The 144,179-nt window shown below is 33.4% G+C and overlaps 1 protein-coding gene across 1 annotated transcript; it reads right to left on the bottom strand.

Moving 5' to 3' along the window:
- Positions 1-36,715: 36,715 nt before the first annotated feature.
- On the bottom strand, positions 36,716-121,912 carry LOC114325673 (uncharacterized). Its single transcript, XM_050649528.1, has 18 exons — positions 121,371-121,912; positions 118,546-118,673; positions 113,517-113,763; positions 104,529-104,579; positions 103,741-103,925; positions 101,403-101,661; positions 99,785-99,870; positions 99,529-99,728; positions 97,247-97,340; positions 82,103-82,151; positions 73,873-74,036; positions 63,517-63,763; positions 56,413-56,463; positions 56,095-56,279; positions 55,092-55,350; positions 52,394-52,479; positions 37,442-37,638; positions 36,716-37,146 (listed from the first exon to the last, which is right to left on the bottom strand). The coding sequence occupies exons 1-18, from the start codon at positions 121,801-121,803 to the stop codon at positions 37,032-37,034; spliced, it is 3,036 nt and encodes a 1,011-aa protein (XP_050505485.1). The 5' UTR covers positions 121,804-121,912; the 3' UTR covers positions 36,716-37,031.
- Positions 121,913-144,179: the final 22,267 nt, after the last annotated feature.

The following is a 144,179-nucleotide window of genomic DNA, read 5'->3' as shown; positions in this document are numbered from 1 at the left end:
TATGTTGTTTTTGAATCTGATATTGTTAATTTTACTTTATTCATCCAATCATTTACTCTTATTAATACTTCATTTGATTTATTTTCTAATTCTCTTCTTGAGTTTGCATCTATGATCAACAACAAATCATCTGCATATGCTATGATTCCAAGCACTTCAGGATCTATAGTCAATTGTTCCAACAGTTCCTCTAGCATTACATCCCAGAACATAGGTCCACAAACTGATCCTTGTGGACATACTTTTGTGATATGTTTTGTCTTTTTTCCTGTTGGACAGCTTAGGCTTGCATATAGGTCTTGACAGTAGTTTCTGAGACTTCCGTACAGATTCTTTGGACATCTCATTCTTCGAAGTCTTTCAAAGAATGACGGCCACCAAAGATTGTCAAAAGCCCCAGACAAGTCTATAAAGATCATTAAAACATACTTTTTTATGCTTTCGTTTACTATTTCAAATACATACTTTATTTATTGCATCTTCTGTTGATCTACCTTTCCTAAAACCATACTGACCAGGATGTAATCCAATTTCTGTTCTTATTTGATTTAATTTTTTACATAGTAATTTTTCTTGTAATTTTCCCATTGTATTCAATAAACATACCGGTCTATATGATTTCGGTAAGGCAGGATCTTTATCTTCCCCTTTATGTATTATTATAACTTCTGCTTGTTTAAAATTATTGGAAAACCTTCTTTGTCTAAGACATTCATTATATAATGATGTTAGTACTGGAATTATTTGTTCCGACAATGCTTGAAGTATTTCAACATGAATATTATCCGGTCCAGGTGCCTTCTTTCTTTTCATTTCTCTCATACTTTCATATACTTCTTCTTCTGTGAATTCCTCTATTTCTCTTTCTTCTTCTATTTGGTATTCTTGTATCATTTCTTCTCTTATATTTCTTTGTTCTAATGTTTCTCCTTCTAATTTATCTGGAGGTAATAATACATAAAGTAATGTTTCGGCCGATTCTTCCCAACTTTCTGTAAATGTTCCATCTTCTTTTTTTAAAGTAGAAAGCATTGTCGGACATCTAATTTTTTTAGAAACTATTTTATATGGTATTCCCCACATATCTAATTCTAAGTGTCTTGATACGAAGGTTTCCCAACTTTTAGCTTTTGTTATTTTTATTTCTTGTTTATATTCTTGTTTTAGTCTTCTATACTCACCTAGAAGGATTTGCCTCTCAAGATAGATACCACATCGTTGATATCGCTTTCGCGCATATCTAACTCTGCTTCTCATTCTTGTGAGGTTTTCCTTCCAGGCTGAGTTTTTTACTTTACTATTTTCTTTTATTTTTGGTATTGCTATATCCATTGCTTTTTTAATTTGTTTGGTTAATTCTTTTGTTGCAATATTTATATTAGATCCCCTTTGTATCAGACAAGGTGGTCGAAACTCAGACTTTAATAGTTCATAATTTGCTTTACCTATATTGTATCTCACCGAAGATATTTCCGTATTACGTGGATTCAGGTTATTAAGATTGAAAGTTATAAGGTTGTGATCACTTATTGTTGCATGCTCCATCACTTTCCAATCCTTAACTAGGTGTGCCACTGCAACATTTGATATTGTTATATCTATATTGCTAGCCGCACCAGCTCTGTTCTGAAAAGTTGGTGGGTTTCCTGGTTTATTGTGTACTATCAACTCTAGTTCATTAATCATATCTTCTACTAATAATCCTTTTTGATCTGTTTGAGTTGAATTCCACAATGCTCGAACACAAGAAAATACACAAACAAACATGGGTCTCCAAAGACGGCGTCACAAGAAATCAGATCGATCATGTTCTAGTAGATTCCAGGAGGGGTAGTAACTGTCTAGACGTAAGAAGCCTAAGAGGAGCTGATGGAGACACGGATCATTTTCTGGTAAAAGCGAAGATAAGGACAAGAATAGAGTCGAAAAAAACACACAAGAATATACCAACACAATTATGGAATACCGAAGTTCTACGTAATAAGGAGACAGAACAGAAATTTTAAAAGACTATAAAAATCGCTCTAATACAGACAGAAGACTATAACAACATAGACTCAGCTTGGAAAAATATCAAATTAGCCCTGACAAGCGTATCAGATGAAATACTAGGACACAAAAAGAAAACAACAAAAAAATGGTTCGATGATGATTGCCTGAACTCCATAACAGCAAGAAATATGGCTAGAAGGAACATGCTACAAAACCCCTGGCACAACAACAATGAAATGTATAGACAAAGAGGAACAGAGACAAGAAAACTAATGAAAAGGAAGAAGAGGGAGTATCAGGAACAAATAATCAAAGATATAGAAGAAAAAAGAAAGAACAAACAAACGAGACAGTTCTTCCAAGGAGTTTCAGATATCAAGACCGGATACCAAGCAAGAACAGGAAACTTCCTGCAAAACGTCAGCGGGCAGCTTATCACTGATGACAAGGAAATCCTAAAAACCTGGAAGGAATACTTCTATCAACTATTGAACGACCAATCGAGCAGAAACACATCAAACATAGAAGTACATACAGCTGAAATAGAAGACCAATACCCGACATACGAAGAAGTAATACAGGCAATTAAAAAACTAAAAATAATAAAACACCAGGTAGCGATGGTATACCCGCAGAGTGCTTAAAACATGGAGGAGAAGCGTTGTACAGTTCTATATACCAGCTAATTCAAGACATTTGGCGAGAGGAAACAATGCCAGATGAATGGAAAGAAAGGGTTATTGTACCAATACACAAAAAAGGAAACAAAAAGCAATGTACTAACTACCGGGGAATAACACTTCTAAACACCACCTACAAAATCCTTGCAAATATCCTGCTAGAAAGAACCAAAACATACACAGAAGAAATCGTTGGAGATTATCAATGCGGATTTAGACCAGGCCGCTCTACTACTGACCAGATATTCACAATAAAACAGATAACGGAAAAATGCTGGGAGTTTGATCGTGAGCTTCATCAGATGTTCATAGATTTTAAACAAGCATTTGATAGAGTATGCAGGGCTAGACTGTGTGGGGGCCCTACCTCCTACCATTAAAAAAGTATTGATCTACTTTTATAAATATAACTTTAAATAATACAAAGTACAAGAGCTGTAACTTGTTACAGTAAAATATTAAAAATAATAGTAAGATGTATGGTTAAAGTCCGGGAACTTTTCGAGATATTTTAATTGAAAATTTCTTGATTATGTGGGACATAAGTTGCATTTAGACTTCGTGGCCAATGCTCATTATAGAGAGATGAGTCAAACACTCTTGGCCTATCATAGACCGAAGTCGATTTTTAATTAACTTAAATTTTAAGAATGATCTCTAACCACTGCAGTTAGTTAGCATCACAACTAAATATTAACAAAATGTCACCTCAACATTTGCAAAAGCATCATTCATATTCTTTTTTTTTTTAGCAGTTGGTACATTTGAAATTCTCTGCTTATATTTGATGAGCTGATTTCCTCTTTAAATGAATTGAAGAATTTTACAAACTGTACCAGATGGACACATATGTTTTCATCTAAATTATTGCTATAAATGTTGGTAAGCTTTAGTGAGTGAGCTTCAATTTTATTCAGAGTAAAATTTTCCAATTTTCCAAAATAATGTAAAAATCCAAAATTGGAATGGATGGAATCATATGCAGAAAGCCTCTGACTTACACGTAATCTATAATACGATTAAATTTTGAGTTCTAAACTTCCCCGATATTCTCATATCTTTCAAAATTGTCACGTCTTGACTGTAAAATTTGTATAAGTGATCTAAGGGCTGCCACTCCTGAATTAAGGTCAATATTTGGATCTTGAAGAATACGACTTGTGCTGTTTGTCCTCCCTGATATCCTCTCTGTTTCCAGTAAACACATTCGATTATATAGGTACAACAAACCATTTGCAACGAGTTTTAAATTGTTCATCATAGTCTTTGGAAATTTTGGATAATGCTCCTTTAATCTGATTATAACCTTTAACTAGTTCTTTTGCGGCATTACCTCCATGACCATCTAGTAGTATTTGCTCTTTTAGGAACAATAATATTTTTGGCACGGTCTGTATTGCTATCGCTTTAAGACGCAGCTTTTAAACATTCTGTTAAGTTGTATCTATATGTAGAGGAAGTGAAAAATACATATAGCTAGTTCTTCTAAGAAATTAAAGAATGCGGTGCTATGCTAATGCATGATAACAGTCAGTTGCAGCTTTTGAAACTAAATTTAGAGAGTGGGCGACACAAGGAATCCATAACTCCAAGATATTAAGGTACGTATCGATACGTGGGTGCTCCGTGCTCGGTGTAGCAGCTCCACGTAGTGGATACGTTGGTGATCACCAACCAGTGATTTAACCGGTTTGCTGTTTATATGTAGGGGAGCGCATGTCATATCCATTTAAGTAGCTACACCGAGCACGGAGCACCCACGTATGGATATGTATCTTTTTGTTCTATAATTTCAGCCTGAACACCATTGTATTTTCCACTGATAACTGACGCATTAACGAAGGACGGTCTCCTGCAGTTTTTCAGATCGATATCATGTTCTTGAAAAAATGTCATTAGGTAATTAAATATATCTTCTGCTTTATGATGGCGATTTGGCAAAAATATGGTAAACAGGAATGAAACCTTCTATGTAACGAAATATCACAGTTTATTAATTGATTTGTATGAACTGAATAATATTTTGACTTCTTAATCCTTGAAAATACTTCATTTAATACGTTTTAACCCAGCAGATGTACAATTTCCTCACATATGGTTGATGAAAGATAGTTGACATATCCGCTTCCAGGATTTCAATATTTATTACCTATAATATGGTGCTTCAAAAATTGATCATATTCAGCTAATAACTGGAGTATTTTCAAATAATTTTAATTTTGTGTAGAACTCGACAACTCCTTTTCGCTGCGAAATGCTAAATCTCGTTCACAAATAAACTTTATAACACTAAAATTAGTCTTTGAGTTACCATTTTCCAATAATTCTTTATTTCTTCGGCCTGTTTTGCTACTTCAGTATCAATACGCCCAATTCTTTCTCATAAGCCTACTATCTGCATCTGCATGTTTCCTATCACAAAATTCTCTTCTCATCACTTGATAAGAATTTACAAACGAAGCAATATACTCACCCGGTGGAAGGTCAAAAACATAACCATGAACAATGCAATATTATCACTCCTACGCTCCTTCATTTTATACTTGTCATACATTGTTCCTGTGTCTCCTGCCAATATCTGTTTAAATGAACCTCTTATGTTTGGGACTTTGTGGGGGCCCCCGAAATGTGGGGACCCCGGGCAGCTGCCCAGCCTGCCCTCCCTTAAATCCGGCCCTGGACAGCGATGCAGAAACTTCCAAACTTTCCAAAAAAACTAGTCAGGTTGATACGGATGTGTATGGAACGATTACGATGTAAGGTGAGAGTTGGACAACAATACTCGGAGACATTTGCAATAAACAATGGAGTAAAAAAGGGAGATGCACTTTCAGCACAACTCTTCAACTTAGCTCTGGAGCACATAATCAGAAGTGCAAGAATCGAAAAGCCTAATACAGTATTTCATCGAGAAGGACCAAACTTGCTACTGGCATTTGCAGACGATATCGATCTAATAGGAAACACACGATTAAGGATGAAGGAGACTTTCGTGAGGTTCGAGAAGGAAGCAGAGAAGATGGGGCTCCAAATCAACGAAAACAAGACAAAATATATGTATATGAGCCACAATAACCAAAGCAGAGACAGAATCGGTCAGAACATCACCATCGATGACTTTAACTTTGAGCGCGTTAGAGAATTCAAGTATCTTGGAACAACAATAACTGAAGACAATAACGGATCACAAGAAATAAACAACAGGATACAGGCCGGCAACAGATCTCTTTATGCCCTCCAAAACCTTATAAAATCTAAACAACTAACAAGACGTACGAAGATACAGGTCTATAAAACAATCATACGATCCGTTGTGATGTATGGAAGCGAAGCGTGGACGATAACAAAGGCAAACGAAGAGAGACTATGTGTTTGGGAAAGAAAAATCCTAAGGAAGATCTTTGGTCCTGTGCTGGATGAAGCATCAGGACAATATGGGATAAGAACTAACAAAGAGCTCGAAGAACTTTACCCAGACGCCAACATCATAAGAGAAATAAAGTCCAGAAGACTCCAATGGGCAGAATACCTCAGAAGACATTCTGACCAAAGACTGGTGTGGGAGGAAGTCCCAACTGGAAGGAGACCACGCGGACGCCCTCGACTCCGGTGGCGAGATAATATTATAGCAGGAGACCTAAGCACTATGCGCGTGGATAATTGGAGCAAGGTTGCTCAAGACAGAGAACAGTGAAGGCATGTTGTCGAGTCGGCTAAAACCCACGAAGGGTTGTAACGCCACGGAGTAAGTAAGTAAGGAGTAATGACAAGCTGCAACGTGACAACAAACCCACCGACCAGGCTTTTGAAACAGGTGCCTGAGCTTATCTCGGGATCAGACGTAATATGGTTTAAAGTGAGCATACAAATTCATGATCTACTTACTTTGGAATACTGAGAATGCTGTCGCCTACCATTACAGCCATTGAAAAACTAAAGACTACCAGCAGAGTATGGGTCGGTTGGGCGTGGGAAAATTTCGTATCTCAATAGCACTCCAAACCACGCCCACCACAAAGCCACGCCCACCGGCCAAAGCCACGCCCACCGACCAAAGCCACGCCCACCACAAAGCCCCGCCCACCACAAAGCCCCGCCCACCGGCCAAAGCCCCGCCCGCCGACCACGCCCACCGGCCAAAGCCACACCCACCGACCAAAGCCCCGCCCACCACAAAGCCACGCCCACCGGCCAAAGCCACGCCCGCCGACCAAAGCCACGCCCACCGACCAAGCCCCGCCCACCACAGGACTCTTTTTGTGTTGGAGGCGCGACAGCTCATCGGATCGTTACGTGTGAGGGGTCGTTGGAAAGCGGAGGGGGTAACGAATACGTTAACACAAAAAAAACAAACGCAAAGATATTATCAAAAGGGCATTACTACATATCTCCGTTATTATTGGTCTGATTTTAATGATTAAAACGTTAAATGAAAGAGGAGGGTATACCGAATACGTTAGAACAAAAAACAACCACACATAGACATTGCCAAAACGGCATTACAGCATATCTTCTTTGCTAATGATCCGATTTTGACGTATGGGGTGTCAAATGAAAGCGGTGGCGACACAGAAGCCAACTGTCAATTCTTCTTCTGTCAACGTTCAACATTAACTGTCAATTCTTCTTCTTCTTTTCCGTATAGTGCCTAACAGAAAGTGACGTGAATGGCGTGACGCGAATGACGTGACGTGAATAACGTGACGCGAATAACGTGACGCGAATAACGTGACGCGAATGACGTGACGTGAATAACGTGACATTTGAACGTGAATGATGTGACATTTACGTGACATTGATCAACAATGACCAGAGGGTTGTAAGAACTCATCGCTTATCTCAAGATCTCTTCTTCTTCGTTCCCGAAGAAGTGATCAACAATGACCAGAGGGTGTAAGAACGTTGTCACCTGCTTTTACCTGTGTGTCACCTGTATACCTGTATGACGCAAACCTATTGTCACCTGTGTGTCACCTGGATACCTGTGTGTGTGTCACCTGTATACCTGTATGACGCAATAATTGCATGAAGAAGTGATCAACAACAACAATGACCAGAGGCTTGTAAGAAGTTTTTTCTTCTTCTTTCCCGAAAGAGGACCACCCTGTACGCTGAGTGCAAAAGTGGTCGCTTATCGCTAGATCTCTTCTTCTTTTCAGTAAAAAAGTATAGGGTGGTCGCCCGGCCTAGCCTAGCCTAGCCTCATCTGTATTCTTGAAACTCAATTGGTGGTAAAATAAAACAATATAAATAGATGAGAACAAATTTCATTTTCAATACATGATTTAAGCAAAAATTTTCTTCTATTCAAATAGAACCAGACATGAAGCTAGCCAAACAACATACCACGCTTGATGTGGAAAACACTTAATTTTAAAAATTATTGTTGAAATTGTAAAGAGAAAATTCGAATCTTCATGTAATATAAGACTTGATCAGTAAATAAGGTGTTTAAATAAAAACCAAAAAAAAAATCTTAAACATATTTATTAATACATAGAAAAATTATAACGGTATTACAGTAGAAGAAAACCAGTGTCGTAGACGATCCACATTTCTTTCGGTGCATGAAAATAGTCCAACAGCGTGACGGAGGGTTGCAGAAATCACCACACTCAAATTCGATTGGATCATCGGCATAGGCAAGGTGGTATGAAGAATTCTTCTACAAACATTAGTCCACTCGAATGTGTTTAAAATTATTCCTTTAAATTTGTCGACACAGAATAATGGATGGAGAAAACTGTCGGGCTGGAGATAGACCAATATCTTTAAACTACATCTGAGCTAGTAATCCAACTGTTGTGTTTGCTATCCAATCCTAACCATTTAACATACATCTTATTGCCTTTTCGTCTAAGTACTTTTTCAACTAGGTAAATGTCGGGATTTTTTGTTTTCTGTAATTCTTCTTCGTAAAACCCGCCACTAATCGGAGTACCTTGCATGTCTTCGAGCAAATAAGTTATAGGATTCGTTATCTTTACTTGTACAATTCTAAATAAATCTGTAGTCCAATTGGGCGTGAAGGCCTTTTCAAAGAAATGTTTTGCCTTTGATATTACACGTACAATGTCGCCAACTTTAAATTTTCGCGGGCCGGCAATCTTTAAGTGACTATAACTTTTGTGCAAAATAGCTTTTTCGTTGGATTTGTTGACCTGAGAAGGTTTGTATCCTGTTTTACTATGTTTCGTATTATTGTATTCCTCGGTGATTACAGGTAGGGCGTCTAACCATTTGTATGATCCATGTAAACTGAAATACTTGTACAACTTTGCTTTCAACGTTCTAATAACTCTTTCACAAATGGCAGCCTTTTTAATCGTGTAGGTGCTGTAATGATTAATTTCATGTTTTTTCATTAAATTTTGAAATTTTTTGTTGTAAAATTCCGTTCCCTGATCGGATTGTAGGTTCTTCGGCACTCGTTGAGTATGGGCGAGAATGTCCGAAAATGCCCGAGTAATTTCCTCACCTGTCTTAGTCTTTAGAGGGCGTGTCCATACAAATTTTGAAAAACAATCAATTACAACTAGTATTAATTTATAATTTTTATTCTGGTGCGCATAAGGACGCATTTCAGCCAAATCCATTTGCCACAAGTCATCGAGTCCTTTGATTATTGTTCGTCGACGAGGATAGTTTTTTCGTGCTGGTTTATGCAACTCGTACACCACCTGTTTCTTTTCTTTAGACATTCTTATATACGACTTTCAATTGCTTTTAGGCGAGTATCTATATTCATCGAATGAAGGTTGTCCACTACATCCTTTAATACCTCGTTCATTTCTTTTATCTTCTTTTCCATCTTCATATCGTATATCGCATGATTTGCAATTGTTTCTGCAGCAGATTTCATATTCTTATCCGTATCCTTTTTTAAAGTATTCAAATTATCTTTAATTATTTTTTGCAACTTTTGTTCTAGAAGTGGAACTGTGGTTTTATGAAGCTCTTTTCTCACTTCATTTAGTCCAATGGATAAATCTTGTACATCATTAGTTTTCTGCTTCAGCAACTTATTTACATTATTTTCCGTATCCTTTTTTTAGAGTATTCAACTCATTTTTCATTATTTTCTGTAACTTTTGCTCGAGAAGTGGAACTGTGGTTTTATGGAGCTCTTTTCTCACTTCGTTTAGTCCGATGGCTAAACCTTCTATCTCCTCATATAGGTAAAAAATGGGGGTTACTATACTTTCGACTACCGTGTTTCAACTACCATTCCAAGGTCACAAGTCAACGTAGGTAAGCATGCGCTAAAATCACCAATTTAAAATATTAGCGCATGCTTACATACGTTGACTTGTGACCTTGGAATGGTAGTTGAAACACGGTAGTCGAAAGTATAGTAACCCCCATTTTTTACCTATATGAATACTACAATGAAGAAGATAAAAATTTATACAAAACGTTATTAGAGAAAACCGAAGTTCATCTGGATTCAATAGGCCGCCTTAAAGGTTCAAGTGGAGACAAATATCATTATATTATTAAGCCATTGTTTAGACCTGCATCTACATCAACGGTAGCAAAGAAACCGTCATATAGGTAAAAAATGGGGGTTACTATACTTTCGACTACCGTGTTTCAACTACCATTCCAAGGTCACAAGTCAACGTAGGTAAGCATGCGCTAAAATCACCAATTTAAAATATTAGCGCATGCTTACCTACGTTGACTTGTGACCTTGGAATGGTAGTTGAAACACGGTAGTCGAAAGTATAGTAACCCCCATTTTTTACCTATATGAATACTACAATGAAGAAGATAAAAATTTATACAAAACGTTATTAGAGAAAACCGAAGTTCATCTGGATTCAATAGGCCGCCTTAAAGGTTCAAGTGGAGACAAATATCATTATATTATTAAGCCATTGTTTAGACCTGCATCTACATCAACGGTAGCAAAGAAACCGTCATATAGGTAAAAAATGGGGGTTACTATACTTTCGACTACCGTGTTTCAACTACCATTCCAAGGTCACAAGTCAACGTAGGTAAGCATGCGCTAAAATCACCAATTTAAAATATTAGCGCATGCTTACCTACGTTGACTTGTGACCTTGGAATGGTAGTTGAAACACGGTAGTCGAAAGTATAGTAACCCCCATTTTTTACCTATATGAATACTATAATGAAGAAGATAAAAATTTATACAAAACGTTATTAGAGAAAACCGAAGTTCATCTGGATTCAATAGGCCGCCTTAAAGGTTCAAGTGGAGACAAATATCATTATATTATTAAGCCATTGTTTAGACCTGCATCTACATCAACGGTAGCAAAGAAACCGTCATATAGGTAAAAAATGGGGGTTACTATACTTTCGACTACCGTGTTTCAACTACCATTCCAAGGTCACAAGTCAACGTAGGTAAGCATGCGCTAAAATCACCAATTTAAAATATTAGCGCATGCTTACCTACGTTGACTTGTGACCTTGGCATGGTAGTTGAAACACGGTAGTCGAAAGTATAGTAACCCCCATTTTTTACCTATATGAGGAGATAGAAGGTTTAGCCATCGGACTAAACGAAGTGAGAAAAGAGCTCCATAAAACCACAGTTCCACTTCTCGAGCAAAAGTTACAGAAAATAATGAAAAATGAGTTGAATACTCTAAAAAAAGGATACGGAAAATAATGTAAATAAGTTGCTGAAGCAGAAAACTAATGATGTACAAGATTTATCCATTGGACTAAATGAAGTGAGAAAAGAGCTTCATAAAACCACAGTTCCACTTCTAGAACAAAAGTTGCAAAAAATAATTAAAGATAATTTGAATACTTTAAAAAAGGATACGGATAAGAATATGAAATCTGCTGCAGAAACAATTGCAAATCATGCGATATACGATATGAAGATGGAAAAGAAGATAAAAGAAATGAACGAGGTATTAAAGGATGTAGTGGACAACCTTCATTCGATGAATATAGATACTCGCCTAAAAGCAATTGAAAGTCGTATATAAGAATGTCTAAAGAAAAGAAACAGGTGGTGTACGAGTTGCATAAACCAGCACGAAAAAACTATCCTCGTCGACGAACAATAATCAAAGGACTCGATGACTTGTGGCAAATGGATTTGGCTGAAATGCGTCCTTATGCGCACCAGAATAAAAATTATAAATTAATACTAGTTGTAATTGATTGTTTTTCAAAATTTGTATGGACACGCCCTCTAAAGACTAAGACAGGTGAGGAAATTACTCGGGCATTTTCGGACATTCTCGCCCATACTCAACGAGTGCCGAAGAACCTACAATCCGATCAGGGAACGGAATTTTACAACAAAAAATTTCAAAATTTAATGAAAAAACATGAAATTAATCATTACAGCACCTACACGATTAAAAAGGCTGCCATTTGTGAAAGAGTTATTAGAACGTTGAAAGCAAAGTTGTACAAGTATTTCAGTTTACATGGATCATACAAATGGTTAGACGCCCTACCTGTAATCACCGAGGAATACAATAATACGAAACATAGTAAAACAGGATACAAACCTTCTCAGGTCAACAAATCCAACGAAAAAGCTATTTTGCACAAAAGTTATAGTCACTTAAAGATTGCCGGCCCGCGAAAATTTAAAGTTGGCGACATTGTACGTGTAATATCAAAGGCAAAACATTTCTTTGAAAAGGCCTTCACGCCCAATTGGACTACAGATTTATTTAGAATTGTACAAGTAAAGATAACGAATCCTATAACTTATTTGCTCGAAGACATGCAAGGTACTCCGATTAGTGGCGGGTTTTACGAAGAAGAATTACAGAAAACAAAAAATCCCGACATTTACCTAGTTGAAAAAGTACTTAGACGAAAAGGCAATAAGATGTATGTTAAATGGTTAGGATTGGATAGCAAACACAACAGTTGGATTACTAGCTCAGATGTAGTTTAAAGATATTGGTCTATCTCCAGCCCGACAGTTTTCTCCATCCATTATTCTGTGTCGACAAATTTAAAGGAATAATTTTAAACACATTCGAGTGGACTAATGTTTGTAGAAGAATTCTTCATACCACCTTGCCTATGCCGATGATCCAATCGAATTTGAGTGTGGTGATTTCTGCAACCCTCCGTCACGCTGTTGGACTATTTTCATGCACCGAAAGAAATGTGGATCGTCTACGACACTGGTTTTCTTCTACTGTAATACCGTTATAATTTTTCTATGTATTAATAAATATGTTTAAGATTTTTTTTTTGGTTTTTATTTAAACACCTTATTTACTGATCAAGTCTTATATTACATGAAGATTCGAATTTTCTCTTTACAATTTCAACAATAATTTTTAAAATTAAGTGTTTTCCACATCAAGCGTGGTATGTTGTTTGGCTAGCTTCATGTCTGGTTCTATTTGAATAGAAGAAAATTTTTGCTTAAATCATGTATTGAAAATGAAATTTGTTCTCATCTATTTATATTGTTTTATTTTACCACCAATTGAGTTTCAAGAATACAGATGAGGCTAGGCTAGGCTAGGCCGGGCGACCACCCTATACTTTTTTACTGAAAAGAAGAAGAGATCTAGCGATAAGCGACCACTTTTGCACTCAGCGTACAGGGTGGTCCTCTTTCGGGAAAGAAGAAGAAAAAACTTCTTACAAGCCTCTGGTCATTGTTGTTGTTGATCACTTCTTCATGCAATTATTGCGTCATACAGGTATACAGGTGACACACACACAGGTATCCAGGTGACACACAGGTGACAATAGGTTTGCGTCATACAGGTATACAGGTGACACACAGGTAAAAGCAGGTGACAACGTTCTTACACCCTCTGGTCATTGTTGATCACTTCTTCGGGAACGAAGAAGAAGAGATCTTGAGATAAGCGATGAGTTCTTACAACCCTCTGGTCATTGTTGATCAATGTCACGTAAATGTCACATCATTCACGTTCAAATGTCACGTTATTCACGTCACGTCACGTCATTCGCGTCACGTTATTCACGTCACGTCATTCGCGTCACGCCATTCACGTCACTTTCTGTTAGGCACTATACGGAAAAGAAGAAGAAGAATTGACAGTTAATGTTGAACGTTGACAGAAGAAGAATTGACAGTTGGCTTCTGTGTCGCCACCGCTTTCATTTGACACCCCATACGTCAAAATCGGATCATTAGCAAAGAAGATATGCTGTAATGCCGTTTTGGCAATGTCTATGTGTGGTTGTTTTTTGTCCTAACGTATTCGGTATACCCTCCTCTTTCATTTAACGTTTTAATCATTAAAATCAGACCAATAATAACGGAGATATGTAGTAATGCCCTTTTGATAATATCTTTGCGTTTGTTTTTTTTGTGTTAACGTATTCGTTACCCCCTCCGCTTTCCAACGACCCCTCACACGTAACGATCCGATGAGCCGTCGCGCCTCCAACACAAAAAGAGTCCTGTGGTGGGCGGGGCTTGGTCGGTGGGCGTGGCTTTGGCCGGTGGGCGTGGTAGGTGGGCGGGGCTTTGGCCGGTGGGCGTGGCTTTGTGGTGGGCGTGGCTTTGGCCGGTGGGCGTGGCTTTGGCCGGTGGGCGTGGCTTTGTGGTGGGCGTGGCTTGGAGTGCTATTGAGATACGAAAATTTCCCACGCCCAACCGACCCATACTCTGCTACTACCATCATGATCATATACTGATAGTCGTGTGGAAACCAAACTGTCAAAGTTCGAGGCCTTGCATTACAGAATAGAAATAGAGGTGTTATGACCAAAGCTCTAATCGTCACTACTAGCAGGTACCACCATTTATTTTCTTTCTGAAAAATAAAATTTTGTATTTTGAATAAGAAAATTTTTACTAATGTAGGCCACAGTTGGAGTGGAGAATGGATTATGCCGTAGACGGTATAATTCTGAGTTTTACCATCTTTATAGTGAGTCTAGTATTGGTAGATCTATCAAAATAAAAGAGGCTGAGGTGGCTAGGCCACTTAGAGAGATAATGGATGAGGTGGAACCGTCGAAACACATTGAGACCGGTTGGAGTGAGGAGAAGGGGAGGCCCAAGAAACGATTTAAGGACCAGATGGAAGAAGACTTGCGAGTGGTAGGAGTGTGACATTGGAAAACCAAGGTGAAGGATAGGAAGGAATGGAAGCTGAGTCTGGAACAGACCAATACCCACCAGGGGTGTTAGAGCCAGCCAATGGCTCAGCCAATGATGATGATGATGTCGAGCCCACAGTTGGACCCGGCCCATGAGTTGGACCTTAGATTTTGTTCAATGCTCTTCAAAAGATTGTGTATAACACCCTTCGTCTGAAACTGTTGCGGAAATTTAGAAAAATCATTATCACCTTTAAATAAGGATCAAAAGTAATCTGCCCATGTTTACTTCTGTCTGCCCATGTTCCCGTTTTTATTAGTTCGTTGTAAAAAAGTTTTAAGAACAGGAAATCGACATAACTGAAATCTAGATGGTGATCTCGACAATAGATATAGTGCAGTCACTGAAGGTTTTCACCTCCGATTTCGTTGAACCTCCATCGATTTTCATGAAAATTGGTGAATAATTAGAGAATACCTCAAGGAACAAAGGTGACATGATGCCAACTTGCGCTTTTACCCTGGGGGTGGATGCCAACCCTTCTCGGGGGTGAAAATTATTTTATTAAAAATAATAACATATGTCGATAGAGGGACAAATTATAAGCAAAATTTGTTATATAAAGTTATTAAAATAAGTCAACAGTTTTTGAATTATTAAAGACCAAAGATTTTATCTTTTTTGTAAAAAAATGCATGTTTTAAATCGGTTTTTCACGTATAAATCAAAAACTATAAGCTTTTTCAAAAAAGTTATTATTACGGAAATTAAAGATAATAAAAAATTTAATACATCCCTTAAATAAAGACCTAAACTAATGTTAGTTCAAAGTGAGTTATTGGCAATTGAATGTGTATTTTTTTCGACGAGTACTCAAATCTAAGTATTCAAGCTTAAATAACGGGAAAACGATGCAATGTATAAAATATTCCTTCTAAACATTTGTCAAAGTACTTCGGAATACCTATCAAATGAGCTTCAGAACAAGGTAATAGCTTCAAAATTAAGCAAGTTATAAGGAAAATACAAGAACCGTTTCGATTTTTTTAGGAAAAAGTGAAAAATAAAACATACGCCATTTCCACAAAAATTAAAATTTATAGTAATCATCACAATAACTTCTTTATGTTAGCATAAGTAATGTTTTCGATAATTTTGACCGGTTTAGAATGCATATTTTTGAAAAAAAGGTAAAATTTAAAAAAATCATACTTTTTAAAATTATTGTAATTCTCATATTCTTTTGATAATAACTCCAAAAATACTCAATATACGTAAAGAATTATATTTAATCAAATTTTTAGTTTTTTCTGTGCCAAATATTATACCTGTTTTACTATTTCTATAGGGTAAAAAAGAACCGAAATAGAAACGTTTAAATCTTAAATTTTGTTGTGGGAACCATGCAACCGGGGCCATTTAACCTTTTATGTTTAAAAAAGTAAGGGATCTAAAAGATTAGGTTCAACGTTCTTAAATAGCACTTGGAAATAACTTTCAAACAGTATTTAGATGAACCTGATATCTTGAACATGAACGGAGTTATTAAAAATAGCAATTACATTTTTTGGAAAATTTTTGAAAAGATAAATTTTGAAAAACATTTGGAGCATAAATTTTAATGCTATCAACATATACGTGGGCTCATTTAATAGATATTTTTAAGTACTTTGACAAGTGTTTAATAAGTTTATGTTAAAAAATGCATCAATTTCCCGTTATTTTAGCTTGAGAACTTGTGAGTTTTTTACTCGCCGAAAAAAATACATATTCAATTACCTATAACTCACTTTTAGTTAAAATTAAAAGGTTTTTCTAGTAAGGGGTTTATTTCATTTTTTATTAGCTTTAATTTTGATAATAATAACTTTTTTGTAAAAACTTACACTTTTTGAGTTATTGATGAAAAATTGGTTAAAAACATGCATTTTTCTCAAGAAAAATTAAAATCTTTGATCTTTAATAACTCAAAAAGTTTTGATTTATTTTATTAACTTTATATAACAAGTTTTGCTTGAAATTTTTCCCTATATCAAATAATGGGGATATTTTTAATAAAATAATTTTCACCCCCGAGAAGGGGTGGCATCCACCCCCAGGGTAAAAGCGCAAGATGGCACCATGTCACCTTTGTTCCTTGAGATATCCTCTAACCACTTACCAATTTTCAAGCAAATCGATGGAGGTTCAACGAAATCGGAGGTAATAGCTCATATCCACCTTCAGTGACTCCACTAATAAGAATGGAATTAAATACATACTTATAAAAACAACTTCTTGCTCCTAAAATGAACCGAGAAGGTTTTAGCAATAGTATTGGGGATGAAAATAATGTATTTTTGTGAATTTCTACTTTTAAATCAGGAATAAAATAGACATTTTAGATCACCGACAGCAATAAAGTCGAGGATATAACAACAAAAATTGCCAAACACATGAAGGTTCGCAGTGCACACTGCTAGACAAAAAAACCAAGGTTGAAACGCCACAAAACAACATTAGATACTGTACGATTCTTATACATATGTGAGAGTATGAATATACTTTCAGAGAGTGTGGACTGTATATGAGGTTTTAACTGGTTCAGGTTAAGGTGGGAGTATAAAATATTAGGTTGTATACAGATAATGTTAACATGTGTATAGTCTTACCAAACTGTGAAGCCTTGTCCGGGACACTGACGCGAGAGCCGGTCACATACGAGATGACTGTTTTCAGTACCGCGTGCCTCGCGTTTTGACTGTTACGAAATTATGTATGACGTCACTCCCGAAATACTGTTTATAGTGTTTATGATTACTGTTCGTGCACGTAACGTACGTATTGCTAGTTCGTTCAGCCCAAAATAAAGGCTGATAAGGTCGAGATGAGGCTGCACCCTCGCGTGTTGCCAAAAGGTACTTGTTGACGGTCGAACCGCTGATAGCAGAGAGAGTCACCCTTGGACGGGTGTCGGTGTAGAGATAAACTTACCCTACGGCGGGTGTAAGTCAAGAGAGTTAAGTTGGATTTATAGTTTGGCGTAGCGTAGACGTAGACGCAACGGAGACGTAAGAAACGGACTGGAAACGTAAGAAAATATTATGTCAATTTATAGTTCGACGTAGCGGAATTTTTGCGCATGAGTAGAAAGAGTAAACAATGACTTAATTCTAATTCAACAACATAGCCTATAAATTATGCGAACAGTAATAAACAAACTTTGTGTTTATTTATTTATACTTATACTACTATTTATTATTATTATAATATTTATCTGTTTTGTGTGTTACATGGATTAGGAAATAAACGAAGATATGCTCCTTGGTGCCGCATGCCGTGGGATTTCCAACTATTTTGTTTCATTTCTTATCTTTAAAATGTTTATTGGATTTACCTATCGTATAATATGTGTATATAACCCCGAATTAGGCTAATAAACAACTCATATTTATCTGAAATATTGAAATGACTCTATGATATATTTTTATTAAATTAATAACAACATCCATTGTATTCAAATAATTAACAAAATTCGAATATGTTGATAAACAACTTTATCTTTACAAAATTGATGAGGGCGTGTCCACTTTGGGTGACAGAACAAAATTCTTAATTTTGATTGGCCAGACGTAAGAAACGCACTGTAAAAGATGAAAGTTGGTCATCTCTTCCGTTATGTTACGTTTCTCTTGTGTTCCGTCAGGCGCTTGCGTTCATTTATAAACAGGAGTACACAAAATTCGGTGTTGATCTTTTCCAGTGCGTCTACGTTACGTCTACGTCTACGCTACGTCAAACTATAAATCCGACTTTACTTGTTAACCGTAGAACGGCTGATAATAGAGAGAGATATTTCTTCTGTTACGAATCCAAAATTGCCTGTCTGTACGGTTACGAGAGAGGGTAAGACTAGAAGGGGGTGAATGGTACTGTAGAGGACAGGGTTGGCCTGGTACTTATTTAAAGTAAGGGTTGTAGTAAGATATTAAATGCAGCAAAAAATATAAAAATATTTTTTTGGATGTGAAAATTGAACAGATACCTTAAAAAGGTAAAGGACCAAAAGGAAGACCACACATGAGATGGGCAGACGATATAGAAAAAAGAGCCGGAACCAATTGGAAGTAAATATGTTGCTCAAGATAGAAATCGATGGAAGGAGTTAAGAGAGACATAGATCCATGGATGGACGACAGACGGCTAAGAAGAAACCAGCAATCAAGAAAACAGTGCGAAATATCGATATTTCAGAAAAACAAGATCAGCTATTACCATGGCAAATGGCAATGCACTAGCTGATACCAGCGGTGTTGTAAAGGGGAAATCAATCGAATAGATTACAAAAAAGCTGCTTTTATTAAAAGTTATAGTTATTACATCGATATTCCTGAAGAATAAAGCTATAACATACTAAAAAAATCACTCAAATCGGACAAGAGGTTAAGGAAATACGAGACATGGATAGATGACATCAAAATTATCCCATTTTTTAGGTGGTGCGTTAATTTTGGTGCTTAGTGTATATAGCATATTCAACTTTTCCTTCCATTTTTGAACCATCTGTATATGTATAATTTCTGATAACTCCCCCAGTTGTTTTGTACATACTGAAGGTGGTCTATTTTAGTAAGGAAGTCTGTTGCAAGAATATTACTTAAATGGCAGTTAACTGCAGATAAACAATCTTCATAATTTAATTTTCGAGACTAGCTTTATTTTGGTGTATGTCGCCAATGGAATTGGAAACGTTGAGAAAGCTTTCCACAACTAAAAGCAGCTTCTTTTTTCCCCAGTAATAATGAGTTAGGTGTGAGGTGATTAGATGAACAATTTTATTTATAGTCGGTTCGCTAAACTCAGACACAACTGGCTAGGGATTTTAGTAAATAATTTTGCAATTTGGTAAAATTGCCAAAAAAAAATTACTAAATAGTTAGTAATTTTGACAATGTTAACAAAAATGGCAAAAAACAAAAAAATTACCTACTAAAATCACTAGCCAGTTGTGTCTGAGTTTAGCGAACCAACAATAATAGCGTTAACCGCCCCTTAGACCATAAATTTCTCACTAAAGTATTCCCTGCATAATAAAAGTGGAGGTTCATTAACCTCACTTTCCATGACCAAAAATTGGAGGTGACGATAAAATAGGAGGGATAACTTCGAGGGAGGCCAGATAAAATTGGATTGGGAAAAAATTCGGGGAATTCTGAAAAAAATAGAGGGAGTCACGGAGAATTAGAGGAACCCAGGAAAAAATAGGAGACACGATAAAATTGGAGGGAGTCAGAAAAAATTGAAGGGACTCAGAAAAAATATGCCCTGGTGAATGCCCTTGTATTCTCAATATTTCTATACGGAGCAGAGACTTGGACTCTTCGCGCATGCGAGCGAAAAAAATTGATGCCTTTGAGATAAGGTGCTGGAGAAGAATGCTTCGCATACCTTGGACAGCTCATAGGACAATCGTTTCCATTCTAAACCAACTCAAGATTAAAAAAGGCTGTCCACAATATGTCTGCGACGAATACTGCAATTCTTTGGTCACGTAGTTCGCAGAGGTGACGACAGTTTGGAGATATTAATTGTTTCTGGAAACGTTCCGGGGAGAAGATCAAGAGGAAGATCACCAACTAGATGGTCCGACCAAATAAAGAATTCAGCTGGAAACTCATTCTGCGAAGCTCTTAGAGTAGCTGAAGATAGAGACCAATGGAGAAACATTGTTAGGCATATTGGAAGAAATCACGATCCTCAGTAATGGGGAGCCGACAAGAGACACAGAGAGAGAAAGAGAAAAATAGAAGGAAAAAAATTAGCACAGCAAGTTAATCTAAGCAAAAGATGAAGAAGATTGTTATAAAAACTTTTGCATTCCGCCACAACTAAACTGTCTGGGGGGCATCCTGTATAAATGTATTGGTGTAAATACCTATATTTTAGACAACAATGAATAAACATCATACTCGTATATGTGATAAGGATAATGACGTGTTAATGTTTCGCAGTTAATTTGTTCAATATCTTTTCTATTATATTGTTTATATCGGTTATTGTTAATATTGCTTAATAATATAGGTAGGTATTCATATTTTGAATAGAGTTTTTGTTATTAAAAGTTTGAACAAGATTCTAAAATTCTTCTTAAATTGTCAATAAGATGAACATTATCTACGTTGAGGTTTCAAACTCTATTCTATTTCATAAACGTTCCATATTCTATTGAATGTGCTGTCTGTTATAGTTAATGTTTTAACTGCTTCTTTTTGTTAATAAGTAGGTACCTATTCAATTATTATTTAAAGTACCTAGGTATGTCCTCCATCTATCTATTATCTATTATGTTTTCTTCCTATATATTTCTTCAATACATATTTCCTTTTTCTTTCAATATTTTATTATACTTGTTCATTACTGTTCTGTATACTTTGTACATTCTTTACTTTTATCATTGTTTATCTACACAATGGTCTAGTTATACAATGCTTTTATATTCGAATTTAAATAATATTAACATTTAATAAAATTCTATTTAGCTGCAAATAATACCACTTTTGCCCTCTATGATACAAACGGTAAAGCATTGCTCTTGGATGTAAAAGAACGATGGTGTTATAGGAAACTGCACCGTCCTACCCTCCAACTTGTTGGACTACAGAAAGCTTGGCGAGGAACCGCAAAGTGGGCGACGCCTGGTGGCCAATTTGAAAAGCATCAACTCAAGGAAAACATTGACTTTGCCATTAACTTGTGTACATATTTGCGGTCAGTTTATGTTGTAATTAACAATAATTTCGACTTAAAAAAACTATTGCAGTGTTCCTCAGTATTCATTCCTATTATACTCTACGTAATGACCTAAATTAACCAATGCCAAATCACACATTTTGTTAATTTAACGTTTGTATTAAACGTAGTATTTCTTAATGTTTAAGCGACTGCCAAATTAAATAAACGAATAAAATGTAGTATATATTATGTACATAGAATGTACATTGTTATGAAAAATATCCCGACCACTTCGTAATTTCCAGAACACAATTAATATAAAATAAATTCACCTACTTAGTTTCCAGTTTTTATTTAATCAAAAATTTTTATCTGTCGGTGTAACATAAACTGTAGTGCACCTATTAATTAAATTAAAAACAAAATTAGAAGTCCTAAGATAGATTAATAATTTTTAGAACGCTGTGTGATTATCGGGGGCCAGATTTTTTTATGAAAAAAAAGTAAAAACAAATCAGTAGTTAGCATCAAATTTTAATGAATGCATACAGATTAAACATAATTTTAAGTCGTCTTTAACTTATAAGATGTCTTAGTTGCAAAACTTAGTGGTTACTTTGGCAAAACACTCCTGTAAATTATTTTAATTTAACGTTTTAGAACTGTGAATTTTTTTTTTTTTTTTATTTTACAAAATAGTCGCATCAACCTCGGAGGTTATTAGCGACATATACATATACATAAGGTAATTTATTTACAAACAGGGCCTATTTTACCACTAGGCCCATGAGGCACCTGCCTTGGGCCCGCATTTTAATGGGGCCCGGGAAGATCACCAAAAAAATGGCGAAGATATTAAGCAAAAACGGTTCTCCTTTAAAATCAAATGGCGGCTAACGCAACGGCGGAATTCGCGATTTTAAATTTACACTACTATTGACCCCCCTTAAAGATTAGAAAAATAAAATTCAGGATAGCTCGGCATGCCAGGTTAGACCTGCTATTCATCTAAACCGACTGGACTAAAAAGGAAGCATTTTTTACTTGTCACTTACAAACAGTGGTGGATCTAGACATTTACCTTGGGTGGGGAAATTTGCTTTAGGGGACAATAGTTTAATCAAATATATAGAAAACTTAATGAGAAAAATTTTCAGAAATGGAACATGAAGCCTAAAAAATTATCGCCGATAAACGCTTCATATAGAGATGAGCTTTCTTCTTCTTTAGGTGCCGTGTCCGTATTCAGACGTTGGCCGTCATCATATTTACAAGTTCCTGAAACTTTTCTCTATGGGCTGCTGCGCGAAATAACTCTTCTTCCGTGGAACCACACCGTTATCTAATATTACGCAACCATGAAAGTTTCTTTCGACCTATCCATCTCTTTCCCCCCAGTGTTCCTGGACTTCCAGTCCTCTAATTATATGGCTGAAGTATTCTGTTTTTCTTCTCTTTATGGTTTTTATGAGCACATGTTCTGAATTCATCATTTGGAGAACATCTATATTGAAAGTGTACGAAACCCACGATATCTTTAGGATTCGTCGATAGCACCATAATTCGAATGAGATGGGCTTTACCAAGATCGAAAAAAAAAAACAAATTTTTGATGAAAATTCGAGTGTTCTCGAAATCATTTTTTAAAAGGACTTAAATTTTTTTAAATAAATAGTATGTACCTATGTGTGATCCTATCTATAGCAACTATCTATACGAAAAGATGCTAATAATTATTCTGTAAACGATATTTTTAACATATGTTTGTAATAATATGTTTGTAACAATATATGTTAACAATATTTTAACATATTTTAACAATAATATGTTTGTAACATTGTCACAGACAATAGTGAGACAGTAGACTTGAAAACTTAATATATTACCGAATACATATGAGAACGATACCGATGTTGATGATTTAGTGGAAGAAGTGGCACATCTTAAAGAACTTTGTAGCACATCTAATGTTTAATTGTTGAAGTGTAAATTTTATATATTGTTAATAAAAATTTAAATTTCTGGTGCAACCATTTTTCTATTAAATAATAATTAACACATTTAAAAAAAGTTATTATTATTGAATTATTTTATTTAATGAATTTAGGGGCCCGAAAATTGTGTAGTGCCTCGGGCCTGATTTAAAGTAAAATAGGCTCTGTTTACAAATGTTAGATTTTGTTAAACACATTGATATCTTTAAGGAATTTTACCAAGTGTTCAATTTTACAATTTTCTCCTAAGATTTCACTTGTTGATCCGATGATGTGGTTGTTCTGTCTCTGCAACTGGTATTTTGGACACTCTGCAAGTACATGCTTAACACTTAGTGGGATATTACAGTTTTCACATAAAGTGGGATTAGTGTGACCAATTATGTGTCCGTGGGTAAGTCGGGTATGTCCTAGACCATCGGTTCTCAACCTTTTTGAGTGTTGTACCACCTACAGTTATTATTATTATTATTTTTGGTACCACCTATATTTTTAAATTGGATTATCAATACAGTAAAACCTGCCCTATCCGGATCAATGTGACGACAGACCGATCCGTATATGAAAAAATCCGGATATCAAGACCACTACTTCTTTTACAGTCTCTGAAACGTTTTCTCCGTCACACATTAAAAGTTATCACACGATAACTTTCGTCGATAGACACGTTTTATAGATATGTACTATAATACATTATTTCGCCATCTTTTAGTTATTCTTTTAGTGCGTTATTTAACAACAGGACTGCCTTTCTAGGTAGATTTCGGTAGATCCGGACGGCGCAGAACCGTCCGGATATGACAGGTCCGGATATGGCAGGTTGTACTGTACTTATTAAGTACTACTATTTAAAAAAAAAATAGTTGAAAGACTACTATTTTAATTTTTTCTGCGTTTTGTGTACCACCGCCAATAATGATATGTACCACCAGTGGTACATGTACCACATATTGAGAACCTCTGTCCTAGACGAAGGCGAGTAACAATGACATGGTGAGTTCTGTTGTGAATTTGAGATTTCCACGGTTTTACAAACGTTTTCACTTCGCGAAGTTTTGAAGTTGAACTGTCCCACTGGTTTTGCCACAGATTTTTGACTTTCACTTTAATAAATGATTTTAAATCATTAAGAACTACATCTCTCACTTCACTCGCGGTTTCACTGTCTCTGGCTTGTTGGGCTGTCAGATCCGCCGCTTCATTTCCTTGGAGGCCAATGTGTGAAGGAACCCATAGGAATTGTACAATATGGTTGTTGTTTTGAATGGTAGCTAGTTCTTTTTTAATTAGGAGAGCAATTGGATGCTTCGTGTACAGTTGGTTAATGGTATGGAGGGAACTGAGGGAATCGGTAATTATAAGAGCATTGGATATATTACTGGAGTTAATATGAACGAGAGATTGATAGATGGCGTATAGCTCGCCAGTATGTATACAGCTTAAGGATGGTAGTTTATACTCAAGTGTACTATTTGGAGTAATGACAGCTGCCCCAACTCCAGTAGATGTTTTAGAAGCGTCTGTATATATATGATAGGATTTAGAAAATTTTGTTAGTTTGTTGATGAAAGTATTTTTTATTAAAGAGTGTGGAGTATCGTTCTTTCTAAAGATATTTAAGGATGTATCGGATTGAGGAATGCTTAATGTCCAAGGAGGAGGAATTTCTATGAAGTTGGAATAGGTATTTGGTATCGGAATTTGTAAAGTCCTAAGGGTTTGCCTAACTCTTTCGTAGAATGGCGGTCTCATGTTCCTATTTTCAGTATATAGGTTTTTAAAACGATCAGTGAATATGTTATTTCTAGATGGATTGTTTGGATTAGAATTAGCAGCAAATGCGTATGTAAGAGTTAAGTGCATCCTTCTATATTCAAGTGATGGCTCTCCAGTTTCTGCTCGTAAACTTTCTATTGGGCTGGTCCGAAATGCTCCTGTAGCTATTCTTAATGCCGTATTTTGGATTACGTCAAGGTGGTGTAATAAGGATTCTTTCGCAGATGCATATACTATGGAACCGTAATCTATTTTAGATCTAATTAGGGTTTTATAAATATGGATTAGGCAGTTATAGTCAGCTCCATAGTTTTTATTAGAGAGAGTTTTCATAAGATTAATTCCATTTTGGCATGTTTTTTTTGTAGAATGTGTTTTTTCCATGTGAGTTTCGTATCAAAAATCATCCCTAAAAACCTAATGTCATCGGCATAATTCAGGATTTGGTTACATAATTTTAGTTGCGGTTTATTCGGATCACGTTTCTTTGAAAATAACAAACACTTCGATTTGCTGAGTGAAAACTGAAATCCTGTTTTCTTCGACCAGTTTTCGAGTTCATGAAGTGAGGTTTGTAAGTGACGCTGTACTGATGAGATGTTTTTTCCTGAAGATACTAATACCAGATCATCCGCATATAATCTGCCATGAACTAAGCTGGAGTTTGATGCTATAATATTATTAATGGCAATTAAAAATAACGTTGCGCTTATTACAGACCCCTGAGGGGTGCCATTTGCTTGAAGTCTTATTGAAGATGTGCAGTGATTGACTCTTACTTGAAAATTGCGTTGTTTAAGGAAATTTGAAATGAAATTAATAATATTACCTCTAATATTCCAAGTGTGTAATGATCTGATAATATCGTAACGCCATGCTGTGTCAAATGCTTTTGTAATGTCTATGAATACTGCAATAGTTTCCTGTTTGTTTGCGAAAGATTCAAGAATTTCAGATTCTAAATCAATGAGGTTATCAGTAGTAGTTCGATTTTGTCGAAATCCACTTTGCTCGTTAACCAGGAGGTGATTTTCTTCTAATATCCATAGCAATCTTTTATTAACTATTTTTTTCATGACTTTGCACATTACATTGGTGAGAGAGATGGGTCTATATGAGGAAATTTTAGTTCGTGCATTGTTAGGTTTGAGAATAGGTATAATTATTGAATCACTCCAGGAGGTTGGAAAGACATTATTTAACCATATTCGATTGAAAATTTTTAGAAGAGTACACTTTGCATTGTCTGGCAGTTTTTCCAAGAATACTAAAGGTATATTATCGGGTCCAGGAGCAGAGTTTTTTGTAGTATTAAGGGCAAAGTTAAGTTCATCTAAGGTTAAAGGGGTATTGAAGGAACTGTTATCTCTATCTTCACAATCGAGCTGTTGTTTTTCTGTGATGATTTTGTGTTGTATAAACTCTTCGGAATAGTTGCTATTGCTGGAGTTTTTTTCGAAGTATGTAGCAAAAGCATCAGCTATTTCATTAGGTTTTGTTATTATGTTAGTATTATGAGTAATAAAAGGCACTTGGTAAAATTTGTTTTTTCCTGATATTTTACGAATATTGGCCCAGACTGTAGATAAAGGTGTTGTACTGTTTATATTTGAGACAAATTTCCTCCAGTTGGTTTTTCGAGCATTTTTTGTTATATATCGAGCATGTGCTCTCTGTTTTTTGTATTCAGTTATGTTAGTTGTGTTACTATGTTTTTTCATTCTATTAAAAGATGCTTTATATTGCTTGATTGCATTTTGACATTCCGTATTCCACCATGGTAGAGGTCTGTGTTTCCTTAATATTTTAGTTTTTCCTATATGTGTTTCTGCCGCGTATGTAATAATATTCGTAAAAATGTTGAGAGTTTCATTTATATCAGTGTTTTCAAAACTAGATTCTTGTGATTCTATGCCTGTTTCTATGGCATCAGCATACTTGTACCAATTAGCGTTTTTCAGGTTCCATTTTCGGACTGGTTGGTATTCAGAGATATTGTCATCAGAAAATACAGACATTTTTATTGGGTAATGGTCGCTCCCATACAAAAAGGGTAGGGGATCCCAATTAAGAGCAGTTGAAAGAGTTAAGTCACAAATCGATAGATCGATTGCCGATGTTGTACCAGTATGTACTGTTATATTTCTATTTGATATGAAAATTAAATTTTGATAATTATAAGCAGATTTCAATTTAATATAAAATATTTTCAATTTTCTCAACCACGGGCATATAAATTTAGAACAACCTGTATACAACAAATTGTCATATGTAATTTTAAGAAGTGATTAGAAGAAGCTTACGAAACTCGGACAATGCGACTAGAATAAACAAAGTGAATGGCGCGTACCATCATCGTTGTTCGCGGAAGGTTCGATCATTAGCCTATGCTAAATAAGACTCAGTTGAAATCGATAATAGGTCATTATCGTTGTTCGCGGAAGGTTCGATCATTAGCCTATGCTAAATAAGACTCAGTTGAAGTAGATAATAGGTCATTAAATTTTGTAAATAGTAGAAAGTAATTTTAGAATGGGAATTAACTATTTTTTTTTTAAATCCATTAAGCATATTTAGAAAGATTAAAAATTGGTTTTGAGGAATACTGCGAATGAGAGTTGGTGGTGGAAGGTTGATTTGTGAATCTGGAAGGGATATTTAGAAAGTAGGGGAATAAATGACAAATAGAGATCAGAATGTTTTGAGCTGTCGAGAAGGGAAGTCCAGTAGTAGACGGTAGTGTACGGAGAGTGAGAAAGCCGGTGTAGTTCCGTGAGTGTGGAGATCTATCATGGAACGAGAGGTAGGCCAGGTTGAGAGTAAAGAACCTCCTTGAGCCAAGAGTGTCCCGGTAGCTGATTGCAGTTTCGAAAAAGGTAGAACACAGCATCACGACAGAAGCAGGAACGAGAGCTATACGAGCTAATCTTCAAAGGAGAACATTACTGAAAGCCAGGACGAGGTTTTGATCGCAGCCAAGGATAGCAGGAAACGGGTCTTGTGTGAAGACATTCTCAGTTCACCAGAAAAAGGTCAGTCTCATTTGTTTGGACATGAATGTATGGGTTTTTCGTAATTAAATACCACATTAAAAATTGAAGAACATAATCAATAATATCAGAAAAGCTTCATCAAACTTAAATAGAATTGTTGCTAATAAATCCTAATAGTTAAATGTTAATAAAAAACTTTCAATTGGAAACCAAAAGGAAATAAGATTCCCATTTGTAAATGTTATGTTTAAGAATAATAAGATCTAGCAAATATTAAGCAGTGATTGCCATTTAAATAAAATAAACAATATTTTGATTATAATTGTAACCCATATGTGTGTATTATTTTATTCTTTTCTTTCCTATCCCGATTAGGAACCATTGAGAAATACTTAGAAGCCACGTAAGTAAGTAATTAATTTTATAATTCGCCCTGAGATTGAAAACATATTGATATGTGATCTGGTTAATTAATTAGATTATTATTAATACATTGATTAAATTAAATGACATATAAGAATATTATCTCATATCAATAATCAAGATCACATCAGTACATTAAATCTGGTTGGTCTTCCATCATTGAGAATGTTTAAATTTTCTTCAGTTAACAAGTCTTCGATTAGTCTGCCTTTGATATTAAAATTTGTTGAGCCCCACATTGGGTTGTGACTATTGAAATCTCCTACTATTAGTCTGGGCATAGGTATTTGTGAAATGAGTGCTTTTAAGTCGGTTAAGGTGATAAGTGTGTTTGGGGGAGTATAGATGCAACATATATTAATGCATTGGGAAGCTTTAACTGAGACGGCTACAGCTTCGATGTCTGTTTTTAGTGGAATCGTTTGTGCTTCAAGAGTATTTTTAACATAAATGGCCACTCCACCACTTGCTTTTTCCTGGTTGTTTCTATTTTTATAAAATGTTGAAAAATTTTTAAATGTGTGGCAATATTGGTCTTTGAAATTCGTTTCTTGGAGACAAATGATAGCGGGGGTAATATCAATAATTAAAAGTTTTAGCATTTCATAATGGGTATAAAACCCATTTATATTCCATTGTAATAAATTGAATGTTATAGTTATAATTATTGAATGTTCAGCTCCTGGGATAATTCAGTCGATGTATCCGTGTCAGGTTCTTCATCCTCGTAGTTGTCTTTTGTGAGCTGTCTCGTAATTTTTTTGTTAAGCTTTGTACATTTCAATTTTAATGAGCGTTCGGATGTATATGAATGAATTTTGGTTATGAGTTTTTTAAATCCTAGAATGTCTACTGTATATTTATTTATAACGCTGATAACATCTTTTGTTCCATGAGCGTTTTCAAATAAATCAACTGTTTCCTCAAAAGTTAATATTTGCTTTTCGGAATTGAATAATTCTTTAATTGGTTGCATTAGCGTTTCTAATGGTATTGTTGATATTTTTGTTTTTATTCTTTTTTGTTTCTGAGTTGGCTTTGAAAATACATCGTCACTAGCTGATGTCTCAATCGGGGGTGATATTGCTTCAGATACAGTTCGTTTGGAGGATGATTTAGATGTATTTTCTTCGTTGGATACGCTAAATTCTTTTGGTGCTGGATTCTCTTTATTTTCATTAACCGAGCAAGAATTATTGCTTAGACTGGAAGATGAAGGCTGGTTAGTTATGACTATGTGAGGTGAGGGGGCTGATGAGGTGGATATATTTGGTTTGGATATCACTGGCATTGTATTATCTGTAGTTGATGTATCAAGAGGTGTTAGGTTGGTTGTAGATAATATTTTTGTTAGTGGCGTTGAATTATTTGATATGTTTGTAGAAGTGCATGTTGTTGAAGGTGTAATAGCAGTCGTTTCTGTTGAAGTTACTGTACTAGGTTCGTTTCTGTTTGAAAGTGTAGCAGTTGGGACAGCTGTTTCTGAGTGATTTACATTTACTGAGCAACTACTGGAAATATGGCCATGTTGTTTGCAAATGAAACATAAGTTGTCTAATGTCAAAAAAATTCGATTTGTAGTATCTTCATGAGTTATTAAAATGGTATCGGGAATTGGACCTGTGGGTGGAGATACGTAAATATGTCGACGGAAACTGAGTACATGTTTGTATTCAGGATTGTTGGTTCCTATTCGCAAAAATGACATTGATGAAGTTGGATTTAGCCCTAAGAGCAGTAGTTCGTTTTCTATTACCTTATGCGGGATAGTGGGAGAAACATTGGATATTAGGAGTCTTTCACTTGGAGTAATTAGTCTACGGACTTGAATTTGTGTATTGTTTACAGTGATGAAACCTCTACTGTTTGAAAAAAATTCATCTACGACTTGTTTGGTTGAGAAATAGATACAGTTACGATTGTTGGTGATTCTTGATGAAAAAATAATGTGTTTTGGACTAACTAAAGCTCCTACCGCTAACAAGTATTCTTCTAATTTAACATCGTTGAGAGAATTAAAAACTACTGCTTGTAGCTTGGATGGATAGATTGTTTCTTTTTGTCTACTAGCTGCAGCAGAGTAAGATAAAGGTTTTTGTGATGTGGATTGCGATAATGATTCATCGCTATTATTAGTGACGTCGAATTCCATTTCTCAACACCATTTGATTTTCCTAAGTACGGACCTGTTCCGCTTCGGATTTTGGTAATTGTCTTTAAGGCTGTTTTATCGGTGCACCAAAACCTAGGGACAGTGTTTTCTCTGTTATTTACCGACAGAATGTCTCGAAATTTGGACACGTTGTTCGAAATTATGTTGCCTTTAAAATGATGGTTTTACTTTTTTTATTTTTTTGAAAATTCTGTTGAAAAATTAGATTATAATGTTTAACGTTCTATTATAACCAAACTTTTTACTCCCATCACTTGAAAGAGTTTTTTTTTCTGTAATCGTTGATTTTTTTTTCACCTTTCTGTGTCCAGTAATAATCGAGAAAAGCGTGTTCCAACTTTGAAGAAAATTTGCTAAAAATATTGAAATCTAATAATGAAACGAGTTACGCAGCATTGGCGCTTAGTTTCATCGTTATCGCCTTCGTGACGACAAATCTCATGAACGTACGGTCAGTCGGTCAGTTCGCTTGAATTATTAGAATCCATTTCCAGTTATTCATTCTTGTATTTTCTTCATCAACTTGCTTAGTGTTTACAGTTTACAGTATTCTTAGTTATTTTGAAAACATTAAACTTATTTAGTTTACGGGTATTTTAAGTACATAATATATTATTAGTTTAGTGGTATAAGTTACAAGTTCTTTAGTTTACGCGTATTTTTAAGTATTACATTAGTTTAGGGATATAGGTTGACAACATAAGAAATGAGTCCCAGGGTGCTTTAAAATAAGACAGAAAATTATACTACTATCCACGATTTGTGTTTTATTCATCAATTGGATACTTTTTTTATGTAACTGCAACCTATAAATATATTAAAATAATGTATATGTTACCGGCCAAACCCGATTTCGGGACAAACTAGTTTGGCCTAGGCCAAACTACTTTGTCCTAACCGCCTAGGATAAACTAGTATGACCTAGGTCAAACTAGTTTATCATATCACGCGTAGGCTAAACTAGTTTATCCTGATATAAATAAACACACGCGGTCGGTCTGTCCGACCGCGAATATAACTGCTCCGTCACTATACCAGGTAGAATGACAAATGAGGTGTCAAATGAAAGCTTATAATCCAAGGATGGTACTAAAAGTGACAAAATTGACCTATGCTGTCTGTCTGTCGGTCCGTCCGACCGCGAATATAACTGCTCTGTCACTATACCAGGTAGAATGAAAAATGAGGTGTCAAATAAAAGCTTATAATCCAAGAATGTTACTAAAGCCCAAACTAGTTTGGCCTGAAGTGAGCGTCTAGAACCGGAAGTCCTAGAACAAAGGACCCCGCAGAAACTTTATGGGAAATGGCTCTCTGTCAAATGCTCTGAAACTTAGGATTGTGGTAATTCTTGATGTGTAAAACAAAAGACTCCATGGACGCGTAGCTCCAAAAAATCATAGTTCTAAATAAGCCTTTGAAGATATAGGTATAGAGAGGACGTTTGAGTTGGAATAAATTCATTTTCTCGAGAATGGGCGACTCTGGAGATAAATTAGGAATCAGGTCAATTTTTATTTTTAAATTATAATTTTTGGCATATATATCATACTAGTGACGTCATCCATCTGGGCGTGATGACGCAATCGATAATATTTTTAAATAGGAATAGGGGTCGTGTGATAGTTCATTTGAGTCTTCATCAACTTGCTTAGTGTTTACAGTTTACAGTATTCTTAGTTATTTTGAAAACATTAAACTTATTTAGTTTACGGGTATTTTAAGTACATAATATATTATTAGTTTAGTGGTATAAGTTACAAGTTCTTTAGTTTACGCGTATTTTTAAGTATTACATTAGTTTAGGGATATAGGTTGACAACATAAGAAATGAGTCCCAGGGTGCTTTAAAATAAGACAGAAAATTATACTACTATCCACGATTTGTGTTTTATTCATCAATTGGATACTTTTTTTATGTAACTGCAACCTATAAATATATTAAAATAATGTATATGTTACCGGCCAAACCCGATTTCGGGACAAACTAGTTTGGCCTAGGCCAAACTACTTTGTCCTAACCGCCTAGGATAAACTAGTATGACCTAGGTCAAACTAGTTTATCATATCACGCGTAGGCTAAACTAGTTTATCCTGATATAAATAAACACACTTCAGGCCAAACTAGTTTAGCCTAGGCCAAACTAGTTTATCCTGATATAATAAAGATTCACACTTCAGGATAAACTAGTACGACCTTCTTCTTATTCTTCTTCTAGTGCCTATCCGCTTCGGATATTGGCGATCATCATGGCAATCTCTACTTTTCTCACTGCTGCTCTGAAAAGACTTTTAGTGGTTGTGTTGAACCACGTACGTAGATTTTTCAGCAAGGTGTTAAATGAAAGCTTATAATCCAAGGATGGTACTAAAAGTTAGGAATTTGACCTAGGCTGTCTGTCTGTCGGTCTGTCCGACCGCGAATATAACTGCTCCGTCACTATACCAGGTAGAATGACAAATGAGGTGTCAAATGAAAGCTTATAATCCAAGGATGGTACTAAAAGTGACAAAATTGACCTATGCTGTCTGTCTGTCGGTCCGTCCGACCGCGAATATAACTGCTCTGTCACTATACCAGGTAGAATGAAAAATGAGGTGTCAAATAAAAGCTTATAATCCAAGAATGTTACTAAAGCCCAAACTAGTTTGGCCTGAAGTGAGCGTCTAGAACCGGAAGTCCTAGAACAAAGGACCCCGCAGAAACTTTATGGGAAATGGCTCTCTGTCAAATGCTCTGAAACTTAGGATTGTGGTAATTCTTGATGTGTAGAACAAAAGACTCCATGGACGCGTAGCTCCAAAAAATCATAGTTCTAAATAAGCCTCTGAAGATATAGGTATAGAGAGGACGTTTGAGTTGGAATAAATTCATTTTCTCGAGAATGGGCGACTCTGGAGATAAATTAGGAATCAGGTCAATTTTTATTTTTAAATTATAATTTTTGGCATATATATCATACTAGTGACGTCATCCATCTGGGCGTGATGACGCAATCGATGATATTTTTAAATAGGAATAGGGGTCGTGTGATAGTTCATTTGAAAGGCTATTTAATTCTCTATTCACTAATATAAACATCAACATAATAATTTATACAGGGTGCCCAATTTTTTTTTTAATTAAATTAATTGAGACAAAAAGAAGAATGTATATAATTTATTTAATTCGAAATACATTTTACTGCTGTCAGAAAATAGAAAAAAATGTTTATTTGATAAATAAATATTGTTTTTGGCTTAAATTCAATATTGAAGCTGCCACCCACCTACCTCTTAGCAGTTTGGACATTTAATTTAAGCGAAAGGCAATGTTTATTTTTCAAATTAACATTTTTTTCTGTTTTCTGACAGCAGTAAAATGTATTTCGAAATAAATAAATTATATACATTCTTCTTTTTGTCTCAACTAATTTAATTAAAAAAAAGTTTTGGCCACCCTGTATAAATAATTATGTTAATGTTTACATTAGTGAATAGAGAATTAAATTACCTTTCAAATGAGCTATCACACGACCCCTATTCCTATTTAAAAAAATCACCGATTGCGTCATCACGCCCAGATAGATGACGTCACTAGTATGATATATACGCCAAAAAATTATTATTTAGAAATAAAAATCGAGCTGATTCGTAATTTATCTCCAGAGTCTCCCATTCTCGAGAAAATGAATTTATTTCAACTCAAACGTCCTCACTGTACCTATAACTTCAGAGGCTTATATCTCAGAACTATAATTTTTTGGAGCTACGCGCCCATGAAGTCTTTTGTTCTACATATCAAGGACTACCAGAATCCAAAGTATCAGAGCATTTGACAGAGGGCCATTTCCCATAAGGTTTCTGCGGGGTCCTTTCTCACCTTTAGTACCAGCCTTGGATTCTAAGCTTTCATTTGACACCTCATTTGTCATTATATCTGGTATATTGACGGAAGAATTACATTCGCGATCGGACGGAAAGACGGACAGACAGCCTCGCTAAGATTTCTCACCTTTAATAACATCTTCGGATTAAAAGCATTTATTTGACACCTCATTTTTCATTCTACCTGGTATAGTGACGGAGCAGTTATTTTCGCGGTCGGACGGACCGACGGACAGACAGCCTAGCTCAAATTTCTCACCTTTGGTACCATCCTTGGATTATAAGCTTTCATTTGACACCTTATTTGTCATTCTACCTAGTATAGTGACGGAGCAGTTATATTCGCGGTCGGACGGACCGACGGACAGACAGCCTAGGTCAAATTTCTCACTTTTAGTACCATCCTTGGATTATAAAGGACGTAATTTGGGAATTCCCCGCATGTAAAAGTCCTTACATGTTCGTCAAATTACTTTCGACTCAGCTAAATTAGTGTAGGCTAGGCCGTACTAGGCGAAGGATTTCCTGGCTGAAAAATCTACGTACGTGGTTCAACACAACCACTACAAATCTTTTCAGAGCAGCAGTGTGAAAAGTAGAGATTGCCATGATGGCCGCCAACATCCGAAACGGATAGGCACTACAAGAAGAAGAAGAAGGCCGTACTAGTTTATCCTGAAGTGTGAATCTTTATTATATCAGGATAAACTAGTTTGACCTAGGCCAAACTATGTGACAAAAATGTGATAATTCTTTTTAAAATATTATCCACGATAAAATCAATCTAACAAGGTATTCCCGACAAAACTAATTTGAATGGAGAATAATGCATTTTGTTGTCATTAAAATACTTGTCCGCCGGCGCCACTGAGTAAAGATCGAATTGTCGGTCGCACTCCCTACTTCCAATCAATTTCAAGTAGGGAGTCACGTGTGTGGTGACGTAAGCAGTCTACGAAAGTAAGTGATACGCCCACTTAACATTGCAATGTGCTTCAACTGATAAAACAGCCTTAAAGACAAAAAATTGGTGTCGATCAATGACTGGTGTTGTTTATTGACGGTTTTATAAAATTCTTTGGTTATGAAATACTTATTAATAGAAAAATATGTACTCACAGAAAATGTTTTTCTATACACACTTAACTAACACTATTATACTTGATGTTAACGTAGTGTAAGAATACTATGATTGGTTTTTGTAAGTTAAATTTACTATTTGTCAGGATCGATCAAAAAGCATGTGTGCTTATTCGATATCAGTGCCGGACTCCCAGAACTGTGAATTCAAATGATAAAATGAATTGTTTTCCTAGCGTTGTCGTCCATCTTTGAAATTTTGAGCGCCCTCTGTTGGAATTTAATTTTGCGAATAACAAAGGGCGCGTCAACGAAAATGTTAAATAATATCCCTCGACTTTTAAAAGACAAAAAGAAATTGTAAAACTTGTTATTTTCGCAATTAACTTGTCTTTAATCTGTAAGCCGATTTAATTTCTTTTAAGTGTAGGTATCTTTTTAATCTTCATTATTTTGTTGTGTCCTTTTCTCGGCGATTTTCTCCAAAGTTTCCCCTATAATATATTATTGTTTTATGTGTGCTTGTATCACATTATTTATTTCTCTCACTTCTTTTTAATTTTGGTTTCTATCATAGTTTAACACAGTAATATAAAATAGTTTGAATATCGTGAATAGGTTCAAAAAACATTAAATTTTTTATAAAACTTCTTTATTCAAAAAAAGAATGTGTGTGTACTTTGTACGCACGTAAGAAGATATTCTTCTATTATATAGGTAATTTAAACGAAGTAAATATACTTAACAGGTTATTTGTATTTTATTTAAAAATCAAACTAACTTTCTTATCTACCACTTTCAAAAATTTTTTATTAAAACAACCAAAAATAAAAAAAAAATGAATCGCCCAGGATTCGAACCCGCGTCCTTCCAATCTTAACGCCCTACCAACTACTCCAGCGAGGTCCTTGTAATTGACGTGTAAGTTTCGGATCAAATGGTAACATAACACGGTGACAAATAGTGTAAAAATGTTATGCCTACATAATATTTTATTATTTTACTACAGAGAAACACAAATCCAAAAACACAAGAATTATAATAAATAATACATTTACTAAAAACACTAATATATTCTTTTAATGACTTATTTGCACGGTTACAGATACATACATACCTACCTATCTTGAAAGATTAGCAATGAACTACATGCTGTCTGTGTGCGCGCGCAGGCGCGCAGATTTATATACAATTTTACCCTCAATCAAATCGCCGCGCCATTAAAGAAGAATATCTTCAATAATTATAAATATATAAACATAAATAAATATATCTAAATTCCTATCTTCATTACGACTTGAGAATTTTTATATATAAAGGATTAAGAGGACTTAAAACTGCCCCAAACGCAGTCATCAGACCTGGAAATACCGTGTAAACTGCTTCGGCTTTATCTTCGGCAAAACTGAAATGTAAATAAAAGTCATTTTAGTTAGAAACCAAAGAATTATACTACGTTCATTTCCAAGATAAGCTCAGACACCAGTGTCAGACAGGTAATCGGTGAACATGTCATGTTGTAGCCTATCACTGGTTAAAAAATAAAATTAAAATTAAATTAATTGGTAACTAATGACAAGCTGCAACGTGACGACAAATACACCGACCAGGCTTTTGAAACTGGTGCCTGAGCTTATCTTGGGATCAGACGTAGTCGTAGTATGGTTTAAAGTTAGCATATAAATTCATGATCTACTTACTTTGGAACGCTGAGAATGTTGTCGCCTATCATTACAGCCATTGAAAAACTAAAGACTACCATCATGATCATATACTGATAGTCGTGTGGAAACCAAACTGTCAAAGTTCGAGGCCTTGCATTACAGAATAGAAATAGAGGTGTTATGACCAAAGCTCTAATCGTCACTACTAGCAGGTACCACCATTTATTTTCTTTCTGAAAAATAAAAAATTGTATTTTGAATAAGAAAAATTTTACTAATGTAGGCCACAGTTGGAGTGGAGGAGTGCAGGAAAGCGGATTATGGCGTAGACTGTAGACGGTATAATTCTGAGCTTTACCACCTTTATAGTGAGTCTAGTATTGACAGATCTATCAAAATAAACAGGCTGAGGTGGCTAGGCCACTTAGAGAGATAATGGATGAGGTGGAACCGTCGAAACACATTTATAGCCAGAGACCGGATGGAGTGAGGAGAAGGGGGAGGCCCAGAGCACGATTTAAGGACCAGGTGGAAGAAGACTTGCGAGTGTTAGGAGTGTGACATTGGAAAACCAAGGTGAAGGATAGGAAGGAATGGAAGCTGAGTCTGGAATGGACCAATACCCACCAGGGGTGATAGAGCCAGCCAATGGCTCAGCCAATGATGATGATGATGAGCCCACAGTTGGACCCGGCCCATGAGTTGGACCTTAGACTTTGTTCAATGGTCTTCAAAAGATTGTTAATAACACCCTTCGTCTGAAACTGTTGCGGAAATTTGGAAAAATCATTATCACCTTTAAATACGGATCAAAAGTAATCTGCCCATGTTTCTGTCTGCCCAGAGCCGGATTTAAGCCAGTGGGGGCCCCTGGGCAGAATTGGTGTGGGGGCCCTCCCTCTTACCATTAAAAAAATGTTTATCTACTTTTATAAATATATTTTTAAATAATTAAAAGTACAAGAGCTGTAACTTTTTACTGTAAAATATCAAAAATAATAGTAAGATGTACGGTTAAAGTCCGGGAACTTTTCGAGATATTTTAATTGAAAATTTCTTAATTATGTGGGTCATAAGTTGCATTCAGACATCGTGGCCAATGCTCATTGTAGAGAGATGGGTCAAACACTCTTGGCCCATCATAGACCGAAGTCGATTTTTAATTAACTTAAATTTTGAGAATGATCTCTAACCACTGCAGTTAGTTAGCATCAGAACTAAATATAAACACAGTGTCACCGCAACATTTGGAAAAGCATCATTCACACAAAATGATGTAAAAATGTAAAATTGGAATGGATGGATTCATATGCAGAAAGCCTCTGACTTAGACGTAATGAAGTGATCTATAATAGCGATAAAATTTTGAGTTCTAAACTTCTCCGATGTTCTTGTATCTATATGTAGAGGAAGTGAAAAATACATATAGCTAGTTCTTCTAAGAAATTAAAGAATGCGGTGCTACCCTAACGCATGATAACACTCAGTTGCAGCTTTTGAAACTAAATTTTAGAGAGTGGGCGACACAATGAATTCACAACTCCAAGATATTAAGGTACGTATCCATACGTGGGTGCTTCGTGCTCGGTGTAGCAGCTCCACATAGTGGATACCTTGGTGATCGCCGCTCGGCGCTCACCCTCTTCGATTCAACCGGTTTGCTGTTTATATGTAGGGGAGCGTATGCCGTATCCATTTAAGCAGCTACACCGAGCACGGAGCACCCACGTATGGATATGTACCTTTTTGTTCGATAATTTCAGCCTGAACACCATTGTATTTTCCACTGATAACTGATACATTAACGTAGGACGGTCTCCTGCAGTTTTTCAAATCGATATCATGTTCTTGCAAAAACGTCAATAGAGAAAGAGAATTAAATATATCTTCTGCTTTATGACCGCGATTTGGCAAAAATATGGTAAACCTTTCAAGTGAAACCTTGTATGTAACGAAATATCACAGTTAATTGATTTGTATGAACTGAATAATATTTTGACTTCTCAATCCTTGAAACCATAAGCGTAACCAGGATGATCCTAAGGGGGGGTTACAACTACCTGAAAGGGGGGGGGTTACAACTACTGGAAGGTCTCTGAGGGCTATGGTGTTAAGCGTATAGAGCTCAAAGTACATCCCAATGGGGGGGGGTTACAACCCCCAAAACCCCCCCTGGTTACGCCTATGCTTGAAACTATTTCATTTAATACGTTTTGACCCATCGGATGTACAATTTCTTCACATATGGTTGATCAAAGATAGTTGACATGTTCGCTTTCAGGATTTGAATGTTTATTAAAATATGGTGCTTTAAAAATTGATCATATTCAGCTAATAACTGGAGTATTCCCAAATAATTTTCATTTTGTGATGAACTCGACAACTCATTTTCGCTGCGAAATGCTAAATCTCGTTCACAAATAAACTTTATAACACTAAAATAATTAGTCTTTGAGATACCATTTTCCAATAATTCTTTATGGTCTGTTTTGCTGTTTCAGTATCAATAAGCCCACATTCTTTCGTGTGCTTTAGATATTTCGTGATCCATAAGCCTACTATCTGCATGTTTCCAATCACAAAATTCTCTGTGGCTAAAATGTGTACGAACACTTGATAAGAATTTACAAACGAAGCAATACACTACCCCGGTGGAAGGTGAAAAACATAACTATGAACAATGTAATATTATCACTCCTACGCTCCTTCATTTTATATTTGTCATAGATTGTCGAGTTCCTGTATCTCCTGCCAATATCTGTTTAAATGAACCTCTTATATTTGGGGCTTTGTGGGGGCCCCCGAAATGTGGGGGCCCCGGGCAGCTGCCCATCCTGCCCCCCTTTAAATCCGGCCCTGTGTCTGCCCATATTCCCGTTTTTACCTACTAGTTCGTTGCAAAAAAGCTTTAAGAACAGGAAATCGACATAACTGAAATATAGATGGTGATGTACACAATAGATTAGAATAGAATTAAATACCTACATACTTGTAAAAACATCTTGTTGCTCCTAAAATGAACTGAGAAGTTTTTGGCAATAGTATTGGGGATGAAAATAAAGTATTTTTGTGAATTTCTAATTTTAAATCAGGAATAAAATAGACATTTTGGATCACTGACAGTAAATAACTCGAAAGTCGAGGATATAACAATAAAAATTGCCAAACACATGAAGGTTCGCACACCGCAGACTATACCTCTAGACAAAAAAACCAACGTTGAAACGCGACAAAACAACATTAGAGCCTTACGAAGGTTATTGGTATTATCCCGGTTATTTATAGCGTTCTTCGCCTTCCGGTTCCCAGTTTCCAGCTTCGTCGGTCGTTTCATTCGCCAAGGTGAAGATTCCTTTCCGACATTGCCTTCTGAATGTCGCCTAGCCAGGATTGATTCGGCCCTCCTCTCTTCGTTCTTTCCCTTGGCGCCCATTTTAGAATTTGTTTTGGCAGTATGTCGTCGTCCATTCTTTCTACATGGCCATACCAGATCAGTTGTCTCCTTTGAATTTCGTCTATCATGCTTCAGTTGACTCCCATTATAGTTCTGATTTGGTCATTTTGTATTCTTTCAAGCCTTGATATAGAGCACTATACTTTTAACCCTTAGTTGACGGACGGTACTTTAAAGTACCACTTATTTAAAAATATGTATAAAACACATCTTTATATTTACCTTGATTTTTTCCTATAGGTACTTTAAAGTATCTTATCTATATTAGTGCATAACCTAACTATTGTGTTGTGATTTGTCATCTGTAACACATGTGTCAATAAATTGAAAATTATCAACGTATTTCGGTATAACTGATTATAATATTGTAGACTAAACATTTGAGTGCAAACGTAAGTATTTACTTTTGATAAATAATTACTGGTGTTTGAGAAAACTGATACTTTTCGCTGCGGACTTAAAAGTACCGTCAGGCATTTGGAAGTAATTTATTACTGGACATAAATTTGTTTCGCGACTATCGTTTCTTATTATATTCTAACCCGTTTCTTTTTTAGATGGAAAAAATAGGCTGGACTAGCAAAAAACCTCTATGGGCCATTCCACGAACATACGCCTGTTTTGGATTACTTCGACAACGAATATTTTACTGTGCAACATAAGAAGTACGAAAGTAAATGGCGCTAATAATTATTCCAATAAACAACAATGTAATTTGCAATTTACTTTCGTTTTTCTTTTTTTGCACAGTAAAATATTCGTTGTCGAAGTAATCCAAAACAGGCGTATGTTCGTGGAATACGGTATACGTGATGCGGAATTATTAAATATTGTTGACAATTTCTTGTTTTGATGATATACCGGATGACCTAAATTTCCAAACTGACGAAGAATCAGATAATGATGATGATGCATTAATTAATTCTAACAATTATGTATTATACCAGATCCTTCAAGTACATTAGGCTACAAGTTATGGCGTCTTTCCGATCAATATGGATATATTATGAAATTTGAAATTTACCAGGGAAAACACAGCATAGTTGAAGAAAAGTATAAGGACTTTGGACTAGGAGCCGGTGTAGTTCTGCATCTTACTGAAGAAGAATGGGGAAAGCAAAGAATAATATATTTCGATAACTATTTTACCTCCATACCCTTGTTAGAGAAGTTAAAAAGTGAACAAGCTTTAGCATGTGGAACAATTAGATCGATAAAAAGTTTCTTCCTAAGAGCTTGACAGCTGATAAATCCATAAAGCGCGAAAATTTTGATTACAGGATTTCGTCGATGGATATTGGAGTGTGGAAATGGAAGGAAGGACAATAAAGTTGTTCACTTCGCTAGTAATTACCACGGTTGTGAGGAAATAACTGTTCAAAGGACCCAAAAAGATGGTGCTAAGGCTGATATTGTTGCTCCCATGATTGTAAAAGATTACAATAAATTCATGGGGGTGTTGACCATGCTGATCGTTTGAGAACTGCTTATGGACTAGACAGACGCAGTAAGAAGTGGTGACATAGGCTATTTTGGGGATTAATAGATATAGCATTAGTTAATGCTTATATAATATTCTGCGACATACGAGAAAACCATTTTTTTTTAGATTTTCGAAGAGTTGCTATGGGCCTGATGGCTCACAAAATTCAGCAAACTCCATCAAAACGACGAAGACCGAATAGTGATGTGTACCCTGAAAGAAGAAGAAGAGGAACAAATTATTCAGTTCCATCCGATGTACGCCTTTCAAATAGAGGCTCCCACTGGGTAAAATATGGTGCCTAAAGAGGTAGATGTGAGGTATGCAGCAGCCAAGGTGTTCAATCGCGACCTCATTCAACATGTTCTACCTGCAAAGTTTATCTGTGTTCTAATGAGAAGAAGAACTGTTTCAATATATATCACGATGTTGAATGTTGATATATTTTTTACGAATAAATTGATAAAAACCTCCGTATTTATCATTAGTCACCTAATAACTTACTACCTAAACTAAATAACTCTACACAGCCTGACGGTACTTTAAAGTACCGCATATGTTTTTTTGAGTAAAAGGTTTTGAAAAATTTTGAAAAAAATTATTCTTCTTTTTGAATGTATTTTTGAACATATTTCGTCAAATAATTTAAAAAAATTGTATTATTTTTATAATCCGGCAACTAAGGGTTAAAGAGGGAGTTAAAGATAAGACGTTTTCTTTTATTAGATAGTTCTTTTGACCATAGCATCGGGTTTAGGCATCCAATCACCTTTTTTCCTTTCACGATCCTTTGCTCTATCTCTTTTTCGGTGCGCCCACTGTTGTTGATTGTTGTTTCCAAATATACATATTCCTCACAGTTCTTGATTGTTTCTTGTTCGTTAACTATTAGATCTTCTACTTCAGTCCCGATGCATGAGTATTGCGTTTTGTTTCTATTTACATAAAGGCCCCACTCTTCATATGTTTGAAATAACCGTCTTGTCATGAATTCTAAATCTTCCTTATCCGCTGCTACTACGACTTGGTCGTCCGTGAAATGTAGAGTATACAATGTTGTATCATCGTAAAGTTGAATTCCCATCCCTGAACAAGATCTTCTCCAGTGTTTTAGTGCTTCATTTAAATAGATCTTAAATAGTACTGGGGAGAGGCAGCATCCTTGTCGTAATCCTTTTGTTACTGGAAATTCTTCTGATAAGGTGTTGTTTAGTTTGATTTTTGATGTAGCTTTATTGTATAGTTGTATGACCGCGGCGATGATCGTGTTATTTAAGGAAGATCCTTCAAGAGACTGCTACAGCTTTCTCACAGGAAGGATGTCATATGCTTTTGTGAAATCCACAAATAAAATATGTATTTCCTGGCTTCTTGCAACTTTCTTTTCATTAAGTTATGTTAGGGTAAATATGCGGTCTAAGCAAGATCTTCCAGCTCTAAAACCTGCTTGCTGTTCAATTTCATGAGGTTCGTACTCTTGCTCAATCATGTTTTTTAAGATTTTACCAAACAGCCTGCTAAAAGTACTAGTGACCGAGATAGACCTGTAGATTCCTCAGATATATTTTGGACCTTTTTTGTGAATTGGAGTAATCCATGTTTATTTCCAACTATTCGGGATTTCTTCCCCATTCAAGTATCTTGTGAATAGCACTTTAAGATACCTTATTAGTTTTGGTGTTCCGTGTTTTAGAAGTTCTGCTGGTATGTTCTTCGGCTCGGATGCTTTGTTGTTCTTCATGGATTTAAGTGCTTGTTGTATTTGTTTTTCTTCCACGTTTACATATTCGCCGTGTACTCGTATACGTTGGGGTGAATCAGTTTTATAGATATCTCTGTCTTCATTTAGTTCCCTTGCGTAATGCTCCTTCCATGCATCTATCTGGATGGGCTTTATTCGACTTTTGTTTGATGAGTCGGTTTTTAAGGTTTTTGTTTTTATTAATTTCGCCGCTGATGATCGCGCTCCTTCGATGTAACAGTCAACTTCTTTACATTTTGCATCCCATGTTTCGTTTTTGTTGTTCCTTGTTATTTCTTTAAATATTATTTGTTGATTTTTGTATATCACTTTATCTTCATGGTTATTAGTGTTCAGCCATCTTTTGTACGCTTCCTGTTTCTTATTTCTTTGCTCTTCCAACTGTGTATTCCAAGTGATTTTTCCCGCTGATCTGTGGACTGTACTGGTCTCTTCGCCTAGAGCTTCTTGGGCTGCGTTGTGAATACATCCCGTTCTATGTTCGTATAATTGGTTGGTTTCAGCAGTTAGGTATTCCTCGAGTAGTTTCTCGTTTAATCTGTTTTGGTATAAGATTTTAGTACTATATTCTTGTAGGCTTCTGACTTTATCAGTGGCGGCTCGTGGCTTTAGGGACAGGGTCGGCAAGGTTTTGTCTCCTCAGATAGGTATGCTGCTTCTAATTAAAAGGCTTCAATTTCAAGATTTTTGGATAAATTAACTCTAGTCTATGTTGTTTCGAAGTAGCAAAATGGGTTTAACGTCATTGTAAAATTTATTATTGTTTTGGAGATGTTTTACAAACTTTTTTCTATTGACATTTGAGACAAGTTTGACATTCTCTCTTGTTTCGTGGTGTTTCGACAATACGTTTTGACTCTTTTGAGACAAGAGAAATCCCGTTCATTTGAGACAGAATTTGCCCACATTTGAGCACAATAATTTATTAAATTCGGGAGCAGTTTGTTATACCTAATGAATTGCAGTAGGTATATAAAATTAAACATATTTTGTAAGTTATCCCACATTCCGAAAATATTTAGATCAGCATATAAAACTGTTAATCCATTTTCTTATTTTATTTTATTAAAGAATGATGGTTAATTTTTAATGAACATGTCTAATAGATATTTTGAAAAATCTTTGGAAATAATAATTGAGTTATCCTTCCACTCAAAAATTTCCGGAACATTGTTTAAATAATCAAAATGTCAAAAAATGAAGAAAAACTTCGATTTTTTTTTCGTCTTTTGATTTTAACTTTCAAAGTATTCACTTCTGAGAAAAGTTACACTGACATAAAAGTTGGGCAATTAAATTTCCTACAATATAGGATTGGTTACAAATTTTAGAAAGTGTCATCTTTGTTGCAAAACAGCAATAATTGCGAAAAAAAGTATTCGCATTTTACGTTTTTCAACCATTTATGATACACTTACGACCTTCGTATTTTAACCAGAAAACCTTTATGATATAATAAAACAATACTGTAAATTTCATTAAGATCGATTCAATACATTTTGCAAAATAAATTTTGCAATCCAGCTTTTGCAAAAAAAATTAATTTTTTCAAAATGTTGCAGTACTGACAATAAAGCAGATAGCAAGTTGAATTTTTTTTTACATATAGAAGAAAGGTACAGTATTCTTCTATACGTAAAAATAAATTCAACTTGCTGTCTGCTTTATTTTCAGTTCTGCAACATTTTGAAAAAATGAAGTTTTTTGCGAAAGCTGGATTGCAAAACTTATCTTGCAAAATCTATTAAACCGATCTTAATGAAATTCATAGTATTGTTTTATTATATGATATAGTTTTTCTGGGTAAAATTATGAAGGTCCTAAGTGTAGCTTAAACGGTTGAAAAACGTAAAATGCGAATACTTGTTTTTTATGATTTTTTCACATTTATTGCTATTTTGCAACAAGGGTGACAATTTTTAAAATTTTCAGTTAATCATGTATTGTAGAAAATTTAATTACGCAACTTTTATGTTAATGCAACTTTTCTCGAAAATGAATACTTTTAAAGTTATAATCAAAAAACCAAGAAAAAATCGAATGTTTCCTTCATTTTTTGACATTTTGATTATTTAAACAATGTTCCGGACCTTTTTGAGTCGGAGGATAACTCAAATTAATATTATTATAATGAGTTATTTTCAAGCAATTTCTGTAAACAAATATGAGTCACCTCTCAACGTCCAAATTAATGTTACTAATATTTTTACAGATGCGCTCTGGTCATAAGTACGTGTCTTGTTGCCGTTTGCAGATCACCGCTGCGCTGCGCTCGGCAGATTGTTTTTCTGCCGTACTTCATTCAAAAGCCGTCATTCAAATAAATACGGCGAATGTATAATTGGTTTCCTATCGGCTAGTATTCCATAGCGTCTTATTACAAGCAAATGGTCAATCTGGGTACGGCTTGCCGAAGCGGGCCTTGAATTCACACAATCGCAGTCGGGTGTATGGCTGGCTAGGATAGGATCATTAATTTTAAAAGTCTCTCACAGGTATCACTTAACGTATTGGATCGATCGAATTTTCTTAAAACAATGAATAAAATTTAGTCTGTATTATCTCACAGATATTTTTTTTTATTTCACAGAAACGAATATCATCAACTCTGATTAACTTATATATTTAAAAAAATCTATAATGTGTCCAAAAATGTGTGAGTCGGCACTGCCGACCCTGCCGACCCTGACCAGCCGCCACTGGACTATCTCTTCAGATTTATATCCACATCTTATGAAGGTAAAGGACCAAAAGGAAGACCACACATGAGATGGGCAGATGATATAGAAAGAAGAGTCGGAACAAATTGGAAATATATTGCTCAAGATAGAAATCGATGGAAGGAGTTGAGAGAGGCATAGGTCCTTGGATGGACGAGAGAAAGCTAAAAAGAAACCGGCAATCAAGAAAACAGTGCGAATTATCGGTATTTCAGAAAATCAAGATCAACTATTAGCATGGCAATGCACTAGCTGATACCAGCGGTGTTGTAAAGGGGAACTCAATCTAATAGATTACAAAAAAATGCTGGGTTCAAGGGTGCTGTGAAGAAGGGACTGGTCAGTAGGGTGGAATGAAAGGATAGAAAAAAAAAATTTTTTTCGAAGAACTTTCTAATAGCACTCGAAAGTTGCCTTTTCATGTCTACTTACAATAAAACTACAAAATATTTTTGTTCTAGGTTTACATCTTGAGGTGCCGCAAGAGCATTAAAAAGATAGGTTTTTAACAAAAAAATACAGAAATTTTCAAATATTTTATATATTTAACCTGTTGCCATAGCTAACATTTCGTAGTCAAATATTGTTTATAATAACAGTTAACATTGTTATCATTGCTATAAGATTTCTTTAGTTACAATATTCCTCTTGATACTCAAAACATTGTTTCTTTGTCTCAAACTTGGGCATAATCTTTTGGGAAGCAATATTTGCTCTAGCAAAGCCATTTCTTGCTTCTAGACCACAGACACTAAGAAATGACTCAGTCACGAGCTTTATGACTCTTTCCACTGCCTGTGTATTACAGGGAAACACTGAAAATCCACACACTGCACCTGACAACTAGGGTCTCTGGCTTCACTTATATACTTTAAGTCCTCGTCAGTTATGTGTTTTGTCATAGAAGGCTCAGTAATTTCTTCTTTCGTCCAATTAATTATATCTATCAATGCAGTCATTGGCATTAAAGTTAAGCTTCATGACAACAAAATTCCTTACACCATTTATGAGTTCCGATCTTGCTTTCAAAAGTCGCCGCGGACCTAGCTCCCTTATGTGTTTTCTCTTGTCACATAACATGGAGAGAAGCATATTTTCTGGGTGAGAGAAGTAGTCATTCCTTTGAATTACTGGATCAGTTATTTGGAGATGTTCCTCACAAAGATAACGTGAAAATTTGATGAGTCCTCATAGATGTTTTGATCCATTTACACAAGATTGTTTTAGTTTGATATGAGACAAGACTGGAGCATACACCTTCATCACATACACAGTTAAAGTTTTCAGATTATCTTAAGGATTCTGTGTTGCAACATATAACCGAAGAATGTAATTGGCCAACGTAAGCCATCGTGAATGAGCTAATTTACCATAGGTTTTTAAAGAAAGATCAGAAGGACATACTCCACTGAAGATTGCTTTGCACATTTCAAGTAAATATTTACGATCTGTGCTTAGATCATCCTAAATCTCTAGAATAGGAAGGTTGTTTTGTATGAGAGCGAAATTAACCAGAGGAAGCTGGTTACAGATTTCAAGTTCTTTGCTAAAAATCTCCTCAAATTCATTAGGGTTTTTAGTTTTTCCATCCAACGTACAAAGCAAATGACGCAAAGGCAATTCATTGGTATGGAACAAACAAATCAGCCACTGCAGCGGCTTATTTAGGTTTTTTTTCTATTAAAACAATTACACCATTGTTAACACCGGTGATAGTGACAGTTCCATCACATTCGACAGCTGTTATATTGGAAATGTTCAAAGGATTGTCACCTTGAAAATGCTCCACTATGCTATTTTTTATAGCTTCACCTGTTCCAGAAGCAGGAGCCCTAGGAAGGTTGATCCAGATTCCTCTACTATTGAAATGTGCTCTTCTAGTATAGTCTTTTTGTAAAATTGGTGTCCTCGTTTTTCTTGACTAATAATTGTTTTGTCTTTTCTTCCATCAAAGAATAACCCCGCGTTTTTTCCAATTTGAGTGAAGCTAATTTCTGTGGCTTTTATACGATTTTTCAACCGTGGTCGACGTATTTTCATCCTGTCAATTACCTTACTTTTATTAATGTTGTTCTGAAGCTATTTCCTTGTGGCATTTTTATGATAAACTATTTAGATGGGAAATAAGCCACAATTAAATTGAAAAAATAATTTTAAATAATTTAAGTAGTATTTTGTATTTTGACAACGAAACCCGATTTGGGCATCGAAACGTTAATAAAATTATTTTTTCAATTTAATTGTGGCTTATTTCCCATCTAAATAGTTAATCTTACTTTTATTATCTTCTATAATAATGCCAACATCTTGTACAGCACTGGTGATTGCTGCTGCTATTCTGTCTGAAACACCAGTCCTGTCACAGATAGAAGCTACTGTTGGCAGTTCTACTCGCATTTGTTTAGTTATACGTAAAGAACTTGTGGGCTTTTTGGAATTATAAATAAATTCTTGCTCGTAACTTTGATCATGATCATCAGCATGTAACACATGCAATATTCACAGCTCTGTTACCATCAGCTACTGATTATTGTCTGTAACTCAAATGCTGCTGTACTAGTTTTTGCCTCCTTTCCTCCCTCGTTGCCAGAACCTTTGAAACTATCTTGTCAACTCTAACAATGCACATTTTCCTCACGTCTTGGTTTTCATCTGCCACTATAGGCCAGGGTAATAAGACAAAAATATACCCTGTTCGTGACACTTCAGCAGCCAGGGTACTGAAGCGTTTTTTCGACAAGTAACACCTATAGGAACAAATTGTAACTATTTCCTGCGTAGGATTTGGCGGCCATTTTTTTTTATAAACAATTAACTGTCAAAAAATGGCATTTTTCCCCTTTTTTTCAAATCAATGGAAAACAGTAAAACTTATGGTTTTTTTAGTACAAATATCTTTGAGATTATGGAAAAAGCTTTAGCCAACGAAAAACATGTTTCGAAAAACATGTTTCATGAAAAGAAAACACTGCTAAAAAAATCTCAAAGTCCGCCTACTAATGAAACGAGCGTGATTCATGCTCATGACACATTTTTATTTTCGGAGAGTCTCATAAATGGCCGGATATATTTTAGCAGTGGTTTATTTCCATGAAACGTAATTTACGTTTCATGTTTCTTTGATGTGCGGCCGGGCTTAAAATGACATATTACAAAGTTTGATATACTCATTTATTGTTAATATAATTGCGAAAAAAGGTCGGAATTGCAAAAAACATTATTTTCGCAATAACTATTGTAAAAATTAGTGTACAGGTTCGAAATTTCTGTCAAATGAGGGTTCTTTGGTGCTTAATATGTGATAACAATTTCAAAGCGATTCATTCAATTGTTTAAATTTTATTCGAATTGTTTATCTCAGAGATCATTTTTTTTGCAATAACATAAGTCAGAAAAAAATGACATTAGGACCATTCCACAGGTGTCAGATAGAAGAGCGTGAGCTATATTTTCAACTTGGTTTAAAAAAAGCGAATAAAAAATGCATTTATTAGTAATAAATAATTGAGCAAAAGTATCGTAAATCTTTCCTTATAAACTTTTTGGATAACTTTTTCCAAAAAAATTTAACTTTTTTACCCTGTTTTAAGTGCACAACTACCAAGTAATGTTATTTATATCATAATTAATAAAAAACTGTAATAAATATATATAATTTCTTATATAACAAAATAAAAAGTTTATAAGGAAAGATTTACGATACTTTTGCATAATTATTTATGACTAATAAATGCATTTTTTTTCACTTTTTTTAAACCAAGTTGAAAATATAGCTCATTTTCTTTTATTTGACACCTGTGGAATGGTTCTAACGTCATTTTTTTCTGACTTATGTTATTGCAAAAAAAATGCTCTCTGTGATAAACAATTTGAATAAAATTTAAACAATTGAATGAATCGCTTTGTAATTTTTATCACATATTAAGCACCAAAGAACCCTTATGTAACAAAAATTTAAAAGCTGTACACTGATTTTTACAATAGATATTGCGAAATTATTTTTTTTACAATTCCGACCTTTTTTCGCAATTATATTATGAATAAATGAGTATATCAAACTTTGTAATACGTCATTTTAAAGCTTTTTCCATAATCTCAAAGATATTTGTACTAAAAAAACCATAAGTTTTACTGTTTTCCATTGATTTGAAAAAAAAGGGAAAAATGCCATTTTTTGACACTTAATTGTATATAAATAAAAATGGCCGCCAGATCCTACGCAGGAAATAGTTACAATTTGTTCTCATATGTATTACCTGTCGAAAAAACGCTTCAGTACCCTGGCTGCTCGAGTGTCATGGGAAAAACCTTATTACCCTGGACTACTAAGAATGTTAAATTATATTAAGGAATGAAATAAATATTTACTACTAAATATTTCTTTAAATGTGGAATTCTAGTTCAAACTTTGTCAGTTTTAGTAAAAATAAATATTGGATTGTTGTAAGTTAAAACTAAAATTATCTTTAAAGAGTAGTTTTAGAGTGTGTATTTATCATTTAAAATAGGAGTTAATAAGACATTACAATAGCTATTTATGACCAAAATAAAATCATCAAAATTCGCAAAATTTAACTAAAAATTCTAATTTTCAACCCTAAGCATTTGCGGCACCTCTAAAAATATTTTGTTTTGAAAAATATTTTCTTTGTGGCTTAACAATGGTTATAGGCAATTTTCTATCACTATTACACTTTGAAATTATAAAAACATTTTTTTCGTTCCACCCTACTGGTCAGTAGTCATTTTCACGATTTTTTCTATATAGGGTGTCCCAGAAAATAGTGCGTTCCTTTAAGGTATGGATAGAATACACAATTTAGAACAAAAAAGTCCTATTCCATTTTTTTCTAAAGTTAATCGTTTCCAAAAAAAAGATTACATTGGTTTCCATATACCTGAATTTTAATCTTCAGAAAATTAAATAATCTGGCAACATGTTACGCACTGGTGAATAAGAACTCGTTTGTGTCTTACAGTATTTAAAATAATACAACCTAATACTTACTATTTTTGTTTACTATAATTTTTTTAAAATGTAGTTGAAATATGGCATAATTTTAAACGAATTATACTTACATATTTTAAGATGAAAACACATGTTTTAAATGAACCACCACTTTTGCGAACACATGAATTCATAGAGTAACATGCACTCATACGACGAGAAATTCCAGCAAAACATTTTGAAAGAATTTTAGTAGGTATTATGCCTCTCCATTTATTGATCTGCCATAAATAAACAACATATTATCATAATATTACTCATGAACGCACGATTTAAAAACATTTTCGGCGTTGACACTAAACAGGATTCTTCCAAATTATCTGTTTACTAAACATGGGACTATTTACGTTTAGATTTTTGTACTTCACAGAGTTGCCAGATTTGAATTTGCGTTCCAAAATGTTTTATAGTTTTTTGGTCAAACGGTTGAATTTAGAAAAAAATGTTATAAGAGTTTTTTGTTCTACATGGTGCCTTCTACCTATACCTTTAAGGAACGTACTATTTTCCGGGACACCCTGTATAAGCAAGGTTCTGAACCAACTCTAGTATTTTTCTTACCGTTATTCTTGGTCTTGATATGAATCGTCCCGTTACTTGAAAAAAGTCGTACAATAAAAATGTACCAGTAACCACGAAGTATTTATCTAAAATAAAAACAAAAATCGGTTAAATGAAATACAAAAAGCAACGAAAATGATGATGATTTATCATTTAGGATTTTGAAATGATTCATATAATATTCGTATTATTCATAAATATTATGAATTAGTAAGAAAGAAATATGGAAATACTCCCGATTTTGTATCCACTTCCTTTAATGCTGCTCTTTATGACTTCATTCATGACTAGATTGAATAGCATAGTGCGTAGTGAATCCCTTATCCCCTATCTTCACGTCCTGGTCCTACCCATTTCTACCTCTAGATCGGATCATTCGGATTAGCTATCTTCAGACGACTTTATTATGACTTTTTATGGCTTTTTTATGACTTCATCCATGACTAGGTTTAATAGCATAGTGCGTAGATAATCCCCTATCTATCTTATTCACCTCTTCGTCCCACCCATCTCTATATCTAAGTAGATCGGACAGAGGCGTGCGGTCCATGGCAGCGGGGGAAGCACCGCTTCCCTATACCTACTTCGATCTAAGAAAATATATCTATTATTAATTAATACCTATTTAACAACAAAATTTTTTCCCTAATCCAAGTAATCTACATATTACCTAGGCATACGCATTGAAAAATATTAAAAAGTAATCGCGTACGAACGAAATCAATATGCACGCAAATCAACTACATAAATATTCAGTCCGCTCCTGACAGAAGCGCATCTCAAAATCACCGCTTGTCATGCAGTTGTCCGGTTTAAAATTGGTCAGGGTTCAATGACCGCAACCCACTAGTCGCGCGAATTTTGGTAGACTGGAAGCGATCGTCCCAGCACATCCTAGCGCCTTCCGACTGTTACTGCTGCAGCGGTGGTTAGGTACGTATTGTACCCTCGGAGATCCGTGGAAAAAATTTACACCCAAAATAACAAAATTCAGTTTGGCAACACTGTGTGAATGTTGATAGTAACATATCCTTTTTAAGATAAACACAACTGTAATGTAGTCCAAACAAATTAATATATTTTTTTGCCAACAAAAATGAGATTGTTCAACCAAATAATGTTTCAAATGTGATGTGCAAAATAATTTTTAATTGGATTCTGCTAGTGGGCTTGCTTTTTTTGTTATTAAAGTAAAAAAAAATTAAATTTCACTCATTAAATAATTATTGTCCGGTTATCGTCTTAATTATTTTAACTGTACCAATATCCATCGAGTAATTATGAATGATTAATAGGTTGTTAAAACATTTTATCTATAGCGGCTTCTGGAATATCTTAAAAATATCGAATTTCATTGATAAAATGCACATATCCCACCGATCTTCGCTTCGACCATACATGTACATTCGCTTAAAGAATATTTCGATTTAAATTTTTTGCAGATATTTTTCCTTTTACTGATCTTTTATTTGACATTTTACAGATGAAGTCAAATGACATTGCATTTTGTATAAGACAAATTGATGACTTTATTAATACGATAATTAAAAAACGAGAGCAGTTTAAAAATATTTGGGATAAAACTGAAAATTTGGGGTTTGAACATGAAAGAAAAATAATGAAGATTGATAATGTCGGCAACAGAGAGACCTTTTGATAATATTCTATAACAAATGAATTCCAACTTTCAAAATTTTAACGATGTAAAATTTGTAGAATTATATATAATCTTAATATTTCCAATTATAATTCATCAACATTGCCCACAGAGGAATTTATTTCACTACGATTAAATAATGAAAATCTTTTGATATCCCAACTTTGCATTCTCAGTTAAGTGTCGTTTATGAAACAACTGACATTAGTGATAAAGAAATACCCAGAAATCTGGGTATTTCTTTATAACTACTGGTTTAAACAAGTCACTGTGTGAAGTAGTCAAGTTGTGTGAATTAGTAGGTACTAACTATCCCAGCCACAACTGCATCAGTTGAACGAAGTTTTTCATTATTAAAATGCATTAAAAGTTTCAAATTAAGAGTTTAAAAGAAATTCAACAAGCGAAATTTAGCCCTATTATCCATTGAAAAAGACTGCATTCAACAATTATCAGGAGTTGATAGGAGAATAGCAAAGTATAAATAAGTGTCATATTGTTGAAAGTTGTGTGTTGTGGAAAATGCCTCGGAATATATTTTTTTTTAAATAGAACTCTTCTTTAGGAAACAATGCCCGGCGCGAGGACTCAAGGCCCGAGCTAGCAATACAGATCAATGATAGGTCACTAGTCACTAGAAATAGCGGGAATAGAGTGCCTCACGCATTGATCGGGGTAGGATTTAGTGTGTGACTCCTTGTACCCAGGACGTCTCACATAAGCACTTTGCTGATAGAGAGCCCCTATAGCGCATCAGAGTGTTATCAGGTGGGAAGTGGCTCGACCCTCGACCCTTAAGAAAATATTTTTATATCCTTATTGAATCGCTTCCCCTTCCGAAAAAGTCACCGCACGCCACTGAGATCGGATCATTCGGATCAGTTATTTTCAAACGGCTTCGAAGGCGTAACTGTTTTGTATCCAAGCTGTATCAATCTACGGGCAATATCTAAGAACCATTCGTATAGAAAAGGGTCAATTTTATGGAGATGTTCGTTAAAGGCGAATTCACTGTATTATAAAATAGTAACTTTAACTTACCACCCCAGGGACTCAATCCTTTTCCCGTATACGATTCTGACACAACCAAATTTGATAGGTTGGGATGGGTCAGACTCATAGTAGTAAACGTTATCACAATCATCATCAATAATACCCAACACTTTTTAACTCCTATGGCGTAATCTTTAAGTGTGTATTTCTTCCGTTCTTGCGTTTCTTTTGCTTCAAACCAATAAAATTGGACCACGGGAGAGTATTTCATCGCGAATGATAAGATAACGCTCAGGAAAATGATGCACTGAAAGAAAAAGTATGTATTGAGTTCAAATGCTACTGTATAGGTGTTACAATTTACAAAAAACTCAAAAAAAGAGATTTTTCAGAATAATGAGATACTGTATAATGAAGATGCGAAAAATAGGCTCTTTGAGAATCTAGAAATTATTGGAATAGATGATAAAGATCTAAGACTTCAGAGACCCTTGGAATCAAGAAGCTTCTACTCTGGGTTGGGGGCAAAGAAACAGTTAAAATTTTCATTCTACTAAGAGATATCAGACAAGGTCTTGTGTGTGTTGTTTAACATGTAGTCGTAAATAATATCTAACAAAGCCTTGGAGTTCGATTTGGGGGAGAAACTATTAACAACTTCAGATAATATGCAGATGACACAGCGATCATGGCTGAAAGTATCGAATATCTTCAATTTCTTATAGATCGATTCACTACAGAATGCTCCAAAGAGGTCAAAGAAAGTCGTGGAATGAGATAGTGGCCTTAGCGTAAAATAGAACCCGATGGCCCATTTTCACTGAAGCTTAGGAGTTCAAGAACTTTATATATAAAGTGTACTTTGAATAATGAAGGGTCCTCTGATCTAGAAGAAAAAGAATAGAAAGAAGACCGATTACTACAAACTCAAATATAAAATTGGCTATATAAAATTAGGTCAAAATAGAAAATATACAACTATATTCTTCAACTTTTTTTGTGCTTATCTGTTAAAATAACTAACCAACTGTCGGTTTCCAATTCCACTTACCGTTCCACAAGAAAAATATATTAGCGCCACTACGATAGAGTCATCCGATACGGATAGACAGATAATTTGGAGGGAAGAACCAAATAAGCCACCACATGCGCCACCAAACAGATTAACAATCATATAAAAAGGTGGAAATCGGGAGAAATATCCATTTGCGCTCATACCAAAAAATGCGGAAATGGCTGAAACATAATTAAAACATTTTAGTTTAAGGCTCGTAATACCGTCTTTTTTTTGTAAATGTTGGATGAATGATTATAAAGTTAGAAAACTTGATGTGGGACCAGGTTTATGATTTTTATAAAGCCTTATTACCTGCAATAGCTCCCATCACTATTAGAGCGACACCAAAAAACAAGCTTTGCCCTAAAAAATAAAACTAATTACATATAAGTATGTTTTTTATAGAAAATAAAAAATAAAATACGGTTACTACTAAATCAATTCATTCACATAAAATTTCCAATAAATATTTCTAATTTAAAATGTCATTGCTCTTTTTTACTTGCTGATGCGATTAAGTATATTGACCTCATCTATTATACAGCGTGTCCTGAAAAGATTGGTCATAAATTATGCCAGAAGTTACAAAATGAAAATCGATTTTTTTTGACATATCGAAAACTTTTAGAGATTTTTTATTGAAAATGAACATGTGGCATTCTCATGGCAACAGCGCGTCTTAAAAAAAAATTAAAGTGAAATTTGTGTGCCCCACAAAAATTTTATGGGGGCTTTGTTCATTTAAACCCCCCCAAACTTTTGTGTAAGTTCCAATTAAAATATTATTGTGGCACCATCATTAGTTAAATACAATGTTTTTAAAACTTTTTTGCCTCTTAGTACTTTTTCGATAAGCCAGTGTTTATTCGAGATATTTTGAATATTTGTCGAATCCACCACATATTTTTGTATAAATTATGGTTAAGTACGATTATAGAGACCTGTTACTAATCTGATTCATTTGTTATTTACATTTTCAGGTATATTTTAAAAAAGAAGCCACATCTCGATAAAAGGTGACTTATCAAAAAACGACTAAGAGGCAAAAAAGTTTTAAAAACACTGTGTTTAACTAATGGTACTACAATAACAATTTAATTGGAACGTGCACAAACATTTGGGGGGTTTAAAAGAACAAAACCCCATAAAATTTGAACGTACACAAGTTTGGGGGGGTTTAAGGGAACAAAACCCCCATAAAACTTTTATGGGGTGGACAAATTTCACTATAATTTTGTTTTAAGATCTTCCTGTCATAAGAATGATACGTGTCCATTTTCAATAAAAAATCTTTAATAGTTTTCGATATATTGAAAAAAATCCATTTTCATTTTGTAACTTCAAAGGGCTGTAACTTTTTTTATGTGCACATTTGTACTAAGGTAAGTTAGGTTCAATCGAACTATTTTTGACTCCAGAATGTGTGGTATAATTTATGACCAATCTTTTCGGGAAACCCTGTATATACCTACAGAAAGCGAATCAATAGGGAGTTTTTGTTGCTACGTAACGTACGCATCTCCGTATACGTAAAGCAACTAACGTGCCGTAAAGGATAAATGTTAAAATAGGTAGTTTTTGTAACTGCCTTAACGTAACGTAAAGCAAATCGTAAAGTCACTTTTAAATTCCGTTGATATTCAAAAAAATAAAACAATGTTCACACAATATACAATTAATATACAAATGTAAAAAAAGATAAATGAATAATGAAATTGTATGGTTTTAATTGCTTCTATTTAAATATAAAAATATTATTTTTCCTTAGGTTAAAATTTTTTATTTTTGTTTATACCTACTTTTTAGTTGTAAATTATTGTATACCTACATCAGAATTCCAGTAGGTATAATGTAAATAGTGTGGTAATATTTATTAGAAAATTTTACTGAAACTAGGTCATTTGTTTATCGAGTTATTAATTGTGGTGATCACTGTATTTCTTAAATTAATACAATATTTGTTTGTTTTGCTTTATTAATAGACAACTTAAAAACAATAAAATTTTAAATCTGTTATGAAGTTCCAATTTCCAATTACAAACAGAATAATTTTACTCAAATAGAAAACCAATAACCAATATAACCTTAAAATGTTTATAAACGGATAGTACGCTGATGAAATGTTCATTTGGTAGGTAATCGGGCAAGATCCTCGTGTGCATTCGGTGACTTTCGGCTCGATAGGGATGCGTATGAACCTAACGTACCAGCCCGTAACCTTAGGTAATACGTATCGCGATACGGGAGTTCAACCATTAATGCGCAAGCGTATATGTCAAAAAGATGCGTTACGTTTACGTATTTGTGTGCACAAAAACTCCCTATTATGAACTCAAAACGTCGCGTCGAACAAACTTATGGAAAAAATTTGTGGACTTTTGTGAAATTTTTGAAACAAACATACACCCAAGAAATCCTGGTTGACATCCTCACTTGACATTGTGCATCCTCCCAGGTGTTTGTCGTCCTCAGCTCATTGTCCATCCTGCCTTTTCCATGAAGGTGAAGGAGAAGACATTTCCCCTCTCCCCTATGTCGGCAGGTTTACGCCAAGGCTCACCGAACGCGTACTCTTGTATTGAAGATAAAATTGGACATTCACATAGGACATTCTCGACAGTTTAATCATCCCGTTTACACTTACTGCACATATGTATGTCTACTAGCCCCAGTGTGTGGAGGTATTTCTTAGTTGAAAATGACCAGTTAAAAAACGAACTGTCAAGTGTAGGTTTTTCCTGATAATTCATAAATTCATTTCTGATGCTGACTTCTCAAGGTTCCTTAGTGCTACCCTGTTAGGTCTACATCCTGAACCTCCTTCCTATCTTTTTACGGTTTGCGTGTGGGAATGACATTTGACAATTTCCGCGATTGTTGTACCAGCCGAACAGTCCCGGATTAAGAATATTGGGGCCCCTAGGCAAACGATACTATGAGACCCCCAAAGAAACCTGTGCTTTCTCCTTCTAAAACCTCGGATACCCATCTAAGAGTGGTATTCCTTAGATAAGTGGATAACTCTATCTTTAATAAAATCACAATCAAGATCAAATAAACAAACCGAGACACGTTAAATGTTACGAGGAGGACTCCCAAATCATGATTTACAATGTATATACTGTTATGATCTGCTTCTTATTAATTTTATATTAATTATTATTTATTTGATTAATTATTTAATTGTCGCAAATCATACATAAAAAATGAATAAAAAATCTCAGGGTGCCTTTTTATAATATCAAAAAAAATCTAAATTATCTTACGTTATACTTATCTTCTCTCGTGGGTTCAGTATCTCTTAGTTGATCCTAATCGGGATAAAATAGGAAAAAGAAATAAAGCAAAATATAAAATAAACATACAAAATTGTCTTTTATTTATCAAAATCAATACTCTAAAAATCTATCAAATCTAAAACCTGTGGACACAGATGTCCGAATGAAATTCCTACCACTTAAATTTATTATAGTTAAAAAAAAAACAATTTATCGGTTTGTTCCCGATGACTTTGGTAAAACAAACTAAACAAAACAAATTTATGTATTCGCAATATTACCTATATTTCCTATTTACTTTTTGAAATATTGGAATTTTAATTCATATGCTTTTTACTCAAAATTTTAGTTTCCGAACATAAAAATCTCTTTCACATAAATTGACTGACCTTTTGCTTCACTCACTCTGATCTCTTCTCGTGACCTAAAACAGCTCTCCCTCGTTGACTATGTTAAAGGCTACTCATCAAAGCCCTCTCCGTTCTCCAGCTTCAAAACTATCAGCATACCAGCACCAATTCTCCAAAACGAGCCAAAGCCTCTTTGACCAGTACTCGATTCAAACAGAACTCCAAAAATTCTCTGCTCTCCTTCTCACAATAATACAGAATCAAAGAGGTATTTCGTCTCAATTTGATCTGTCTCTCGTTCCACTTTTCAGCACTATTCTCCACTATCAAACAACCACCGGTACTTGCTAACTATCTATCCACGAAAACGTCGAACTGCTCCTCAGCGATGCCAAGAACATACTGCCTTCTTTTTCAAATTCACTCAACATTCAAACCACTTTTCCCCTTCCAAATTGCCAAGAATCAGAAACATTTCTCTTTTCCATTCGACAAACAAACAGTCCTTTTCAAAATTATTCCGACCATCCTAATTACTTTCGGGGAACCCTACAACATTTACTCGGGGTGAAACAAAGATATTAAAATTCCAAACTTTCTTTTAAATCATTTTTCTAGAAAATGATAATTACCTCTAGCTGTGGATTCTATAGTTCCCGTAATAAACAATCTTTTTCCATTTTATACCTGAATACATCGTCCATTTCACTTTAATTATTCACAAAAGTCTTTAAGGGTTCATCGGAAAGCTCATTAAAAAAAGAAATCCACTTACATCCAAACTAAATTCTAATAAATATTTACAGATCAATATACAGGGTGTATCAAATTTATGTGCCCGCGTTATTTAAAAAAAAATTAATTTAATTTTTATTTTGCCTTTTGATTGATAAATTGAAAACACAATAATACATTGTAGATCCTAAATCATGATTTACAAAGTTTATACATTGTAAATCATTGTGAGAGTGCTCTTCGTAACATTCAATGTGTCTTGTTTTGTTTATTTCTAGTGCAACTTTATTGTGATTTTAGTATAGTGCTGCTTGGTCTTTTAAGGACTAGATCATGGCGAATGGGATTGCTTAGTCGAGTTTCATTTAAGTATTTGATTGTAACTTCTCAACGATGGACAGATGCTGAATGGCAGATGAAAAAAGTTGTACACGAACTAAACAAACTCAAAATACGATGTTGCTCCAACGCAACTTTCAGTAGCACTTACTCCAACAAAATTCTGACATGTTTGCTATTGTCGTATGCTTGTCCCTAGAAGGTTACAACAGCAGAAGAAAGATTTTCTCCACTATGGCTACTTATGGGTATGAATGTGAGAAGAAGCTCATGCACTTTACCATCAGATGAACTAACATAATAATACTTAACTGGTCAATATGAGACAAACCTGATGTTGAAATGAGAATCAAAGGAGTGGTATTCGGCTTCCTTAATTTCTTCAACAGTTGTATTCAAAACGTGTTTTTCCATTACTTCTATTACTTCTTCACAGATCTTTGAAGATAAATAAGAAGGTTTTCCAGTACCTTTATTACCATACTTAGCTAAATGAGAGCTTAAAAAAGGATCGTACTCTCCAAGTAGCCGAGAAATGCCTAAGTAGTTTTTATTATTTTGTGAACCAAGGATCTGTGTATGTGTATGACCTCTAAACGCTAATCAGTGAGAAGATAGAAACTTAACCACAAAGACTACTCTTTTCAGAACTTGCATCCAGTAATCTCGTTCTTGATTAAATTCAATTTCAAGAGCTGTCAATTCGACCACGAAAGCGCTGCCTGTCGATGAGTGTTTTCACAAATGATCGGTGAGCTTGACTTTCTTCATGTGACTTCATTCTATGAGAAGTATTTTTTCAATCCGAATATCCTGCTGTGAAGTAACCAAACTAAGAAGAAATAAAAGGATAAATGATAAATTCCGCGGGAAACTAGGGCGAAAGGCTTGGGTAGTTGAGGAGAATATAGGGAGAGGGCGCTGACTCATTTGTTCCTTTTGTTCTTACTACTTTTCTAAGAAATCGTGCAAACTGACAGGTAGTACTCTTTCTTCTACCAAACGGCATTCATTGGCGACTTATTCTCATAAAATAGGATTTGTATGTGATCAAAAGTATGCATTGTAACGTAATTTTTTACGTTCACCATCACTTTTATGGAATTGTATGATATTTGAATTTTTCAACATAATATGAATATGATTTATAGATTTTATTTAATTCTAATTATTATTTTTTCGTTTTGGGCCCTGCGAGGCCTCCTTCGGAGCCGAGGCCCCTAGGCAACTGCCTACTTTGCCTAATGGTTAATCCGGCACTACAGCCGAAAAGATCACCAGGTCCTAAAAGTTTTAGGTCTGCTGCCTTCCTAGCTAGCTGGCCAGCAATGCGGTTGACTTTATTTCCATTATGTCCTTTAATCCATCTCAGGATGATGTCACCATCGGAAGTTATGACACCTGGTCTATTTAGGGTTAGTAGCGCTTGTCTGCTGTCTGTGCAGATTATTATGGTTTTACCAGCTATACCTTTCCGGGTTGTCTCTTTTGCGGCTATGGAGATATCAGCCAGGAGAATGATCTTATGATTTAATATTATCGTGATATAGCAATTATTATTAATTATCTTCCTTCGAGTATAATGTAACCGACTTTATTTATAATATTGTATAATACTATCTCGTATCTTACTAATCTATTACATCTATCTATCTAATTGCATAAGATAATCATATTTTTAAGATCCTTATTATACTTTTTACTGCATTATTCATCAGTTTTGAATTTTTTTCATTCTAAATCCATATAAAAACTTTAAAACGTGCTGGTTGATAACCTTCAGCAGCCAAAATTAAATAAAAACTCGAATACTAATTTTGAAGGGCATCCTGATCATGATCCCTTCTATAGCTCAATAACATTGTCTAGAAGGAAACCAATATTAAAATATTTTTGACATTTGCGAACAAAAAATGAAGACAAACCAAAATAAACGGTCGTCTCAAAACAAGAACGACGGCGAATAAAGCAAAATATTACTATAAATAAACGATAATAGCTTCGAAAAGGTTAAATAATTTAAATATCTACGAGCGAGAATCGCCAATGACAATAACAACATATCTTTCTGGCAGGCAACAGATCTTTCTTTACAATGCAACATGTAATGAAGTCAAAACTTCTCTCACGAGTGCAGAAAGCCGGATAAATTAACAATTAACATCATAATACGACCAGAAGTCGCGTATGGAAGCGAAACATGGACGCTAAAAAGGATAAGTATATAAATTACTGGCGCGGGGAACGTAAAATTCTTCGAATGATATATGGCCCTTGTAGAGACAGCGTGACAAACGAACGGAGACGCAGACAGAATAAGGAGTTAGGACCTCTCTTTGAAAAGGAAAATCTAGTCAAACATATAAAGGCCAATAGACTAGATGGGCAGGGTATGTGATACGCAGTAATGACAATCGCCTTATACACAAGGTGTTTTGGGAAAGGCCAGATGGGAGAAGGTCTGTAGGGCGGCCTAGAAAAAGGTGAAAAGATGCAGTCAAAGAATATCTGGAGAAAATGGGAGTGAGACAATGGGAATTAGTGGCACAGGACCGAGAAACATGAAAGGCAATAGTAAATGCTGCAACTGCAAAGACTCACAAAGAGTTGTAACGGCATTGATGATGACGATAACAACAAAATGGCTTATAGTCTGATTTAATGAGTTTCCATTAAATAATATTATCATAATAAAAAAAAAGAAAAATACTCACAAGAGTCCGTATCCACTTTGACCAAAATCGTAAAAAGTACAAACAATACACACATAAGTCCAGTGCTGAGCAAAAATCGTAGTCTCATTTCTATCCGGTGTGCAAACAAAACGGTACATGTGCCTGCTATTACACTCATCACAGAAGTGACTACAGTATTGATAGATGCAAACTGGGTCTGTAAATCCGTTTTTTCGTTGGCGTCATACGTTGGCTTTGATGCATCTCTGAATTTGTACATCCAGTACTAAAAAAAAACAACAAAGAATATACTTGCATTAACACTATACAGTAACCGCCACGCTAGTAGACACACGGGTACATTGAGCAAATACAGTCCTGGGCCTTTCATTTCTCGCATTGTTTACTTTTAGGCGAAGAAGTAAACAGTTGTCAAAAATAAACAATTAGACTAGCAAAAATTTGAGAATTTAATTGAGTTAAATGCAGGTCTCTTATTATTATTATCCAGATTTAGCCATTTGGCTCACACTCCCTCTAAGGGGAAAATTAACTTATCCCAGATACCTACGGTATCAAAAGGATTGAGCTCTGGTGGGACACTTTCTGTGTTATCGAGTCCTCTAGGTGATTTGGTATGCAATAATTTTGGTACACATCTGGCCGTTGCGAGTAGTACAGTTTTTTTTGTAAAGATGTTCATTTAGACTTTTTATGCTTTCGAGGAGGTTTTTCGGAACGACTCCAGTGGTAGACATAATAATAGGTATCGTCTGGGTACTTTGCATTCTCCATTGTCTTCGTATTTGAATTTCCATTCTGTGTACTTGGCGATCTTTTCAGTAAATTTACTACGGAAATTCTTTGGAAATTGTTTGTCTTGTTAATTTATTAACTAGTACAAGATCTGGTCTATTATGTGGCACTGTTTGGTCTGTGAGCCTAGTGCGGTCCCAGTATAGCTTGTAGTTGCCATCCTCAAGCATACTCTCAGGGACGTATTGATAATATGGAAGATGGTCCGTTTGGAGAAGTCCCAGCTTGATAGATATCTCTTGATGAAGGACTTTTCCGATGCCGTTCTTTGTATTCAGTTGCAGCAAATGCCTGGCAGCCCCCTGTAAGATGTTGAATGGTTTCTTGGGCTTGCCATCAATATCGGCATCTGTCGTTTTGGACCTGAGGGTCTTTGACGATATATTTCACGTAATTTTTGGTTGGTATAATCTGATCCTGAATGGCCAGTAATGAACCCTCCGTTTCAGGGAACATCTTTCCTGATGTCAGCCAATAGTTCGACGCTGTATTGTCGACATATTCTTGGCTGACCTCATTGGCATGTCGCCCGTGCAGAGGTTTACCCATCCAGGTGCGTATTTTTTCGTCTTTAGTGAGGTGGTTTATGCGCATTTCTGGTTCCCTCAGTTTGATCGGTGTTGTTTGCGCAGTTATACTGCGCAAATAGCGCGATGTGGATTAGATGTCAGCTTGCATCTGAAAATAAGTTCTTAAATTAGCAATTTGCTATAAAATTGCTCACTTATATCCATAAGTCCTCTTCCTCCTAGATTCCGTGGTATTATTATTAGTATTATTATATTATTTTGCTTGTAAAACCTCTCAGAAAAACAATTCTAATTTAATATATTGTTACGACAGTTCCGTAGGATTGATCCTACATAACAATTCCCTTTTTCTGACCTACATAATTTTCTGAATCCTACATAAAAAATTGATCAATTTTGAGAATTTATTTCACCTGGATATTGGTAAATAATTTTAAGCTGTAATCAGTATCAAGAACTGTACATATGCACTCGAAAAATGAATATCATCCAATTATGTCTAATTACAACTTAAAATCGATATTACAATTATGGGAAAACTAAAAGAGATTAGATAACGAATCCGTCTAGTACCTCCAAGAACAAATCATATATCAAGGTGTTTTTTTAATTGAGATTGAAATGAATTACTTTAATATTATTATATAGTGCTAGCCAAAAGTCCCCTCGTCCCTTGTATCTTTTGACCGCTTATACTTCTAATAGTAAAATTTGGTGGGAGGAAATAAACAGATGTATGGTTATTAAATAGTCTTAACAGGTGACGTAATAGTGACAGATGACGTTACAGAACTACTTTGACCGATAAATTTAAACGGGACCTTATGGCAAGTGATATCTCGTTTGAACGGTATTGAAAATACCTATTTAATCATACTAATTTTGTTTGAGTTTAATATTATTTTGATGAATAAATTAAATAAATACTAAAATAGTAATTACACATTTAATTAATAAAGATTTAAATGTCCACCTATGATTATTTTTTGTAAAAAAAGTTGACGTTGACGTAAAAACAACTAGAGAATTGAAAAACGTAAATCAACCATAAGCGGACGTTTGAATCCGTATTAATTAAATGCAAAACTACAATTTTGGTATCTATTTAATTTATTCACCAAAATCAACTTAAACCCAAACAGAACTAGTATTAGAGATGCATCAAGTCAAACTAGTTTGATTTTACTCAACAAACTTGACTTGAAAATCAAACTTTTTGTATAAAAAAGTTTGACTTGATTTCGATATCTTTAGGTTTGACTTGAATTCAAACATCTTCAAACAGTTTGAAAAGTTTGAATATTACGTAACGTGTTTATTTTCAATGTTATATGAGACTATGAGACCGCCTTTATTTGTTCAGTGGCGGATCAACTGGGGGTGGGGGAAGGGATAGGGGAAGTTCTCCCCCCTCCCAACAAGGCCCAAAAAGATTTTTTTTACAAATTTCAATAAACATAGAAATGTATTGGCTGATACGATATTTAAACCGCAGACAAACAAATAAAACCAAATAAACGCGCCAGTTAGGATAATTATTAAGGAAGCTTAATGCATATTTATACATTAATTTTTTTAAAATTTAAACCCAAATTTAAACATTTGTAGCCTATATCCGAAAAAAAATTAAATTATAGATATAAAACCATATAGACCTGGATCCCGCGTACCAAACAAAAGTTGCGTATTTTTTATGGGAAATAAGCCACAATTTTACTAAAAAATGAATTTATTAACGTTTCGAAGCCCAAATCGGGTTTCGTTGTCAAAATACAAAATACTATTAAAATAAAACAAACATGTTGTTGCTAAGTAAAAAAATTCTTCTAATAATTTATTTAATCTGACTCATTTATATTGGCAATTCAGACGTATATTATACATTTTAAAGTAGAAGACTTTAAAATGATATCGCCAATATTTATGTGTTGCGTTCCTGGGACGACTTTACTAAAAGATAGTTCATTCGATTACATGAAATCAATCCCAACTCAAGAATATCCGTCGCAAAAAAATCATAGCATGTGATCTGTCTTTAAAAAGACAACCAAATGCAACGATGACAGTAAAATTCTCGCGTTAGAGATTCCATAGTAAATCACGAGGGAAAACCAGGAAAAAACCTCGTGATACTATCCCGACATCGTAAGTATTTGGTCTTACATTTAATCTGCCTTCAAAAAAATACGTAATTATAAAAATGCCACAAGGAAATAGCTTCAGAACAAGATAAACAAAAGTTGATTAATAGCAAGCTGAAAATTTGTTAATAGCTTAACGGTGTCTAGTCAGACAAACTTTGATGTATGGGAACACTGGAACAGAAGAAGTTTTAATTGTGGAAAAGTTTAAAAATTTGGAACGTCAGACTACGTAAACGTTCCATGTATTTTGTCGGACAGAACTTCCAATTGATTTGTTACCATTTCATTAAACTCTCATGCAAAAATCAGACTGGTGTTTATCACCAACTGGGCATTTTAATGAGTGGAACACGAAGAACATGTCAAATAACAGGAATCATGTTGGTTAGTAATAGCAGTCTGATTTTTGCATGAGAGTTTAATGAAAGGGTAAAAAATCAATTGGATTTTCTGACCGACAAAATACATGGGACGTTTTCGTAATCTGACGTTCCAAATTTTTAAACTGTTCCACAATTTAAACTTCCCCTGTTCCAGTGTTCCCGTACATCAAAGTTTGTCCTATTAGACACCGTTAAGCTATTAACAAATTTTCAGCTTACTATTAATCAACTTTTTTTTTGGTACGCGGGATCCAGCTCTAATAACCCTATGGTTAGTTTTGAATTTTCAAGAAATACCAACGAATATACAGCAATGCTAACTTTTGTATTGTGGTACATATTTTGAGTGAACTAGCAGCTTGGTACCACATGTTTTTTCGAACTGGCCCTAAGATAAATAAATACCTTTTTTAATAAAAGAAAGTCATAAAAATTCCAAATCATTTTATTCTGAGCTGTCCATTGAAAAACCAAATAGTCTTATTTTATTGTAACCCTTAAGCGCATACGCGTAACATGTCGCTTATCAAATTGCTCAATGTGTTTTTATTGTATTAATTTTATTCAAATCCTGAGAAAACTAATAAGAATTAAAAAAAATTTAAACGCAGCATGAAAGATTACATTATTTTTGAGGGACGAACATCCCAGAAAACTTCTATAATGTTTATTTTAATAAGTTACAGGAGTGAACATAAAAAGGAAAATTTAGTGTTATTATTAATTGTAAATATTTCATTCAAAGAAACTTTTTATTTATTCTAAGAGACTTTCGGCCCTCGGTAATAACGTAATCTTTTATTCTGCGTTTAAATTTTTCAAAAATACTTATTAGTTTTCTCAGGATTCGAAAAAAATAAATATCTACATTTAAAAGTTTTAAATTAAAACATACTGAAAATTTTTACTTTTATGTGGCACTCATTGTATTATTAATTTTCTTATCTTAATTGGCAACTAACATGTCTATCTCGACAAAAAAGTATATCTGCTAAATAAATTATTTTTCAAACCCTTTCAAACTAGTTTGACAAACAGTTTGAATTTTCAAACCTGTACGATTGACCAGTTTGGCTTGAGTTGAAATATTTGTCAGAAGGATTGATTTGAGTTTGACCTGAAATTAAATCAAACTCAAGTCAAGTTCAAACATTCAAGTCAAACTTGCGCAACTCTAACTAGTATGATTAAGTAGGTATTTTCAATACTAACGAGCTATCACTTGCCACAAATTCATCTGTCACTACTTCGTCACCTGTTATGACTATTCGCGATTGAAACGGAATATAGAGGGCATGTCGAATGCAGGAAAATGGCCGGTATAAATGGTATAAACAAACATTCAATTGAGGAACAGAACAATACCAATATTGGTTTAAAATATTTTAATGTACTCATCATGCTGAAATTTACTAAAAATTTCTTGATAGTGGCCAAATTCCATTCAAATCAACAATTTTCTGGTTTGTTTATACCACTTATAGTAGTTTAAATTTATTCCACCAGAGGTCAGATACTTTGTTTTTCATCGCGAATTCTTCTTCGCGAGAAGCCTTCGTCCGTTTATTTCCTCCCTACAAATTTCACTATTAGCTTTGTTCGCGCTGGACAACCCGAATGTACCCAGAGGGAAACGCTTGCCCATTACAAAATCGAGCGTTCGCGGAGGTCGAATTTTTTCCTCTGAACACCCTCCGGATTTTTAATTCGGTGTTCGCGCAGTACAGAAAAAAGATCCTGAACGTGTCCGGGATACCCTCTCGACGTTCGAGAATTTTGTTTCGGATTTTAAGTTCCCACAGGCGCACAAAGTATTTGGGAAGAATTTCTTGACATTCTGACCACTTCTGTTCTTACTCCGTCCAATTCTTAACCTAAAATATTGTTTTGTTAAACTTGTAGATGTAGATTCTGGTTTTTAAAGTTTTTAAATTATGTAAAGTGTTGTATCATTTCAATATTCTTCAAACAAATTTTAATATTTTTTATATTAAAGCTTTTTTAGTTGTTTTTGTCAATGATTTTCATTTAGTATGTTTATAAATAAGTAAGTAACTTTTCTAGTATTATCTTATTACTTTTCATTCGATATTCGATAATTATCTATTACGGTAGTATTACAATAAATTGTACTCTGTTTTTACTTAATTTTTTCTATCTAGATGAGTTTATAGGGACCTACATATTCTTGTGGTTTATTTTTCAGTTTAACTTATGAGTTAAATTAGTCCCTTATTGAATAATGAATCATAAACAACACATCAAACTTATTCTGAAACTATTTCTTGTATATTTCATTATTTTTGTGGTGTAATAAACCACAACACAATGCCACACCTATCAAATTCAATACATACATATATGTCAATACAATCAAAATTGGAAATGATTGCTTTCAGATAATGTTCAACCCCCAGGAAGTTAAAGGTAATTTTTATATCTAACAAGCTGCAATTTCCAAGTCACTAAACAATCTTTTACTCTCTACAAAAATTTAAGCCGGATTTTGGCGTGGAAATACCAAATTATATTGTCGAAATAATAAAGACGCTAATCAAATTTCTAACTTCTAAGAAAGGCATTGAATAGAAAGTTAATCCTTTGCCTGTTGCTGTTATTCTCTTTCTCGTTGTCTCTTTGTTGAAATAAAAATTTGTCGCATTTGCATTTTTTGTTGACATTGATTTCGAAATAAGAAAGGGAAAGGGACAGGAAAAGGCTTCCGTCTCTAACCTTAATGTATGCAACCCGTCATTACGTTACGAATCCGAAAATTGTTCGTGGAGCGAAAAATCCTGAACATGTCCAGGATAAGTTTACGTTGACGCCTGCGCCTTGGAAACTAATCCCGAACTTACTCTGAATACGTTCGGGTTATCCAGCGCGAATACTACTATTATAAGAAGTAAAACCGTTCAAAAGATACGAAAGGGGAGGGGACTTTTGACCAGCACTGTATATCAAACTAGCTGGCCCGACTAGTTAAAGTTAAAGCTCTGACAGCTCGATTTTTATTTTTAAATTTTGATTTTTTGACGTATATCCCATAATAGTAACGTCATCGATTTGGGCGTGATAACGTCATTGAAAGGTGATTTAATTCTCGATTCAGTAATATAAACACTAACATCATTACTTATACAGGGTGGCCAAAAAATCATTTTTGAATTAAATTAAATGACGCAAAACGAAGAATGTATGAAATTTATTTAACTTAAAATAGATTTTACCGGTGCCAAAAAATATAAAAGAATGTTTATTTTATAAATAAACGTTGCTTTTCACTTAAATTAAATGCCAAACAGCCACCCACCTGCCTCTTAGAAGTTTGAACATTTAATTTAAGCGAAAAGCAATGTTTATTTCTGAAATAATAGCTATTTGTATAACAAGGGAGGAAAGTGCTACTTTTCCTCCCGAGAATGAAGTTTACTGCCCGACGCGTAGCGGATGGCAGTAATCATTCAAGGGAGGAAAAGGCACTTTACTCCCATGTTATACATATGGTTTTTCCACCTTCCTCAAATAACAAGTCATTTTTTCATTTTTACTTAATTTATTTATGTAACTAACCAACAAACTTTATTAGAACTAAAACTAACAAGTAGGTACAATATCTCTGGAAAAGTCAAGAGTGTCAGAATATTTAGTAAATATAATCAAGAACTACCTTAATGAAAGGTATGTCCAGGTGACGAAGCCTAAAGACCTGCAAACCACAGCAGGAGTACCGCAAGGATCCGTACTGGGACCAACATTATGGAATGTTCTGTATAACGGGGTTCTGGAAATTACCTATGGAAGTAAAGTCAAAGCTATTGCGTATGCAGATGATCTAGCGCTACTGATTCAGACTGAAACGAACTGGGACTTAGAAGATATAGTGAATAAAAGTTGTAGGAAAGTATATGACTGGATGAGGGAACAAGATCTCGAATTGGCTACACATAAAACAGAAATTGTCATTTTAAAAGGCCCAAGAAAACGACCCAATCTATCTTTCATGGTAGGTAGTACAAGAATAGAGCCGACAAATTGTACGAAATACTTGGGCATACACCTGGATACAGGTCTTAGATATACCAAACATCTTAGTAAAATAGTCCAGAAAGCAGAAGGAAGGACCACTGCATTATCAAAGATCATGCCAAATATCGGCGGACCAAGCAGTCATAAAAGAAGAATGTACCTTCAGGTAGTGCATTCTACTCTTCTGTATGGTGCCCCCATATGGTACGAAGTTTTAAGAATGACAAAGTATAAAAACATGCTGGAAAAATCACAAAGAAAACCCCTCTTGAGACTAACAAGTGCGTACCGGACTACCTCGACAATTGCCCTTCAGGCAATATCAGGTACGCTCCCCATTCACCTCCTAGCCAAAGAAAGAATGCTATTATATGCAAATGATTACGGCCACTTGCCCCACATAAAGTCTGAGGTAAGAAGACAGATGTACCAAGAATGGCAAGGTGAATGGGAGGCACAAATCGAAAAGGCTCAATGGACCAAAAGGCTCATTCCAGATGTGGTGGCCTGGTCTGCATGTAAGTATATAAGATTAAATTATTATTTTACACAGTTCCTCACCGGCCATGGTTCCTTTAGATCGTATACGTATGTTATCAAGAAGACAGTAGATGACCAATGTTCAGAATGCAACATCAGAGACGACGCTCAACACTGCATATTTGTCTGCAGGCTCTTTGAAAGAGAGAGATTGATTCTAGAAACAAGGTTAGGAGAAATCTCCATTGATAACGTTATGGAAAAATCTTTGCAAAGCAAAGATAACTTTAATGTGGTGGTCGATCTGATAACCGGAATTATGAAGAAAAAGGAGACGCTTGAGAGAGCGAGAGAGGATCAAGGTGGATAGACTTGTACTGGATTGATGGGACTAAACTACGGACGAAGTATATATGTGTATATGTGTTTGTGTGTACTATGTATGTTTGAATGTCTGTATGTGTAAATATGTGTATATTTTAAGCATGACATCGTATAGATAATTATTTGCCTGTTGTATACATTGTTTTCTTTTCTTTTTTCTTTTATCTTTTTGGAAACTTATCTGAGCCGTATTAGGCTTGACAGACTGCCCCGCTGCACTCGAAGTTACATCCGCCAAGGAATTTGTACCGTGTGCACCGGGGGAGAAGGGGGTGGACTTTAGTTGGTAGGCAGTTAGCCAGAGGGTGCCCGTAGGCAGGACTTCTTAGGGGGAAATGCATGGGGGTAAACTCTTCCTCTCTGAATCCAACACACGCTTAGCCATCCTTAAGTGGACACGGCTAGGTACGGTATTTAGAATATTTACCACCTCCTCAAAAAAAAAAAAAAAAAAAAAAAAAAAAGTAGGTACAATATAACTGTCAACTGTCAAATATAAGTCAAATGTCAATGTAAACATTGTTAAATCAAAATAACAATTTACGGTTTTTTACCATTCTGCAAAATACAGGGTGTTTTATAAATAAACGTTAAAATGTATAGATACTTACGTAATAGAAAATAGATATTGTACAGGGCGTCAATAAGTTATATTTCATTAATGTAATACGATGACGTCACAACAAACTTTGCTCCCTACAATCAGGTCCGGAAAAGTATACTTTCGGTAAAGGTAGGTGGAAAACATTTTTTTTTCTTTTATGATAGCAGTAAAATGTATTTTGAGTTAAATAAGTTACGTATTATATTCTTCTTTTGCTGCAATTAATTTAATTTAAAAAATATTCTTTTTTGCCACCCTGTATAAATAATGATGTTAATGTTTATATGACTGAATAGAGAATTAAATAACCTTTGAAATGAGCTATCAGACAACCCCTATTCCTATTTAAAAAAATCATCGATGACGTCAAAAAAATCATAATTTAAAAATAAAAATCGACCTGTCGCATGAGCAAACAGTAGCGATCAACAGGTAGCAGTAAACGCGTTCCAAGATTGCGGCTCTAATTTTGAATATTTTGTCGAGATATTTGGCACACATATTCGTAATATAATAAAGAATGGCGGTACTCGGTACAGAGCCCAATTTCAGAAATATGTTAGTATGTGGAAATTACTTTATGACTAAATAAAATATTGAAAAAAGGAGCCTGTACCGCCATTAAGAAAGACAAAAAAATACACTTTCTTCAAATAAACTTTTTTTATCCCGTGCCTAGATTTTGTGTCACATTGGAACTACTTAAAATCGATTTTTTTATAACAAGAAATCGAACGTCACTGACTTGGCAACATTTCGCGCCTATGTGTATAAAAATTATTATTGTTTTTGATAGTATAAACGTCACTGTCAGTGTCGAATTACCCACGCACTGTTGCCTCACTTTTGAAAGTTCCCAGAACTTTCGCAATCTTGGACAGCGTTTGTTGCTACCTGTTGATCGCTACTGTGTGCTCTTAACTCTGAAAATAATTAAAGTCATGAGATAATAGACCGTTTCCACACTTTATGGATGCACTATATAAGTATTTGATAGTATTCAAGTATTGATTATAGGTACTTACATCATTGGCCTGAAGGAAAAAAGTGAGTGGTATTATACAAACAACACCAGTAATAAAAGCTTGTATTGTTGCTATATAAAATTTGTCCTTTGGGGCAGGCAAATCCCTTCTGTTCACTCCCTGGATCTCATGCAGTCCAAAGACTTTATCCGAAAGAAGTGAAGCTGCAAGATAAGACATTTTGTTATTTGAATATGAATATGGATATTTGGTAGGTAATAAACTATCTTAACCTATGCTCTTTCATTTTGGCATCGATTGGTGCCACTCCTAGACTTCCTCTAATACTCTAATATAATCGTTCTTAATTTGATTTTTTTTTTTCACTCCCCTTATCTATCTCCGCTTTCTCATCCTTTACCACATTCATTCTTTTTTTTACCTATACTAAAATTTTTTCTCTTTTTTCAATTATTAGTTTTTATTGTACAGTGATGAAAAGATGGAAAATATAATACATTGCCAAATAAAAAGAGATAAAACTAGTGGAGATGGAAATGATCGTTATAAACATATAAATTAACATTACATTACATAGTTTCCCACCTTTAGACGTATCAGAAGAGTATGACAACTGTTACTGTGACAGTAGAATTTTATAAAATACTCCTGTCACAGACGTCTAAAGGTGGGAAATTATGTAATATTAATGTTAATTTATACGTTTATAACGACAATTTCCACCTCCACTAGTTTCATCTCCTTTTCTTTCGCAATGTATTATGTTTTCCATCTTTTGCGCTATTTTGCCGGTTATTAGCGCGCTTATCACTGTATAGTAGGTATACCAATTATTGTAATCACTGAATAAATAGATAGTAAAAACATATTCCTATTAATTAAATTAATAAATAATTTAAGCGATTATACAAATAATTGTTATCCAAAAATATTCAAAAACTGAACGAAATCGCCATCTCTATGTTGCTGATGACGACATCGCTGTCAATTAATGTTTACATCTCCTGCCTAGGTTATGTGAGTATATTATTTTACCTAACATTCAGTTCTATACTATCCATCATAGCCGGTCCTATCACTGTTTTATAGAATTTTCTCTTCAGCTTCATTAGAACTTGTCTGTCATACAACACTCCACTCGCTTCTTTCCACTTCATCCATTCAATACTAACTCTCTATTACATTGTAATACCGATCCCAAATACTTAAAACTATTACTTTTCTCGATAATTTCATCATCCAACGATATCATTTTATTTGTAGTAACAACATATTTAAACGAGCATTCCAAATACTCTGTTTTTTGTCCTACTAACTTGTAAACCATTTTCCTCAAGAGATTGTGTTCACTGTTTCACTTCTTGTTCTAAATCACTTTCACTATTTGCTCCTACCACTTTTACCAACAGCATACATTAAGCCGTACAGAATGTTACTTACCCTGTAATTTTGTTGTTATCTTATCGAACACTAATGAGCCTAAATAAGAATAAATCTGTCTCCGATCTATTTTCTTGCCACTGTTTATATAATTTTATTATCTATTTTATTTTTTCTAGACTTCGTTTTCCCACCACCAGGTTTCTTTAATTTCAAACTTTTTCCTGAAATTTTTTTCTGACAAGTATTTACAGATATATAATGATACTGGCCATCTTCCTCCAGATTGTATTAGGACTTCATTCATGTTCCGACACATTTTTTGTACTATTCTGGCCCTGAGTAGACCTTCTTTCTGATTTTTTATTATCTATCGCTTTTCTCTTTTTTTTTTCGCTTTTTCTTTCTGACATTTTGGTTTGAGGAGGTTTGGAGTTGAAGCAAGCTGTATCTCTCCTCGTGTAATACCTACCTACACACACCCAAATTTATATGGAATCAACTGATATTTCTTACTATTTCGTGCGAATTAAAAAAAAACAAACACACGAAGTCAAATAATATTTGTTTTAAAGCAATTTAATAATAAATACATAACAATTAAATAAAACAATAAAGTATTTAACAAACAAGTTGAAAGTAGTTGTTTTACAGTCAATAGCATACAAAATTTCAATGTAATGAGTGATGTTTAAATTATTTTTAATTTTTTTTTGTATTTTGTGGTAGTCAGTGTTTCACCTCTAGTCCTTATGCAAGCTTCAGTTTGCGTGGGCACGCTCCTAATTAAATTATCACCATTTTGTTGTGGTAGGTTGCTCCCTCCTTTAAGAACAGCTTGTACTAGCCGTGCAGTGTTTTGTGGATTATCACGGCGAGCTCTAATTTTTCTTTTAAGCATATCCCACAAATTCTCTATAGGATTAAGCTCGGGTGAGCAAGCAGGCCACTCCAAACAAGGGATACCTTCTGCTTCAATGATGTCTGTAGTCACTTAAATGGTATGTAGAGGTCCACTATCATGCAATAAAATTAAATTTTCTCCTGTTGCACCTTTCTAGAGCCTGACTTCAGGTTATCAACATAGGGGAGAGTTGAACAAAACCGAGTAGGTTGATAAAACCGTGTACCCCTTAATTCTTCTAACTGTCTGCTGCTATCTATTAGACAATGTTAAAATTAATAAAATTAGTGTCCCTTTACCACCAACAGTCGTGTGTATTCATTTCTACCTTATTTGATTAATCTGTGCCGGAGTAGTAAGACCTCACCTGTTTTTTGATGCAGGAAACTCGATTTTTAAGGTAAGTTGATAGCTGTTTTCTCCTCTAATGAATAACTAATGGCCATTTCAAAATTTAATACATGTAGCCTAGTATATTACCTTTAATTTGGCCAAAAATTTTGAATATTATATCATAATTTAAAAATTTATATAACATTTAATGTCTTGTTTACGAGTTGACCGGGTAGTTCGAAAATCGACAAAACCGGTACCCGATTTTATCAGACCTCTTGTTACTTCCAGTTTCTACAGTAGTTTTTTTGCTTTTAGTTAACTACAACGTGTAGTAGCTTCTTCTGTTGAAGAAGCAAGTAAGAAAGCTAGTAGGAAAAATAAAAAAAAATCTCCAGTCGTAAAAAAATTGAAACTAAATGAACTGGATAAAAAAAAAGAAAAAACGTGGTAAAAAGAGCTGCACCAAAAACAAAATTTTGGAGAGATTGGAGGAAGAAGATAATAATGACTATGCGTGTCTATATTACAATTAACTATTTTCAAATTATAATGCGAAGGAAGGCTGGATAAAATGTGTGTCTTGCACCAAATGGGCTTATGACGCCTGTAGTGCCTATGATGATGTAAATGAAGTTTTTATTTGGGACTTCTGTTCATATATTTTCGATTTTTGTTCACATACTTTTAAAAAATATTTTATTTTCTGCCCATTAGTATTTTTACATGGTAATTAAGTTACTACCCGGTTTTATCATACCGGTTGGACAAAACCGAGTATTTTGCAATATTTTCATAAAAATAAAAAAATATGAAAAAAAATTTAAGAAACGCTTTTCTTTAGTTACGAGTGACTAAAAGTACAAATATTATAAAAAAATCAACTAAAAAGCAAAAAATAAAAAAATTGAAAAAATCTAACACATCCGTCAAAGAAAAGCGTGGCGCATGTTCATCGAATAAACGGTTTTCGCCCCGCGCTTTTTTTTAACAAATATGTTAGATTTTTTCAATTTTTTTTATTTTTTGCTTTTTAGTTGATTTTTTTATAATATTTGTAATTTTAGTCACTCGTAACTAAAGAAAAGCGTTTCTTAAAATTTTTGTTTTTCATATTTTTTTATTTTTTTACTTTTTAGTGTTACTCTTTTCAAACATTAAAATATATCGTCATGTTTATTAAAATATGTATAAAACATATTATGATGTACTAACATGAAAAGTAGTCGGAATCGGCAAAAAATTTGCAACTTTATTGTTTATTTCTGAAGCATAACGTAAAGAATTAACGTAAAAATTGAAATTATGTATTGTTCATATCATTAGCTATACAATCCGTAAAAGTTTCAAGTTTTTACGTTGTAGAAAACAAGAGAATTTAAGCGTTTTCCATTAAAATGGTTTTTTTTTATTTAAACAATTATTAAAAATGAAAAAAATTTTTTATTGACTATTCGTGTATTGTTCCCGCTAATGCATATGTCTGCAAATTTTCATTCATTTGCATTGAAGAAAAGGCAGTCAAATTAACGTCTAAAGATTTGACGCAAACTATTGAACTAAATAAAAGCGTTTAATAAAAAAAAATTAAAAATCTAAGAATATTCTTAAAAATTGGCATTGGCATATCAAACTTAAGTCATTTGAGAATATTTGAATCTGCAGCAAACATTTGCTACTCTCACATAGCAAAAGATACAGACTGTTTTTGGAGTGGTACCCGGTTTTGTCCAACTCTCCCCTACCTGTGAGCAGTTAAAGTTGATTGGATGAAAATTAAAGGAGTTTTTTACAGGTCACAAATCTTCTCCAGAACATTACACTTCCCCTTGTATATTTGTGAACAGATCTGACAGTTTTCGTTCTTGCTTGTCTTCCTCGACCTCTAAGTACACGATTTCATGGGTCATCTGATTTTACAGAAATCCTAACTTTTTTTTGAAAATAGCATATTTTGTCAATGGCAGCTATGTACGCCGTTGCTCCCGCTTGGCGGCGCTAGTGTAGTTGGGGGTCAACGTTTTGACAATTCGTGAAGTTTGTATATGGTGTTTCTGTTTACGATTTAATAAATAATAAATTATGGCAAAAAATACGGATCTTGCGGACTGTTTGTACGTTGAAAAACGAATTGAGGAGAAGGAATGCGAGAGTTACTGGAAAAAAAGGAAGCCCTTTAACAGCCTCCACTGTTTATATAGCCATATCTATTTCCTAACTGCCCTGTCCCAGTTGCTTCAAGATCAAATTTATATTTTTTGGCTTCGTTTACTAGATGCTTCAGTTTTCCTTCCTTGGATGATCCTCTTATATTCCACGTCGCTATTTTAGCTAGTTCTTCTTTATTGCCATTATCTCGTTTATTATTTTTCAATTCTCGTTTTCGTTTTCTTTGCCAGGTCATCTTTGTTGGGTCTCCTAATACTGCATTCAATTCTAGTATTTTGCAATGTCTTACTCTATTCTTTCTAGCTGCTCTTTTTCTTTCTTCCATTTCCATAATTCATTGGTATTGTCAGTCTTTGGTACCCTGTTTTTGTGCTATTTCCTTTGATTTTCTCTTCCTTAGCAATTCTTCTTATTTTGGCCATTATTTCCCTTTCCGCCCTTTGTCAGATAATTATTTATGTATATTCTTTCTCTCAGTTGTTTGAGTTTCATCTTATTTTGCATTACTTTGGTCTTTTCTGTCTTGCTATCCATCTCTACCAAATATATTTTGTCTCCCAGCTTTCTTGCTTGCTTCATTAACATTTACTTTTACTCGCATTTCCTTTTCTATGAATTTTTTTTCCTTATTCCCTAGCAAGAGTGGTTGATCGGTGTCAATCTGTAGTCCTTGAATCACAATATTTTTCCTTCTTTCCTCGCTTTCTAATTTTTGTATTCTTTCGTTGGAGATCTTTAATTCATTTCGTAATTGATTAATATCTTGAAGCGCTTTTTCATTAATTAATAAGTTTCAGTTCTTCCATTTTCTTTCGATATTCTTTTTGCTGGAATGCGAGAGTTACTGGAAAATAGGAAGCCCGTATCGAAGGGTAAGCTATATTAATCATCGTCTTAATATTTTAGTTCTATAGCTTAGACCAAAATAAAAATATTTATGTTGATCTGAGTTTGATAGTGAAGTATTCGATTTTTTACAGTCGCATCCAGGGGCAATACGTAATCTGTTTCAACAAAATGTTTATTGCAGATAATACGTGCATTTATTGTCGGTAGATATTTATCCCTTCTTGTTGCTACAATCCACTTTTTTCTTATCAGAATATCTTTGATACGTGACCTCCAACTACACAAGCGCCACCTACGTTGAGCTTTCCAGATTAGCTGCCATTCCTAATGTTCCAGTTTTGCTGGTGAAGATACCAATTTAGGCGATCAATCTTGTGCTACCTGGAAAACTCGGGAACCCATAACTGTCTCCTGCTGTATACTTCTTGGTACGAACTCTTTTTCTTATCGTTTCAACTGAAATAGTTACACCTGTAGCTTCCAAAAGCTGCCTTTGGAGCTGCAGGTGAGAAATGGTTGAGTGTCTTCCAGCTGAAAGGACAATTAAACGATCTTGGAGTGCCGTTATTACTTTTGGCGACTTTCCCTTGCTTTATTTTTGAGCTTTCCTACTTCCTGTTACGTGGCATAGGTTTTGGACAGAACGCCCTGTATTACGTCTAGCTCTACAGCTATGTCCCTCTGAGAGCATTACTTTCTCCACAAGACCAATAATCTTTCCTCGTTTTAAGTTCTATAACCCCACATTAGGCATATTTTCGTTTTTGGAAGCAAAAGTTAGTTTATTTATTTTCGTTCAATTTGCAACTCAAGCAAATAACCTATACCGTACCGAGCTGTACTATCATATTGTCTTATATACTTGTTTATTTTTAATAAAAACCTTTATTCTTCGCAACAATAACAAGTTTTTTCAAAAGAAATAAATATTACTTTGAAATACATGGTGATTCCATATAAGTTTGGATGTGTGGATGTCCGAGATATTCCAATTTTTTGGTTTTGATTGTATTTAAGACTTCCATTTCTTTATTCATATTTTTCAGATCCTTTTTGTTTGTGACGTGTTCTGTTCATGATATTTTCAGAATCCTTCTATGCACCCACAACTCGAATGATTCCAATTTCTTCATTTATGCCGTATTCAAGGTCCAAGCTTGTATTTCGTAAAATAAAGTGGAGAAAACATACCACCTAGCCAACCTTACATCTTCAGATCTATTGTGCAGAGCACTTTTCTTATTTTGTTAAAATTTGGTCTAGCCTTTTCTATTCTAATTTTAATCTCCTGGAAGTAATCATTTGTGGAGTTGATCGTTGTTCCAAGATATGCATATTATTCTATTCGTTCGACATTGATTCCGTTTATGAGAAGATTCTCGTTATTTCTTTGCGTTTTAGATATTCTCAAAGTTTGTCCTCTTGATGTTCATTACTAGACCCACACCCATATAATATAATAATTAAGATAATAACGATTTTCAAATTTGCACTCTATATAACATTTCATGTCTATATTATCATTATAAGTAGGCAGATAAAATTAAATTTTGAGAATAGGTGTGTCTTTTATCAACATAACAAAACAAGATCTATTGTTTAATTCTAAAAATTGATTTTTGAAAACACTTCAGATGTAGAGATCGAAACATCGAAATAGTTTAAAAAAAGTTTTGAAGCAACAAGAAGCCAGAAAAGCGAGAAAAATAAGTATGAAAAAATTGAAACTGCAGTCAAGCTCTGAAAATATTTTCCTTTAGCAAACTTTTTACTGAAAATTTTTTAAACAAGAATAAAACAAAGTGAGTTGTATTAAAAATTCAATTGATTATCAGTAGTAATTGCACAAGAGCTCTGAAATTATTGAATTTTTCCCGAGTGACACTTTGACAGTTTTAATTTCACGAGCCGAAGGCGAGTGAAATTATGTCAAAGTGTCACGAGAGCAAAAATTCTATATTAATTTCAGAGGTCGAGTGCAATTTGTTGCGATTATTTCATGAATAAAACTGTTCAAAACCAAAATTTTATTGTAACTTATTTATGTAGGTACCATTAAACGCACAGTTTTTATAAATATTTGACGATTGAAAGCCATCACTTTTATAATTTTTAAAACATTAATTGTCATTAATGTCACTGAATGTATTTTTTCATAGCAACGAAGGGCAACTGACGTAATATGCTTAACCACGGGAGATTATCAAAAATTATCACCTTAATTTGCATCTCTGTAGCTTTCTATTGGTCAGAATATCCTATGAATGAAATAATCGATATTATTTATATATATGTACTACTTTTATTTTTTGTTATTAGGTTTTCACTGAATTTGTTTTTGAAAAAGTTTATTTTTTAATTAAACGTTTTATTGTTTTTTGAAAATTTTGTTACTAATGTTATATATCCAGCTACGAAAAAATTATTTCCTTGGGGATTTTTTATATAATAAACATTAGTTAAGAATAATACGAGCAAACGTGTATATGAAACAAGGAAAGAATGCGAACAATAACAACGGACAAAAAGAAAACAAAACAACAACAACAAAATGGAATGTGGTGTCAATGAGAATCGTAAAATATAACTAAAAATCTCATGCACACAATTTATATTTAAAATATCGATACTAACCTTTTTTTAGATCAAAATTATCCATCTCTACTGAACTGACTATCCAAACTATCTATCTACCTATCTACTTATCCATCAATAATTATTGAGTAACGGCTTCACTTATAGTTTTTTATCACAAAATCAGTTTGATTGTATATTTTGTTTTGCGATAAAATTATCTATAAGTTTCTTAGATTAAAAAATGATTATTAATATATGTACGTATTAAAAATATTGACTAAAAAAAATTCTTTAGATTCTTGAAAGTTTTGTTTAAAACATGTAAGTGTAATTAGTGGTTTACAGGGTATTGAAGTATACACGTACGTTTCTATGTATTCACTTATTTATTTATAGTCCCAGTGTAATAAAAATTTACGTACAATATGTACCTATAATTATGTATAATAAAAATAATATGTATCCACTCGTTTATTTTGTAATTTCTGTACTTTTAACCATTTAATTTATTAGTTTTTATTTTAATTTATTTGCACTTATTTTTAATTTATTTGTATTAAACTATTTACATTAAAACATAATTTTTTTTATTAGAAGTTTTTTTATTAAAAAACTACATAAGAAATTTTTTGCAACAAATGGAATCCCTCTCTCTTTTTAGTTGTACTTTTACTCTTTGACCATAGTTTGTTCTGATGATGGCTTTGTACGCAGAAAGGGAAAGGAGTTTCCACAGCCTGCTCTGTACAAAGAGCAAGTTTCCACAGCCTGCTTTCTTTGTTGTCCAAACGCGTCATCAATATGACAAGAGTGATCAAGAGAGAACAGCATAAGTTAGATGAAAATGAATTTTCTTTTCTTCTTTTAATAATTAATTTATCTTAATCTGACGGTCTTGAGTTTTTCTAAGAACAATTTTTTTCGGACCCCCTTAATGAACTCCCCTTTATTAAGAGCCCATAAATACAGGGTGTTTGGTAAAGAATGGGCCATAGCTTAACCTTACATTCCTGAGCTTAAAATAGGTCGATTTAAGCTAACTTACCTCAGTACAAAAGTTGATAATAACCGAAATACAGGGTGTCAAATTTAAACTTTTTAATTTTATTTATTTTTGAATATTTCATGACAGGCATGGTACAACAACACGAAATTTGGTAAGTTGTGCTAGTACTGTACAATCTAATAAATTATGTTAAAGAAACGTTTCTGGCTACTACCAGAGGCGTGCGACGGGGAAACGTGAATGGTTGACCCTTCCCAAATTCTACACCACTGGCAGAATTGCTATTTTAGTGCAATTTTTTGATTCTCCAATACTTTTTATGTAGAAAATATACTCTTCATTCGCAACGATAAAGCCATTAGTTTTCGAGATATTTGAAGCTAAAAACGAAGAAGCATAATACATTAATATCTCGAAAACTATTGACTTTATCATTACGAATGAAGAGTATATTATTTGCATAGAAAGTATTGGAGACGCTAAAAATTATGCTAAAATAGCAGTTTCATCAGTAGAGTAAAATTTGGGAAGGGTCAACCATTCACTTTCGCCTATCGTACTCCTCTGGTATTAACCACAAACGATTATTTAACATAATTTAGTAGCGTGTACGTACAGTACCTACACTTTCTGCCAAGTACCATAAGGATATGTGAAATAGTTTTATAGTACCGGGCACACATATTTCTTAAAGTTTTAAATAAAGAATAAATTATTTAAAAAAAGAATACTTTAAAATAATTTGACATATCCGAGTGATAGTTGGCAGAAAGCGTAGGCACTGTACACTCTTCTAAATTATGTTAAATAATCGTTTCTGGTTACTACCAGGGGCGTACGACAGGGGAAGTGAATGGTTGACCCTTCCCAAATTTTACTCTACTGATGAAACTGCTATTTTAGCATAATTTTTAGCGTCTCCAATACTTTCTATGCAATTAATATACTCTTCATTCGTAATGATAAAGTCAATAGTTTTCGAGATATTTGAAGTTAAAAATGAAAAGGCACACTTATTTTGATTAATGTATTATGTTCCTTCGTTTTTAGCTTTAAATATCTCGAAAACTAATGGCTTTATCGTTACGAATGAGGAGTATATTTTTTACATAGAAAGTATTGGACAATCAAAAAATTGCACTAAAATTGCAATTCCGCCAGTGGCGTAGAATTTGGGAAGGGTCAATCATTCACGTTCCCCCGTTTTACGCCTCTGGTAGTAGCCAGAAACGTTTGTTTAACATAATTTAGTAGGGTGTACACAGTGCCGGATTTAGGGTACTTGCGGCCCTAGGCCAAATTACCCCGAGCGGCCCAAGCATAAAGCACATAATATTAATACATAAGGTTTATTTTAATTTTATTTTTTAAAATTGATACAACATTGGTACTACAAAAAGTACATTGGTAAATCACATTAAACATTTTGACAGGCGACATTTTGCGCCTGTGCCCTTCCGGGGGAAAAGTAGATACAGGTGACAGCAAAAGACTAAAAAAAGCCGAGTTGAAAAGACTTTATAAGTAAAAGAACAAGCAAAATAATATGAACTGTATAACAGTAAAAGGCTACAGTACTGAAAAATAAAAATATTAAGAATACCACAAATAAACTTTTAGATCGTTAAATTATCAGACTATTCTCTTATACTGAAAAACGTCAATGTCATGTTCTTAATTTGGATAAAGTTGGATTAGTGATTAACAGTGACACTCGCTCCACTCCATACTCATAATAAATCTCATATCTAAACTCTAAACACTCACTTTTCTAGCTTTTTTTGCTGCAAAATCTTTAAGGTGAAACAGTAGCGATCAACAGGTAGCGAAAACGCGTTCCAAGATTGCGGCTGTAATTTTGAATATTTTTTCGAGATATTTGGCAAACGTATTCGTAATATAATAAAGAATGGCGGTACAGAGCCCAATTTAAAAAATATATAAATATGTGGAAATTACTCCGTAATTAAATACAATATTAAAAAAACGAGCCTGTACCACCATTAAGAAGAACAAAAAATACACTTTCTTCAAATAAACTTTTTTACCCGATGCCTAGATTTTGTGTCATTTTGGAACTACTAAAATTTTTTATTTCATTAGTAGTTCCAAAATGACACAAAATCTAGGCATCGGATAAAAAAGTTTATTTGAAGAAAGTGTATTTTTTGTTCTTCTTAATGGCGGTACAGGCTCGTTTTTTAATATTGTATTTATTTACAGAGTAATTTCCGCATATTAATATATTTTTCAAATTGGGCTCTGTACCGCCATTCTTTATTATATTACGAATACGTGTGCCAAATATCTCGAAAAAATATTCAAAATTACAGCCGCAATCTTGGAACGCGTTTTTGCTACCTGTTGATCGCTACTGTTTCCTCTTAATCAAATCGTTAGGAGATGGGTACTTAGTTTCGGCTCTAATGCTATTTAAATGGGATTCATTTTTTTCAAATCCTGAGAAAACTAATAAGTATTTTTGAAAAATTTAAACGCAAAATGAAAGATTACGTTCTTACTGAGGGCCGAAAGTCCCTGAAAACTTCTGTAAGGTTTATTTTAATAAGTTCCAGGGGTGAAAAACTAAGAGAAAATGTAGTGCAATTTTTAATTTCAAATATCTCGTTAAAATAAACTTTTTATTTATTCTAAGGGACTTTCGGTCCTCGATAATAATTTAGTCATTCATTCTGCGTTTAAATTTTTTAAAAATATTTATTAGTTTTTCAGGATTTAAAAAAAATGGACTCCATGTCCGTGGTAATATTTTGCAAATCGATCATTCGCTATCTTTGTCATACAACGCACTGAGTCAAATAGAATATGACGACAAGACAGTGACAATTTTAAATAGTTGACATGGCATCGGGAATATTTTGAATTGATTAAATAATATTGATAGTGTATTTGATAAATAATTGATTAAAGACGTGAACTTAATAAAAAGTGAATTGTTTGTTATTTATGGACAATCCAAGAAGAGAAATGACCAGAATATATTCTGTGATCCAAGTATTTTGTTGTTAAAGATGTTCAAAATTGTAGGCGTTCCATAGTAATAATATATTTTAAAAAAATCACTTTAATACTTTTCTTTAGTTTTTGTTGTGCAGTGCAGTATATAAATTATTACGATCACTGAATACATAATTAGTGAAAAAATAACCCTATTTATTAACTGAATTAATAATTTGCAATTATACAATTAACAGTTATCCAAGAACATTCAAAAGCCATCTCTTTAAAGTTAATGATGACATTGTCAAGTAGTAATATTTATATATCCATACCAGTGAGAACTTTACTACACGTAATTTGCCGTGTAAAGACAGAATAGCCATAAAAATAGGGATAGCCGTAAAATATTTGCGTATTATGTACCGATGGCCTTAAAGTCTAAGGCCTAAGGTTTCAAAAAGCTCTTAGCATTTGAAACAAAACTAACCAAACTAGACAATTTAGAATCTTCGTCAATTTTTGATTCTTTTCAACACGCTGAATGATCTTTCTCCAGATGCATTAGATGTCATCATGCATAGTAGAATGCGCAAAGCCGTGTCCATATTCGGCTTTTTTACACATTTTTTGTACCAAAAATTTTTTTTTTTATAAAACGCTGCTGCCCCCTTTTGCTTGCGGCCCTAGGCCGCGGCCTAGTCGGCCTAGTGGTAAATCCGGCACTGGGTGTACAGTAACAGCACCACTTACCAAATTTCGTGTTGTTGTCCCATGCCTGTCAGGAAATATTCAAAAATAAATAAAATAAAAGTTTAACTTTGACACCCTGTATTTAGGTTATTATCAACTTTTGTACTAAGGTAAGTTAGCTTAAATCGAGCTATTTTAACCTCAGGAATCTGAGGTTAAGATATGGGCCATTCTTTACCAAACACCCTGTAGGGGTACATTTACAGGCTACGAGGTTTCTTCCCATGTGATTTTCTGACGCGCTCGAGTAAGTGCAAAAATCTCCGCTTGGGCTCCCCAACCATAGGGTACCTAATCTAATTTGGAGGGTCTATTCAAATCGAGTTCAATCTCAAAATAATTAAAAAGCCTTGAGATACATCACAAGACTGACATAAACAGTCTTATCACATAAATAGAATATCCTCGTGCATATTAATAATTGATTTAAAACAAAAACAAATGCATACTGTTAAAAAATATATTTAAGGATATTTTAAGCAATATTTCACAATTACATTTTTGAAACACATAAAATTTTTATAAATAAACTTTTGACTAGTTGAGATAAGATAAAAAGTGCTGTACAATAACGACAGAAATAACGTAAGCTTCTGATGCCCCAATTAAAAAATAAATTAGGCAATCAGAATAAGAATAATCTTTTTTGTGATCTGAACACCTACAGTGAAAAAAATCTTGCATAAGGGAGCGTTCAAGTATTACGTAACGCGATTTTTAAAGATTTTTGACCCCCCTCCCCCCTACGTAACGCACTGTAATGGGCGTTTAACTATTACGTAACGCAATTTTTGAAGATTTTTGCCCCCCCCCCCCCAACCTGGATAATCCCTAATGGATAAATAAACTGCTCGTCAAAAGTAAGGGATATAGAAAATATATACTGATTTTCATAGTTGATTTTTTCGCGAACAGACGGATTTCGCTATTTTTTTATTTTAGATTTTTCTTTAGTATTTACACAATTGTGAAAAGGTTTACTCAAACTTATTTTTTGTACTTATACCGGGTGGAAGAAAAGAAATGTTTTTCTTATGTTAAGTTTGAGACACCATGTAGGGAGAACGAGGTACAAATGTGAGTATACATCAGAACCGTATTGTAGTCTTATGTTTTGTGAACATGTTGTTGTTTGAATGTCCCTGATATCTTTAGAAACAAAAAAAAATAGACGGTTTTGTAATTTAACATGTGTTTTAACGGAAACAAAAGTGTGAGACACCTTGTAGGGAGAAAAAGGCACAAAGGTGAGTATACCTCTATATTATGTTGTAGTCTCGTGTTTTGTGAATATTTTATTTTTTTATATTTTCTGATATCTTTAATAACAAAGAAACTAGACGGTATTACTCTTTAATATGTGTTTCTATGTTTCACATGTGTGATGTGATGCATGTCGTCAGTTGAAACACATATTAAAGAGTAATACCGTCTAGTTTCTTTGTTATTAAAGATATTAGAAAAATTAAAAAAATAAAATATTCACAAAATATGAGACTACAACATAATATTAAGGTATATTCACCTTTGTACCTTTTAGGCTATTGATTACGTATTTTAGAAAGGAACTACAACGTTAACGGGGTTTTATTGTTTCATATAGTCAATGGACCTCTAGATATGAAAACACCGCGGAGTGCTACCATTTAGTGGGGTGCGTTTTTGAGAAAGGGATGAATTAGTCCCTAGACACAAGGCGAATTAGGGTGAGTTCTATGCACGTTTGGTACAAACACTTCTACAGGAAAAATGTTCTAGGTTAAATTTACTATCGAAATATTACATTTTAAAGTCAAAAATATTTGTTTTTACAAAAATATATTCAAAAGAAAAGCAAGAAAAAAACACCTAAGGTAGCATTTTTGTTTCTTGTCCCATAACTTTTTTCCACGGCAATATAGGTATAGGCATTACATCACAGAAAAAACTTCCATCCTTCCTCTTTAAAATGACGTTTGGTAAAAGTCTCTATGATTTATAGTTTCCAAAATATGAGTTTTGAAATTTCACCACTCACAGCGATTTTGTGCCATTTTCCTTGTTACTTCGCAAACATTGTTGTGTAACTATTTTTTACGCAGCTTTAGGTATATGCAATGTTACATTTAGTAGGAAGAAAAGTCAATTACCTTTAAAATGGTCTATCGTAGAAGACTGTATGATTATTTTTAAGCAAGATATGGTTTTTCAAAATTTTATACTTTTAATGGTTTTTGATATATTTTACGATTATTTTTAAATTTCTCATTATAACTTTTTTTATTGTATATTTAGGTATATACATTGTCCAATAAAAAAGAAAGCCTATTTTCTTACTTTAAAATGGTGTAATGTAAAAAATTCTAGGTCTATTTTTGAACAAGATATGCTTTTTCAAAGCTTGGCATATACACATGCAATTGGTCCCACTAAGTTGGAACCATATGGAAAACATTTTATTATTAACTTTATGAAAAAAATTATTATTTATAAAATGCTCTGCATAGTCTAAAACCTAAGATGTAATCATCAGATATAAAATTTTATCAATAGTGTACGAGGTATGTTAAAAAATATGAATTTCGCTCAAGAGTAAAGTACCTTTATATTTCACAATATCGAAAAGTGTTATTAAGAAAAGTTACTTGGAATTAAAAATTATATTACAATATGCAATTATATTCTTCTAATTGAAAACATAAAATTTTTTAAAATTTTTCTCAAATTACGGATACTCTTGGATATCCTACGGATATCTTGTTTAAAAATAGTTCTAGAGGTGTTTGCAATACACCATTTTAAAGTAAAGAAAATAACCTTTTTTTATTCCACAATGTATATACCTAAATGTACAAGAAAAAAAGTCATAATGAGAAGACAAATAATCATAAACAATATCAAAAATCATTAAAAGTATAAAAGGTTGAAAAAGCATAACTTGTTTAAAAATAGGCGTACAGCCTTATACAATAGACCATTTTAAAGGTAATTGACTTCTCTTTCTACTAAATGTACCATTGCATATACCTAGAAATGCGTAGAAAAAAGTTACAGAACAATGTTTGCGAAATAATGGGGAAAATGGCTCAAAAATTCTGTGAGCGGCAAATTTTGAAAAATCCTATTTCGGAAACTATAAATCCTAGAGACTTCTTCCAAACGTTATTTTAAAGAGGAAGGATGGTAGTTATTTTTCGCTGAAGCAATGCCTATACCTATATCGCTGTGGAAAAAAGTTATGGGGCAAAAAACAAAATTGCTTTCTTTCGTGTTTTTTCTTGCTTTTCTTTTGAATATATTTATGTAAAAAAAATACTTTGGACTTTAAGATATGATATTTCCATAGTAAATTTAACCTGGAACAATTTTCCTGTAGAAGTGATTGCACCAAGAGTGAATAGAACTCACCCTAATTCGCCCTGTGCTTAGGGACTAATTCACCCCTTTCTCAAAAACGCACTCATTTAAATGGTAGCACTCCGCGGTTTTTTCAAACTTAGAGACCCATTGACCATATGAGACAATAAAATCCCATTAACGTTGTAGTTCCTTTTAGCTCTCTTATTTTGAACATAATCAATAGCCTATTTTTTTCCCTACAAGATGACTCAAACTTTTGTTTCGGTTAAAACACATGTTAAATTACAAAACCGTCTATTTTTTTTTGTTTCTTAAGATATCAGGGACATTCAAAAAACAAAATGTTCACAAAACATAAGACTACAATACGATTTCGATGTATACTCACATTTGTACCTCGTCCTCCCTACAGGGCGTCTCAAACTTAACATAAGAAAAACATTTTTTCTTCCCCTCGGTATAAGTACAAAAAAAAGTTTGAGTAAATCTTTGCATAAATGTGTATATACTAAAGAAAAATCTAAAATAATAAAAAAAATAGCGGAATCCGTTAATCTGTTCACGAAAAAATCTACTATGAAAACTCTGCAGAATTTTCTATATCCCTAACTTTTGACGAGCAGTTTATTTTACAAGTATGTTGACAAACATTAGTTTATGACGAATATGTTAAAATAATTGAAAAATTTCATATACGTACATTCCTCTCAAATTTTAATATTGATTAGAAACTGCACGTATGGGTTATCTCGAGGCTACAATAATAATGTAATTGACTGTAGAATAATAAATAAGTATACAGGGTGTCCCGGAAAATAGTGCGTTCCTTAAAGGTATAGGTAGAAGGCACCATGTAGAACAAAAAACTCTTATAACATTTTTTTCTAAATGCAACCGTTTGACCAAAAAATTAAAATGTATTTTGGTAGGCAAATTTAAATCTGACAACTATGTGCGGTACGCAAATTTAAGCATAGACAGTCCCATGTAAATAAATAGATAGAAGATAGATAGTAAACAGATAGTTTTAAAGAATCCTGTTTAGTGTCAATGCCGAAAATGTTTTCGAATAGTGAGTGTATTACCTATTATGTTATTACCTATGAATGGTGTTTGTGAAAGGTTACTTGAAACATCTATTCGGTATAATAATTATTTTCAAGTAAGTACAACTTAGTTATTTCAGTTCACAAGTAAACAAATTACTGAGACATTATCTGGTGTATTTAAGTTACACTGTAAACTATTAAAACTATGTAATTCAGTTAAAGCCCTCAGCAATACACAGCATTCAACCCATTTAAACCTTACTAAATACATAATACTAGTTCAGTTAAAAGATGTGTTTTTATGTTAAAAGATTGTAATTCGTTTAAAATTATGCAATAGGTATTTCAATACATTTCAAAAGAAAATAATTTTAGTAAACAAATAGTAAATACATAAGTATTACCTACTATTAGGTTGGATTATTTTAAATACTGTTAATCACAATCACAAACGAGTTCTTATTATGTTATTATTCGGTAGTGCGTACGATGTTGCCAGTTTATTAAAATTTCCAAACATTAAAATACAGGTATATGGAAAATAATGTTAACTTTTTTTTGGAAATGGTTAACTTTAGAAAAAAATGGTATAGGACTTTTTTGTTCCAAATTGTGTATTCTCTCTATACCTTAAAGGAACGCACTATTTTCCGGGACACCCTGTATAGACGTTGTGAAAGAGATATACCGCACGATCAAAAGAAATTCTATTTGAAGAACACATCGCCAGCATTGTAGAAAGCAATAAGAGTAGATATAGTACCTACGTTCTTTAAAGGTAAAATATTACAAAACCTCTAAATTTTAAAGAACCGATTGAATTTACTTGAAATTTGGCAAACACATAGCTATCAAGTCAAAGAAAAAAGTGATATTGTGCCAATGCGTGCTTTTGCCATAGGGGTGAATTTCACCCCCTTTTGGGGGTGAAAAATATATGTTCGAATTAAGTCCGGAAATAGATAAAATGACTAATTCTAAGCAACTTTTGTTCTATAAAGTTTTTTCACCAAGTTAATACTTTTCGAGTTATTTGCGAGTAAATATGTTGATTTTTCTACAAAATAACCACGTTTTCAGATGATTTTTCGCAAATAACTCAAAAAGTAAGTATTTGGTCGAAAAAAAATTCTTATCAACAATATAGCACGTAAAAAAGTGAAAAACAAGGTGTATATATTAGGTCACTTTACCTAGTAGAAGCAGAGTTATAGCTAATGAAAAATAGGTTTATATTCGTCAAATTCCAAATCGAATATTTTACCGTACCATAACCAAAAAACGAAGCACTTATTTAGGGAAAACTGATTTTAACTTTTTTAAAGTGTTTAAAAAATGCTTATTTTTGTTTAAAAAAAAATTTTTAGCATCAAAAGTAAACAAGTTACGCTCAAAATAAAGTCGGTCCCTTTTTTGGCAAGAAATCGGGAAAATCACCCCCTAATTAGCATTTCAAATGAACTTAATGGTTACCACTTCACACGTTTTTACTCATGTATGTATTGGTCATATCATCTGTAAGTTTCATCGGTTCAAAGTGTTTATTTTTGAAAGAACTGTAGTTAAAAGGGCTTGAACGACTCACTTATCACGAGTGTATGCAAATTTAGAAACACCGAATCTTAACCAATTTTTGTCTTAGAGAAAAACAAAAGAATACAAAATATTCAGAAAAGTAAATCCGACTTTTTTTATTGTTTAATATTTTTGATATCTCTAACAATTTTTAAGTTATCCTGAAAAAACCATTTTTTTCAAAATTAGAATTTTCAAAAATTTTACTTTAAAACCAAATTTGTTCAAAAAAAAGCACTTTGAATCGATGAAACTTACTGATCATATAAACACAACATAAGTAAAGTAACTTGTGAAGTGGTAACAATTAATTTCATTTAAGTTCTAATTGGGAGGTAATCTTCCTGATTTTTTTTGCCAAAACAAAAGGGACCCACTTTATTTTGAGCGTAACTTGTTTAATTTTGATGCTTGAATTTTTTTTATAAAAACAGAAATAAAGCTTTTCTTAAACACTTTAAAAAACTTGAAATGTTTTTCCCCAAGAGTGCTTCATTATTTGGATATTTCACATTGAATTATTCTATTTAGAATTTTTCGAGTATGAACCTATATTTCATTAGCTATAACTCTGATTTTGCTAGGTATAGAGACCTAATATATACACCGTTTTTTTCACTTTTTTTTAAGCTATAGTTTTCCTAGGAATATTTTTTTCGAGAAAATGCTTACGTTTTGAGTTATTTGCGAAAAACCGTCTAAAAACGTGGTTATTTTGTTCAAAAATGAACATATTCACTTGCAAATAACTCGAAATATATTGATTTGGTGAAAAAACTAGGTAGAACAAAAGTTGCTTAAAATTAGTCAGTTTATCTATTTCAAGACTTGTCTTGGACATATATTTTTTCACCCCCGACATGGGGTGAAAATCACCCCCAGGGCAAAGTACACATCGGCACCATATCACTTTTTTTATTTGACATGTTAGATATGCGTACGCCAAATTTCAGGTCAATCGAAGCGGTTCTTTAAAATTTACAGCAAAAACCGTGAAAGAATGTACTATTACCTAAATTTCAACACCCTAAATGGCATTTTAAGAAAAACTATACCTAGAAGAAATCCAGAAGACACACTGCCAAAAGAAGTCTTATACCAAAAGAAGAAGTCCCCAAAGACGAGCATTAATCGAAGAGGGGAGAAAATATAAAGTAAGAGAAGTAAATAATACCATGAACTTGAAGAGATAAGTAAAAGTAAAGGGATACAAAAATCTATTAGGATGGACAACCTAAAGCATAAAAGTGGAATCAGACAGTGGTGGAACTAAACATGTCGCTAAACTTTAACAGTGGTAGTTTATGGAGCTCTATCAGATATCTTTAACTGCAACATGTCAAATTATTTGAAGAAGAAATTCGACCAATGTAAGCTGCCAGTCATGACTTACGGCGCTAAAACACTTTCCTTAACCGAGGCCACAGCAACTACATGATGGGCGGTGGATCTAAAAAATTACAGTTTGCAGACCACGAGCAAAAGTTACATAAAATATTAAGAAATATTGATATATAGGAAAAAATAGTGAGAATTTTAAGAAATATACTGAAATAAGAGGAAAGACAACACTACTGGATAGTGGATAGTAATCGACAAATAACGAAGATGAAAAAATTGCTCACAATGATAAAATGCTTGATAAAAAATTGAGAAAAATTGAGCAAAGAGCTCCAAATTCATTTGGCTTGTTTATTTTAATGGGCGATTTTGATTACTTTGTTTAATATACGGAGTGTAGTCAACATGGCATTCACAAAACCAAAAAAATTACAGTTATGGAGTCAACAGTGGAGGGATGTACTAATGCAGGATATCGAAGGAGAAAAATGAAAATTATTAAAAAATGCTGAAATTAGATGTTATATCAACACTTAATTGCTCGATCTAGTATCTCAGAATCAGAGGAATTGCTATATTCAATCATTCGTAAAATAAGACTTAACGCATAAATAAAAAGAAAAGACAACAATAAGAGACAAGACAAAAAGAACAATAAAACAAGGCGATTTTTTTTACTATTCTATTTGGGATATAAGCCACAATTTATCTTAAAAAAACAATTTTATTAACGTTTCGAATTTTTTCCAATATTTTTACTGAGCAACATTTTCGTTTAATTTATTTATTTTGTATTGTGATAACGACGTCCGAAGTGGAGTCGAAGCTTTAATAAAATTATTTTTCAAGTTAAATTGTGGCTTATTTCCCAATTAGAATAGTTAATTACAAAAATGCCACAAAGAAATAGCTTCAGAATTTTACATTTTGACAGCATATAAAAGGATATCAAACTATTTTTAAAGCCAATTAAACTGGGAGATATTAGCAGGGACGCGCCAAGTAACTTCGGCGTCGTCGTGCAAAATATTGATAAGCGCCTTTATCAAAATTACCAGGGTAAAAATATTATACTCAATTACTCCTTGACATTCATTTCAACGTGGAAAACTATGAAATTTTTTCTACATCTACTTAGATTTTTTTTAAGGAAACAATAAGTAGGTACACAATACATTTATAAAAAATAATATATTCTTTTTCTTCCTTCTTGTATGTAGGCTTTAAAGCCTGTTTCCTCCGTTAATATTAGCCTCCTAAATTGTTTAGATTCTCGCACCATCTTGTTCTTGGTCTGCCAATACTTCTTCGTCCATTTGGTGACTTATCTCGTGCTATTCGTACTATCCTATCCTCTGCCATTCTACTAATGTGTTCGTTCCACTCCTGTTTCCGTTTTGTCACCCATCCATTTATGTCTTCTACACTGTTTTCTTATGTTTTCGCTTCTCTCCCTATCCAACAGACTTTTTCCTGATATTCGTCGAAGTATTTTCATCTCTGTTGTCTCTATAAGTAGTCTAGTAGTTATTAAAAATAATATATAAAACACTATATTGCACAATAAAACAGAACAGAATAAAAACTATGTTAAAGTTATAAAACAATACTTAAATTATTAAAAAACTGATGATCAAAAAATAATAGTTATTTATGATATAAGTGTTAAAAGTACACGTTTAAGGCAAGCATGTGAAAGGCACACATGAGTGCCTTAAAAATGTACTTTTTAACACGCATATCATACAATATTTTTTCTACAAACGTAATTACAGGACAATATCTACAAAAACTTTTACTTGAACTTGACTGACATTCCAATTTTATATTTTTTTGACATTACATCAAAATTGCATATACGGTCAATACGAACTGCAGTGCCTTAAAATTTTTTTAAAGCACTAGTGCCTTAAAGTAGCATTTTTAACGCTCGTATGGAGTGCTAAAAATTGCATTTTTAACACGGTTGTAGAAAAAACATATTTATATTGCGATTTTTTTAAACACTTATTATTATGAAAACCAACGGATGTTTCTTATAGAAATTGAACTCTTCTTGTTTTACCTTTGGCAAATTCATTAATTAATTAGATTTTCAATATTCAGGTCCTTTAAAAACTTAGATTCTGTAGAAATAATAGCAAGATTTTCTAGCTGCTCCTGACCCATTCTAGATCTTAAGTAATTCTTAATTAGTTTTAGTTTATTTAGAAAATGATCTCTCGGCTGAAGCTACCGAAGTCGGTATAGTTTGGGAATGAGTGGACTAAGTTATTTTTTGCAATGTTTTTTTGCCTCAAAAAATATTTAGTTTTGAACTGGATATTTATTTAACTTATCGAGTCAAAGGGCGCCTTTAACGCCTTGGCGCCCTCGTGCGCCGCACGACCTTGCCCATATGGACGGCGCGTCCCTGGATATTAGATAGAAGTTCAGCCACGATTTTCTGAGTCCTGCTCTTTGCAATACTGGACGATTAAAGGAGTTACTTACAATATGTGGAAAAATTCGCGGTTTTTTTTTTATATTTCCCTACAAAAATTAGGTCCTACGATATCCATAAAATGACAGGACGCTATCGATTTTATGAAGAAAATTTTTTCAATTACATGAATATTTCATTATTTCCATTACGTGTTTGCAACTTAGGCCTTTTGCAACACTCCTTCCCAAACAAATTTCTTCATAAAATCGACAGTATCCTGCCATTCTATGGATATGGCAGGACTCATATCAGGATTCACTGCACCCAATTTTTTTCACAGAAAATCTAATTTTCACAGGAAAATGTCACGGGAAACCCGTGGAATTTTTCACAACTTGTAAGTACCTACTCTAACCTTCCCGTATTTGTACTGTAAAGGGCAAGACTCAGGAAATCGTGACTGAACTTCTAACTAATACCTCCTGGTCTAAATCTAATTAAAAGCGCAGACTAAAACATATAAACACTTACACACAAAATTAATAAAATTTTCCTAACCTAACGCTTTTGTACATTGTCCAGCAATGTACTGGTCGAAAAAAATATAAATTCATCAGCAGTAACAAAGTTGTTGCCGTTATCTAAAATCATTTGAGGGATAAATACTGCTTTATTGAGATTTATCTTCAGATGCAGACTTCAGTTCAATATTTTCCTTTCGTTTTCCATTGAAGGCAACGTTATAAAATTTTTACGTACAGTGGACTCAGAGGACTGGTAACAGTTATAGTAAGCGTGACAGTGGTGGTAATAACTAAGTAGCATAACTCCGTCTTTTCTTTGGCAAAGCTGAAATAAATTATTTAAAATTATGTAGTTAGAAAAAATATACAATGAAATGATAAAGTCAAGTTAGTCCAGAAAGCCACTGCGCATCCGCTAGGAAAAATATTCTAATTCGGATTCTTTGCAGAATCTTACTCAAAAAGGACTCCTTTTAACAAATTTGCATGTTGCCAGGACCAAAAAGTGGTCAAAAATTTTTTAAACGTTTTTTTTTGTTTTTTTCCTAAAATTATTTTTTTTGCACGGAAAAAAGTTCTTTTAGGTTTTTTGGATCATTCTAAAGAGAAAGGGTCTCTAATGAGTTTTCTCTAAAAATGATAGTTTTTGACATATAAGCGATTAAAAATTGAAAAATTGCGAAATCGGCCATTTTTAACACTCAAAAACTATGTGAAAAGCTGAAAATTTGAATGTTGCCAAGGTAGGAAGATATTCTTTAAACATCGATTGATGAAATCCCGAAGAGTTTTTTGCAATACAATATTTAAAACTCCTTTGTTTTTTAATTGCTAATCAAGCGTGCACGACACTATTTTCCACCAACCAACAGTATGGTGCAAATGAAAGGAATAAATTCGTTATTTCGTAAACCGGCGACTTTAAGGAAAAATCCCGAAACTGGTCGATTTTTATTTTTAAGTTATGATATTGTGGCATATATGGTATACTAGTGACGTCATCCATCTGGACGTGATGACGTAATCGATGATTTTTTTTAATTGGAATAGGGGTCGTGTGCTAGCTCATTTGAAAGGTTCTTCAATTCTCTATTCAGTAATATAAACATTTACATAATTATTTATACAGGGTGTCTAAAAAATTTTTATTAAATTAAATTATTTGACAAAAAAAGAAGAGAAGGACACCATGTATAAAAAATTATGTAAATGTTTACATTACTTGATGGAGAATTGAAGAACCTTTCAAACGAGCTACCACACGACCCCTATTCTCATTTAAAAAAATCATCGATTACGTCATCACGCCCAGACGGATGACGTCACTAGTATACCATATATGCCACAATATCGTAACTTAAAAATAAAAATCGACCTGTTTCAGGATTTTTCCTTAAAGTCACCAATTTTCGAAATAACGAATTTATTCCTTTCATTTGCACCATACTGTCGGTGGAAAATAGTGTCGCGCACGCTTGATTCGCAATTAAAAAACAAAGGAGTTTTGAATATTATATTGCAAAAAACTCTTCGGGATTTCATCAATCGATGTTTAAAGAATATCTACCTACCTTGGCAACATTCAAATTTTCAGTTTTTCACATAGTCTTTGAGGGTTAAAAATGGCCGATTTCGCAATTTTTCAATTTTTAATCGCTTATATGTCAAAAACTATCATTTTTAGAAAAAAGTCACTAAAGACCTTTTCTGTTTGGAATGATCCAAAAAACCTAAAAAAACTTTTTTCCGTGCAATAAAAATAATTTTAGGAAAAAAAACAAAAAAAAAACGTTTAAAAAATTTTTGACCACCTTTTGGTCCTGGCAACATGGAAATTTGTTAAAAGGAGTCCTTTTTGAGTAAGATTGTGCAAAAAATCCGAATTAGAATATTTTTCCTAGCGGATGCGCAGTGGCTTTCTGGACTATGTGAAAAACTTTTTATTCCGACATTACTCCGATGACCAATATCCTTTAACTCCGAAAATTGTCAAAATAAAATTTATTGCTAGGATAATATGTATTAGTGCAGTGCAAAAGATCCATGTGGATCAAAGGGCTATGTAGCGTGCTATGTTGGCAAATCGCCAGTTACGATGAAGAACAGGAGTGATTGATGCAGTAGAGGGAATAGTAACACTGAAATACAACTGGGCAGGTCACATGGCTCGAATGACAGATAACAGATGGATAAAGCAGATACTAGAATGGAGACCAAGAGATGATGCCTACCGAAGCAGAGTTCGTCCATCAATACGTTGGACTGGGACTAAAAATATGAGGGAGATCGATGTCTAGCAGTGGACAAGCAAAGATTGAATGATGATGTATTACTCCGCCTTCTGTGTATCTAATTTGATAATCTTTGAGCATTTCTAGGCACATTCTGAAACCTTGCTTACATGAAAATATTGTGATTAACTCTAACTCTTACTGTATAATTTCTCTTAAACTCCAGGTGTATTTTATATACAGAAAGTCACCACTGTCTTTATTTTAGTATAGTATACTCACTTTGCTACACTCATGTAGATAGTTATGACTAAAGCAGCTGACACAGCGCTATATACAGCCAATATGATCATGTACTGGTAATCATGAGGAAAGAATACTGGTAAATGACTTCTGGGTTGGGCGTTGCAAAACCAGAACATCGGAGCAACAATAAAGGTGTTGGCCACTGATAACAACAGAAACCAACGGTAGTTGGCTTTCTACAACAAACAATATATTAGAAATATGAATCGAAACATTTTAGTAGAGGACTTACAGTTATAGCAGGTCTTCCAAAGAATTGTCCAACCAGCTGGAAGACTTGGTACAAGAGGAATGTTGCAGTCACCACAAAGTATTTGTCTAAAACAAACAATAAATTCAGTAATATGGTACATATTACAAAATGTTTTTAGTAAACATTAAGACGATTAGAAGAAAAAAAGGTGATTGATAGTGGACAACACATTTTGTACACAGATCTAGGTTTTCTATATAATAATATATTAGCACTTCGAGTCAAGCAGGTTCATGGCTTGGTTTACAATATTCTTCCATTCCTGTTTATTCTTCGCTTTTTTACTACCTATTGTAGCGCTTAAAAAGATGGCATTCTAACTTGAGTTATTTGGGTTATTCTTTGGACATGTCCTAAGCACCAAGTCTGCTTGATCTTACTACTGCAATAATTATATTAGCCCCCTAATATACAGTGTGGGCCAAAGAAAACAGTCCACCTCCATGATACAATAACTGACACCTCGATATTTGGCAATATTCTTTAGATTTTAAGGAAATGGTGAAACAGGTTGATTTTTGATCTAAGGGAGACACATTTTAACGGTACATACATTTGTCATTTGTCAATTCCCTCCCTTTCACTTCCCCAAGCCCTTATTTTTGAATAGGGAATAGGAGTTGTGTGCTAGCTCGTTTGAAAGATGATTCAATTCTCTATTCAGTAATATAAATATTAACATAACTATTTTGACACAGGGTGTCCAAGAAAAATTATTTTGAATTAAATTAATTGACACAAAAAGAAGAATGTATGTAATTTATTTAACTCATAATACATTCTGCTGCTGACAGAAAACGGAAAAAACGGAAAAAACCCAAGAAAACTAAGTATTTTTGGAAAATTTAAACCCAGAATGAAAGATTGCATTATTACCGAGGGCCGGAACTGTAAACTTCTATGTTTATTTTGATAAATTACAGGGGTGAAAAAACAAAAGAGAAAATTTAGTGTAATATTTAATTTCAAATATCTCATTTAAAAGAAACTTTTTGGTTATTCTAAGGGACTTTCTGCCCTCGGTAATAATGCAATCTTTCATTCTGCGATTAAATTTTTCAAAAATACTTATTAGTTTTCTTAGGATTCGAAAAAAATTAATGTATTTGTAACGTTACAAACGTCACATCTTTGATATTTTATTTTTAAATAATTATTTTACTTTATTTTCTTTAATATTTCATTACTAATAATTTTCGTCTATTTGTTTTACCAGTTTTCTTCGTTAAAAACTCGTTGGCGCCCTCTTTGATTGTCCTCTTTGATTACCCTCTTTTATTATCCTCTTTTATTACCCTCTTTTATTATCTTCTATCTCTTTTCATCTAACATCTAAATAAACATACCGAACGTACCCCATACATTCTTACTCTGTAAGTATCTGTTTTTCAATACGGAACATGCCTCTACTGAACTAGCACTTGGTTGTCATTTCAAAAGTCGCACTGTCATGAGTGTCACTTCATCCCTACCAGAAGATTTAAAACACACTGGCGCAAAATTTTGCGCCTACGCCCTTAAGACCAACATAAGTTTATTTATAGCGTGAATGAACAGTTGATTTTTATTAGTCCACATTATACAAAAAGGTACTCACCATACCATAGACTCTTTCCGGTACCAGTATACCCTTCAGAAACCACCAAACTCGTGATATTGGGATGTCCGAATCCCACTCCAACAATATTAATTGCCATCATCAACACTAAGAACCGTACAGTCTTTGCGGCGTGCCAGTATTGTCTGAGAGTACGAGCTGGTTTTGATTTCTCCTCATGGTCATCGGCTAGATAGTATTGGAAAACTGAGGAGAATTTTATGGCATAGGCAAAGACAGCTGTGACAATTATTATTACCTGAAAAAACGAATAATTTAGCAGATGTCGATAGTCGATAGGCACCTACTCCATAACGTCAGTTGCAATGCGGGGATAAACTCTCGGAGTTTCGTTACTTGGGGCAGAGAGCAGCAAACTCACGCCTCTCTGATGATGACTCCAAATAGAGTTGAAAATCGTCGATTTAAAGTTCTGTTTTGGACTCTCTGTTCTAAGTGAAAAATAAGACAGTTTTGCCTTCGCATTGCGACTGAATAAAAATGGTATATATACATTTTTATTGAATAATAGTTGATTTGTACTTGGCAAGTAAATAATACAGGGTGAGCCAAAGAAAACAGTCCACCTCGATATTTGTCAGTAGTTATTAGATTTTGTTTGTAACCGAAGCCTGTCGATGAAAATTCGCAAGAAGGTCCTAAAATATTACGTGTGGTCTATATTATTGTATGGTTGTGAGATATGGACGTTAAAAACCAAAATGCTAAATAAATTAGAACAATTCGAGTTGTGGTGCAATCGACGAATCCTACAGATATCGTGAGTTTCGCACACTTCCAATGAAAATGTTCTCCAAATGATGAATTAAGAACGTCTGCTCATAAACATCATAAAGGGAAGTAAAACAGAATACTTTGGCCATATAATTAGAGGACCTAAATACCATCTGCTTCGCCTTATAATACAAGGAAAAGTGGAGGGAAAGAGATGGATTGGTCGAAAGAAACTTTCATGGTTGCGTAATATTAGATAATGGTGTGGTTCCACGGTAGACGAATTATTTCGCACAGCAACCGACAGAGAGAGGTTTCAGGGACTTGTAAACATGATGACAGCCAACGTCTGAATACGGGCACGGCACCTGAAGAAGAAGAAGATTCGATTTTGAGGAAATGACGAAACAGGTCGATTTTTGTTCTAAGGGGGACACATTTTTACGATACATACATCTGTCATTTGTCAACCCCCTCCCTTCCACTTCCCCACAACCCCTTATTTCTAAATAGTGAATATACCATGTGCGGCACTTAAATTAAATTTAGTGCTCGCTATCTCTCGTTCACTTTGTAAAATTCTAGAAGAGGTGTTTCGAACTTTCGTCTCAAAATACAAAATCAAAAAAAATACATATGATTAAAAATAAATTTAACAAAAACTACAAATCTAACAAACGAATCTCTAGATATAACTGAGGATATAACTTTTCTCTTTTTCATGTATCATGGTCCTTTCAGAATGTTGGTTACCATCATAGCTATCTTAATTTTATTCTCTGCTACCCTAAATAGCATGCTTGCATCAATATCATACCAATACCATACCGATATATTGTATACTGAGCATACCATACCAAAAAACCAAACTATGACAGCCTAACCTAAAGGCTGATTTATAAATAGATGTTCCTTCGTATGGGCAGCATTTGGAAGATTGCAAACAGTATTTAAATCAAACTTGCCAAATACTTTAAAGGCAAAAGCTTTGGATCAGTACATATTCTGACATATAGAAGTCAAACATGGGCTTTTAACAACAATAACGTCCATAAACTTATAGTGACTCAAAGCTATGGAACGGAGAATGTTCAACATTGAGCTAAGGGATCGCGAATCCAATGGAGAAATAAGAAGATGATCAAAAGTAAAATATGTAATCCAAAATTGCCATGTTAAAATAGAATGCAGTACAAAAGCTAATTGTTGAATGGCGATCAAGAACAAATAAGAAAAGTAGAGGCAGACCTCAAACCAGATGGACTGAGACATCAAGCGAATGGCTGGTCACGAATGGATGCAAAAAAACAACGAATAGAAACGAGTGGACACAAAGGGAGTGGATAGATAAGACGATAGATGGAATAGCTTTTGAAGATGATGATTCGAGCATATGAGTTCAACTAGCGTTGAACACCTAAAGTAACACGAAAAGAGCTAACTCCGCAGAAGATGTCAAATTTTTGATATCCTAGTTATCTGGGATAAGTAAATTTTTCTTTTAGAATGCTTGCATTTGGTGCATATTACAAATATCCTAAGTCCTCATAAATCTTTTCTTAAAAAAATCGCGTACTTACCTAGCAATTTAAACAATACTTACTGTACCAGTAGAAAAATATATAAGAGCCACTTGAGTAGAATCGTCACCTATGGACAAAGCCAAGATTTGCAGAATTGATCCTAGTAGACCTCCAACGGCAGAACCAAACATGTTATATCTTAAGTATATTGGAGGAAACTTTGATACAACGCAGATTGTTGTCAGTAAGCAAACCGGTTGCAGAACTACAAAATGCGTTATTAATACTCTTAAACGAGCTACCAAATTGCATGTTACATAATTACAATTTTGTTCAACTTAAGAGGCTACATCAGCGTGTCATCAAGACGGAAAACGCGTTCCAAGATTGCAGCTTTAACTTTGAATATTTTGTTATTCAAATATTTTGTTATTTGCCACACATATATACGTAACATGGTAAAGAATAGCGGTAAAGATCACAATTTGAGAAATATATTAGTATGTGGAAATTTGGAAATTATTCTATAATTAAATAAAATATTACAAAAATATTACCTTCATTAAGAAGAATAACAAAATTCAATTTCTTCAAATAAACTTTTTTATCCCATGCCTAGATTTTGTGTCACATTAGAACTACATACTAAAATCGATTATTATCTATAACAAGAAATCGAACTTAACTGACTGATTTGACAACATAGAGAAATAGTCACCGTTATCACATCACCGTGTATATTATAACAATATTGTGTCTTCGTCTTTGATAGTGTCACGTGCATATAGCCTCTTAATGGAACAATATTTTATAAAAACAAGTGTTAAATAAAGTATTTCTTCTCAATAATTGATAGTGCTTTACTTACATGACAATAATCCAATAACAGTTAAGCATAGAACAAAAAATGAGTCTTGCCCTAAAAAAAATTAAATATTAGTGAACTCGTTTATACAATGGCTAACAGTGGCATTTCCATCAATTAATTATGTTAAACAGCAGAATAAACAGCACAATTTTTTTTGTTGTACTCTCCATTCAAAATTTTCTGGCGGTTGATATTGAATCGCATTGTTCAAACTATCCACGAGAACGGAGAAAATCTGATGAAAAAAGAAGATGGGCAACTAATGAAGACTGAGACATGGGCTCGAAATAAGCAGCCATCCTTATCTGCTGGCAGCAATAATAAAAAAGGAAATAAAAGTAACAAAAGAAACAGAAAATATAAGTGGCAGAATAAAACAACTAAACAATTTAAAACGATGAGGTAGAAAATATTTAAGTGATAGAACAGATGAAAAATATAAACAATAATGAAGAGCAGAGAAAAAAGTGAAATTGTAATATTTGCGAAAAAAACAATTATTGAAATATTGCGGAGACATACTAGAAGAAGACAGCAAAAGCAACAAAAACTGTTCTATAAAAGTTGTAAAAAGTCTATAAAAACAAGGTCTATGAAAGGTAATAAAAATAAAGAACTATACTCGATAAAGAACGAAAATGGAGACATATTGATAGAAGAAGAGATAATAATGAAGAGATGAAGGAATAATTTCAAAAACTTTTACAGGCGGAAACAAAAAAATACTACAGGCAGTGGCGGATCCAGGGGGGATGTCACGGGAATCCTTGGGGATCCTTGCATCTAGAGATGCATCAAGTCAAACTAGTTTGATTTTATTCAACAAACTTGATTGACTTGACTTGAAAATCAAACTTTTTTTGTAAAAAAGTTTGACTTGATTTCGATATCTTTAGGTTTGACTTGAAATCAAACTTCTTCAAACAGTTTGAAGTTTGAATATCATATTGCGTAACGTGTTAATTTCCAATGACCGACTTTTGTTTTGACTTATTTGGATAGGTCTGAATCTGTACTCTGCTAATCTGTACTCTGTAAGAGAAAAAATCTGTAGTCGAAGCAGAATTAATTAAGAAATATAAATATACTGATTTATTTGAACTAATGTGAACTAATTCTTTAAAACCTACTCTATCAAAAATATAATATTTTGTTGTTCCTTCATAAATTTTCGTTAAAGTAGATTAAATTACAATTTGTATGATAAAAAAAACCATCCATCGAATTCTTTGTTAATCTAGTAGCCACCAACAATTTTTAGTTTGAATATTATTTTGTCTGTGTCGTTTAAATCAGAAATTCTCGTGTATAAATAGAACTCTTTACCTACATATTTTTCTTTTGTAAAAATAGGATATCTTTGAGTGCGATGGCACTGACACCCGGACAACATCTGTTGATTTTTTGACATGGCTGGCCCTTCCGAGACTTGCGTCTGTTTTTTTTTATACATGCACTGACACCAAATTTAATATTTTTGAAATATCCCTTGCTTGGCAGAGCGACGTTTAGTTTTTTATGCATTATGTAAGGGTAATGTATACAAGGAAATGAATCATTTTCGTCATAATTTATTATCAATAATATTAATCAAGTCAAATTAAGACTATTTTATACCTAATAATAGCTAATATGCAACAATTACAAAGCAATAACAATTATCTGCTATTATTTTTAGGAAATCTAAATAAACTTCCTCTTCCTGTCGCAGATGAACATCTGCGAAACACACACGAGTAACCAGACATTTTAACCATAACCATAATGCTACTATATAATTATATGAATGCTCAAATAAACTTGTTAAGTCGAGTATATACCATATCCACGAGGAAAAAGTTTTCCTGTAGTTGGCTGTATACCATATACCTATTACAAAAAACGACTAAAATCCTTTATAAAAGGTATATTTGTTAAAATCCCTAAAAAGGGCTACATCACAGAACTAGTTTTCGATAAACTATAATCGCTTCTTGTATCATCATCATCGTCAGTAGCTCGACAACCCTTTTTGGGTCCTGGCTTGTTCTAGGATTTTCCGCCATTCTGTTCTGTTCCTTGCTTTGTTCTTCCAGTGGGTAATCTCAAGTGTTTTCAGATCTTGTTCCACTTGTTCCATGTATCTAAGTTTGGGTCTTCCCTTTGACCTTCTCCCTACTGGTGTTTGCTTCATTATGTGTTTTGGTGTTTCGATCTCCAACATTCGTTCAACATGACCCATCCAGATTCTGCGCCATGCGTCATTTTCTTTCAACCCCTTATATATGTGTCTAAGGATTTTTCGTTCAAACGTAATACCTAATAAGTTCTCATCGCTTTTCGTCAGTGTCCATGTCTCTGATCCATATATAAGGACCGGTTTTATCAGGGTTTTGTATATTTTGCATTTGGCTTTTCTCGTGATGTTGTTAGATCTTAGATGTTTAATGAGTCCATTATATGTTTTATTAGCAATATGTATTCTTCTCTTAACTTCTTCTCTGACATTGTTATCTGCGGTAACTAGTAAACCTAGATATGTAAAATTTGTTACGCTTTCGATGTTATAGTCTCCTATTCTCAGTTTTTCTAGGTTTCTTTGGCCTGTCGATTTGCTGGCCTTCATGTATTTGGTTTTTATTTCATTAATATTTAGGCCACTGTTTTGTGCCGCTCTTTCTATAGCATTAAATGCTTCTATCATTTCTCTTTTGCTTCTAGCTATGATATTAACATCTTCTGCACATGTCAATATTTGTACACTTTTTGTTATTACTGTTCCTCTGGTGTTGACTTTTGACTCTCTAATTATTTTCTCTAATGTGATGTTAAATAGAATACAGGATAGGGCATCTCCCTGCCGTAGGCCCGTTCTAACATGGATTGTATTTGTTAGTGCGTTTTGAATTCGAACCCTGCTTTGTACTTAAGTGTTTCTTTTACTATATCAATGAGAAGAGTTGGAATATTAAACTCTTTTAGGGCGTTGATCAGAAATTCTCGATGGATACTATCATAGGCACTCTCAAAGTCAATGAAGAGATGATGTGTTTCTATATTAAATTCACTAGTCTTTTCCAAGATTTGTCTCAAAACGAAGATCTGATCTATTGTGGACTTCTGCCTGCAGAAACCACATTGATATCCCCCAACTATTTGTTCCGCATATTATGGTCTCAATCGCTCATACACAATATTTGACAGTATTTTATATGCCAGTCAGTAGCGTTATTGCCCGGTAGTTGTTACATTGAAGCTGATCTCCCTTTTTATATAGTAGAATGATTACTCCGGTATTCCAGTCTTGTGGCAGTTGTTTATTATTCCATATGTTCACTATAAGTTCGTGTATCGCATTCAATAGGGAGTCTCCGCCTTCTTTTATTAATTCTGCGCTAATGTTATACAATCCAGGTGACTTGTTGTTTTTCGGTCTGGTAACTCTCTCTTGCATTTCAGCTACTGAAGGGGGGGGGGTTGTTTCTCTGGTATCCGTTTGATCCAGGTATAATTTCATCATATAGTGGATCTCCGTTTTGTTCAAACTTCTCTTTGAAGAATTCAGTCCATATCTTTGCAGTATTTCACTCTGTTGAGTTACTATATCTCCTTCTTTGTCTCTGCACATCATTGTTCTTGGTTTAAATTCTTTTCTGCTTTCGTTAAGTTTTTGGTAGAATTTTCTGATTTCTGTTGGTTTATTTAATAATATTTTAACCATAACCATAATGCTACTTTATAATTATTTGAATGCTCAAATAAACTTGTTAAGTCGAGTATATATAGGGTTACCATACGTCCGGATTTCGTCCGGACAGTCCGGATTTGAAAGACATGTTCGGATTGGGTCCGGATATGAGAAATGTCCGGATTTTTTTGCTTTACCAAAAAAATGGTAAATACTAGGCCCAACGGTGGGAAATTTCCTTCTGCGCAGCACCTTAGGTCTAAAATATGTTAAAACATAGGTATATGTCAGGGGTGGCCAAGCTTCTTAATAGTCCGAGCCACTTTTCACAAGTTGAAGTTTTTCGCGAGCCGCAATAAAATACTTATTCAAAAAGTATCTATGTAAATAATTGACAGCATCTCAGACAGGGTTACATACATGATTTTAAAACTAAATCCAAAAACCAAATTAAAGATTGTGCAAGTTTATGCTCCAACTGAAAAGGCAACTGATGAAGAAATAAATACTTCTTACGAAGATCTTAAAAAAGCTATAGACACCAACAGAGAATCCAAAATAATAATAATGGGAGATTTTAACGCCAAAATTGGAAGTAAGATTGAAGACTCTGAAAGCAAGATTGGAAATTTTGGATTCGGCACAAGAAACACAAGGGGAGAAAAACTTATAGAATTTCTGGAACAAGAAAACATGTATATTATGAATACCTTCTACAAAAAGAAACCTAACAGAAAGTGGACATGGGTTGCACCTAACGGAACCACCAAAAATGAAATAGACTATTTTCTCTCAAACAACAAAAGAATATTCGAAGACGTAACAACAATAAACAACGTAACAACGGGTAGTGACCATCGTATAGTTAGAGCAAAAATAAATATTAACATGAAAGAAGAGAGGAAAAGAATATTTAAAAAAACAACGCGAATAGATGCCTTTAAAGTAAAAACAAATGAAGAGCAATTCCGAGAGGTCTTAGCGGATAAGTTCAAATATGATCCTTCACATAATCAAGATGAAATTGACGAAATTAACAAAAACATCAATAAGAACCTTCTCGAAGCCGGACTACAGGTCGCAAAGAAAACAAGTACTAAAGAAGACAAAATAAGCAACGAAACTAAACAACTGATGACGGAAAGACGACAACGCAAAACAAACGCCATACTCAAGAATACATAGAACTTAATAAAACAATTAGAAAAGAACTAAAACGCGACTTACAAAAATGGAACGAGAACTTAATAGAGCGAGTCATTGAAAACAACAGAGGCTTAAAATGTCTAAGACCCGCATTGGGTGTTCAAAAAATCATTAAAATTAAAGACGCCAATAGTAAGGAAGAGAAGGACAAATATAAAATAACAAAAATAGTCGAAGACTTCTACAAAAGCTTGTACAGCTCGCAAAGCCAGCCTAATGAATCAACAAAGGAGAACGTCAAAAGAAAAATAAAAAACGTGGGATCAGAAGTACTACCAAATATAAAGGGATTCGAAATAGAAAGAGCTTTAAAAGAACTAAAAAATAATAAAGCTCCAGGACAGGACGGTATAATTGCCGAGCTCTTGAAAACAAGCAAGACAGTAACAATCCCTATACTAACAGAGCTATTTAATAAATGTCTCCATAATAGCAAGATCCCTAAAGACTGGAACGAAAGTCTAGTAATACTTTTACACAAAAAAGGGGACAAATGTGACCTACAGAATTACAGACCGATATCGTTGCTCAGTCAAGTATACAAACTATTCATGAGAATTATTAACAACCGGTTGACCTACAAAATGGACAATTACCAACCAGTGGAACAGGCTGGCTTCCGCAAAGGATATAGTACATCAGACCATCTGCTGACAATGAGAACATTGATAGAGAAGGCAAATGAATACCAACTACCCGTATTTCTTGCCTTCGTAGACTATGAAAAGGCGTTTGATAGTATCGAGATGTGGGCCATAGAACAAGCTATTAATAATTGTAGAATAGATTCGAGATATAGACAACTAATACATAATATATATGAAAATGCAACTATGATAGTACAACTAGACGAAAATACAAATCCCATCCCTATTAAGAGAGGCGTGAGACAAGGAGACGTAATATCGCCAAAGCTTTTCAACCTAGCACTAGAAGACGTCTTCAAAACGACAAATTGGTCAACCTATGGCATTAACGTTAATGGCAAGAAGCTAAATCACCTCAGATTCGCTGACGACATTGTGATTATAGCGAGCTCATTCGAGGAACTGCAAATTATGATAGAGGAACTCGCAGGCAGCTCCCAATACGTCGGTCTAAAAATGAACATGAAGAAAACAAAAATAATGACAAACACAGATGACCCCAGACGCATAACTATAAATGGCAGTGAGATAGAAAAAGTCCAGGAATATATCTACCTAGGCCAAATCCTGAAACTTGACAAAGAAAACCAAAGTGCGGAAATTAATAGGAGAGCAAGACTAGCATGGGCAGGATTTGGAAAACTTGGTTGGATACTTAAGAACCGCAAAATACATCAATATTTGAGGACCAAAGTGTTCAACCAGTGCATCCTTCCTATCATGACATATGGGTGTCAAACCTGGACCCTAACCAAGGCAAATATGAATAAACTAGCTACAACAGAAAGAGCTATGGAAAGAGCAATGTTAGGTATACGACTGTCAGATAAAAAGAGGAGCGACTGGGTAAGATCAAAAACAAAAGTCGAGGACATAACAACAAAAGTTGCCAAACTTAAATGGAGCTTTGCAGGCCACACTGTTAGACAAAAAGACCAACGTTGGAATGCCACGATACAACATTGGAGACCTTACCAAAGTAAACGACCGAGAGGAAGACCACAGATGAGATGGGTTGATGATATTAAAAGAGTAGCCGGAACGAATTGGAAATATGTTGCTCAGGATAGAGACCGATGGAAGGAGTTGGGAGAGGCCTATGTCCAAACGTGGACGATAGAAGGCTAAGAAGAAGAAGAAGATCTATGTATAGAAGGTATTTACAATTTTTTGACAGAACTTTTACTTACTGAAAACCGAAATACAATTACGAAATATTTAAACTTAATTACATTTTTGTTTTCCTTATTTTGATAATTCTTTAGAATTTGGTGATTAATATGTGACTTCTCAGTAATTCTTTTAGATGCTGGTTAGGTAATATTGATCGGTGTTAGGATTTCACGAATTATAAAATGGAATAAAATGGTCCACACAAGTACGTTGTTCCTAATATGGAAATAATTCGACAAGCATTCTTTTTTCACAGAAGGGTACCTTCTTGGATTCTGGTACAAATTTCCAAAATTCGGTATTCGGCGTCGACTTATAGTTTTATTTTCAAGCTTGATCTTGCATCTCTATTAATTTTAATTCTCCAGATGTTGTTTGGGTCATATATTGGTAATAATAAAAAATTCACCTTATGAACTATGTTCATTTCAAATGAATTCGGAAAAAAATGAAGAGACGATTTAACATATTTTAAGTCTTCAAATCTATTTTGGAGTTCGGTCAATATTCCTTCCGGCTTTTTTATATACCTACTCGTTAAGTTTTTCTAGTATAATATGGTAAAAATTTGTTTCTAAGTCGAGTAAAATGACTTAAATGCAAAATGTGTACCTAATACAAATTACAAATTACATCTGTAGCAAGAGTTATACAAAAATCGGTCTGGATTCGGTTGATTACTGATTTTTTACATTGCGCCACTATTATGTAATGTTCGTTAGCGCAGTTTTCGATGTGTCATATCATTCTTATCTTGGATGGAAATGGAATTTGTTACAAAGTCTTTCATGTTTGTTGTCAGTAAATTAAAAGACATTTTGAAACACATATTATGGAACGATAATAATTTTTTTAAATCATATCTAATACAAAATTGAAAAATAACTCGGGTACAATCGAGAGCCACAAGTAATCCTTCAAAGAGCCGCATGTGGCTCGCGAGCCGCAGTTTGGCCACCTCTGGTATATGTATTTTAAACTGGCAGAGATTTTCAATGTTAGTTGCATATTGTAGCGAAACAGCTGTACTTTTAATGCTGCCATATGCATTTCGCATATACATATGTACAATGTAGAGGTAGCAACGCAGTCAAATTCACATTTTACATTGTCTATAACCCCTTGGACTACGCCTGTCCGGATTTGGCCTTAATAAATTATGCTAACCCTAAGTATATACCATATCCAGGAGGAAAAAGTTTTCCTGTAGTTGGCTGTATACCATATATTACAAAAAACTACTAAAATCCTTTATAAAAGGTATATTTGTTAAAATCCCTTAAAAGGGCTACATCACAGAACTAGTTTTCGATAAACTATAATCGCTTCTTGTATCAAGTTACTTTTATATGGCACTCATTGTACTATTAATTTTCTTATCTTAATTGGCAACTAACATATCTGTCTCGAAAAAAAAGTATATACTAAATAAATTATTTTTCAAACTCTCTCAAACTAGTTTGACAAACAGTTTGAATTTTCAAACCTGTACGATTGACCAGTTTGACTTGACTTGAATTATTTGTCAGAAGGATTGACTTGAGTTTGACTTGAAATTAAGTCAAACTCAAGTCAAGTTCAAACATTCAAGTCAAACTTGTGCAACTCTACTTGCATCAGAGAAACGTAATTAAATCACCCTCAATATCCATGTCCCCCTCTCCCAAAAATTTCTTTATCCGCCATTGACTACAGATTCGCCCAAAGAAAAGAGCGATAATGTAGAATAGACATTACAGAGAAAATTACTTATGAGGAATTAGTAGATGCAACAAGAAAACTAAAAAATGGAAAGGTACCTGGACATGATTAAATTACGGCTGTAATGATTAAAACTATGGGCCCCAAAGGCAAACAAAAACTACTAGAATTACTCAATATAGCATGGAAAGAGAAACAAGTGTGTACGTGCAGACTGAAAAATAGGTTTGATTTTACCTATTCTAAAAAGGGCAAGGGCGATAATAAGAATTGCAATGGCTGTAGAGGAGTTACTCTGCTTAGCACATTCATGAAAATATACAACAAAATATTAGAAAATAAATGAAGATTTATAATCTCCCAAACTGACTTTAGAGAAATAAACTATTTCAAGTTATTTCTGTTTGTATCTTTCACTATCCTGCTGAAGCTACCCAATCAAAAATATGAACCAGAAACAAAAACTAGAACTCTATCAAGTACCAAAAACCTCTAAACAGAAAAAACATCTTTCCAAAAATGATTACAATACGGCACTACTGTTCATCATAACTTATTAGTTCTTTATTATTATAGTAACTATTGTATACTTACATTGATCAGTATTGATTTTAATCACAGCGGTAAAAACTAGAAATATCACACTCTGTGGTACTAAAGTTAGCAGGTATCTGGTTCTGACGCTGATCTTGTGACCATATCTGGTGGTCAAAAATATTCCCAAGAGGTTGGGAAGTGTAGTACAGACCGAGACTGTTGATACAAACATGGCTTGCAGGTCCGTCTTGTTGTTCAAATCATAATTGTCTGATCTTGGGTCTCGGAATTTGTACATCCAATACTAAAACAAACAAAGAAAAAGAAGATAAGAACTCACGAGTGAAAAACAATCAGTGATGGGTATATGGGAAAGACATTTTACTGAACTACTGAATGGGCAAAATACAGATGAGCATGCTAATTTCCTTGTAGAGGATGATGGACTAATAATAGAACTAACTGCCCAGTGAAGAAGAGATTAAAAATATAATCAATTTTCAGGAGAAAACGAAATATCTGCGGAAACGGCCACCCCACAAAATGGGTAATTTTTGATGTCTCGAATTTCCTAAACCTGTTGTCCGATTTAAGTGTTTTTTTTAATATGTTATAGCCTTATTCTTTAACAATATCACTGTAGTAATATTGTTGCCAGATAGGTAAATTATCATTGTATACCGGGTGTACCACTCAAACTCTGTTTTTTTCTCAAAGTTCACCACACACTGTGGAATATTCTAGCATTTATCAAATGCTGAAATTAAAACCCAACTATAGCTTCAGGTTTTCTTAATATTCTGTTTTTCGATTCATTCGCTTATGTTGGATAATAAAAAAGTTATACTTTAACAACTAGTCATGTTCTTCATCAATACAGGGTGTTTATAAATAAATGCGACAAATTTTAAGGGGTAATTCTTCATGCAAAAATAATGACAGTTTGCTTTATAAACAAATGTCTGCAAAAACTTCGTTTGCGAGATATGGGATGTTAAATTTTTTCTTACCAACTGACGATTTATTTATTTCTCTAAAACGGGTTGAGATGTGCAAATGAAATTTGGTAGGTTTTAAGAGACACTTATTGCACATTTTGACATGCTATTAAGAATTTTATATTCTCCATTGACGTGGATACGGGTAATATGTCGGGTAATATTACCCGTATGTACGTCAATGGTGAATATATAATTCTTAATTGTATATCAAATAGTGCGCAGTAACAACCCCTTAAAACCTGCTAAATTTCATTTCCATATCTCAACCGGTTTTTAGAGCAATAAATAAATCGTCAGTTTGTAAGAAAAAGTTCAACATCCCGTATTTCGGAAACGAAGCATTTGCGGACATATGTTTGTAAAGCAAACGGTCATTATTTTTTCATGCAGAATTACCCCTTAGTTTGTCGCACTTATTTAGAAACACCCTGTATTGATGAAGAACATGGCTAGTTAAGAACATGGTTAAGAAAATCTAAGGCTATAGTTTGGTTTTAATTTCTGTATTTTATAAATGCTAGAATATTTCGCAGGGTGTGGTGAACTTTGAGAAAAAACACAGTTTGATTGCTACACCTGGTATACAATGATAATTTACCTATCTGGCAGCAATATTATTACAGTGATATCGTTAAAGAATAAGGCTATAACATATTAAAAAAAAACACTTAAATCGGACAACAGGTTTAGGAAATTCGAGACATCAAAAATTACTCTTTTTGTGGGGTGGCCGTTTTTTGTGCCAGTCAGTGTATACCATATGAAAAGGATATGGAAAGAGAAAAATGTGCCCAAAGATTGGACCCAAGCTTTATTATGATCCATATACAAAAAGGGGGATAGATTGGAGAATGTGAGAATTACAGGTGTTGCTCTACTAAATACTTACAATTTATTAGAGAAGATGCTAAGAGAGAGAGACTTAACAGCTTTGCTAAAGAGAAACTAGATGAATATCAGGCCGGCTTTGAAACATATATCACTGAGAGATAAGATTTTTTCACTGAAAGATATACAGGCTACCTGCTATGAACATAAGGTACCCCTTCATACATTGTTAGCCAACAAGCATGTGATAGGATAAGAATGAATAAAATACATGAAACATTGAGCTCCTTGGGGATACCCGCAAAACTTAATTACATTGAGCACACGAATGGACGAATTTGAAGTGAACAGAGGTCTTAGACTAGGACTAGGAGATCCGTTATCCATGGTTTATTTTTAATTTGGTATTGTAAACAATATCAGAAATAGCTGAGTTAAAACTAGCGGACCAATCTTCAACAATGAACATCAATGTCTGCCTTTGGCTGAAGATTTTACTATTCTAAAGAAAACAAGAAAATAAGTAAGAAATTATATAAAAAGTTTAGAAAAGGAGCAACAAATTTTGACCGAGAAATAAACCAGAAAAAGTCAAAGTACATGATACTAGGAAATACAGAACGACGATAAGAGAGACTAGTCTAGGTGCCAAATAGAGGTCACCGTGTCCTTTTCAATTCTGATGGACAGACTCAACGGTTTCTTATGGATTTTTCGCTGATGATTCCGAGTTTCGAGGGTGGATTTCGATCCGAGTGGTCAAAAAATTGTTATAAACAATTTAATTGTTTATAAATTGTTTATAAGGATCTGGCTCATAAACTAAAAGAGATAAAAAAAAATGTTTCAAATAAAATTTATTCCTCGACTTTTACGCATGAAAATGAGCCTTAGAAGGTCTCATTTTAAAGGTCTATTAATGGGCTTCCAAAAAAAGTTTATTAAATTACTTTTTCTTCATTTGTTTTAAAGTAATACCCGTTTGAAGTTTTAATTTTCTTAAAAAAATTGTACATTAATTTGTTTATAGGGGTTTCAAGCAAATTTGGGCTATAAACATTTATACTTTAATTAACAATAATGATAGAAGAACTCAAAAGAAACATTTCGAACTTAAGAAAATGTTTGTAACTTTATTTTTGGCCAAGATATCGATACTTTAATAGCGCAAGCTCTGAGGCACAAGATCGACTCACAGCGTAAAGTTGTTCTAAAGCTATTTAGTTGCGGCATTAATTATTCTAAATGGAAAGTAAGCCACAATTTAATTAATAAATTATTTTATTAACGTTTTGATGTCCAAATCGGACGTCGTTGTCAAAATAAAAAATATTAATAAATTAAACAAAAATGTTGATGCTTATTAAAAAATTCTTCTAATAATTTAATTTAATCTGACTCAATTCAGACATATACATTTTAAAGTAGTTCAAAATGATATTGCCAACATTTATAAGTGGCGTTCCTGGGACGACATTACTGAAAGATAGTTCATTCGATTACATGAAACCAACCCTAACTCAAATTTTTCATTAAAGATTTAATGAACTATCTTTTAGTAAAGTCGTCCCAGGAACGCAACTCATAAATATTGGCAACATTATTTTAAAGTCTTTTGAGTCAGATTAAATTCAATTATTAGCAATAATTTGCTAATATTAGCAAATAATGTTTTTCTAAGCAACAACATTTTTGTTTAGTTTATTAATATTTTGTATTTTGACAACGACGTCTGATTTGGACGTGGAAACGTTAATAAAATCATTTTTTAGTTAAACTGTGGCTTATTTCCCATTTAGAATAATTAATGCCACAAGGAAATAGCTTCAGAACAACTTTACGCTGCGTGAGCCGATCTTGCGCCTCAGAGCTTGCGCTATTAAAATATCGATATCTTGGCCAAAAATAAAGTGAAGAACATTTTCGTAAGCTCAAAATGTTCCTTTTGATTTCTTCTATCATTATTGTTAATTAAAGTATAAATGTTTATAGCTCAAATTTGCTTGAAAACCTTATAAACAAATTAATGTACAATTTTTTTAAGAAAATTATACCTTCAAACGGGTATAACTTTAAAACAAATGAAGATAAAGTAATTTAACAAATTTTCTTTGGAAGCCTATTAATTAAGCTTTAAAATGAGACCTTCTAAGGCTAATTTTTGTGCGTAGAATCCAAGTTACAATTGATAGAGCTTCGAAAAATAATTATTTTGCAATTTTCAATTTGAATTGTGCACTAATTTTACAATATCTTGAGTTATAATTGTTGGATTTAAGATTAATAAACGTTTTTTTCTTCGTTTTTTTATTAAGGAACAAATTTTATTTGAAACATTTTTTTTGTCTCTTTTAGTTTATGAGCCAGAGCCTTATAAACAATTCATAAACAATTAAATTGTTTATAACAATTTTTGACCACTCGGATCGAAATCCATCCTTGAAATTCGTAATCAGCAGCCAAAAATCCATAAGAAACCGTTGAGTTTGTCCATCAGAATTGAAAAGGACATGGTGACCCCTCTGGCGCCTAGACTATAATAGACAGTTTACTTTCATATCTATGAATCAGGGGAATGTAATTTCGAGAGGGTTGGTCCATTTTACTTACCTGGGGGTTATTATAGAAGAGAAAAGTCAGGAAGAATGGTAACTAAATGCCAGATTGGCAAAGGGAAATAAGAAATAGGAAACCTAATAACACTGATGAAATCCAAATAGGTATCGAGAAAAACAAAGTTAAGGATATAATATATCCTTAGTTTTATATTATAAATCAAAATTTTATATTATAAAACTGTAATAAAGCTCACAGTGACCTATGGCAGCGAAGTATGGATAATAAAAAAGCAAATACAGAGAAATTGGAAAGTTGGTAAATTAAAATGCTCAGAGCTATTATATAGGGAAGCAAATACACGGTGAAGATTGGGTGCGACGAACAAACAGGGAGGTAGAGAAACTGTAAAACCAAACATCAATCATTTCATAAAAGCAAAGAGAGCGAGATGGGAACAGGGATAAATGAAGAAGAATAGTAAGCCACTTTAGTAGGCAAGGAGCATGATTGAACCAGAAGCCACCCCACTTGATATAAGTTTTGTAATGATGAGTATTATTATTTTATAGTAGAACGTATTGGATTTTGTTTTAGCCCTAGACTTTTCAAGACCTGTTGAGCTTTGTAAATAAATAAATATTTCTCATTATAAGAAAAAAACCTGAAAGAAAGATATTTTTTATTTAATCCCTACTTACATCGTTAGCTTGTAAAAAGAAGGCCAGAGGTAGCATGCCTACAACGGCACTAAGGAAGATAGTTATCCTGGCAAAGAAATATTCATCCCTCGGCTCCTTCAACGGATTACATTTTTTAAAAGATGAGTCTAAAATTATATTTATTATTAGTATTAGTTATATAACATAATCTAATAGAAAAATTTATCAAATTATTCGATTTATCTATTATTAGTATTTTGGATTTTAAAGAACCACTTGGATTGACATGAAATTTGGCATACACGTATAGACCTAGATCCCGCGTACCAAAAAAAGTTGATTAATAGCAATCTGAAAATTTGTTAATAGCTTAACGGTGTCTAGTCGGACAAACTTTGATGTACAGGAACACTGAAACAGCTTTTTGAGGAAAACGCATTACAACTTTTTTAAAGTGTTTCAAAAATATTTACTTTTTGTTTTAAAAAAATTTCTAGCATCAAAAATAAGCAAGTTACGCTCAAAATAAAGTTGGTCCCTTTTTTTGTAAAAAAAACTCGGGAAAATCACCCTCTAATTAGCATTTTAAATTAAATTTTTCGTTATCGCTTCACAAGTTACATTACTTATGTGTTATTTATAAGATCTGTAAGTTTCAGCGATCCAAAGGGTTTATCTTTAAAAAAAGAATGTGTGTGTAAAGTAAATTATTTTAAATTTTTAATTTTGAAAAAATGTTTTTTTTTTGAAAAATAACTTAAAATTTATTAGTGATACCAAAAATTACAAACAGCAAAAAAATATAGGTTTTGTTTTTCTGAAATTTTTGGATTTTTTAAAAATTGGAAAAATCCTTTGTAAAAGGTATAAAAATTTTATTAAAATCCCTTTAAAAGGCTACATCACAACAAAACGTTTTCGATTTTTATAAAAAATCATCATCAGTGTTAGATAAACTGGATGCTAGCTGAGCCACAAAAGAAAAATATTCGGGTAAAAACCCTTTAAATATAACATAGATGCGTTAAAAGTGCATACTTTAATAAAATGCCTTATGATGGGCACATGGCAACTAGGATAATGCCCTAAGGTACCGTAATGAATTTCCCAACACGTGGGATCCAAATTGAGTTGTTTACATTCCAATGAAAACAACTCAATTTACATTGGAATGTAAACAACTTAATTTGGATCCCACGTGTTGGGAAATTCATTACATTACCTTAGGGCATTATCCTAGTTGCCATGTGATCATCATAAGGCATTTTATTAAAGTATGCACTTTTAACGCATCTATGTTATATTTAAAGGGTTTTTACCCGAATATTTTTCTTTTGTGGCTCAGCTAGCATCCAGTTTATCTATCACTGATGATGATTTTTATAAAAATCGAAAACGTTTTGTTGTAATGTAGCCCTTTAAAGGGATTTTAATAAAAATTCTATACCTTTTACAAAGGATTTTTCCAATTTTGTGATTGATGGTATACAGCCAACTACAGGAAAAACTTTTTCTTTATCTTGTGGATTTTGGATTTTTTGTTTTTTTGTAAGGCTAAAATTGGTTAAGATATGGCTGTTGAAAATGTGCATACACTCGTGATTATTGATTAGTTCAAGCCCTTTCAATTCAAACATAAGCACTTTGAACCGATGAAACTTATAGATCATATAAACAATACATGCACGAGAAGCAACTTCTGAAGTGGTAACAATTAATTTCATTTGGGATGCTAATTAGGGGATGATTTTTACGATTTTTTTACCAAAAAAGGACCAACTTTATTTTGATCCTAACTTCCTTACTTTTATTGCTAGAAACTTAAAAGAAAACAAAAATAAAGCTTTTTTTAACACGTTAAAAAAGTTGTAATGAGTTTTATCAAAAAGTGCTTCATTTTTTGGTTATTTCACATTGAAATATTCTATTTGGAATTTGGCGAGTATGAACCTACTTTTCATTAATTACAACTCTTCTTTTACTGGGTCTAGGGATCTCATACATATAATAATTCTTTCAATACTTTATGGGCTATATTTTTGCTAAGAATGTTTTTTTCGATAAAATATTCAGAGTAAAGGAGATACGCAAGATAATGGGCACGGTGCAAATAAGGAAGACGAAGAAGATAAATATGAGTCGGGGAATTTAATAGTGGGAACTAAAAGTAATCGAAGAAATATGCAAAGAAAAAAGAGAAAGACAAATAGAAAAATAACAACTAATGAGAAGAAAAGCTAGCGGAAAAGGAATGGACATTTAAGTATGAGAAATATTTTGCAACAAAATCTAAATCAATATTAGAAATGAAAATAAAATAAAATGGAATACTATACAACTGTACTGTTAAATTTTCAGCTCTTAATGTTAATAAACAATGAAAATATGATTTTAAGAAAAACATGCCATTTTGGTTTCTATTGGTGATAGAAGGTTCTTTTTTAAAGATTGTTTTTTTCCACCATCTTTTCAGTGAGCGTACTCATAAGGCGTGATATGCAAAATAAGAATTTATTAACATTTATAAATTGCTAAAAAAATAAATTTTTTTGCAATTATCTTGGTCGATTGTTTATGTATGTATTTTAATTTAGAAACTCGAAAATTATCGACGTTTTTAATAATATTTAAGAAACGATGAAAAAATTATTTTTTATATCTTTTATGACTGAAAAAAAAACAAAGAAAAATCAAGCGTTTTTTCAGCTGTTTGTTTTTTTACCGGCCTGAAGTTATTTTATCAATGTATTGGTTTATAAAAACCCATAAAATGCCACACTAAAGTTTAACAGACCGAAAGAAAGAATTATAAAAAAATTTGTAAAAAATATAATAGTCAAAAAATATTATAAAAAAAAACTCACCTCCAACTTTGGACTCATCTTCCACGTATATTAAACATTTACCTTTACAACTTTTCAATAATGGCTCTTTCTCCAGAACCAAGTCACTTTGTAAAATATGAATTATGTCAAAATCCCTAAGTAAGGAACAACTTGTACTAAACTCTCCAGCTTTTTTCATTGTGCCATAATTGCTCAAGAGGTTGTTCGATTTTCTTGAAGAATTGTTGTTAATTGATTTTTGACTTGAAAAAAAGTCCTTTTCTATTGTGGTTTTAATAGTTTCTAAACTGTTTGTATACACTCCAGTAGGGTTTATACTTGTGTATAAATCTTTATTAGTTTCAGTCATATTTTTTTCAATATCGTTAATTTCATTCAATGAAATTGATACGAAGTCGTTTGATGATAAAAAAATATTGTTTTTTTGGTATTCCACAGATTTTGGATCCATGATTTTTGTCAAAAACTGACTGTATTATCACAATGTGGCTTCTGTAGAGGTTTTTGTAGATTTTACAGTCTTCTACGCTGAAGCCTTTCTCGAACCGACCTCTTAAACGTTCAACTGGCACTAAAATTATTAATAATCCAAAGAATTTAACGACAATTTAACGATTATAAACAAGCTATATAATTTTTTGTTTACAAAAACTATCAGTCTGTTCTTTTGTAATTAATTGTTTTAGGAACAATAAAGCAGTTCATACAACTTAAGGAACCAAACATTATCTTACTATTTATTTATTGATATTTATGCTATTTAGGTTTATTTGCTTAGTTTTGCAGATAAGTTTTATTTGATTTTTATTCTCGTTGTTAACTAATTTGGGTTACAGAGAAAAATTATAACGTATTTTTGCTGATTTATCTACACTGGGGTGCCAAATTAACCGGACACCTTAAAAATAGGTCATTTTTGAAGTCTCGAATTTCCTAAATCTGTTGTCCGATTTAAGTGATTTTTTTAATATATTATAGCCTTATTCTTTAGCAATATCGCTGTAGGAATATTGTGGCTAAACAGGTAAATTTTCATTGCATACCGGGTGTACCAGTGAAACTGTGTTTTGAAGTTATACTTCTTTACGGGCGTAATGACGGTGAAATTTTATATGGGAAAACCTAGCGACCGGGCGCATGCGCATTATAACTTTGTTCTGATTGGATGTTCAAATGACATGACAAAAATTATCCAATATGGCAGCTGTGGCACAGCTGTGGGACTGTGTTTGGTTATAATGTATGCTTGTTGCGTTTTAAAATTTGTAGGAAGAGAAACAACAAACAAAAAGTTAGTTAATGGTTATACTGCTTTTTTAAATAGTTTTCATATTATATTTTTGGACTTATTTACATAGAAGAGATGATTGTTGCATGCCAATGTGAAAGCTCATCAAACTGTGCCTAGTATGAGTGCCGCAGATCTCGCTTATTCAAAGCTAAAGAATCTTTCACTGGTAAGTGTTTTATAAATAGTTGATCAAATTTTGTTATGATATTTGAACATAGCCACTTTGCACGACGCAAGTGATTGCGAAATTTATTAGTCGTTATACGGGCTCCGATACCTATCTTGAACCTACCAAAATACATAAGTAGTATGTAATACTTTTATTTACATAATTTGATTACCATCAAAATTTCTATCAATATTCACCTAATATATTGTCTTCCTACTCTATGTTTTGTTGTATTTTTTCAATTCTAAATCATTTCAATTCAAAATCAAAATAATTTGATTTACATAAGTTAAAAATGTCAAAAGGTTAATCTGTTTAGTTAGACGATCTTCGCACATAATGACAAGCTGTCTCTGTGGCGAAGTTTTAATGCGGGTGAATCCCAATACAACGCAAATACCCGCCGCGTGGTAAGTTGGTTCGAATCCCAATAGAAACTTTTATTTTTTTATTTTTTTTATACATTTTATGATTGTAAGTATATTTATTATATAATTTTATTTTCAGAAAATACGTATTTAGTTAAAAAAATTTCCGACAATTAATGTTCAGAAATCATTTGTGGCATTTTTAATGTGTTTTTTGGCACTGTTTTAATAAAAATGTTTGAGAAGTAGTAAGTATAAATTAATTTAATATTTAAATAAAATATAAATAAAAAGTATATTAATTTCGTTTATAATCATATAATCATATAATAGAAGTATAACTTCTTACGTGCGTACAAAGTACACACACATTCTTTTTTTTTTTCTCAAACTTCGCATCACCCTGTGAAATATTCTAGCATTTATAAAATACTAAAATTAAAGCCCAACTATAGCCTTATGTTTTCTCAACATTCTGTTTTTTGATTCGTTTGCTTAAGTAGGACCATAAAAAAGTTAGGAAATTTAACAACTAGCCATGTTCTTTATCAATACAGGGTGTTTCTAAATAAGTGCGACGAACTTTAAGGGGTAATTTTACATGAAAAAATAATGACAGTTTGCTTTATAAACCTACGTCCGCAAATGCTTCATTTCTGAGATAGAGGGTGTTGAAATTTTTCTTACAAACTGACGATTTATTTATTGCTTAAAAACCAGTTGAGATATGCAAATTAAATTTGGTGGGTGTTAAGACGTAGTTATTGTACATTTTTTGACATACAAGTAAGAATTTAATATTCACCATTGGCGCGCATATGGGTAATATAAGCCCTCATATTAACCGTATGCGCGCAAATGGTGAATATTAAATTCTTAATTGTATGTCAAGAAATGTGCAATAACTACTTCTTAAATCTCACCAGATTTCATTTGCATATCTCAACCGGTTTTAAAGCAATAAATAAATCGTCAGTTTGTAAGAAAACTTTCAACATCCCCTATCTCGGAAACGATGCATTTGCAGACATATCGTTGATAACGCAAACTGTAATTATAACCCGGTCTATATAGACATTTCAAATAACAAAAATTGCCGGAGAGCCAAATTTTGGTGGAGAGCTAGGGTATACCATAGCAAATAAAGTTTAAAAAGTCCCCATCGATCCCATGTGTGCGTCAAAAGTTATTCGAGGTCAAAGGTCAAAATTTGAGATTTTTTGGATTTTTTTCGAAAACGGTAAGTTTTATCAAAAAAAAACCTTAAACCAAAGTTGTATATCTTAAAATTCTCTACAAAAATAGTCCTTACTATTTTTTTCCTAAGAGTTGCCATTCCTGAGATATCGCGATTCAAAGAGTCACATTATACATGACATGCACACGTTTCCAAACCACCTGTGAGGTAGTGTACTCGGCGCGTTTTTTTTACCGTGGTTTCCCCTGTAGGCCTACTCCACTAACTGTTTTGACAATTTTAGGATAATTTAAGGAAACAATACCGGTCAAGTTCTAGATATTACCTTATTATTGATATTGATTATTGATATTGCTATTGATTATTAGGTTAACTATTGTTTTGATTTCTTTAGATATTTTAATCAGATTTCTTAAAAGTCTACTTCAACAGTCAAGTCTTCTTCGATTTCATCTTCTTCCTCTTCCTCTTGCTGGATGTTCAAAAATTGTTCAAATGTGACTGAGTCATTGGTCTCTTCATTAAAATCACAGGAGTCTTCCTCTGTTGTACTAAACTGGACATTTGAGCAAGACTGACCTTGGCAGTTGGTACACGCTAGAGAACACAGCAACCCGACTTTTTTACATCCACATTTGGCACTACAACCTTTTTTGCAATTGCAAAAAATAGTGTTAAGGGGTTTTTCTGGAGCAGGTGGGAGTAAGGTTTTAATCGGTTAATAATAATTCTACTACCATACTTCAATTTCAATCGTATTTTTATAGTTCTGTCATCTAAAACTACATCTTGACAATCATTCCTTAATTCATCCAACGAAAACTGGCAATCATCACTCGTTTCTATGAATTGAAACATTTTCTCCATCGCATAGTTTACAGTTTCATCTTGTGGACGGCCAATTTTACGACCAGTATTAGGTTTTAAGAAAGATTTGTAACAACTGTCATGGTATTTTGCATCAGCAGCGACTAAATCATACTCAAAATTAATACGTTAAAGAACAGCCTTCGAAACATCATCAGAACGATCTTTAGCTAATTTCAACAGGGATTCTTTGAATTTTAGTGTAGTCACGTTACGAATTATTTTTCGAAGATGCTGTGCTTTCTTTATCTCAGATTCTTCATTTGCTTCATTGCCACAAAATAAACAGTATTTTTTAAAACAAAAATGTGATTTACTTACTCGCGTTCTAGTATGAGGTGGACTTACTTTTGAAGTACCTACTAGCCTGTTCCTCCTCACGTTGTCTTTTCACTGCAGCGATTGAAGTTTTCCGAATGTATGATTTTCTGCAATTCACGTGTATTGTAACGGATTTTTGAGTTCTTAAATACTCAATAAACTCATCACCTCTCTCGACACTAGCCTCGATTAAATTTGGCATTCCACGATCAACCACAACTGTTTTAGTTTCACTTAAAAGTTTATTGCAAATAAAGCAAAACTGAGACATTTTTAAAACTATAAAATTGTACAAATAACGGTAACGGTACTAAATGGTAGACGCTTGTAATAAGTACTTATATTCACTTGAACTAAACCTTTAGCACTAAAAGAAACAGATAATATTATGAACCAGACCCACGGACAATACTGTAGCCATTGCCTATAATAGACGAATCTGTTCTTTTTTAAACAATGGCATAGCCAAATGTTTTTCAAGGCCACGTGGATAGAGGAAATTCAGTTTGGGACTGATTACCTTTTGAAGAAATATTTTCAGAATAGTATAATATACTATATAAAAGAGACACAAATAGGCATTTATACTTGTCTTAAGGGCCACATATGTATATACGTGGCTTATATGTGCATATAATGTATAAAGTAACTTTTAAAATCGCGATATCTCAGGAATGGTAACTCTTAGGAAAAAAATTGTAAGGACAATTTTTGTAGAGAATGTTAAGATCTACAACTTTGGTTTGAGGTTTTTTTTTGATAAAACTTACCGTTTTCGAAAAAAATCCAAAAAATCTCAAATTTTGACCTTTGACCCCGAATAACTTTTGACGCACACATGGGATCGATGGGGACTTTTTAAACTTTATTTGTTATGGTATACCCTAGCTCTCCACCAAAATTTGGCTCTCCGGCAATTTTTGTTATTTGCCAAGCATTTTTATGTCTAAGTTGACCGGATTATTATTTTTGCATGCAGAATTGCCCCTTAAAGTTTGCCAATTATTATTTAAAAACACGCTGTATTGATGAAAAACATGGCTATTTGTTAAAGTACCTAACTCTTTTATAATCCAACATAAGCGAATGAATCAAAAAACAAAATGTTGAGAAAACATGAGGCTAGAGTTAGATTTTAATTTCAGTATTTTATAAATGCTAGAATATTCCACAGGGTGATGCGAACTTTGAGAAAAAACACAGTTTGATTGATACACCCGGTATATAATGAAAATTTAACTGTTTAGCAACAATGCTATTACAGCGATATTGCTAAAGAATAAGGCTATAATATATTAAAAAAATCACTTAAATCGGACAACAGATTTAGAAAATTCGAGACATCAAAAATGACCTATTTTTAAGGTGTCCGGTTAATTTTGCACCCCAGTGTAGATTGAAATCGAGTTCCTGAAAAAAAAATCAACGATCAAAAATCGCGGACCCTATTTTAAATTTTCCTGACGTATTTGACTTAAGTTAATAAAATCAGAGGGTGTATGAGACTATATACACTGCTCAAAAATTAAAGTGTAGGTATAGTCTTCTCTTCTTCATGTACCATGTCCTTTGACTTAAAACTTTGCTTACCACCATAGTTATCTTCATTTTATTCACTACCACCCTAAGTAACATGCTTGCATCAATACCACACCAATCTCGAGAATTCTTCATCCATCAAGTCCTTTGTCCTAGACTGCATTTACCCAGTACCGCGTTTAGGTCAATTGACGCCCTAGGCAATTCTCTAGTAGCCGCCCTTCAAACATGTATCATTGTTGCAAAAAAATTATGCAGAAATTTTTATTTAAATAAGAAAACCCTAAAAATGGATTTAAACTACGATGTTTATATATCTATAACAGAAAAAATTGTCATATAATCCGTTCTTTAACGGTAAAATATTTCAAAATCTCTAAATTTTAAAGAACCGCTTGGATTGACATGAAATTTGGCATACACATAGCTAACAAGTCAAAGAAAAAAAGTGATATTGTGCCGATATGTGCTTTTGCCGTGGGGGTGGTTTTCACCCCCTCTTGCGGGTGAAAAAATATTCGTCCAAAGAAAGTCAGGAAATGGATAAACTGGCTAATTCTAAGTAACTTTTGTTCTATAGAATTTTTTCACTAAGTCAATACTTTTCGAGTTATTTGGCAGTGAATATGTCCATTTTTTCAACAAAACAACCACGCTTGTAGACGGTTTTTCGCAAATAACTCAAATAGTAAGTATTTTGTCGAAAAAACATTCTTAGGAAAAATATAGCCTGTAAATAATTTAAAAAATGGTGTGATGTTTCTACACCTGGCAGAAGCAGAGTTATACCTAATGAAAAATAGGTTCATATTCGTCAAATTCCAAATGGAATACTTTAACGTGAAATAACCAAAAATGAAGCACTGTTCGGGGAAAACTCATTCCAACTTATTTAGAGTGTTTAAAAAAAGCTTTATTTTTGTTTTATAAAAAAATTTCTAGCAATAAAATTAAACAAGTTACGCTCAAAATAAAGTTAGTCCCTTTTGGTTTTGGTAAAAAAATCGAGAAAATCACCCCCTAATTAGTATCTTAAATGAACTTAATCGTTACGACTTCACAAGTTTCTTGACTCATGTATATATTGTTTATGTGATCTTTAAGTTTTATCGGTTCAAAGTCCTTACTATTGAAAGGTCTGTAGTTAAAATGGGTTGAACGAGTCACTGATCACGAATGTATGCAGATTTAGAAACACCAAATCTTAATCAATTTTTGTCTAACAGAAAAACAAAAAAATACATGATATTCAGAAAAGCAAATCTGACTTTTTTGTTTTTCGAGATTTTTGGTATCTCTAACAATTTTTAAATTATTTTGAAAAAAAAGCATACTTTTCAAAATTTAAATTTTTAAAAATGTTATTTTGAAACCAAATTTTTTCAAAAATACGCACTTTGAATCGATGAAACTTACATATCATATAAACACAACATAAGTAAAATCATTGGTGGAGCGATAACGATTAATTTCATTTAAGTTGCTAATTAGGGGTTGGTCTTCCCGATTTTTTTTTGCAAAAACAAAAGGGACCAACTTTATTTTGAGCGTAACTTGCTTAAATTTAATGCTAGAAACTTTTTGTAAAAACAGCACTACAGATTTTTTTAAACAATTTAAAACAGTTATAATGAGTTTTCCCCCAAAAGTGCTTAATTTTTTCGATATTTCACGTCGAAATATTCTTTTTGAAATTTGGTGAATATGAATCTATTTTTTATTGGCTATAACTCTAGTTCTACAAGATCCAGAGACCTAACGCGTACACCATTTTTTTACTTTTTTATAGGCTATATTTTTGCTAAGAACCTTTTTTTCGACAAAATATTTACTTTTTGAGTTATTTGCGAAAAACCGTCTAAAAATGTGGTTATTTTGTTGAAAAATGAACATATTCACTCGCAAATAACTCGGAAAGTGTTGACTTGGCGAAAAAGCTCTATAGAACAAAAGTTACTTAAAATTAGTTACTTTACTCATTTCCGGATCGATATTTCACGTCGAAATATTCTTTTTGAAATTTGGTGAATATGAATCTATTTTTTATTGGCTATAACTCTAGTTCTACGAGATCCGGAGACCTAACGCGTACACCATTTTTTTACTTTTTTATAGGCTATATTTTTGCTAAGAACCTTTTTTTCGACAAAATACTTACTTTTTGAGTTATTTGCGAAAAACCGTCTAAAAATGTGGTTATTTTGTTGAAAAATGAACATATTCACTCGCAAATAACTCGGAAAGTGTTGACTTGGCGAAAAAGCTCTATAGAACAAAAGTTACTTAAAATTAGTTACTTTACCCATTTCCGGACTTATTTTGGACATATATTTTTTCACCACCAAGAGGGGGTGAAAGTCACCCCCAGGGCAAAAGCACACATCGGCACAATATCACTTTTTTTCTTTGACATGTAAGCTATACGCATGCCAAATTTCATGTCAATCCAAGCAGTTCTTTAAAATTTAGAGCAAAAACCGTGAAAGAATGGACTAATTCCAGTTCGATCGCATCAGAGACTTTTCAAAAAAAAATGTTTTTCTTGACAAAATCGACAAATTGTTAACACGTTCTTGCATCATACTTGATGGGAAATTTTTTTTAATTCTTGAAATTTTCGTAAATGACCTTTTAGCGGACACGTTGGCAACTGGGATGCACAAATAAATGTTCAAAGCAATGTCGAAATTAGGGAAAATATCTTTCAATCCACTTAGGGCAGTCACTGAAGGTTTTCACCTCCGATTTCGTTGAACCTCCATCGATTTTCACGAAAATTGGTGAGTAGTTAGAGGATATCTCAAGGAACAAAGGTGACATAAGGTGACAAACTAATACCATAAATCAATAGAGAGACAAATTATAAGCAAAATTTGTTATATAAATCAAATATTTTTGAGTTATTAAAGATCAAAGATTTTATTTTTTCGTAAATAAATGCATGTTTAAAAGCTGTTTTTCACGTATAACTCAAAAACTATAAGCTTTTACGAAAAAGTTATTATTACCAAAATTGAAGATAATAAAAATCTGAATACACTCCTTACTTAAAGAACTAAGCTAATGTTAATTCAAAGTAAGTTATGGGTAATTGAATGTATATTTTTTTCGACGAGTACTCAAATCTAAGTATTCAAGCTTAAACAAAGGGAAAACGATGCTTTTTATAAAATATACTTACTATAAACACTTGTCAAAGTACTTCGGAGTACCTATCAAATGAGCTGCAGTAGCAGTTAATAGCATCACAATTAAGTTATGATGAAAAAAAGAGAACCCTTTAGAACTTTTTCGGAAAAAGTGAAAAATAAAACATACGCCATTTTCGCAAAAATTAAAATTTATAGTAATCCTTAGAAGAATTTCTTTATATTAGCATAAGTAATGATTTCAACAATTTTGACCGGTTTAGAATGCATATTTTTGAAAAAAAAATAAAATTAAAAAAAGAATGTGTGTGTACTTTGTACACACGTAAGAAGATATTCTTCTATTATATAGGTAATTTCAACGAAGTAAATATACTTAACAGGTTACTTGTATTTTATTTAAAAATTAAACTAACTTTCTTATCTACCACTTTCAAAAATTTTTTATTAAAACAACCAAAAATAAAAAAAAATATGAATCGCCCAGGATTCGAACCCGCGTCATTCCAATCTCGGAGCTAACGCCCTAGCAACTACACCAGCGAGGTCCTTCTAATTGACATGTAAGTTTCGGATATAATTACACAACACGGCGACAAATAGTGTAAATATTTTATTATTTTACTATAGAGAAACACAAATCCAAAAACACAAGAATTATAATAAATAATACATTTACTAAAAACACTAATATATTCTTTTAATGACTTATTTGCACGGATACAGATACATAAACACCTATCTTGAAAGATTAGCAAGGAACTACATACTGTCTGTGTGCGCAGGCGCGCAGATTTATGTACAATTTTACCCTCAATCGAATCGCGCCTAAAGAAGAATATCTTCAAAAATCAGAATTTTTAAAACTATCGTAATTTTCATTTTCTTTTGATAATAACTCCAAAAATATTCAATATACGTAAAAAGTGATATATGTATAACCAAATTTTAGTTTTTTCTGTATCAAATATTTTACCTTTTTACTATTTCTGCAGGGTAAAATATAACCGAGATAGAAACGTTTAAATCTTAAATTTTGCTGCGAGAACCATGTAACCGGGGCCATTTAACCTATTATTTTTTTAAAGTAAGGGGTTTAAAAGACTAAATTTAACGTGGAATATCATTAACTTTCAAATGTTTTTTAGGCAAACCTGATATCGTAAAATTTAACGGAGGTATTAAAAAAAACGATAACTTTTTGGAAAATTTTTTAAAAGATAAATTTGAAAAATTTTTGATGCATAAATTTTAATGCTATCAACTTATTTGGGGGCTCATTTGATAGATATTTATAAGTACTTTAACAAATGTTTAGTAAGGTTATGTTATAAATATGTAGAAACCTATATTTGGACCTCTCATTACATGTCCGAAGTACTTTAACTTTCTCTTCAGGATGCTTCTTATATATAATCTCAGTAGTTTTGCTGAGACGTTCTATTATTATGGAGTATAGAAACTAGGAGTAGTGTATCGTCCGCATATCGCAAATTATTGACGACTTCACCGCTCACAATATTATTCCTTCTTATTTCTCATAAAGTGCATTTCTGGACATTCTTTTGGCGTAAAAGTTGAAAAGCAGCAGTGACAAGGGGCATGCCTGCTGTATTCCTATTTTAATAATAAGCGCTTTTGATCAAAAATCTTCTAAAATTGATGTTACATATTTGCTTTCAATACAAATTTGCAATTATACGAACGTCTCTATTATCCAAGCCAATGTCTCTGAGAATTTCAATCAATATAGAGTGCTTAATATGATCAAATGCCTTTTAGAAGAGTAAAATAATATCTAGTACACTTGGACTTTTCCTACAAAATCTTGAAGATGCTAGTGATAAACATGGAGAACATTTTCATCAAGATATTTCAAGTATGGAAAAACGATATCAAGGAAAATTAAGTCCGATAATGCTGGCTGATTAGAGCTGGACATTTAAAAGGTATATGCCAGACGTAAAATACTCCAGAACATCCCTCACGACTACCTTTTAATGTAATAGACCCATATCCGTATGGCTGTAAATGGGTAAAAAAAATGTGATATTTGTAGTTGACAGGTAAAAGGGGGAGAAGTGTATTTTTGAAGTGTGTAAAATTAATAATTCTTAGCTGAGCGCTTTCGGCTTATAAAGCCATCTTCGGAGCTATGGTCAAAAAGGTCAAAATACCACTATGAAGAGAGATGGGTTCCATTTTTATGATATGAAATACTTCTGTTTCTTATGTAGTTTTTTATTGGTTGGAAAAAACCTTGTCTGTCTGTTTAAAAAATTGTTCAATTTGCTGCTGGTTGTTTTTGTATCCAGAAAAGTTAAACATCAAGAACGAGCACAAAGGACTTTCACACGAAAATTACATTATATATTGTGCTCGTTCTTGATGTTTAACTTTTCTGGATACAAAAACAACCAGCAGCAAATTGAACAATTTTTTAAACAGACAGACAAGATTTTTTCCAACCAATAAAAAACTACATAAGAAACAGAAGTATTTCATATCATAAATGGAACCCATCTCTCTTCATAGTGGTATTTTGACCTTTTTGACCATAGCTCCGAAGATGGCTTTATAAGCCGAAAGCGCTCAGCTAAGAATTATTAATTTTACACACTTCAAAAATACACTTCTCCCCCTTTTACCTGTTGTCATAAGTGTGTACAAAACTTTTTCAGTCTTTATATTTGTAGTTAACTGTCACAAGAAATATACAGTGATGAGCGCGCTAATAACCGGCAAAATAGCACAAAAGATAGAAAACGTGTATTAAGTTGTGAGATTAAAAGATATAAAACTAATCGAGTTGGGAAATTTAGCGATATTAACCAATAAATTTACATTATATTTATTGTTTCCCACCTTTACCCATATCAGAGGAGCATGTCAACTAAAACTGTCCCTATGACAGTGGTAGTTGCCACACTCGTGCGATACGTCTAAAGGTGGGAAACAATCAATATAATGTAAATTTATACGTTAATGTCGCTAAATTTCCCAACTCGATTAGTTTCATTTCTTTTTATCTCACAACTTAATACGTTTTCCGTCTTTTGTGCTATTTTGGCGGTTATTAGCTCGCTCATCACTGTATAAGTTGTAGTAAAAAGTAAAAACTATTATCATTTCTGCATTGAGATTAGGATTTGGTGTAAAAATAGTATAAGAATCATTTAATAAAACTTTTGGAACAAGAGGTATATTTTTTGCCCAGTGTTATTGTACTTTGAAACTTCAATACCTAGTTTTGATTGTACAATGTAGCAGCACAACAAATATGGTCAATTCATCATGAATGGCTAATGAAATCATTAAACTAGACTGGAATAAAACAAAGGTAAATAGTTTTCTTGAACAAAACAGTGACATTTTAATCTGTATAATATCAAAAGTGTAGATGTAATAAAAGCCATATAAAGATTAGAAAATAACTCTCTGGATCTTGATAAAGTATGATATAAGTGATGAGTTTTTATATATTTTTTAAAATTATTTTCGCCTAATCATTAACCATAATCTCATTAATAGCACACATGGCAAATACTTCTATGAGCAAAATCGTGACAAGCAAAACTACTGCCAATTGTAGATTTTGTTAAGGATTTATAACAATTCTATAAAAGATTATTACGTTTTGTACCAAAATATAAAAAAATAGAGTTTAAAAATATTATAAAAGTGTTTTCTTCAATCGTGTTGTAAAACATATGCATAATGTTGCCATATATTATCATCACTACCAGTGATATATTGTCACTGGTTAAATGTTTCAAAAGATAGTTGATATCCAAGCGTTGTTTTTTTATAGATTAAACAGTACACTAAATTTGGAAAGTCTCAAGCCCATTCAGAGCAGAGGGAGGGGTTATACAAGGAGGGGTTTTGTCACCTGACTTATTCAATATTCATCATGATAAACATATCATGAGGATGGCTTTAGAAAGGTGGGTCCATGTAGGAAAAATCTGGTGCAAAATTCTTCAATTTAAGTGTTAAGCTTTCCTAATAATACTACACTTATAGCAGCAAATGACCAAGGAATGGCAGATCCATGGGCGCCCATATAAAAATATTCAGGGGGCGGCAGACGTAAAGATTTTGCGCATTACATTTTTTACACTGTGGATAACAATATGTAGTTTAAAGCACCCGAAAAGATATAGGGCACGGCCCCCTTGTCCATGGGTATGGGCGCCTATGGCCAGATCTCTTGTGAAGAGTTGGGTTGGAAAGCATTAAAATAGTGTTGCCCAAATGCAAGACCAAGACGAGACTTAGGCAGCCTTGGTCTTGGTCTTGCGCCAGTACACCTGCTCTTGGTTTGGTCTTCGTATTGCGCTCCCAGTCTTGGTCTTGCAGCAAGAGTCTTGCAAGTCTCTCAGTTGCCCATTACCCTATTGCATATCTTAGAACAATGTAACAAAGAGGTACATTTTAAGCTTGAATATCATAACCATAGTAAAGACTAGCCACATTAATAAACATCTAAACAACTGACACCGGGTGGGGTTTGAACCCACGATCTAAGTGGTACCTGTCTATGTTCTAACTAACTAAAGTTAAAACTACCTTTTAAAACCCACAAAATTTCATTTTCATATCTCAACCGGTTTTAGAGCAATAAATAAATCGTCAGTTTGTAAGAAAAATTATAACGCCCCCTATTTGGGAAACGAAGCATTTATAAAGTAAACGTTTATGAAGCAAACTGTCATTATTTTTCGTGCAGAATTACCCATTAAAGTTTGCCATACTTATTTAAAAACATCCTGTATTGATGAAAAACATGGCTAGTTAAAAAAGTACCTAAACTTTTATTATCCAATATAAGTGAATGAATAAAAAATCATAATGCTAAGAAAATATGAGGCTATAGTTGGGTTTTATCTTCAGTATGCTATTGCATGCTTGAATAATGCTAGAACATTCCGCAGAGTGAGAAAAAACACAGTTTGATTGGTGCACCCGGTATACAATAACAATAATTGACCTGTCTAGCAACAATATTATTACAGCAATATTTATAAAAAATAAGACAACATATTAAAAAAAATCACTTAAATCGGACAACAGGTTTAGGAAATTTGAGACATTAAAAATGACCAGTTTTTAAGGTGGTGCATTAATTTCTTGGAGAAGTTTATATCGTTAAAATAATATTTCGGTATTTTGTTTACACAATATCCGGCATATCTGTACTTTTGTCTCGTATCCATTATCTTATGATACTTTTAAATAATAGCCGCGCTGCTTCGGCAAATTTTGTTTAGCCGCGTGACCTCATAGCACATTCAGCATAAAAATACATAATAGTCTTACTATACAAGGTGTCCAGAAACTCTACCGACAAACGAAGACAGGAGATTCCTCAGATAATTTTAAGATAATTTAACCCAATTCACCTAGTCCGAAAATGTTTCCTAAGGGAGCTAGAGCTCTTTGAAGATGGCGTCATGTAATTAGTTTTTCTTAAATACCTCCAGAAGGCTTCTATTTAGAAAAACAAAAATTGGTATACACATTTACTTTCCAGAAATGAATCGATTCCATCCATTGCTAATTTGTAGTACAGGTCATAGGCGTCCGCTTTGGGTAGGGCAACAGTTATTTTATCGCCTAACTTTTTTGTCTTTAATTTTTAAGCATTTTTGACTCTGAATTATTTAATTGTGAGTTATTCTAGTACTAAAAGTTACTCTTTGTTTAAGTCGATAGGACACACCGTTTTCTAGAAGAATCGATTTGAAAATTTTTCGTTCCTTGAATTAAAAAAAAAGATTAAAAAAAACCTATTTAGAAAGATGAAAACTGGTACATTTATTTATATTCCAGAGATTAATCGATTTCATTAATGGCGAATTTCTAGTACCGGTCATAGGCATCCGTTTTGGGTAGGTCAACAGTTATTTTATAGCATACCTTTATTGTCTTTAATTTTTAAGTATTTTTGACACGAGATTATTCAATTATGAGATATTCGAGTACTAAAAGTTACTCTTGCTTTAAGTTGGTAAAATACATCGGTTTTTTTTTTAAATTTTTTTAACTTTTTTTTTTTCAAATTCCCAAAACTAAAAACTTTCAAATAGATTTTTCTAGAAAACTAGAATACCTCACAATTTAATAATCCAGTATCAAAAATGCTTAAAAGTTGAAGACAAAAAAATTATGCAATAAAATAACCGTTGCCCTACCCAAAACGTACGCCTATTACCGGTACTAGAAATTCGCAATGGATGGAATCGATTCATTTCAGGAAAGTAAATAAATATACCAATTTTCGTTTTTCTAAATAGAAGCGTTCTGGAGGTATTTAAGAAAAACTAATTACATGGCGCCATCTTCAAAGAGCTCTAGCTCCCTTAGGAAGCATTTTCGGACTAGGTGAATTGGGTTAAATTGTCATAAAATTATTTGAGGAATCTCCTGTCTTTGTTTGTCGGTAAAGTTTCTGGACACCCTGTATATGTATACCGATAAGATTTCTGGTGTTTTGATTCCTAGATAACTAATAATCAAAAAAATTAATTACTCATATATTTATTAAGTATTATTTTCTATTAGCTAAGGTGACACATTTTTAAAGTTTGTATACGATATTCGATATTACTGTATGCGTCGCAACGCAGGAATGTTATGTTATGATTAGAAAACGACTATTCTCAAAACATGGACAATTAATTTCAGAGCGAGGAAGTCGGCTGCTGGGAAAGATTGTACAAAATATTTTATATTAACATTATAATAATAACCTCTGAGTACATATCAAATATGTCAAATGTTTTTTTAATGGATATTTTGATTGAGTATGTATGTTTATGGTATTGTTCGTAATGCGCATAAATTCAATTTTCAAAATTTTTTTACAATTTTTTTTGTTTCTCATAGAGTATCTAAGAATATAGCCGAACTTTTATACTCCCTAAAACGACCCTCAGTTCTAACTGCAAGACGCAAGAGTCTCGCAGGCTTAGTCTTGTTCTTGCTTAAGTCTTGCACCGTAAGACTTGGTCTTGGTCTTGCTAAAATTAGGCGCTTTTGGTCTTGGTCTTGGTCTTGCGAAAACGCAAGAACAAGACCAAGACCAAGACTGCAAGACTGCAAGACCAAGACCGATTTTGGGCAACACTACATTAAAGCCTTAACATTAATAAAAACATGATAAAAATAATAGAGATAGCCATTTAATACTATTGAGCTGAGTAAGCACTAACAGGAATACCAGATTAGATAACTAACGATGGCAAGTGCGATGCAGAAGTTCAGTTTCAGAGCCTAACTAAAGTTAGGAAAAGCAGATTTATCTCTTAAAAAATCAAGATAAGATTGGTAAATGTACCTACTTGTTCTTTCATCCTCTCCCAATCTGGAAAATCAGTGTTACTATGTCAATTGCTAAACAGTCAGCACACGCTTTCCTTCGATACAAAATACTCCCAAATAGCCTAGCCCTCAAGTACATACACAAAAGCCTAACATTTTCGTGCCATATAGAAAAAAATAATGTGTGTGTGTACTTTGTATTGTACGCACGTAAGAAGTTATACTTCTATTATATGATTATATATGATTATAAACGAAATTAATATACTTTTTATTTATATTTTATTTAAATATTAAACTAATTTATACTTACTACTTCTTAAACATTTTTATTAAAACAGTGCCAAAAATTAAAATAAAAAAGAATAAAACACACACAAACACATTAAAAATGCCACAAATGATATCTGAACATTAATTGTCGGAAATTTTTTTAACTAAATACGTATTTTCTGAAAATAAAATTATATAATAAATATACTTACAATCATAAAATGTATAAAAAAAATAAAAAAAATAAAAGTTTCTATTGGGATTCGAACCAACTTATCAGCGCGGTTGGTATTGGCGTTGTATTGGGGTTCATTCACATTAAACGCTTCGCCACGGAGACAACGTGTCATTATGTGCGAAGATCGACTAACTAAACGGATTAAACTTTTGACATTTTTGAATTACATAAATCAAATTATTTTGATTTTGAATTGAAATGATTTAGAATTGAAAAAATACAACAAAACATTAAGTAAGAAAACAATATATTAGGTGAATATTGATAGAAATTTTGATGGTAATCAAATTATATAAATAAAAGTATTACATACTATGTATTTTGGTAGGTTCTAATAGGTAGGTACCTATGATACATTTACAATTATTACGTACCTGTTGCTTTAAAAACTATTTAAAAGTCACTACAATTATAAACTTTTTTGTTTCTGTCCTCACAACAATAAAACTAATATATTATACATTAGTTTACCTTCATATTGAACAATTATTTATTATTGAGAGATCATTTCAACACCCAATCAGAGCCCGTATAACGACTAATACCATACTGTCGGTGACACCCTCAATCTCAATCGCGCCTAAAGAAGTATAACTTCAAAAACAGACAAACACAAACTCTGAAGATGATAATTAAAAATCCACTGACTTCTTCTTCTTCTTCTTCTTCTTCCTTATCTTTTCCATCTTAAGGGGTCGCTGTTTTGTACTCTTATTCGCCAGTCCTTACTATCTATTGTGTCTTTTTGACCTAAACCTTTCTCTCTTAAGTCCTTTGCCATACAGTTTTATCGGTTTCCAAATGAGAGAACATAGGTTTAAATTAGTTCCTGGAAGAAGTAGGAGAAGATCAGAGAAGATTTGTAAGGGGAGGCTTAGGCAGGACATGTCTATGAAGAAGACTGATATTGGAGAAAGTTTGGAAGCAGCCTATCGGGATGAGAAAAGAAAGTAACACCAACATCCAAAGAGAAATCCCCGTGGATTGGAGAGAAAGTAAAGATAATCCATGTAGAAAAACAAAGCCGGCACTACAACCAATACATAGTACATTCTTTCACGGTTTTTGCTGTAAATTTTAAAGAACCATTTAGATTAATATGGAATTTGGCACACGGATAGCTAACATGTCAAAGAAAAAAGTGATATTGTGCCGATGTGTACTTTTGCTATAGGGGTGAATTTCACCCCCTATAGGGGGTGAATTTTACCCCCTATAGGGGGTGAAAAAATATATGTCCAAAATAAGTCCGGAAATGGTTAAAGTGACTAATTCTAAGCAACTTTTATTCCATAGAGTTTTTTCACCAAGTCAATACTTTTCGAGTTATTTGCGAGTGAATATGTTCATTATTAACAACATTATCAACAAAATAACCACGTTTAGGATGGTTTTTCGCAAATAACTCAAAAAGTAAGTATTTTCTAGAAAAAAACATTCTTAGCAAAAGTATAGCCTGGAAAAACCTGAAAAAAATGGTGTATATGTTGGGGCTCTATACCTAGCAGAAGCAGAGTTATAGCTAATGAAATATAGGTGCATATTCGTCAAATTCCAAATCGAATATTTTATCGTGAAATATCCAAAAAATTAAGCACTTTTTGGGAAAAACTCATTACGGCTTTTTGAAAGTGTTAAAAAATCTTTATCTTTATTTTATAAAAAAAATTTCTAGCATCAAAAGTAAATAAGTTACGCCCAAAAAAAAGTGGTCCCTTTTGTTTTGGCAAAAAAAATCGGGAAGATCACCCCCCAATTAGCAACTTTAATGAAATTAATCGTTACCGCTTCACAACTTACTTTACTTATGTTGTATTTATATGATCTGTAAGTTTCATTAATTCAAAGTGCTTATTTTTGAAAACATTTGGTTTTAAAATATAATTTAAAAAAATTTTATTTTTGAAAAACATGCATTGTTTCATAATAACTTAAAAATTGTCAGAGATACCAAAAAGCTTAAGGAACAAAAAAAAGTTGGCTGTTCTTTTCTTGCATATACACTCGTGATTAGTGACTCGTTCAAATCCTTTTAACTGCAAACCTTTCAAAAATAAAAACTTTGAAGCGCTGAGACCTACAGATCATATAAACAATACATATACGAGTAAAAAAACTTGTGAAGTGGTAACGATTAAGTTCATTAGATATGCTAATTAGGGGGTGTTTTTCCCGATTTTTTTATCAAAACAAAAGGCACAACTTTATTTTGAGCGTAACTTGTTTACTTTTGATGCTAGACATTTTTTTAAAAATCAGAAATAAAGAAACACTTTAAAAAAGTTGAAATGAGTTTTCCCCAAAAAGTGCTTCACTTTTTGATTATTTCTCATTGAAATATTCGCTTTCGAATTTGACGAATATTAACCTAATTTTCATTAACTATAATAACTCTGCTTCTGCTAGGTATATGTAGAGCCCTAACATATACACCATTTTTTTCAATTTTTTACAGGCTATATTTTTGCTAAGAATGTTTTTTTTCTAGAAAATTCCACACCTGTAATTTTGAACCAATCAAAATACGTTATTTTGACAGATCACCATGGCAACGGAGGTATTTTATCGGAAATTTTTTGCTCGTGGGGTACCCAACAGCGAATTATAGTGGAAATTTTTTGACGTTTACAATAACAGAACATTTTTGACAGACTGGTTTTTATTTGTTTACATAATTTAGTTTTGATTCATTTTCTATCACTTGTAGTTACTCAAAACTTATGTAAAATTGAAGAATATACTATTTTCTATCTTGAAATGGTATTCCCATGCAACTACAATGAGTAGAAATTACGAATTTGAAAGCCTAAATAATTGCTGACAAAGCTATGGCGCGCTATTAATCTGTTCATGCAGCTTTGGATTTTCAAATGCAAATTTGGTGTGGAATTTTCTTACCGAATACCACGCGAAGTCAAATTAATATCCGGAAATTTTTTTTTGATCATGAATATTTTTAGAAAATTTCCCTCGTCTGCGACTCGGGAAATTTTCAAAATATTCATGATCTCAAAAAAATTTCCGGAAATAATTTGACCTCTAGTGGTATTACTAGTGAAAATACTTACTTTTTGATTTATTTGCGATAAACCGTCTAAAAACGTGGTTATTTTGTTGAAAAATGAAGATATTCACTTGCGACTCGAAATAACTCGAAAATTATTGACTTGGCGAAAAAACTCTATGGAACAAAAGTTGCTTAAAATTAGTCATTTTATACGTTTCTGGACTTATTTTGGACATGTATTGTTTCACCCCCAAGAAGGGGTGAAAGTCACCTCCAGAGTAAAAGCGCACATCGGTACAATATCACTTTTTTTCTCTGACGTGTTAGCTATGTGTATGCCAAATTTCATGTCAATCCAAGCGTTTCTTTAAAAGTACCCCACACAAACCTTATGGAAATTAGGTCCCAGTGGATTTCGTTCATACTTTGGGAAAATACTCTTTGAAGTATCCTTATAAAAAGTTCTCGTGGGCAGAACTCAATCGTATGAAGGATTTTCAAGATATAGAGGCACAAACTCGGAAAATTATAAGATTTACTGGGTATTCCAATTCCCTGAGTTACTGGTTGTCTGGCAACATGTAGAAGTTTGGATTAAGGAAAAGTACTAATAGTCTAGGATTTTTTCCTGGCTATCCAATTGCGAACTTTATTTTGACCTTGACCTTCAACGGACAACGGACGTCATCTTCAAGAGTTCCGAGGGTTTCAGCATTAAATTGATATTAACAGATTACTCATGGGTTTTTGGGATCGCTAAACACGAATATGCCATCAGAATTGACCTCTGGAGGACGTGGTGACCAGGGCCACTGCAAAGGACGTCATCTTCTAGAGTTTCGATATGTTTCGGCATTTAATTAATGCAAATGAAAAACTTTTTTTTGAGGGTTTTTTGAGGTCGCTAAACACGAATATGCCACCAGAACCGACTCCCGGAACACCTGGTTTCCAAGGTCAATGAAAGGCGCTCCTGGAGTTTCGAGAGTCTCTGGTACTACATTAATGCAAACGGATTAGTTATAGGTTTTTGGTGTTGCTGAACACGAATACGTGATCAGCACAGACACAGGAGTACCTGGTGCCTAAGACAGGTTATCTTCTGGAGTTAAAAACCTAAGAGTAATACATTTGATTCCTCCAAAACTCCAGAAGATAACCTGTCTTAGGCACCAGGTGCTCCTGTGTCTGTGCTGATCACGTATTCGTGTTCAGCAACCCCAAAAACCTATAACTAATCCGTTTGCATTAATGTAGTACCAGAGACCCTCGAAACTCCAGAAGCGCCTTTCATTGACCTTGGAAACCAGGTGTTCCGGGAGTCGGTTCTGGTGGCATATTCGTGATTAGCGACCTCAAAAAACCCTCAAAAAAAAGTTTTTCATTTGCATTATAAAATCTAAAGATTGCATTGCATTGCCGTTAGATAAAATCTAAAGATTTTCTCCTTTTTCGCGATAACTTGATGAAAAATGTTGAAAAAATTTCGTAAGTGTCTCGAGGAAGGGTGTAGTAATGCGTAGGTTTTCTTTCTTCTTATTATTTTTTGTGGAATCTATGGCTTTGGGGAGAGCCAATTAGCTTTAATAATTTTTAGAAATAATATTTCTAACATAGCAAGTAAATAAAAATACTATAAAATAAAATTTGTTGTAAATTCGTATTTAAATTTGTACTGTGAGATAAAATCTAACACGCGACTGTTAGTCCGTTCTTTAACGGTAAAATATTGCAAAAACTGTAAATTTTAAAGAACCGCTTGGATTGACATGAAATTTAGCATACACATAGCTAACAAGTCAAAGAAAAAAAGTGATATTGTGCCGATATGTGCTTTTGCCCTGGGGTGGTTTTCTCCCCTTCTTGGGGGTAAAAAAATATTCGTCCAAAGAAAGTCAGGAAATGGATAAACTGGCTAATTTTAAGTAACTTTTGTTCTATAGAGTTTTTTAACTAAGTCAATACTTTTCGAGTTATTTGGCAGTGAATATGTTCATTTTTTCAACAAAATAACCACGCTTTTAGACGGTTTTTCGCAAATAACTCAAATAGTAAGTATTTTGTCGAAAAAACATTCTTAAGAAAAATATAGCCTGTAAAAAATTTAAAAAAAAAATGGTGTATTGGTCACGTCTCTGCACCTAGTAGAAGCAGAGTTATAGCTAATGAAAAATAGGTTCATATTCGTCAAATTCCAAATGGAATACTTTAACGTGAAATAACCAAAAATGAAGCACATTTCGGGGAAAACTCATTACAAATTATTTAAAGTGTTTTAAATAAGCTTCATTTTTGTTTTATAAAAAAAATTTCTAGCATCAAAATAAACAAGTTACGCTCAAACTAAGGTTAGTCCCTTTTGGTTTTGGTAAAAAAATCGAGAAAATCACCCCCTAAATTAGTATCTTAAATGAACTTAATCGTTACGACTTCACAAGTTTCTTGACTCGTGTATATACTGTTTATATGATATGATCTGTAAGTTTCATCGGTTCAAAGTCTTTATTATTGAAAGGGCTGTAGTTAAAAGGGGTTGAACGAGTCACTGATCACAAATGTATGCAAATTTAGAAACACCAAATCTTAATCAATTTTTTTCTAACAGAAAAACAAAAAAATACATGATATTCAGAAAAGCAAATCTGACTTTTTTTGTTTTTCGAGATTTTTGGTATTTCTAACAATTTTTAAGTTATTTTTAAAAAAAGCATATTTTTCAAAATTTAAATTTTTCAAAATTTTACTTTAAAACCAAATTTTTTCAAAAATAAGCACTTTGAATCGATGAAACTTACAAATCATATAAACACAACATAAGTAAAATAATTTATGGAGCGGTAACGATTAATTTCATTTAAGTTGCTAATTAGTGGGTGGTCTTCCCGATTTTTTTTTGCAAAAACAAAAGGGACCAACTTTATTTTAAGCGTAACTTGCTTAAATTTAATGCTAGAAACTGTTTCTAAAAACAGAAATAAAGCTTTTTTTAAACACTTTAAAAAGTTTTAATAGGTTTTCCCCAAAAAGTGCTTAATTTTTTGGATATTTCACGTCGAAATATTTTATTTGAAATTTGGTGAA

The sequence above is a fragment of the Diabrotica virgifera genome, chromosome 4, assembly GCF_917563875.1.
Source record: "Diabrotica virgifera virgifera chromosome 4, PGI_DIABVI_V3a".
NCBI classification, from domain to species: Eukaryota; Metazoa; Arthropoda; class Insecta; order Coleoptera; family Chrysomelidae; genus Diabrotica; species Diabrotica virgifera.
Note: the sequence above shows the minus strand (reverse complement) of the source record. Positions and strands in the feature narration are given on the sequence as shown.

What these genes read in the sequence shown, in the direction of transcription:
- LOC114325673 (XM_050649528.1), bottom strand. Translation starts at nt 121,803, where the DNA reads ATGGATCCAAAATCTGTGGAATACCAAAAAAACAATATTTTTTTATCA. An exon ending in CAAAGTGGATACGGACTCTT is followed by an intron (nt 56,464 to 63,516) that starts GTGAGTATTTTT and finishes TTTATTTTTTAG; the next exon opens with GGCAAAGCTTGTTTTTTGGT. An exon ending in AGGATTGAGTCCCTGGGGTG is followed by an intron (nt 52,480 to 55,091) that starts GTAAGTTAAAGT and finishes TTTTTATTTTAG; the next exon opens with ATAAATACTTCGTGGTTACT.